This window comes from Carassius auratus, unplaced genomic scaffold (genome assembly GCF_003368295.1).
Source record: "Carassius auratus strain Wakin unplaced genomic scaffold, ASM336829v1 scaf_tig00033648, whole genome shotgun sequence".
NCBI lineage: Eukaryota > Metazoa > Chordata > Actinopteri > Cypriniformes > Cyprinidae > Carassius > Carassius auratus.
The window spans coordinates 6,425-132,500 of NW_020526096.1; the positions used below are offsets into that span (position 1 = coordinate 6,425).

Here is a 126,076-nt window from a genome sequence, read left to right on the forward strand (position 1 = left end):
GTTCCTGTGTTTCCTGCCATCATTCAGGACACGGAACATCTAACATCCCCTCAAAAGGAACTATTAAAATTGGTACCACTCTCAGAGAGTCTGGCAGTGTGGAAACTTCAGGTACTGTTTCAAGAGCTACAAACTCTTCTGGGCAAAGAGGCCATAGAACATGTTCCTCTTCCAAGGAGAGAGTCGGGCTATTAAAGCAGATACTTCCTGGTTCCCAAAAAGGGTGAGGGAGTGTGTCCAATCTTGGATCTTCGAGGCTTAAACCGTACAGTCAAAGCGCTCAAGTTCAAGATGTTAACCATCAAAATGGTCGTGTCGCAAATTGGGCATCGCGATTGGTTTATCACAATCGATCTGAAGGACGCATATTTTCATATAGACATTTTGCCTTAACAGGAAATTTCTGAGGTTCGCTTTCGGGGGCGAAGCATACCAGTTTCGGGGTCATCCATTCAGCCTAGCCTTATCACCCCGCACGTACACAAAATGCATGGATGCAGCACTGGCTCCATTACTACTCCAGGGCATTCGCATTTTGAATTATATCGACGATTGGCTGACACTAGCACAATCGCAAGAGATGGCGCTACAACACAGAGACATCGTGTTAGCTCATCTAGTTTCTCTTGGGTTGAGACTCAACACAGAGAAAAGTGTTCTCTGTCCGGCCCAGAGAACGACTTATCTCGGGATTGTTTGGGATTCAATCATGATGCGGGCACACCTGTCTCCCGCTTGGATCAAGACAATTCGGCAGACCATGAGCAAGGTCAGGCTAGGCCAGGATCGCACTGTTCATCAGTATCAAAAGATGTTAGGTTTCATGGCTTCATGGCATAAGACCATTTCAGTTGTGGCTAAAAGCCAGAGGATTTCACAAAAGAGCCAATCCTCAAAGAATAAAAGTGATGTGCCACGGGCCTCTGTAGCTCAGACCCTGGTTCCTTGCATTGGGTCCCACTCTAGGGGCACCATGTCGTCGCAGACTGCTAATGACAGATGCCTCCCTAATGGGCTGGGGAGCAGTCTTGGATGGCCACCCAGCTCAAGGAGGAGCGATGGGGGTATGTGGCGAGTGGGGCATGGCCGAGAGCCGTGGCAATGTAGCGAGGCCGGTGGAGTGATTGGAAATGAGCGACACCTGCTCGACCCACCAGTCTCGAGTCCCACGGAGGAGATGGAAGGATATAAAACAGGAGCGACGACAGTGAAGGACGAGAAAGGACCAGGCCTGGTGTTTTGATTTTGTTTGTGTGCGGCAGTCGTCCGTGAGGGCTGCCGCGCTGTTTTGTGTTTATTTTATAATTAAAGCTTTCATTTTGATTGTCGCCGGTTCTGGCCTCCTTTTTCCCGTGATCATGGAGTTTTTATTGTTACAGAGACTTAATTGTCACGATCATTACATGGAGTGCCCATGAACTTTTGTAGAGGGCACTCCAATCAGGACTATTCCACACTCACCACCAGATGTCACTCGGACTCTAGCACCTCTTATCTGTTGCACCACACCCTAACTACATTTCCCATTAGTCTCTGCATCACAATCACCCTGCCACACCTGCACATCATTCCTCAATCAATCTCCTTGCCACACCTGCACCTCATTTACACACACATATAAGCAGCACACTCACTCTCACTCACTGCGAAGTCTTGTTTAGCCAGTCTGACATTTCCGAGCGTTTTCCTTGTGTTTCCCTTCTGTACCTGACCTTTGGATTGTTTATACCGACTCTGATTCTCTGCTGCCTGCCCCCGACATCTGCTTGTTCCTGTTATCGATTCTGATTATCCCCACATACCTGACGCCGTTACTGATCATTGCCTGTCTGACCATTCTCATTAAAAGTTCTGCACATGGATCCGAATCTCTCTGTCTCATCATTACATTAATATTACATGGAGGCATGTATAAAATATTTCAAAATAAAATTCGTAAAAATACAGATCACAATGCAAACAGGAGAAGTCTCGTTACGGTTGTCAAAATCGCAATGACAACATCTTGGATCAACACTGTCCATGTACCGCAGGGTATTAAATTAATTTACATTTAACCAGTTAAAGATAGAGAGGCACTGAAATGTAGACCTTCGCTTATATATTGTAAGGGAAACAGGTCAATTTAGCTCAAAGGGAATCATTTAAGATTTTAAAGGGAATTTGAACAGAATCACTGTTTCACGGCTGGTCACGGAGACGCCCTGCGATTCAGTGAACTAGCCGTTTAACATCAAATCTGCGCTGGATACTAATATCCAAACTATAGTGAAACACTATCAATTAGCACAGTAACAAGATAGACAGTTTAAGACATTAACTTGTAAGCACAAAACACAAGATACTTCTCTTTTCAATATGAATAAGGCTTTATTAGATAAATCTAAGACATATAAACTAATCTAACACATAAATGCACGCACACACACATTCACACAAGTTGCAGGAAGGTCGAAAGTTAAGGAAAGATGAGTTTAAGAGAATGGAAATATGGAATCCCAAGTTTACAGCAATACGTTAAATTGCATAGACATGAACAACCATCAATCACGTAATTAGCCCTTGCATTGAGTTCCTCAATGTCACTAAAATTATATTAGATACACCAGCACAACAAATATCTGGGGATACGTTGCCTTAGTTTCCTGTGAAAGGGACTCCCGTTGAAAGGGGTATCCCGGTGTCGCTGATTGTCTGGAAGTTCAGGAGTGAAGTGACGTCTTGGGAAGCCCGTGGTTGTTGGGCGTTGGCTGAAAGTGCAGAGTCGTGTGCTCTGGTCGAAGTTGAACGGGCATCCGAGGTCAGGCGTCGGAGACTCGACGTTACAAAACTTAACTCAGAACACGAAACTCTCAAACGGAAAAGAAAAGAAATAAAGTTTGACGAGACTAGGTTGTGTTCCTTCTCATTGTAACATAGTAGCAGCAGGCAGGCACGCTGGAACCGCGCTCAAAGAACAATGATGACTAACCGCATGGCTAGATGCTACAAGCTAAAGCTAGGTAGCAAAGCTACAAGCTAAAAGCTAAGAGCAGGCATGACTAATAGCACGAGGCTGGAACTAAAAGCCGACATGGCTAATAGCAGCAGCTAGTGACTAAAAGCAGACTAAAAGCAAAATTACATCGTGTCCAACGTATTTAAACTTCCTTGTTGGCCACCCCTCAAGTGTTGCCTTGACCAATAAGATATGGTCTTGGGTCTGGGGTCATAAATCATTTGTTTATCTTACCAAGCATGTGGTTCCTACCTCGCAGGATCTAATTTTGGACATGATTCCTATAACACAATTATGATATATTTAACAAATAAATGATTGTCAGGACAATATCAAGCAAGAAAATTTGATTATATCAATACTAGTCATGACTATGTATCCTATAGACATACACAATAAGTGATTATACATGATAGTCAAATGTGTGGGTTACACATAAATGAATATGGAGTTAAGCAATGGAACGATTCTTTTATAAGTCTTTTTGAGTTCATTCTGGTCCATATATAATGTACAACAAGCAGTTTCTTTGCCATTCTCTGGCAAAGGGACTTTTCTGTGAAGACAAAGGTTTAAAGCCCTTCCCCCTTAGGAATTTCAGTCTGGTTTCACTGGCTGGGGGGGAAGTCAATGCAAGTATTTAACTTGATCTCCTGGGTTTACATGTGATGTCCAGCGTTGCATTCCAATCACGAACAATAAATTTGACAATCTCTTCTTCGAATTAAAATTGTCAATAATTGTTATATTGGTGTTAATGTTGAAAGCTGTTGTGTGAACAAGTTGTTTGGTTGGTTATCTTGCTTGGTTCTTGTGGCACAAGAACTGATTTATGACTTCCTGAGGAGTTCGGCTCTTGTTACAATGCACACAGCTCTGATAGACTCTTTGATTTGTCTGATTCGACTCATTTCTGCTACATATTTTTGACTTAAAAACACTATACATGACATGATAACAGTTTGCTATTTAGGTTTGTATGTTAGCATGGACTTACCAACTTTAATGTTCATTTTAGCCAGCGATACCTTGTTGAAGCACAAGATGACATTAAAGTTCTGCTTGAGCAGATGAAAATGAGAACTTAATGAGAGTATGGCAACCAGAAAATGAGTGTTTTCGTCTTCATTGGGATTGGGGCTGAATGCTTAGAGACATTTTTGCTCTGATTTGTTTGGGTTTAGGAAATGTAATAAAATAAATAGTCAGAATCAGTGTTTCAAGTACCCCAGGCACATCAGTTTTCCATTTTTGTAGCATAAACAACATCAAACCGATGAAAGCTAATGTTTCTTTATGGCACTGAAACCTACAGATGTCCGAATTCTGCTCCCCGTGAAACTAATACTCAACTGTCAATGGCTCATCTCTGTTTGAGGGGAGGGGCTTATCGATAGTTCAATTGCTTAATTTTATCTACAACATGCTTAAGTTACATGTTTGCCTGTATGAGGCCTTTCCAGGAAATAAACCAAATAACACACCCTTAAGACATAATATTTAAACTAAATACATGATAAAGTGAGGCAGGGTAATTTAATTCTTGTGCATATTGCACAACACTCTATATGCTTACCAAGGCAGCATTTATCTGACCACAAATACAGTTAAACAGTATATATATATATATATATATATATATATATATATATATATATATATATATATATATATATATATAGTTTTTTTTGTTGTTGTTGTTGTTTTTTTTATTTTTTATAAATGTTTTAATATACAGTATTATAACTTAATTTATTCAATACCTACAGACCAAACCAGTACAGACCAAAAGTTTGGACACACTTTGGACACACCTTCTCATTCAAAGAGTTTTCTTTATTTTCATGACTATGAAAATTGTAGAGTCACACTGAAGGCATCAAGGCCTATTTGACCAATAAGGAGAATGATGGGGTGCTGCGCCAGATGACCTGGCCTCCACAGTCACCAGACCTGAACCCAATCGAGATGGTTTAGGGGTGAGCTGGACCACAGACAGAAGGCAAAAGGGCCAACAAGTGCTAAGCATCTCTTGGGGAACTCCTTCAAGACTCTTGGAAGACCATTTCACGTGACTACCTCTTGAAGCTCATCAAGAGAATGCCAAGAGTGTGCAAAGCAGTAATCAAAGCAAAAGGTAGCTACATTGAAGAACCTAGAATATGACATGTTTTCAGTTGTTACACACTTTTTTGTTATGTATATAATTCCATATATATTTCCACATGTGTTAATTCATAGTTTTGATGCCTTCAGTGTGAATCTACTATTTTCATAGTCATGACAATAAAGAAACCTCTGAATGAGAAAGTGTTTCCCAACTTTTGTGTATATATATATATATATATATATATATATATATATATATATATATATATATATATATATATATATATATATATATATATATATATACATATATATATAATGTGTGTGTGTGTGTGTGTGTGTGTGTGTGTATATATATATTGTAGGTATATTACTACGCATAAAAGGACTTGTAGAGCTTCAGGAAATGCAGCTTGTCTTTCAGTATATCTCGAGGGAGAAAGATGAGAGAAGGACAGTGGCAGTCTGGTCTGTCTGCTGCTCTGGTCTGGGATCAAAGCTCAGAATTCAGTGAGCAGCCTCTATGACTATTATGTGACAAGACAAAGCAGTTTGACATTTTCAGCTTCTCGATGTTGGTTTTCCCTCGGGAATTTCCTCAGGGCCCTTGACTTCACCCAAAAAATTTTCCTGGCTTTCTGAAAGGCATGTTTTACTGAAAGGTTTGAGAGCTTGCTTGTGCAATTCATCCACTGTCTACTTCAAGACTCGTCTGAATTTCTCTTGTATGGAGAAGATAAACACAGCACTGTCAATGCACTCAAGGTGTGGTGGCCTACTTCTTCTGATGTTGCTGGTGCCACATGAATTCCTAGCAGAGTTGTCACAATCAATTAAATAGCAACCTTTGTGAGGCCGGGATGCACCTCTCTCTCTCTCTCTCTCTCTCTCTCTCTATTTCATTGCATTTGATGCAGCCAAATTTGTATGCTCCAAATCTTCCTCCAGAAAGACATTCAGAGCATCTTGTTACTGCTCCTCCTCATATGTTTGAAACTTCAGGCTTTTACCCGTCAGCTGACACACAATTAGTGTTCTTTACAGTAAGGTGCCTGTCATACTTCATCAGTTCTGTGCCAGAATCAAAGCTAGCAACAACTCAAAGGGAAGAACATTTCTTTATAATTCAGTGCACGTCAGTGGCATTTGACCAAACATTTACTCATTCTTAAAGGAATAGCTCCCCCAAAACTGTTATCTTTTACTCACCCACATCATTCCAATTTTTATTTTATTTTTTTTCTGAGAAAAAGAAAAAAAATTTGAAATATGTGCTGATTGCTCTTTTAAATGCCATTAAATGGAGACGGATGCTTTCAAGCTTAAAAAGAATGATAAAGCATAAAATAATTGATCCTCAGGCCCTTTTATCCTTCTAAAATCATACAATATATACTTGAGAAATTTTAGTTCCTCTTCAGGAACTGAAGCTGCGTCGATGCGATGCGAGCATTTTGCTTCACTCTCAGAAGGCTTTGAGGAGGGAGCCTTCACTGGCGTTTCTCACGGTGCCAGCCTCGCTTTCGCCGAGGCGGAGTGGTGGTTGTGCTCATGGGTTTCACTTTCGGATCTGCTGAAAGAATGTAGACGGGCAATCCCTATCTTCTTCCTTAACCACCAGATCCGGTGCCTGCTCTCGTGGGGTTCGAAAGCCCACGTTTGTGGTACTTTCTCCCCAGTGAGAGGGAGCAACGCACTGCCCATCTTTCTCTGGGGAGATTGATGTGGAAGGTGTCGATGAGCTTGCCAGTTGCACAAGCGCCAGTTGCACAAACACCAGCTGCACAAGCACCAGTTACACAAGCATATTATGCCTAATATTATAATAAGCAGCATTATTGAGGAGTGGAGCTCGCACGGTCGGCTCTCGGGGGGCTGATTGTGCTTTTCTCATTGTTGAGTGCTCCGCTCTCGCCGGGCGCACCAGAGGCCAGTCTCGTGAGACTGGTTCCCTTAGGAGGTCACATGGCACTGTGGGAGCCTCTGCCAAGTGTGCTTCATGGGGACCTGCCCCAAGCAGGCTCTGGTTTAGTCTTCCTAGCAGACGACGTGGGTCTGAGGACCGTCGTTTTAGGAGACTTCAGCTACGAGAGTCCTGATGCTTTGGCTCAGGACCTCAGAGAGCAGGCCCCTCTGGGGAAGAGCGGTGTACACCGCATTACATGGTGCCCATCTCTCCTCAGTGCCCTCAGGAGATCGATCTGCCAACCCTGCTGGTGTTCCAGGGCACAGCAGTCTCCGGCGAGCGCTTCTCTCAGTTACCGCCTGGAAACGTAGCGGTGCTAAGAGGCTTGTGACCTCCTGGAAGGTTTCCAAAGCATCTAGTTTGGCCGTCTCCTGCCGGTGCGCCGCTTCAGGGCACCGAGCCAACTGCTCTGATGACACGAGAGATCAGTCTTGAGAGGCTGATTCCCTCAGTAGACTATTTGCCAGCGTGAAAACTACTGCCAAATGTGTCTCAGTGGGTTTTTCACATTGTAGTGAGAGGCCACAGAATCCAGTTCTGGTGGGCCCCAAGCAGGCTCTGGTAATGGAACAGAAGTAGACTCTCTCTGAGGATGGAGGCCATCGAGGTGGTCCCTCCTCGGGTTGCAGAGTCCGGGTCCTACTGCCGATACTTCACTGTTACGAGGAAGGATGAGGTGTAGTGTCCTTTTTTAGATCTGTGCTTTTTGAACCGCTCAGTCAGGGGACTGAAGTTCAACATGCTTGCACAGGCTAAGTCTGAGGACTGGTGTGTCATGATCTATCAAAAAGATGCACTTATCTCCATCCTTCTTCATCGGAAGTTCCTGAGGTTTGCTTTTTAGGGCAAAAGCCTACCAACACGGATCTTCCTCTGGCCTTGCACTCTCACCCCACACTTTCATGACTCAACCGCATTTATGATTGGTTGATATTAGCTCAGTCAAAGCAGATGACGGTTCGGCATTGAGGTGTCATTCTCGCTCACATGAAAGAGCTGGAGTTAAGACTTAACACCAAGAAAAGTGTGCTTTCTGCAGTACAGAGAACCACTTATCTGGGCATGGTGTGGTGTTCGACCACAATGCAGGCACGTATGTCACCTGCTCGGATCGAGTCGATCCTCACTGCAGTCGCAAAAGTGAGAAAAGGCCAGTCAATCGCTGTCAAGCAGTCTCAGAGACTGCTGGGTCTGATGGCAGCTGCATCTAATGTGAATGCTATTGGCCTGCTGTACATGAGACCCCTACAGTGGTGGCTCAAGACCAAGGGGTTTTCCCCGAGGGTAAATCCACTTTGCATGCTAAAGGTCATGCGGCGGTGCCTACGTGCCTTAGACATGTGGAGAAAACCTTGGTTCTTGTCTCAGGACCCGGTGCTGGGAGCTCCTTGTTGCCGCATAATGCTAGCGATGGACGCATCCGTCACCGGCTGGGGTGCGGTCATGAGTGGCCACCCTGCCCGTGGTCTGTGGAGTGGCCGCCATCCGAAATGGCATGTCACCTGGCCAAGGATGTTGGCCGTGCTGCGAGCACTACTTTACTTTCTCCCAGACCTAAGAGGTCACCATGTGTTGCTGCGCACCAACAACACAGCAGTGGTCTCTTACATCAACCACCAAGGAGTTCTGCGCTCACGCTGTTTATACAAACTAGCTTACCAGATCCTTTTGTGGTCCCAGGGTGTACTCCTCATGCTGAGAGCAGTCCACATTCCTGGACATCTTAATATGGGAGCAGACATACTGTTGAGGCAGGGGCCGAGGCCCAGGGAATGGTGGCTTCACACAGAGGTGATGAAGCAGAGTTGGAAAGGTTGGCCAGACTCAGGTGGAACTGTTTGCGACTCGAGAGACATCGCACTGTCCCTTCTGACTTCCTCTGACTCATCCAGCTCCACTGGTCTGGACGCCGTGGTACATACTTGGAGAAGGCTTCATCTGTTCATTTTTCCCCCGATTGCTCTGCTCCCGGGAGTTCTAGAGAGAGTGCGCCGGGATGGAGTCTGGCTGCTGTTAGTAGCCCCATTCTGGCCAGGCCTGGTTCCTGGGCCTGATTTCTCTTTTTGACTGCACTCCATGGGAGGTTCCCATCAGGAGAGATCTCCTCTCGCAGGTGGAGGGTGCACCCCGCATGGAGCTTAGAGGCTGTAGGTGTGGTCTCTGAGGAAGCACAACTCTTAGCTTCTGGTCTTTCATCCAAGGTTGTTGAGACCGTTCTCCAATCCAGAGCTCCCTCAATAAGGAAACTGAATGCCTTGAAGTGGAAGCTTTTCACCTCTCTTTGCGGAGACCGCAGCTTGACCCAGTTAACCCTCTGGAGTCTAAGGGTATTTTTGGGGCCTTGAGAAGTTTTGTCATGCCCTGACATTTGTGCTTTTTTCAGTTTCTTATAAATATCTAAATGGGTAAAGTCTAATATCACTGTAATCAGCACAAACTGGGCTATAATAATATGTGAAATGCATGCATGTACATGATTGTATTTTTGAGAAAAAAAATGTTATGCATGGTTAGTGAAAAACTAAAAATGTTAAATCACTTGAATAAGGCAATAAAACACATACATAAAATTGGTTGCCGGAAAAGTTGAGAACTGGAGCTTGTAGCCTAGAATTTTTCAATCTGAATGATGTGAAAATCATCTTGTTTACTCACTCACAGAAAACAATATATTGATTTAAATTTTCTAAAACACTTTTTGTTGGTAAAAGTCATATGCGAGTAGGCGTCAACTATCATGAATATCATTGTGATTTACACCTGAGAAGACAAAGGCCTGCATAATGAGCTGCATAATGAGCCTCTCATTCAACTGTGCCACTCTGAGGGCAAATTTTTTGGCATCCTTTCTCTAGTCACACAATCCTTCAGAAATCCTTTTAACAATCTTATTTTCTACCAAATAAACCCCATTTATTATCATTATTATTATTATTATTAATGTTGAAAAGAGCTGATAATATTTTTCAGGTTTTTTTTAGGGGGAATAAATCGAAAGAACTGCATTGTTTTTACATTTGTTAGAGTTATCTCTATTTGTCAGATTTATATTATTTACATCAAGCTTTTGAATGGTATAGTATTGTATATTGTTATTGAAACTTCATAATGATTTTGATTATACATTTAGTCAGGAATTATAGTTTGGAAAAAGTATTTGGAAAAAGTCTAACTAGTAAAATGTTTACACGTTATGTGAAAACTAGTACAAATAAATAAAAAGAGACTTACTCATGTTTATGATCTCTGCTGAATAAAGTGCTTCATTCTTTTTTCTGAGGAAATCCATTTCTCAAATCCTCAACCACATCACATCTTTTTGGGGTGAATTATGTCTTAGTCCTCTCATCGCGAAGCAAACAGTAAAATAAAATAAAAACTTGAAGAATAGTCTGGCTGCTTTTTCTTCTGTGTGGGCGTATTCGAGCCGCGCGCTTCAGTTTGAATCTGAATAGCGCGTTAAGCGCGGGGGCGTGGTCACATTAGATATAATGAGCGGAGATATGAAAAACAGACATTGCGTTGTTTTCATATGGATTACTTTATCTCAGAATATTTGTTTTCGGCAGCACTTGTTTAGTTTAAAAGTAGACATTCCAGGCTTTCTATAGATATCTCTCTCATGTCTCTTCGTTGAGTATTCACTGAGTTACAGTTCATTTTAATGACGTGTTTGTACATGACGATCAGCGGAGACAAAGACTGTAGACAGCGCACCTTGTGTGTTATCTTTATTTTATAAGTGCACAAAGGTTTTTTGTTATTATGTCTGTATCCAAAAAAAAACTAGACCCTTTACAGATTAGATAGATGTATTGCTCTTATCTGTACGATTAAAACTGAGAGTGTAATTTAAGTTCTTTTCAGGGTTATCAGGTGAAAATGACTCAAAACGCATATATGCGTTAATCGACTCGAAAGGGTTAACTGCCTGGTTGGTACAGTGCTGGAGTTCCTGCAGGCTCTCAGCAGGGTTGACCCACTCCACCCTGAAGGTCTACGTGGCGGCCATGGTGGCCTACCACACCCCTCTTGGAGGCCAGTTAGTGGGCATAGACCCTCTGGTTACATGTTTCCTCCATGGTGCACTGAGGCTGAGGCCTACGGCCAGAAGAAGCTTATGCTAAGCGATGATCAGGATGCTATCCTAAGCCTCGAGTCCTCTGATCTCCCCTCTCTTGAGACTCACTCCTTCTGAAGTTGGCCAGGTAACTGTCAGGCTCCTGTGTCCTTCACTAGGCAGAGATTTGAAAGTCTGGCGGCTTGGGTATTCTCGTTCCCCAAAGCGTCATCCCTCTGGTTACATGTTTCCTCCATGGTGCACTGAGGCTGAGGCCTACGGCCAGAAGAAGCTTATGCTAAGCGATGATCAGGATGCTATCCTAAGCCTCGAGTCCTCTGATCTCCCCTCTCTTGAGACTCACTCCTTCTGAAGTTGGCCAGGTAACTGTCAGGCTCCTGTGTCCTTCACTAGGCAGAGATTTGAAAGTCTGGCGGCTTGGGTATTCTCGTTCCCCAAAGCGTCATCAATTCAGCTTGAGTTCCTGAAGAGGAACGTCTAAGGTTACGTATGTGAGCCTGGTTCCTCGCAGGAACGAGACGCTGCGTTGATGACGCTTTGGGGAAACGTCTCCAGCGTGACGTCTCTGAATAACATGTGTAATCAGTCCAATGGATTGGCGAGACACACTTCCGGCATCTCTGGCCGGCACTTGCTTCATCCTTTGAGCCTAGTTACCGGCTTCGCTGCTCATGCTTTTATGCATCCTGGTCTCTGACATCACCCGCCTATGATGTCTCGACCATCCATTGGACTGATTACAGATGTTATTCAGAGACGTCACTCTGGAGACATTTCCCCAAAGCATCATCGACACAGTATCTCGTTCCTTCGAGGAACCAGGGTTACATATGTAACCTTAGACATTATTCACTGAAAACTTGACATCTGTTTGTTTGTTTTGTCTTTACAAAGAATTGGTTTATTCAGTTCACAAACTGTTTCTCACACAAAGCTACTGTACTTAGAAAATAGGAAACAATTTATATGGACCAATTATTGATACTTTTATGTTGGTTTTGTGTCGTTTCTTAAAGCTAGAAATCTTTAGATCCCATTTAATTTCATTGCTTGGAAAATAACTTGTGGACACAAACACAGCACATAAGGCATTTGCACCAGTTGTATGCTGTACTTTACTATATGTTCTTCGTATGATGACGAGCAGCATTAGCATTCTGTTATACATCTCCTTTTGTGTTTTAGTGAAGAAAAAACTCAGGTTCTGAACAATGTGAAGATGAGTAAATCAGAACAGAAATTTTTTTTGTTTGATCTGTCCCTTTAATCTAAACTGACAGACAAATTAACAGATGGAGCTTATTTAAAAACAAAATTTAAATGGAGAAAAAACTGTTTGAGAGGTTATCTGTCTGTCAACAACAGATCAGCAAAGACCAATGAAGCTTCCTACAGCACATCTAACACTCCATATTTAAGTGATCAGCAAACTGAGCAATACAAAAGCATTTTTTATGAACTCCATAGGCATACTCTAACACTTTTGCTCCATTGTTTAATTAGAAATTAAGAACAAAAATAGCTGATGGGAGACCAGCAGTCCTCAAATCCCACTGCTTATCGAAGTTATTACTGCAAGGAGGTGATTCATGCTCTGTCTGGGACCTGCTGGTTAATTAAAGCTGACTGTCCTCCAGAATTCTCCAGCCACTGTTCAAGACCTGGTTAGGGATGCAGACGGGCTGGGTGCTGAGCATCATAGCTGCGGTTGTTGATAAGGCATGCTTACGGCTGGGAGAAATAGGTCCCTTGGGAGAAATGAGTGTTGCAAGGTCAGAGTTGGCGTAATAGAAGGTTTCCTCTATATAAATAACCTTGGCGTAGGTGCGTAATGGGTGACTGCAAAAGCCAAGGTGTTTCCTCTATGGGCAGCACCTTCTGATTAAAAGGGTTATCAAACATGACGTCTGAAGATTTCAACACAGAGTTGCAGAGTGGGAAAGATACTGCATGATCAGCGAACTGCTCTTCATTGAACTGTATTGTTATTCTAAATAACTAACCAGCTGTGTTAAACTCAATCTACTGCAAGTTTAGTCCAAGATGTTAATGTGGCTATCAGAATATATAATTTTACTGTGAAGAAAAATCACATTGAAAGGACGGTTTGCCCGAAAATAAAAATTCTGTCATCACTTGCTCACTCTCATGTCATTCCAAACCTCTTTGACTGTCTTTCTTCTGTGTAAAAAGATATTTTGAAAAAATGTTTAATTGTTTTGACCGATATAATGAAAAAAAAAAAGATTCTTTAGCACATTAACCAAGCCTATAGAATGAAAAAAGACAAATCAACAATGTTTTGACTAGGTACAACATCATATCAAGAGATACATCCTTTCTGTATTAATCTGAGTTTTTGTCTAAAACAGAAATTAACATAACGGGCAACAACAGTTTTATACATTTATTATGTTCTGATCTCCAAGTATAACAAAAAAGTATAATCTTATCAAGGGCTATTGTCACAGTCTGAAAAAAAGTGTGTAAAGTAATATGCACACTCAACTGATTTTTCTGTTATTAATGTAAAATTGCAAAGGTCAGGATTTAAACTACACTGAAACATGTATTAGTTTTGAGACATTCATATTTAGAGTCTGAATTGAAACTTTTAAAAAACGTTTGCAGTAAGAATAAGTACAAAACTCAAAAGAAGAAATCTTTCACTTGAAGAACTTAAAGAATCCAGGAGAATAGCTGTAATGCAATTATAACATAAGAAAATGCAGAGGCCTAATTAACACCAAGGTGGCCTTTGGAGAAGAGATCAAGCAGACCTCATTAACCTTAACCACATAATGAAATGTCTCAGTTACTTACATAACCCATGTTACCTGATGAAGGGAACAGAGACATTACGTCGTGACGACATTAGGGGATTCACTTGGGAGCCCCAATCATCTCTGACTTTAAGAGAAACCACCAATGAAATATGGCTAGTGGATATTGCATACCTGATTCAAATAAGCGACAGGTGCATCCACTCTTCAGGTTTTACAATGAGGAACCTAGAACTTGTCCCAGGCCGCAAGCGATGGTTCGAAGTTATGGCATTGGGACATAACGTCTCCATTCCCTCCATCCCAGTCCTCGGCGTAACCAAGACATTCCCTATATGTCTGTCACTTTGAGTTATGTTGTGACAACATTAGTGCGACAACCTGAACCCCGTCACAATCTTATGGCATTGCAAATGTTGACAAGCAGCCATGTGTCAGACAAACGCTACGTATAGGTCGTAACCTTCCCACCTGCCCTGCTCAATTTAGCTGCCCTTGGTACCCGTAGGGACCAGAGAGGAGTATAACACTGTTGGTGATAACCAATCCCCTGTTCCTTTCACCACATAAATTTCTTAACAGAAGGAATTTCGATCTTCAAAGAAGATTTGATTCATGTCTTTCCTTTTTGTTGTTACAGCTCGGCAGTAACAGTGGAGAAGTAAGCCTTCTTGAGAAGGGGTCTACGGAGGCCACTTTCTATCCACAGAGAGGTATCATCTGGAGGCACTGCATGGACTAACTCAGGCCTGAGACAGTACGACATATGAAATGGGTCTCTGAGGCAGGTCCTACTTACGACAGCCAGCAAAGAATGACAGAATGATCAGTCAAAAGAAAGGCACAGGCTCACAGAGAGGGGAACCTTAACATGGAAGAATACACATATGGGATTGCCTTACCTGATTACCACTTACCTGTTACCCAACACATGGGAAGAAATTGGCTCAACGCAGAGACTGTAAAATCTTGTGAAGGTATTTGATGTTGCCCAGCCCTACAGATGTCTGCCAGTGAGGTGCTGTGCGCCAACGCATAAGAAAAGGCAACACTCCGTGTGGAATGGGACCTCACCCCCAGGGGGCACAGGGGTGAGGGCACACTCCACTCGCTGCTTAGAGACAGTCCTCCCTTTCTGCTGATCTTCTCAGAGCTTCTAAAGCTCCGGGTGCAGTCCACATATATGCACATCGCTCTTACAGGACACAGCAACACTAAGGCTGGATCTGCCTCCTCCAAGGGCAGTGCTTGCAGATGTACCACCTGATCATGAAAAGGTGTGGTGGGAACCACGTATCTAGGCCAAGGTCTAATGATAATGTAAGAGTAGGCTGGCCTGAACACAAGGCAATCTTCGGTCATCGAAAATGCTTGGAGGTTCTCGACTCTCTTGATGGAAGTAAGTGCGGTCAGGAGCACTGTCTTAGCAGACAGGAACTTAAACTCGACTGAAACCAGCAGCTCAAAGGGACCTCTCTGAAGTCCAGCCAGGACAATAGAGAGGTCCCAGTAGGGCACCAGGGGTGGTGTATCATGCCAGGGCAAGATGTGATGGATCACCTTGGTCGCTGAGAAAATGTGCTTTGTCTACGTCTTTCATCTCTGCCAGGTTGAGCCAGAGATGGTGCTCTTGGACCACCAGAGTAGACATCGCTTTCCTAAGGGACCACAAAGTGATTTTCTTGGCCCGGAGGGCGAAGTCAGTCACCAAGTGCAGCTCCTGCATCCACCTCAGATCAGTACTACCCTCGTGCATTTGTTTCAGTGCATTGGCTTCATGGACCTGCAGGACAGCCATGGTATGCAGGGCAGAAGTGGCCTGGGCCACATCACCATAAGGTTTGGGCACAAGATAAGCTATCAGCTAACAGGCTTTGGACAGGAGGTGCAGATGATTCCTCCAAGTGGCGGCGTTTGCAGGCACAGGCACAACGGAACCACTCTCTCCACCTGGGGAATGTCTGCGTACCCCCTGGTGGACCTGCCATCAAAGATAGGGAGGACGGAGGGGAGAGACAAGCGGCTTCTGGTCATGATGGGGTCGTCCGTGACTTCTTCAGCTCCTCATGCATCTCTGGAAAGAAAGGCACTGGAGCAGATTGCATTTGTGAGTCGCGTCCTGCTCCAAGAAACCGATTTTGACAACGATTGTGTCAATCCTCAAAAGACAGGTAACGATCACAACCAAGAGGACATGGAAGGAACAGCATCTTTAAAAAAAAAAAAACAAGAGCTAACCGTGATTTGCTCTTTTAGGAAATTTGATCTTTCAGTTGAAGTGCCCCAGGGAGTCACTGCAGACAGGGACTACACTGTTTACATGGTAACACCAACAAAACAGTTCCAGAGATTAAATTGGCTTTGTGGAGATCAAGCACATTCATCCACTTTGCCCTGAAGCAGAAATCTGAAGAGTGGATGCACCTGTTGCCTATTTATACCCATATGCAAGAGTGGCTCAAGTATGTAAAATCAACTAGACAAATTGTATTGCCTTTTTTTCTCTTAAAGTCATAGATGACTGAGGCTCCCAGGTGAATCCCCTAATGTCATCACAACATAACTCATAGTGACCAACAGATAGGGAACAACCAAATACAGAATAGCCATTGCTTCCTGCTTAAATATAAGAAAAATACAAGCTACAGCCTGCCAACACTAGAAACATTAGTCTTAACTACTGAGTTATGACATTAATACTAATTATGTATACTGACAGCTGAAACTGACATATACCTGCTGCAAAAATTATAATTTGTATTGGCTTTTGTGTTTTGTATTACTATACTGTACCCCATTCTTCTTTTTAAAAAAAAATATATTCTGTGTTGATCATATCACATGTGCTGGCAAAATGTTTTTTGTTTTGTTTATTTTTTTTATTTTTTTTAGCATCTCATAAATGAGAAATCGGTAACACTTTAGAATAAGGTTCCATTAGTTAATGTTAATGTATTAATTAACATGAACAAACAATGAATAATACATTTATTACTGTATTTATTCATCTTCGTTAATGTTAGTTAATGAAAATACAGTTATTCATTGTTAGGTCATGGTAATTCACAGTGCATTAACTAATGTTAACAAGCACAACTTTTGATTTAAATAATGCATTAGTAAATGTTGAAATTAACATGAACTAAGACTTATAAATGCTGTAGAAGGATTGTTCTTGCTTAGTTCATGTTAACGAAAGTAGTTAACTAACATTAACTAATGGAACCTTATTCTAAAGTGTTACAGAGAAATCTTATTTTAAGTAATTAAATTTGTTTTGTTTGTTTTTTTAATTGGCATATGTACTGGTAAACAAAAATAATAAAATGGAAATAAAAAATAAAATAAGTAAATAAATAACACCATTGTGATTTAAGTCTATGATGAACTACACCTCCACCCATTTGCTGCATTCTCTCTCTTGCTCACCCCACCCAACCCCCTGTAAACTTTGCCCCTCTCTAAGGAAATACAAAAGCTTTCCTTTACCTGATGGATTCACCTCACATAAACCTGGCCCCAGAAATGTCATTAAATGCCAGTCTTTGGTCTTTTTTACTTGCACTGAATATTTTCAAATGCTCTCTGCTCTACAGTTGAAAAGCCATGTTAGAACAAAATGCAAGATTTTTTACAGGATTATACTGTCGAATCATAACCCAAATGTGATGCATTAAATTGTATTTTTGAATATTTACTTTAATGTGACTCTGATGGGGACTTATTGTCACCAATGATCTTTCTCTCCCTTTGTGTAGGCAGATCTAAACGTCAGGACTGGTTTAAGTGCAATTAGACTATCTCCAGATGCTGTCCTTTCTGTTATTATGGCATTATCAACCATCAAAAGGCCACTCTATTCTATGATCACTAAAATCCAATTTATAATTTCTCTGCAATATCAGTGTCAAAATGCTTAAAAACAACATTAGCACATTATTTTAATATAATAAGCCATTTGAGTTTTTGTCTAGTAAAGTCAGTCTGAAATGGATTTATTTGCAATACCATGTATTGAAAATCATGCAGAAAAAGACCAGGAACATGGTAAATGGAACGTAAATGGGGTCAGTATTGATTTCATGTCGATTTAAAGTAAAATAAGATGGGGAAAAACATTATAGTGCTTCTGCAGAGACATTAGGCATAAGAATGATCCAAATAAGTGGGTATGTAAATTTGTATGTGTTGTGCATGCGCTAAATTGGGCTCACAAAAGGGGGGAAGGCAAACTTTGCTGTGTTCATTCCACAGTCTATTCATACTCTGTCAAAATCAAACCAGCTAGTTTGAGAGAAATCTAAATGTGTCTATTGCGTTCAGGCCGCCTGCAGCACATTTCTTGCACTCCCACACAGCAGTGTGGCATTAGATGTGGCAGTCAGGCAATACTGAGTGTTTGCTGACAGTCGGGGGCGTCAGTGCCATTAAATCGCATGTCTGGTACCTGGAGGCAAGCAGGCGCCCGGCCATGTGGTTTATTCACGTCCACCGCCACGAGCTGCCATCCTCCAGACGCGTCCTCGTGAAACATCTGCCACCAGGAGGAGAGATGGAAAGAGAGGAAAAGAAAGGAGAAAGAGAGGGCAAATTGTTAACAACTGTGAATGACTGGCGTTTTGGTCAGCTAATACACACACACAAATGCATATTTGATAACAAATAAGTTGGGGGAAAAACAACTTGTTGGCATCAAGGAAAATTGACAATCTTAAAAACAACTGCCGATTACATGATATTTAATGGAATTCTCCACCAACTTCATAAGTATTTTATAAACACAGGCAAGGTCACAAGAAATTGGCTTCATGATCCAGCGAGCATCTATTCACATTTCAGAATCTAAATGCACCATGACTTCACCATGACAGATACGAGGAGACAGCAGCAGAGACAGCAGGGACTAGAGGAGGGAGGGATGTTGCAGCAGGCACCTTGAATCTGGCAAACAACAGAGGCTACCCTTATCCATATGTACACAGCCCAGAACTGTCATAGGGCTCTGTACTTGACGCCTTATTATAGTCCACCAAGTGAAAATCTAAATAATTCTGATTGTGTAGAAAACAAATGGCCCACTTCTCCACATCAAACCACATTAGCACAAAAGGTGTGGGATGAATAACATGACATGCACGTCTACGTTCCACATGTTCCCATGCATTTTCCTAACATACATCAAGCTTCAGACTGAATTTTGTGCCACCCTCCCATTGTTCATATCCCCACCCCTCCGCACAGAATTTAAAGTGTGCTTATGGCTGTTCCTAATGTGCACTGCTGCTGTTCCACTTATGTCTGTCTTTTATCAGTTCAGAAGAATAGATAACCAATTAAACCCATGAGAAATGACAGTCATTAAGCTTACAATGCCCCCTTCAGCTCTGACAGATTAAAAAGGTTACCTACATAAATAGATATTTTAAAAGTTTCCCCTCATAGTCTTGTAATTATAACTTTGCCATTCATGTGGTAATCTTTTTAAGGGGCCTTATTGAATTATATTATTTTTTATAAGACAGTCACAAAAGGGATGGTGCAAATCTTGCCAAAGAGTATCATCAGGCCCCAGGAGAACCTTATTTTCTTTTTACTTCTTTCAGATTAAAGGCATCATTCCAAGTTGTATTGTCTAACACTCAGTAAACCAAGGTTTTGTGAACCCTAAGAGATTTTTATTCGATAAGATATTTCAACATAATTAAAATTAAGACACAGAAAGGCTATTTTGTTTTCAAGGTCACAGCACTGTCTATAGTTCTATGGGCAAATTCAAAGAGCCTTATTGGGCTTTTCACACTTGAATTTGTCAACTCAGAGTCATTTTTAATCCTGGGTAGTCAGGGTTCACATTTCACACTTTAGATTTATAAACCCAGGGATATTAATCCTATTTGCAAATTCATGGGGTAAATAATATTGCAGTTAGCTTCAATAAATGCAAGTCCTAATTTATACAAACATTATACAGTCTCTTTACTACAATCAACAGTTAAACATTTTTAAAACTTGACATTTTAAATTACTGTTAACCCAGAGCAAGAGTAAGAAGTTATGATGTCAGTACCAATGTTAAATTTTTGTACAAATACTTATATATATATATATATATATATATATATATATATATATATACAAATGGGTAGAAAGACAAATTAACTTTCACACATTCTTTAGCTATTTCTCCCTGTGAAGTATCAGCACCTTAGAATAGCCTTACCTAGACCAAGAGCAAAAAAATACATTATACAGTTTTTGCTGCAGACATTACAGATAAGCAATCGATTCAAAATTTCATAAATGCCAATGGGCATGGAAAACCAGATGCTACTGAAGACAATTCAACTTTGTGTCCACAGAATGAGATATGCCTTATTGTTATTTTTTATTATTGTTTTCCATTTTAAGAATTTGTGGCAATATAGCGACTGTCACTGCTTAATCTTTTTCTTTTTCTTTTTTTTACTACACACACACACACACACACACACACACACACACACACACACACACACACACACACACACACACACATATATATATATATATATATATATATATATATTTTAAATGTATATAAAAAAATTGTTCTTGCTTCTCCCAAACCCAGACTCGCCTGCCAGACTGTCAAACAAAGAAGCATGGTTTGTCACTCCACAGAACGTGTTTCCACTGCTTCAGAGTCCAGTGGTAGTGAGCTTTACATCACTCCATCTGACACTTGGCATTGCACTTGGTGATGTGAGGCTTACATGCAGCTGCTTCCATAAACCTTCAGCCACACAGTTTTGTGTTGATTTCAATGGTAGTGGAAGTTTGGCGCTATGGAATCAGCAGAGTGAAGTGACTTTTATGCATCATGCGTCTCAGCACTCGGCGACGGTGAGTTGCTCATGTTTCTAAACACGTCCACTTTTCACCTGTGGTTATGGCCCTGACAGAAACAACTAAATTCAATAATTGAGAAGTGTGTCCCATTACTTTTGCTCATATAGTGTGTATATAAAAGTTTATTGAGATTAAGATTTTTTTTTAAGTATTTAAAACTTACTCAACAAGGATTGCCAAAAAACTATCAAAGGTGAGAGAAAGACTTTTATTAGTGCTGGGCAATGATTACATTTTTTTATCGCAATTAATTGCACGATTGTCTGCAATTAATCGCATTGTTTTGCACTAACGTTCAATAATGCATTTAAAATTAGTGTATATTGCACTTTTTCATTTAAAAGTACTGTTATATGAACAAAAGTGCTATAACAATTGGTTTGCAAACACTTTATAGACAAATAAGGTACTTTTTCATAGTAGCAGCTAAAATATTCTTATAACTGAACTATTAATTAAAAAACATAAAACTGGTTGATAGTCATTACTTTAATCTAGTAACAAAAATAAGATTCATTTTGGATTACAGTAATGACAAATTCAGGGATCCTTTTTTTTTCTCCATGATTTGTTTTTGTTTATTTTATTTTAAGATCACATGCATCGGGTATTTCTTGACCAGATTTACCCCATTAAAGCAGTGCTGGAATAAATGTTGTGTGCTATAGTCCTTCTTTTTCCCAGAGGGCACTTCTACAGCCATAAGACTTGAATAATGGTGGTCAGGTCACCCCTGTGCTGCCAAAAGTGTTGCCAGATCCACTCATGCCAACCTCCAAGGCTCTGCTCCAGGACTGGTTCTGGCACTGTGACTGGCGCAGTCAGGGAGACACTATGCCTCAGTTCACACAATTACACACACAACTTTTCACACCACTCCTCTGCTCCAGATTTTCTGTGCATTTGCACCATTAGCTTGGTTAGTGTGAATTTCTCACCAAACATTAGGTAGGCGATCATTGTATAAAATCAACAGGACAGGTTTCCCCACAGGAGAGGATTGCAGGCAGGAAAGCGAGTGCATTAGGGTTAATTGATTCTCTCTATCCGTTCAGTTGATCAGTCACATCAAATTTAGGCTGAATGACAGAACTGCAAACACACACACATACACACTCTGTCTTTTCCTCTCTTTCGGTCTGTTGCACTTTCAGCAACGTTCCTCTATGACTCACCCCTGAGTCTGCCAGCCGCCCAATCAGATCCCTCTGTGCCGGGGTTCGGGGCCCCCACCTGACAAACAGCCAAATTTTTTTTTTTTTAAAAACAGCTTGCTGTCAGGTGTATCCTGCCTGCTAAAGGCCAGGGAAGCCAGACTCAAAGTCTCCAGAGAATTATGGGAAGAATTCCTTCAGATGTCTGTGTTGGTGTGTATTGGTCTGTGCTTAATAACCATAAATGCTGATATTGAAGGTTTTGATATTTTTGCTTTAGTTGGTTTAATTACATCTGCTCATACATATTGATCAAAGAGATTAACAAAATGGGAAATGAGTCATACACCAAAGGCTGTTTTTTGTGCACATGTGCGCAAGTGTGTTTGGTTTACCTGTGTAGTAGCTGTTGACGTGGTGCTGCTCCGGGATCCCCACATCTGCTGGAACTGCACTCTGATCTCAGCAAACGTTTCTATAATCACAGCAATGAACACATTCTGGGAACACAAGCAAAATAAATTATAAAAATTAATAAATGCCCAGAAATGATTATTTTAATGAATGGTTGTTCTTGTTGTCTGGCATATAAGTGAAAAGTGTGAAAACAGATCTGTGTTAATGATAAAATACATATGATATTTCATATTTAACACTGTCATCTTCAACATTTAATGAGGTTTAATTCTGTTTGTTACAAACTGATTCCCTGATGGTAATCGATAGCCACAGATTATTTCAGCAGAGCTTAGCTTGAATTTAACCCTGAACATTCCTTAACTATGTGAACTAAATGGGGTCAAGTCTTAATTTTCAGACATCCACACTACCTTTCAAAAGTCTTTTTTTTGTTGTTGTTTATGTAATTAATACTTATTAATTAATGAATACCTACTGAGCAAGGATGTTTATAGATGATTATATTGATAAAAAGTCATAGCAAAGACATTTAAAACAAATAAAATGTACGAACTTGCTATACATAATAGAATCCTGAAAAAAGAAACATATCACAAAAACAGCAACACAACTATTCTAAATATTTATAAGAAATGTTATTATAATGCATATTATAATGATTTCTGAAGGATCAATTGACTTTGTAGACTAAAGACTTCTGAAAATTCAGCTTTGCCATTACAGAACAAAATATTTTTAAATATAATAAAGTAATATGAAAACAGTTATTTTGAAATGTAATACTTTATCTGTTTTAGTGTAGTTTTGATCAAATAAATGCATCTTCGGTGAGCCAGTGTTACGTATTTGAGAAACCCTTATACTGAAACTTCTCACTGGTCATGAATGCACACAATAACAGCACTGAATAATAATTAAAAAAAAAAAACTATCACCCAAGGTATAATATAACAATATAATAGACTCCTAGAATAACCCTCACTTTTCTATGTCTAGAAATGAAGAAGGACCCATGTGCAGATTATGACTACATTTTTGCAGATAGCTGGTGTGAGAAGAAAAGGATTTTTCCACCTTGACCAACCAGGCGAGGAAGAAGATGAGCGTGATGAAGTAGAAATATGAGCGCCAGCGTGGGAAGCTGTCGATGGCTCGATACATAATGAAGACCCATCCCTCCTGAGACGCGGCCTCATATACGGTGAATATACTGGTGCCTGCAAGAGGAGACGACAAGAAGGGTCACGACGGGGATGCAGTTAGATAGAGGAGGGGGAGAAGCCCATGTCTGAGATGTTTTTGTGCCCCCAGACTGGTCTGACAAGGAACTGAGACACAAAAATTCAGACATAAACACAGTCTTGGCATTAGTGGACCTTGTCAGGTGCTTCCTATTACCCAGCTACAGTGCACAGCATAAATGAGTGCACCCCCTCTAAAACTCAACAAATTCAACAATTACTCTTTACTTAGAAGACATCTTAGGGTTCTTTGGAGATACAATGTTCCAACAAGCCTGCTTGATCAATTACAAAATTATTCAGCATAATAAGATTTTCTTATCAAAGTGATACAATTTTGTGTTGCAAAAATGAGTACACCCTCCTGAAAGTTTTATTATTATTATTATTATTATTATTATTATTATTATTATTTTGTAACTTTCAGGAGGGTGTACTCATTTTTGCAACACAAAATTGTATCACTGATAAGAAAATATTATTATTTAAAATAATAATAATTTATATATATATATATATGTATATATATATATATATATATATATATATATATATATATATATATCTTTAAGGATACTTTTGATCAACAGGTAAGTATATTTCCTGACATTTAGTGAAAGTGAGATACAGCCAAGTATTGTAACCCATAATCAGAATTCATGCTCTGCATTTAACCCTTCCAAAGTGCACACACACACAGAAGTGAACACACATGCACCGTGAACACACACCCAGAGCAGTGGGCAGCGTTTTATGCTGCGGCGCCCGGGGAGCAGTTGGGGATTTAGTGCCTTGCTCAAGGGCACCTCAGTTGTGGTATTGCCGGCCCGAGACTCAAACCCATAACCTTAGGCCGGTGACACACTGGCTGCATGGCGTGAGCGTGGCGTTTCTGCTGTGTATCAGTAGCGTGGTGGCTGCCTCGCGTTTTCTGTATCTTTACACACCAAAACCATGCCTGACGGGGCGCTGGCACGCTGCTGCTGCTGTAGGTGACATAGAGGTAGGCTGCCGACACACCAGGCTCTTGTCTTCACGACAACAATATCTATACTTCATGTTGAGCATAAATATAAAGCCTAGTGATAAAGGACACCGTCAACAGTATTGATGGCAAGTCAAACAGTATTTGACAGGTGCAATATTTGAAAATCGATAATTATTATTATTTTTTTATTACATTTATATCTGAATTTATGTAAACCTACAGACTTTCAAACATGAAAATGTCATGAATTAATATGTATTTGTGTACAAAATGACATATAAACCTATTTTCCTATTCTATTTTGCCTGGAAACACTTCCAAAATGCTTGTGTCGCGTGAAAAATAGGCGTCGGTTCTATTTCTAGCATGCACGCTACCACGTTCTAACCTGTTAACATGGGAGCCGAATTAAAAACAGACATGCCACGTAGCTGAGATGCTTATTCCATGCATCCAGTGTGTCACCGGCCTTAGGGTTAGGAGTCAAACTCTCTAACCATTAGGCCACGACTTCCCCATTTAAAAGTGTTAAATAGCCCACTGAATCACACTCAGACTTAATGCTGACAGCAGTGGAATCACTTGGGGGAGAACTGCCAGGTGACTTATTTCTTAGCATAAAAGAGAACAATGGTATAAGAGATATACCAAATTATTGTTTAAAGTGTGAAAATACAGCAGCAGTAGCATCGCCATTCAAAAACAATGGACTTGTGACAAGGCTCCTGAAATAATCAGGTCTTCACTTTAAGTTTTAATTTAGTGATTAGTTAATTTTTGCTAGAAAAAGAGCAAGAGAAATAACATGCAAGAGTCTCAGAGCCTCGAAACAGAAGATGTCATGAACTTGCACAATCAATGCTATGAAGGGTCAGAGCAGTATACTTAAAATTCTGGAGGACATACTAAGTAGTAGAATATTATTCTGAAATAAATCTACGGTATACTTATTTCTGTAATCCTTCATTTGAACAAAATTGGCTAGTTTATTTCTCTTACAGAAAATATTGGCATATATTTTGTTGTTTTTATTAAGTATATGTTTAATATGTTCTATTTTGCCATCTTTCCATGAATTATATTAGTGATAGTTAAGAAAATACATCTTTTATATTTATTCAGAGAGGGTGTCCTCATTTATGCTGTGCAGTGTATGTGTTTCTCTCTTCAAACAGCAGAATGAGATGGTCATCCTATATTTTGAAGTACTCTTTGATTCCAAGTTGTGCTGGAGTGTAAAAGTATCTGTGTATTAAAGGAAATGGGCTTAACGAAGAACTACACAATCAAGGACAGATTGCTTTCATGACTAAGTGTGATTTCTTCATAAAAGGAACGAGGACAAATCATCAAGGAACTTCAATGAATAGTCTGTTGTTATTTACAGTCTTAATTCTATAATTAGTGTTCTGTGTTACACAAAAGAGATGTTTAGCTGAGGATTTCATTATATTTTCCATACAGTAAAAAATTAATAGGGATGACCATCATTATGGCACTATAACATAACAAAGATACTAAGACAAAATTTCAATATACATTATATAAATATAATGTGCAACTAAAACTTTATTCTAAATATTAACAGATACTAATATCTGATAGATAGATAGATAGATATACTGTTTCTTACACAGCATTTACACCATTGTTTCATACACAGTGTTTGAGATGCTCTCTAGTTACAAGCCTTCAATGTTGTTATCTCTGCACTCACAGTGACCCATGATGCCGTGCTGCGATATGGCTGCCAAAGGTCAGCAGGAAGCATGCCACTCAGTTCTGCTTCCTGCCATTTCCCACCAGGTCCAGGGGCAGAATGGGCCAAGGACACTGGCAGAGCCCTGTAAAGGTTAGCTTCACCAACCATACAATATATCCTTTACAGGGACCTATATTAATGAATTACTGTAAACTATTCACTTGGCTTTATCTCAAAACTGTGTTCAATCGATATGTAATTCACATTAGACAAAGCACATACTTCAGTATAAACAGTAACAGAGTCTTTCCCTGGATAAATTTAGAGGGAAATGCACTTGGCAAACTAAGGACTCCAATTAAAAATCACTTAGAGATAAATCACTGTGTCCAGAGATGCCTAGCAAAAGGGAAAAATAAACTTGATTCCCATTTCATCCTGAATGGTCTAAGAGAGAATACTAAAACTTTGGAAGAAAAAATAAATCAATAAAACAGCTCAGGAATCCTTGAAAACTGATATTCCTAAAATATTTGACTATGTCCCTACAACTCAGTTAATATAGTTTTAAATTAATTGAATTGAATAAAACCAACAAAAATTAGAGATTGAATGTAAATAAAATAGATGCATTTAAATAATTAACTCAGTTAAATAAAAATAAAAAACACACAAACATTATTAATGACTTCATTTTGTGGTGGGGTCAGTAAAAATATTGGCAGTCCAACTGTATCAGCAGAAAAATGAAATATATTAACCCTGTCATTGGACTTTTTCCTAATCATACTTTATGTTTCTGCATCCATGAATCTTGGGAGCCCAAAAAAGGCATTGTTGCTGAACACGGATGAATAGACACAGATCATTGATGCAGGAGCAGTTCTGGTTGACTTACACATGACTTATCGGTGTACTGAACTCTATAAAGAGGACGAAGAAGGGCCCTTTCACAGATCTCTATGTTCTGTAAGTCAACAGCTCAAAGCCACAACTGGTTTTCCTTCTTTGTCTTTTTTTGTGAAAAGCCTTCCTTCATGGCTATATGGAGATTAGTAGCACTGCTCTGTGTACATTTCTAGTGGATTTATTTCAAATGGGAGAGATAAAAATGTGACATGCTGCTTCGTACAGATCAAGGTGTTTAAATAAACTGGTCTATTTGTGAAGCTGCCTTCACAATGTCTATGAAATATAAGCTTTGCTAAAAATACTACATTTTCTAAGTGCAGCGACAGAGGGCATTTATCTGTTTATGTTGGCTTGCACATTATGCATAGATCAACTCAAAATGTTTCAGCCAACAATGCAACAATTAATCACACTTAGTCAGAAAAGGACATGATTGCTCTTAATCACTGTAAATAATTACAATGGGTAGAGATGGTATAATTTTCCACAGACAACTAAAACTAAACCAAGCTAATTCAAATTTCCTAATAATAGGCCAGGGAAAATGCTTTTAGTGTATGAAAGAGGTGTCCAATCTGGCTTTAAAGAAAAAAATCAATGATATTCATAATTCATATATATATTCATAATATTACATTTTTAGCAACAGCAGAATACAAACTAGAGAGAGATAAAGAAAAACTAATAATAAAAATTCACAGAAAATGAACAAAATGACAAACATCATTTTATCATTGCAGATGGACAAATGTGAAGCATCACAATGACTCACCAAGCTCATTGAAGCCACTGTATCCGAGTTCCTGTCTGCTGAGTCCCAAGTCTTCCAGATCCACACACTTAAACCCAGTCGGACACTGATAACCCTCCCCGTTCGGAGAGCAGTGTGTATCAGGGATTGCCAGGCTGTTCCATGTCACATTACTGAAAAAAGACAAGAGTGTGTTTTCAAAGAATCATCATCAAATGATAATCTGATCAAATTAACCATTATATAGTAACAGGCCATCCGGTGTTTTCTCACAGAAGAGCAGTGGTATCATTCTCCTCTCTGGCAACATTTACACAATCAGCATTTGGGACTGACAACCGTATTTACTAACAGCTGTGATTCTAATTGCCCTGTACAGGACGCATGAGTTTATATAAATACAGTTATTAAAAGAATATTTTAAAAAAGTATTACATATAATACTATATATTATATATAATATAAATTACTTGAATGAATAGTTTTATCAATACACACAGAACATGAAACAATATCATACCTCCCCCTTTTATTGTCTTATGCAATCTAAGCTGTCAAATTATCTTTAATAAATATTAATGTTTTAAGGGTGTTCAGATATTTGCCTGGAATACAAGAGAAAAAAATCCGGTAACACTTTAGAATAAGGTTCCATTAGTTAATGTTAGTTAACTACTTTCGTTAACATGAACTAAGCAAGAACAATCCTTCTACAGCATTTATAAGTCTTAATTCATGTTAATTTCAACATTTACTAATGCATTATTTAAATCAAAAGTTGTGCTTGTTAACATTAGTTAATGCACTGTGAATTACCATGAACTAACAATGAATAACTGTATTTTCATTAACTAACATTAACGAAGATGAATAAATAAAGTAATAAATGTATTATTCATTGTTTGTTCATGTTAATTAATACATTAACTAACATTAACTAATGGAACCTTATTCTAAAGTGTTACCAAAAATCCTTCTTTTTTTCTTTTTTTTTACAAAAGTCAATTCTGTTCTTGAGGGAAATGTTTATTACTATAGTGACAGATAACAATTGAAGCTACAAGGGATTAAAGTGTATTCTCTCCAGCCACTTTTTAATGCGCTCAGATTTATTTTTACATGTTGCAACTGTAATTTTTCTGATGAGATTAACAGATTAATATATTAACTAATTAATGGTATTTCTGGTAAAATGGTAACAAAAGACTTATTCAAACACACACAGACGTCTTTAGTTTGGGCCACAGGTGTTACTTCAGGAGGCACTTGATGTCACGAATGAAAATTAATGCTTTCAAATTGGCTCGCCAGACATACTTTCAAACTGTTTATGAAGGACTCCAAAATGAACTGGGGATCATTGATTGCAGTATCACAAAGGCCAATCAGAGACACAACACAGAATCAAAATAGCTCTGATTATACAGAGATAAATATTCTGCCGAAGAGACATCCCTGTGATGAAACTGATAGCACACACAACTCACAAGATACTACTAACACCATAATTTTTTCCTTTTATTTGAAAATGGACATGCCTTTTGGTTAATATTTTTATGACTTAAAAAAAATATTAATAATGTGTCTTAAATGGCATAGAGACAGAAAAAGAGTGTGTATCATGTTGATCATCAGTCATAAAATGCTGTAGCCTATGTCTGTGATTGAGAGAAATTTGTGGGACATTTTCTGAACAAGGTGACAGTTTACGATTGGCAAGGTCATGAGGCCTGTTCTCATCTATATTTAAGCACCAGAAAAATAAAAAGTCATGATATCAAATCTAAAAATGTATCCCCAACAGACACGAGTCTGGTAAACTCCCTCGCACATTTATTCCACTGAATCCCTCTGTGATTCAAATCCCTGCTACTCTGTGCAAAGGACACATACTGTAGTTCTGCAAGATAATCAACAATGAGTATTTCTGATAAACACTTTCACTTGTGTGATGCATGAAAATCCTGCCTATACACACATATTATATGGCGGGCAATATTTTTTAACCTGTGCCTAAGCCGTTTTGAATGATAATATGTTGAATGCCAGTACAGGTCAGGGTGAGATATCTTGCATGCACATAGACGGATTGAGGCCAGGCTGCTGAAAAGAGGCGAGCATGTGCATGACGCCCCGGCAACACAGGAAACGTTAATTATTGTGATTAGTGCTCAGCACACTCCTCTGTTGCTGATGGTTTAGGCTCTTTGTTTTAGAGCCAGCTCTGACACGCCACTCATGTGCGAGGGAATATTAAATAGGCCTGGGTTTTAAAAGAGAACCACCTCCACAGCTCCATACATACACTGCATTAAGACCCTGCTTTCGTCACGCCCTTAAGTTGGGATGCGTGCGAGTGTTCCAGCAAGATTTACTGATCATTTTTAAACATGAATTTCTGTTGGCTTATCACGCACCTCCATGTGAAATGAGAAATTCTGACAAATGTATCAAATAATGTGGATGTTCTTACTGTTTAGTGTTTATGAGGTCGTGACATCACACAATAAAAATGGTGATCTTCTATTAATACCCTTTACAGCTGCTGATGGGATTTACATTCCAAAGAACAGATGTGTGTGGGAGATGTACAGCAACAGACACATACTTCTTATCTCATGCTGATGCCAGGAAAAACTGCAGTATGATGTTAAATCCCCTAATTCATCCCAGGGATAATACACCAAAAGAAGTGTGATACAACTTCCCACACAGAGAGCAGTTTTTGACTTCTTGGGCTATTAAGTTAAATCTAAGACAGTTGATTCTATTGAATTTAATGTGGAAGCTTGTTTCTGCCATGGGATAAAAAATAAAAATAACAAAAAGTAATTATAAAATGATTTTCTCTCTCACAATTCAGGCTATTTTTCTTAGAGTTATGAGTTTATACTGTATCTCAGATATTGAAAGATATAAACGCAGACAAAAGTCTGAATATTTAGAATAAAAAAGTTGTAAATACCTTTTTAATCTTTATACTACTTTTGATTTCATGGTGGAAACAGAAAACAGAACTGCGAGATGTAAACTCAAAACTAAAACTAAAAGTCAGAATTGTGAGATGTAATTTCAAGTCATTTCTGTCTTACAATTTAGCGGAAAAAAAAGTCTGAATTATGAGATATAAAGTCACAATTACCTTTTTAATGTTTAACATAAAAAAGTATAGATATAAATAAATGTAAATATACAAATATAATATATAACCTTTTAAAAAAAAAATACCCTTTTAATATTCTGTTGTAATAACGGTCTCCATAGTTTAAAGGATATAGTGCTGAAACTTGCTTACCCTTTCTGCGTTTCATTGGTGACGCAGTGATGATTGAAGGTTCCAAACATCTGAACACCCAGGATTCCATACAGGAGCAGGAAGAAGAGCAAAAATATGGACACACTCCAAATCTGCTCCCCCGACCGCCTGAGAGGAAGTGAATTTTAAGTGGCTGATACGAAAACAAGATGACATTTCTCACATTCTTTGGGCTGGTGGGGCTTTTACTTGAGAATGTTGGTTATGCGGGTACGCGGCAGTTCAAATCGGAAGTAGATACGGAAGGCTCGGATCATAATGAGGGCCCTCGGTATGCGTAACATTCCCCAGGGTGACATTTGGTCCACAATCTCTGCTATTTCAAACACCTTGAGACCATTCAGAGGAACAAGCGGATGAGTGGAGTTCCCTGTGGAGCTCAGTTCTTTTTAATTTGAAAGAAACAATTTACTTGGGAAATAACACTGAAGATAATTTCCTTACCTGAAGCACAAGAGAGACCCAGAGGAAGACCACCATAAAGCCATCAAACATGCACCAGCGGTCTTTAACATAGGAGTTCTCTCCCTGGAAACAGAGGCAGGTGATAAGACACAGGCTGTAAATGAAAGTCCACAGGTGAGTGGCAGCTGGTCCGCCGGTTTAATGAAAGATTGTGGCAGCTGTTAACAACAGAGCCAGCAAAATTCAGCAAACAAAAATGTGAGCACTTCAGAGTATTTTTCCTGACAGACATTGACTAACAAGTGTGCACTATAAGACCTAAACATTGTTTAGTTTGCAATGAGAACTGTCTAACTATGTTTCTAATGATAAAGCACACAAATAATACATTAAATAATAATGACAAACCAAAAACAGGAGCTAGTAGTCCTTTATATTCTGGTAGTGGATGTATGACATTCCCATATTCTCATTTATATTACTTGTCTCTTAAGCGTTTCTTTTAAGCTTTCAAAAATGATTTTCAAATAGTCCTGTTATGATTTTAAATGTCTGGTTAGAGACATAAAATCAGTTAAGACATTTATAATGTGACCAATTCTTACATTCATGACAATTTTTACCTTCCCTTATTGTATAGTTGTATCTACATTTTATATTTGATTTAGATTTTTAGGCTCTACTGTTAATGTTATACTGTTAATGGGATCTGAGAGTAACGCAATTTTAATTCTCTGTATGTATGTACTGTACATGTGGAAGAACTGACAATAAAGCAGACTTGACTGACTTGACTTGACTTGACAATTCATTTAAAATTTATAATGTGACTAATTCATTACTATTTCAAATAAATGTTCTTTTGAAAGTTCTTCTTTTGAACATTCTATTTATCAAAGAATTCTGGAAAACACGTATCATGGTTTCCACAAAAAAAAATATTAAGCAGCACAGCTGCTTTCAATTAGCATATTAGATTGATTTCTGAAGGATCATGTAACAAATATAATATATTAATATATCATATATTAAAATAGGAAAAAAATGCAACATTACAGTTTTTTAGTACTGTATTTCTGATCAAATAAAGGCAGCCTTGGATGAGCATAAAAAAGTTTTAAACATTCAAATATCTTACCGACCCCAAACTGCTGAATGGTAATACATATATTTATACTTTTTTAAAGTAAAAATATTCCATATATCCACTAAAAACATATAAGGTCATTAAAGATTTGTTTTAAATGAATTGCTGCATGTCACAACACAGGGTTTCTCATGTCAACTATCTATTCACACACACAGGAAATGACATCAGAGGTGTGACATGCTCAGGTTTGTTTGTTTGAGTGCAGATTGCCTTCATGCACCGGTGGCTTTCCTTGGATAGAGAGACAGATACTTCAGTGGCTGAAGCATTTGTTCTCCCAAAACATCTGCTCAGAAATCCCCTGGGATTTCAGAGCCTCTGATCAGCTATCGTGCTCAGATCTCCCACTAAATTAGTAGGCCATAAACCATGATTTATTAAATGGATAGCTTAAAAACTAAGTGAAGGTCTGACTGACTTTATTAACAGCAACTGGCAAAAATAGAATTTGGAATATTGTTTGTGCTGATGAATGTGTTATTTAAGATTAAAATAGATGGCCTAATTCGCAACAGATAATGAATTATTTACATTAATTCAGTGCTTAGACTGCATTAGCAACTAATCATGTCTCCAAGTCAAGAATATACCTAATGGCAAAAACATACCTGCTAACAGTGATAAAGAAAACAACATGTCACTGAATTTCACAGATCATACCATGCATTCAAAAGATGGAAATACAAAACAAATATAATGGCCTAATTAACTGAGTTGAGGTCACAAGCATAATAATGCTGCAAGCTACTCTCTTTCAATAAAATTAAAATTCATGTGTTAACTTTGCATATAATCACTGAAAGGTTAATCACCCTATCCTCACACGATCTCAAGTATAAAGGAACAAATTAATTACTCTATCTTCTACATAAACCTTACTGCTTTCCATGCTAGAAGAGTGAGGCTCAGGAAGCAAATGATTCACTTATTCAATGTCGTTCAGTGCGGTTGTTATCCTTGATTCGCCAAAGGACACATTCATATTTTTTCTTCCTTTTTCTGTTGTAAATTGTGACAATGCTGATTGAGTGTGTTACCTTGATGATGCCCCTGATATGCATTTTGGCGATCATCTCTGCAGTGTAGAGAAACATCAGCAGCGTATCCAGGGCAAAGGTGACATACTGCAAAGGCGGGTAGTGCTCAAAGGTCATAGGTGTATTCATACACACCGAAATGACACTGATTATGGCACAGGCCCGCAGGAGAGAATGAACCCACTGAGGACAAAGAACAGAATCTGTTTTAGAGAGTGGAACATCCTCATGGTTTTAATTCTGCACCTTTTCCTAATTGAGCAGGTACACTCTCAGAAAAAAAGATCCAAAAGCTGTCACTGTGGTGGTACCCTTGCAAAATGTACACTTTTGTCTCTTATTTACCCCTAAGGGTGAATATGCATACTTAAAATGTGTACATATTTGTACCTTTATGGTACATTTTACTACATTTTGAAAGGGTACCACCTTAGTGACCTTGAGAGTGTAGTGTATGTTGTGATTTGAGTGCTGTCTTATGCCAAACAAATATTCAGTGAAATTTTGGTCTCTGCTATACAGTACAATATTTTCAATAAATAGAAGATTTTCAATGAATAAATGTGACCCTGGACCACAAAACCAGTAATAAGTAGCATAGGTATATTTGTAGCAATAGCCAACTATACATTTTATGGGTCAAAATTAATGATTTTTATTTTTCACCATCAGCTTCCAGATTTTTAAATAGTTGTGGTCACAAATGTCAGTCTGTTTCTCACAAACAGCTACTGTGTGGGTTAAAAAACTTGGAATATAGTGCAAAACACCATTTGTGTTTAATGAAAAAATAAGATAAAATAAGTTAAATATTTTAACTGAACTACTCATTTAAGAGTTTTGTAGAATAGGATTGAGATTTTAATGTGGGTGGGGCTAAACAAAAGACGGTGTGAAAATGTCTTGAATGTTGGGTGCCAGATACTGGGTGCTATAAGGTGGATATATGACTGGTTTAAACATAATAATAATAATAATAATAATAATAACATGAAATAAATCTGTCTTATTTTATGAAATTGCACCTGGTTCGGACAAGGTTTTAGCTTGTTAATTATGTATTTTTGGGAGTATGTGTGGGTCATAAATTACTGTGAAGAAGAACCACATGGTAAGGTTTCAGAGGTTTGTTCACATACTGGTTTGTTGATCCAAAGTATGTCTGCACTGTCTGTCAGTGTTTCATCTGGCCCAAAGTCTGTCATAGGCTGGGCCTCGACCCGCGAGCTCTGCTTCCTCTTCAGCATGCTGGGGCTCGCTGTGCTATAGAGAGAGTGGATCTGGAAGACAAAAGAACATTGACCACAAATGCTTACTGAAACCACACATCGGCCAAAGCTCAAAATCCGTTTGTAGCCATTGGATTTATTCATTATTAGATGGTAACTCTATATGTGCTCTAAGCACTAAAATTACAAAATACAATTGTGACGAGTGGGGCAGGGCTGAGAGCTGTGGGAACAGAGCGAGGCCGCTGGAGTTAATGCTAATGAGTGACCAGTCTCGAGTCCCACGAAGGAGCTCTGGAAGGATAAAAGGAAGAGTACCGTATTTTCCGGACTATAAGTCGCACTATTTTCATAGTTTGGCTGGTCCTGCAACTTATAGTCAGGTGCGACTTATTTATCAAAATTAATTTGACATGAACCGAGAGAAATTAACCAAGAGAAAACATTACCATCTACAGCCGCGAGAGGGCGCTCTTGGTTCTAAATGAATGCAACTTATAGACTTTTATATGTTTTTTTCCTCATCATGACGTATTTTTGGACTGATGCGACTTATACTCAGGTGCGACTTATAGTCCGAAAAATACGGTAATGACAATGAAAGAAGAGAGAGGACCAGGCCTGGACTTTATTGTGTTTTGTTTCTGTTTGTGTACGGCAGTCGTCCGTCGGGGGCTGTCATGTTATTTTCAATTTTATGTTTATTTTACTATTAAAGTTATGTTTAAATGTTCGCTGTTTTTTTATATTAGAAAAATAAATTTATGGAAAAATTAAAAAATATGACTATTAATTAAATTACTGTAATTATGTGGCATGAAAAAACACCTCAGAGGATGTGGCATATCAAAAGTCCTAAGAACAGAAACATTTAGTAACTTCAGCAAGCAAAGAGCTATGTGTTCATTGTTCGTTGTAACTATACAGTATGACATGAAGACACAGCTCTGAATGGTACCAGACAGTATGTATTGTAGTGTTGCACAGCCACACAATCAAGCGTATGACGTACATAAAACACAGACTGTTGACTTGACATAAAAATACAGACTTACCTTCTGCAAAGATCACACTGGATCTTCAGCGCAACACAAAAGATGATAATGAGACTGTGTAATAATGGCATTAGAGCCATTCTTACCGAGGACAATAATAAAACATGGATTTCACACACTCGCTGAAACAAAGCGCACATACCAAAGGGAAAAGTAAAGCTGAAATTGCTCCAGCACTGCACATAACATGCGATCAGGCATACCCTGTAAATAACACACAACAGTTAGTCAACATGGCATATGGTGTACCAAATGGGTACAATTATATCGACAAATAATGTCCACCACATCAGACAAGGCATATATGCAACACTGAGTGGCAGAGTCATGAATGGATGGGATTTTGGGACCAGGTTACTCACGGTCAGGCTCCTCATTGGTGCATTCATCCCCAGCATAGAGAGGAACTGAATTCAATACGAAAGATGGCTGATCGGTGGAGTCGAGGTCTATCCTGCAAGAACATCATTAGCTTTTTAATTCTTATTTATAAAGGATTCCTCCAATGAATGCTGCATCACACAACAGCTGAAAGATTGACCTTTCTATGTGATATCAACACAAAAGGAACAAATCCACTCCAGCGAACTGTCACGTCCAGTAAGATCAGGCAGGCCTTTTTGCGTCAAACATCGTATAACATCATGAAGAGCTTTTGCGGAGTTGGTAAACATTTCAAAGGCAGATGTAACATGAATTACACAACATCAAGATCATTTGAAGGGCAGTTCGGAACAATGGCAAGATTCAAATATAAAGTGTGTGCCAGTAAAAAACAATTGCTACAATCGGAAGCCTACAATAGAACGTTGAATCTTCAAAGTTTTTACATTTATGTGAAGAACAGAGTGGTCTCCTCAGAACAGCTTCTATGTAGTCACAGGCAATTTGCAAAGTAATTGCTACAGTTAGCATATGTTGATAGATGGAGATTCAAAGACAACTGAAAACAAAATTACAGGGTGTAAGTGCAGTAATGTAGGAGTAAGTTGCAGAAGACTACAATTAGTTTTACTTTTACGGAAAGGACTATTTGCCTAAAGGCAGGGTGCAATCACAAAACACTTGGCTGGTGTCATGAGTTTTTAGGCTTGTTTGTTACATAAGCAGTTTGTGTTTTAGATAAGATTGTATAGGCTATGAGAAGGATAATTATTGCCCCCGAAGGCTTTTTTGTTTCTAAAATTTGTAGCAGAATATAAGGAAGTATACAGTATACTGCACAACTGATTAGATTGGATATCCAATCCAATCTTCATATTTAATCCAAGAACTACAAAAAAAAGACATAGAGAATGAATTAGGGATGTTCATTTTTCCTGATCGACAACCGACGCTCGATAACCGATAATTAACCGCTAACCGAAAAGATTATTTTAAATTAGAATTGAATTAAATTAGAAATAATAAGTGTATGTGACCCATTAAAAATATTAATGGGGATTAATTTTAAATGCACAAAAAGCAACAAACAACAGAAAACGGGTTCATTTTTGTGCTGCGCAAAAGGAAACAGATGGCAGAAAGCAGCATCCTATTTTTCTTTAGGCTTATTTTATGCAAAGATTTGTTTGGGGGGGGGGGGGGGTGATTGTGCTGTCGCTGCATGCGTGCAAAAAGTTAAGCTTTGCTACTTCAACCAATGTAGCCTGTCCATTATCATAAAATAATACAGCCAGTCAAACATATGGAAGAAAAAAACACACTGTTTATTTTAGATATCTAATACAATCTGTGCTGTTAAGTGTTATCACCGTACCACAATGATGTTATGCAAAACATTTTGTTTTTACAGTGTTTAGTATAATGTTTGTAAACATTTGACGTCGGCACTAAGCCAATTTCTGAATGAAATAATAAAATGCGACTTATTATAGGCTACGCGACGTATGTTTTTTTTTTTCACTCTAAAAAACACAATTGTTTATCTGCGTAGCATAGCCTATTTTAACAATGCAGCAAACCGTTTTAAATATTTTAATAAATTACTGAAATTATATAAATAAGTGACTTTTTAAACCGTTTAACTGATCGTATTATTCTGACAACATTCTTAACAGTCGGTTAACGGTTAACCAGTTAAAATGAACATCCCTAGAATGAATATATGCCCATTCTCTGTGTATGTGGAAATTCTTACTAATAAAGTTATGCCAAACACAAAAATGCATGAAATTTATATCATATAATTTATATAATTTATATAAAAGACTGTAAACCCATTACCAGTGTCAGAAATTAACAGGAGTTGAGGGCAAAAGTAATTAAAAATAAATAAATAATTGTATTATAAATTTGTAGTGTAGTAAATTTATCTGTTGTTTGAATTAGCATTTGTCAAAATGTAAAATATAGCCTATTATTTTAGCAAAGCATATGTTCCATTAAGATATGTTATTGCTTACAGCTACTTTTGTATATTACAAAAAAAAAAAAATGAATAAAATGAATATCAACGTCCTCAGTGGTCAAATATTGTTTATGACACTGGTTTCTAAATAATTCTTGGCGGGGACTCCCTAAAATTAAATCAATAAAGTATTTTTCTTTCCTTATCTGACTCTCTTCATGTTAAGCCTCTCAGTTCTGTGTTTTTACCAACAGCCACCTAGACATTTTCATCTTAGGTTTATCCAAATAACACTGTACAATTAGGCAATTTAACACCCTGCTTCAGCTATTCTCAGCTGAATTCAACACATTCTCAGCTATTCAACACAAGACCACTGCCAAAAGCCACCTGTCTTCGACCATGTATCACATGTAAAAGCAAAACAAACTGACTTGAAATCATGTCAGCATACTTGAGGCTACGTGGCACACGGAACACAGTGACATCAGCCATGATACATGAGCATCATGACGTGCAGGGAGATTCCTCCTGCTGCTGCACGGTTACCATGGCAACAGATGAGAGCAGAGCTGCTGCCGCTAAAGCTTTTGCTAAATAACCTCTTGAGAGAATACACACGAATTACATAAAATATAAGGGCATGTCGATTATGAAATTGTGTGAAGTTCTGTCCAAATTTGTCACAAGCGCATCCAAAAAGGTTTTCACTCGATGAAAGCGCTGTAGTTTTGAAAAAAGGCCCTTTGACACTGCGGTCGGTTGAATACACTTCCTGGTAGACGTGCAAACAAGCCAAATAAAACAAAATATAAACCACTTATCTGACACTCTAATCGTACTCACGATAGGAAAAACGCTCTGAGACTTACCGGTTGTTGAAGTCTCGCCGTTAATGCAGAGTACAGTCCATGACTCGTTGTATTGAGCTCGAGCTTCAGGCACAGCAGCCGCGCGACACAGATGCGCACAGGACGCGCGTGACCCGCTGCAGCACAGCGCGCGGGATGAGATCCTGCAGGCCTTGACATGTGTAACATATTAGTGCTGAGAAAAACAACAAGTTTCTTGTCATTTTAATGAATGGTAAATTCTGATAAAATGTAATTAAAATGAAACACTTTGAAATATTAAATTGAATTTTAAGTCACTATTCTAATACATAAACATCAGCTTTGACAAATAACAGAAACAACCAATAGGCCTTTTGGTTATAATTTAACACATCAACATATCCTTAAAATATAATCGGAAAAAAATAATGAATAGGCTATATGGTAATAATATAGATACGCACCGGGGCTAATTGTAACAATAACCAATTGTTACAATTTCTTTCTTTTTTTTCAATTAAAAAAACAAAACTAATGCAATAATGATATAACAGCAAAACAGTTAATATAAAAAATAACATTAATTCTCATTCTTCAATCTTAAATGACAGACGACTCAAGCTTAAATCTAGGCTCCTTTCATAAATGTCACTGGCAGGTCTTCACATGTTTTAAATGTTATAATTATATCATTCAAATTAATTTTTAATAAATCAACACTTTCTTTTAGTCAAAAACAAGTTTGATATTTACTGTTTAATGAATACTCGCAGATATTGCTTGAATGTTATTGAAACGCTAATTTGATCAGCATTCGAAGGCTTTACTAATATCCTACTGAATTTAAGGTTGAATAGGCTACACAGCGTTATATTTTGCAAGGTAATTTAAATGTGGAAAGTTAATGGATCCACTAAATTATCGTCGTCCAGCTCGTGTAGAAATACAGATGTCCTGAAAAATGGCGATGATTGACAAAGTTATGCGATACAGTATGACCGCCACAGCTGTAACATATAGATTGTAAGTGTATTTGACCAGTTTAACCCCTATTTAACCATGTACCAACCATTTAAAGTTGTTTTAAACCAAAATTATATAGCGTGGAAGTATCGCCTGAACCATATAGGGGGCGGTGTGTTTTGTTTATGCTCCGTCTTGAGTGTGAGTGTTCCATATTATAGATCAGTGTGTCCACGGATTTTCCTGTGAGATCACCGAGCTGTCAACGTGGAGACAGCGGTAAATACATGAAAACACTAAGTACATTTTTTATTAAATCCTTTTAAACTCGCTAAAAATAGAAAAATTTATCTTTCCTAAATTGTCAAACTGTGTGTAACCGAAATAGAGCCCGAGGCGTGATTATGCTATTTAGTTACATAAAGGTAGGCTACAAGACAGACATGCTAAACTTTAGACGCCCAAGACTGCAATCAGGAAGTACGCATGTATCTTTACTGTCCTTCTGTAAATTGAAACGAACCTGGTTTATCTTTCCTCTGAGGTTCCTTTTTAAATTGATTTTAAAAGGGATAAATAATTTTGCCAAATACCTGTCATTTGATTCTACAGATTGTGCTTAATGCAATTCTGTATGTTAATTTGTCAGGATGGGACATATTGCTTGGTAGGTGTCTGCAGCTACCGTGTAACTGTATTTTATTTAATATTTCATTTTATTTAAAAATAAATATTTATTCATGTAAAATTAATTGCAGCCATGCATCGTAGAAATCTGGGAATATAGCCTATTAATATATCCCTCCAGAATCTTAATTTAATGTTGCTCATATTAGAAAAAATATTACCATAAAGATAAAACAGATCATTGAAATCATAATGAAAGAACTCATTAAAACAGTCTTGAAAGAGATTCTTTGTTTAGTAAACAATTGTCTCCAGTTTATATTTTATGTTCTGTTTTTATAAATGACTGCTATATATAGCAAATCCCCTTTTAAAATGACAGCACTGCGGATATATGTAAAGTAAAGTCCTCAGTTAATTTTTGTGAACAACTGTTTTGAATTACGGTGATACGTTTTTTTCTTCTTTTTTGGCACTTTATATTGTCTTACTCCTGCCTTTGCACCGAAAGTAAAAACTAATCAAAGGCATTCATATGGAGAGCGCTGTTGGCCTCTGAAGTTTTCGAGCTGGATTTGGCCAGCCCGATCTCCCTCTGTTTTGGAAAGTGGAAATTCCTGAAGGCACTTCACTTCAGGTTTCTGGTGAGGATATAAACATGCATGCAGAGACTTTGGTGAACTCCGTCTTAGTTTCTTTGCTTCTAATTTTGCTCTCTGCCGTTCAAGGAAGTTTACGGCAGTCGCTAAGGTGAGTATAGCTGTCTTGTTTTTCAATCATTTTGACTTTTCCACTGTTCAATCACGTTTTGCTGACAGACTGGATTTACTGGGGAAAGTTTGCTGTCGTGTAGTCTCAGCTACAGAAGTAGTACAAGGTTTGTAGATTTCTATCTTAAGCTTTTTGCTATTTCTTTTTCCATTCTTTACAGGAATGGGAAGGTGTCAGCAATGTTTTATTTGTTTTACTTAGAGCCCCTTTAAGCCAGTTTTTACCTAACAGAACATACAGTAAAATCAGAAACATATGCATATGCTTTTTGACCTCTTCTTATAGTATTTCTAAGGTCCACAGTTGTGTGACTCTAATTTTGACAAATTACGTAAGTGGTTTATACATAGCAGGTGCGCATTCACCCTAATGTGTACCACAATGCATGTTTATGTATGCTCTCGCTGGATTGCACATAGTCAGACACAGGGACTGAATAAGAGTTAATATGCTGTTGTGGCTGACAGACTTGTTCCATGTAAGTGCAACCATACCAAGCCCCTGAACAGTGTTTACTTAAAAAAAAAAAAAAAAAAAAAAAGTGTATTTTTATTACCCTGTAATGTGAGAAAGGCCAACTGCAGAGACAAGAAGCAGGAGTGGTATGTAAGAACACTACCAAATGAAACATTTTTCACATGGGAACTCGGGTGGGAAAATAATAAACAGTGCAATACAGTCCAGCGTTTGTTTTTTCAGTAGGTTTGTAATGAAAATCTTGTCCTTGAGTTTGACAGCATTTTCTTTTTAGACACTTTACCAGTATACACTGCAATATACTCTTTGATTATATTATAGTATTGTCCTCAATGGACAGAAACTTCAGATTATTTTTATTGCTTTCCAATTCAGATCTTTTAGCAGATGCATTTGTATGGACAGTGTCTAGACACGAGTTTGCTGTTCTCTTTGGGACTGAGTACTAGCAGAATCATACCTTATGAGTCACTGCTCCATTTGATTTCCACATGACCTGCATTATAGTGTTATTTTGCTACCAAGTCTTTTTGTTATCTTTAAATATTAGCTCCGAAGCGTACTGGGAGATATACACAAGAAATCTGCCAAAATCTTATCCATTGCATAGCCTATCGTTAGAAACCAAACAAATGTTTTCCTTCAGAAAGGAAGAGGGAGTCTGGTTGTCATTACTGGTGAAAGAGAGGATTGCAAACCACCACCCACCCTTCCACCATCTGGCATATGTTCACCTACAGAGGAAGAACAGAGGTTTGATGTGGAAGGCAAAGGTCATGGGGTGAATGAACACTTGTGTCTTGCAGGCAGGTGGGTGGAGAGTGTAAGATCTCCCATGAATCATCACTGAGGCGCTGTCGGACCTTAGACGGTTTGATCTGTAGTGGGAGAGGTGAATGTGAGTGTGGGATTTGCATATGCCAAGTGACGGAACCCGGAACTTTCTATGGACCGCTTTGTGAGTGCCATGATTGGATCTGTCCAACATATGACGGGAAGACCTGTGGAGGTAAGAGCTGTCAGCACTCTCCAAACATAGACCTTCACTTGTGTATGTTACGTTTCAATATCAGGTGTCTTGTGAAAAAAAAAGGCTTTGAAGACATGCTAGACACACATCCAGCTTCAGTAAAGGCCTTTGATGTTCTATCCAATATTGTGTCATTAGCTACATGGTCTCATTTGAATTTCACAGTGCCTCTATTCAGCCAAACAGTTTTAGTTTCAAAAGAGCCTTTTTGGGTACCATGTTGTTCTGTAGCAACCCCCTTTTTAAAAGAATTTGCAGACACTGCTTCAAAGGATTATTTTCACAGATTCCTCCTTCACTGTGTTGAATGTCATTTCAGTAGTTTCCACTGGATGGTGAGTGTGTGCAAAATCCATTAGCAGAGACTCCTGAATAACCTGACATCCAAACCCTCAACTAACAGCTGCACGATCTGCTGATGGCTTTGAAACATTGTATAATTATAAGGACACAATGTTGGTGCTAGTGTAAGTTGGTGCATCTGCGTATAAGGCAAGGTTAAAAAAGAAATGATTGATTCAGTCAGTGTGGAAGAACTTGACTGGTCTGCATAAAGTCATAATCCCAGCTGAACACTTTAAATGAAGCCAAAAACTCATCACCAAACACCAATGTCTTGTACATACACTATATGGATAAAGGTATTGGGACACCCCCTTCTTAAGAACTGAAAAAGGCACTTCCAAGATGGTGGCAACATAGATGGAAACAATGTGTGTGTTTAAAAACTAATTCCATCTCTGTTGCAACAGTTTTGGAAGTGTCTAAAATTACTGGACGCACATGTACAAGTCATTGGTGTTTGATGATGAGTTTTTGGCTCAAAATCTCTATTCACAATTATGGGTAGTGTTCTTTTTTCTGTGGAATTTGGATATTAAACTTTGTTTGTCTTTTTTAAGGAAGTAGAACTTGGATTGGACTTCTGCAGATATTATCAGCTAATAACCAAATAACCTCAGAGCTGATGATTGATCTTTCTTTAGGTTTATACATTACAACTAAAAATACATTTTTCCAATAACAAATTTTTATTTTTTTTCTTTACTTTCCGGCTGTTGCTCTATATATAACATGTTGATTTCTATAATCTTGAAAATAGAAATCCACCTGACAGACTTTGAACAAAAACACCCATTTCCGTAACTCCTCCGGTTCTGATCTGTAGACATGAGATGATGAGGACTGCTAATGGAGATATGTGCTGGAAAGAAAGATTTATTTGTGGAGGCATGTTGCAAACCAGTGAAGAGCTCATTAGCTTGGAGCATAGCTGATAATAGGGTTTCTCTCATGGTTACGTAGTCTGAAATGGAGGCCCCATATGGACCAATATTTATTTTTTGCCTAACATCAAGGATTTTCATTGTGCATCTTTGTCAAAATACTCATCTTTTAAAGGGGTCATATGATACAATTTAAAATTTTCCTATCTCTTTGGAGTGTTACAAGCTCTTGGTGCATAAAAAAAGATCTGTAAAGCTGCAAAGACTAAAGTCTCAAATCCAAAGAGATATTCTTTATAAAAGTTAATAGTCAGCCACACCTACCTAAAATGGCTCATTATAACATGCCCCCACATGTCTATGTCATGATGTTGGAAGATTTGCATAATGATGCCCAAACGTTCATGCATAGAAAGAAGGTGTAACTTTTATTCTCGCCGTTGCCGCCGCAGCTTTGTTTATGGAGACACTGTGTGTTTCGTTGTGAAAGCGGGTCACACGGCATCACAGTATGTTAAGGGGATCTAACATTTTCCCATCACACGCTTTAGGCATTCGGCCAATCACAATGCTCTGGATACTTGGCCAATCAGAGTACACCTCGCTTTTCAGAACAATGAGCTTTGTAAAAAAAAACAGGGCATTGAGGAGCAACAATAATGTACATTGTTTCCTTAAACCACATGAACACATTGCATAACAACAAATACACAATATAATGATATTTTTAGCAACGTCATATGACCCCTTTAACTAGAAAGCTGGTTTTCTGAGCTGATTCATGGCAGTTTGGGATATTCTAGAGCTGTAAAAGGATTCTGATGTTTTGCCACTGTGCACATCCCTTCGCTTCACTGTAATGAAAGTTTTAGAACAGTATCCGGTGGAATTTATACCAGAACAGTGAGAAAGACTGTGCTTTGTGTGTTGTATTCAGTCCAATATTTTTTGACAATTATGCAAAAACTGCAGGATGTGCAAGCTGAGCAGGACTGTTTGTATATTTCTTTGAAACACTGTCTTATCATTTCAGTGAGCACACAGGGCATATAAGGTCTTGTTTATGTGCTCCAGTTTCATAATCACAACTTGCTCTTTTGAAAAACACATTGTGTTCCCTAAGACATAACACATTGTGTTTTTTTTTGTCTTCCTTTTTTCTTTCATCCCTTTTTTAATAATTTAATTTCTCATTACAAGTGTTGCATGATAAGTGGAGCATTTAATGAGAAATTTCTGTCTTGGTGTCTGGAGAATTGAATTTGTTCAGGGAGACTCCATAAATCATTTTGCTTTGAAACACCTGTTTTTGTTCACCGACAAACAGATAGACATGACAGCATATGTTGACCCAGCGATAAGACTGTGAACTAGGACTTAAGGGTGCAAAAAAACAACAAAATGTTTTTACCTGACAGCTGGATTTTTTTGGTTTGCTCGCATCTCCAGAGTTTTTAATAAGGCTACATTTGATTAACATATGTGAATATTTCCTTTTCATTTATTGTCACCGAATGGTACAAAAATTCAAATGTACAAGCATTTCCATGGGATTTGAATTGTTTGTACCAACTGAGAAAAATTCTGCACATTTTCATGGTTTTCTTCCCTTTTTGTGACCTTGTTTTGATTTTTTCTTCTACTTTATGGGGACAGAGCTCAACGTGGCAGTTCCTTTTCACTTTTCTTACTCCTTTTTCCATCTCCCAAAACAAGTTAATTGGGGTTTCAAGGAGCCACGTGAAAGATTTGGCACAACGCTGACTTAACTTTTTCCTCTCTAGCTTTTCCATTTGCAGGGATTTTCTCAGCAACTTGGTGTGACCTTCATTTTTGGTCCTGTGATGTAATGCATTGTCCTTTTTTTATCCAGCAAATGTTGCCATCTAGAGACTTCACCTCTCCAGTTTGAAACAAACTAAGATGAGGTATATGTGAAGAACAGATTTATGATCATTTATGTCAAAAGAAAGTTTTTTATATACATCAGTAAGGATGGTTATGATTTATGATACCCTTGAGATCCTTTGCTTTTATTTGTTAAGTGCTTGAGTGAGCATGTCAGAAAAGTGATCTTCCATGTTCTCATGTCCCAGTGGAACTCCATCAAGAGCTTTTTCCTCAGTCTTTGTTATTGGACTTTTGTTCTTCCCCAAAAGTTTGGATGGGGAAATGAATTCTATGGGAAAATCATCTGACCTTTCTTTTAACTTGAGTGCCACGTGTTTAAAACACTGTGTGATGCATGAGATGCAGAGATGTCCATCTAGCGCTTGTTTACAAAGAAAAACGATGGAAAAGTGTATTCTGTGCGGACAGCCACATAGAAATCCATAGAGGAACTGAGGCAACTTCTCCAAGATACTTAGAATAATCTGTCTCAATATTTATCAAAGACTGTCTCAATCTGGATTTGTTGTTCATGCACAAATATCACTTTACAATATTTGCTAACGGAATGTTTGGACATCTAAAAACTGATATTTCCTACTGGCACACTAAAGCAAGAGGTACAAATTACATTCTAAACCTTAATATTATGTGCTAAAGACATTTTTACAGCATGTTATAAACACCAATAACACTTTTAAAAATGCTTCGGTGAAGTGTGATGATAGTGCACAATGGGCTTGACAGCAGTGTTTATGGTTCAGGTAAACCAACATACACATTCTAGCAAGTCACCATATAGTGTGTTCAGCTCTAGTTCAGGCAGCAGGTCTGATCCATACTTCAAATTACATGAAAAGGTCACATGCCTTCTAGGTCAATATGCACTTGGGGATACAGTGGAAGAGGAAATTGTGTCCAAACAGGGGACAACACTGTCATTTCACTGCAAGTAACAATGATGGTGCCAAAATGACACTTTCATTCCCTCTATGGGCTTTCATCCAATTACTAACACACTATCAAATGTCAGGTGAGAGGAAATAAGGAAAAAATTAACATGACATGGGCCGGACATGAACGCACATCTCCCATATGAGCTGAAAATGCTGGGACCACAGGTCTGACAAGTATCATAAATCATAGATTGTCTATAAACTTATTACACACAGTGACCCTCAATCTTTACATGATTTGGTCTGTCTTCATCGCTGCAGGTCTGCTGTAGGTATGCAGCATTATTAGCCAGGACAGATGTCTCCCTCACACCCAGCCTAGCCTAGCACATAATCATTTCACGCTCTACAACGCAAAACAGGAGAACAACAAGGGGAAATAATTACCTCACTGTCTTGTTTTATACAAATTCCGCTGTTTAACAGGCTAAGAGGACAAAAATGTCTTCAAGATCAAGCTAGCACATAGAGGCCTTGGTTTATTAAAGGTTTGTTTGGATAAAAACATGTGCAAACTTCATAGAATGCTGATTAACGCAGGGTCTGCTGGGGTCTGCGTCTTTTGTAAAGCATAAAAAATCTTGTCAGTTTCTTTGGTTGTTCCTTAATGAATTGTCTATTGTAAAACTTGTTAAATTAATTTCAATGGTGCAGCCCTGTTTTATTTATTATCTTTTTCTTGTATTGATATGTAAAATTAGGCTGCATTTACACATTAAAAATATTTGGTATATAATCAACTTTCACAAATAATTACGAAAGCAAGTAACACTGTATTAAATGTCAAATTTTGAAAATGGAAATGAAACACAAAACTTGAAAAGAGGACTTTGTAGAACTGGACAACAGTCCAGTTTTTCTTCTCCTTAGCCCAGGTTAGATGCCTCTGACGTTGTCTGTGGTTCACCAAATTCCTTGACACGTCTGTGTGTGGTGGCTCTTAATGCCTTGACCGCAGCCTCAGACAATTCCTTGTGAAGTTCACTCAAATTCTTGAATCGATTTTGCTTGACAATCCTCATAAGGCTGCGGTTCTCTCGGTTGGTTGTGCATCTTTTTCTTCCACCCTTTTTCCTTCCACTCAACTTTCTGTTAACATGATTGGATACAGCACTCTGTGAACAGCCAGCTTCTTTGGCAATGAATGTTTGTGGCTCCTTGTGAAGCGTGTCAATGATTGTCTTCTGGACAACTGTTAGATCAGCAGTCTTCCCCATGATTGTGTAGCCTAGTGAACCAAACTGAGAGACCATTTTGAAGGCTCAGGAAACCTTTGCATGTGTTTTGAGTAGATTAGCTGATTGGCATTTCACTATATTCTAATTTGTTGAGATTTTGGTGGGTTTTTGTTAAATGTGAGCCAAAATTATCACAATTAAAAGAACCAAAGACTTAAACTACTTCAGTCTGTGTGCACTGAATTTATTTAATACACGATTTTCACAATTCAAGTTGAATTACTGAAATTAATGAACTTTTCCACGACATTCTAATTTATTGATATGCACCTGTATAGAATATAATGCTTTCCTTTTTATTATCTTGGATGATTTAGTGTCTTTATCCTTGTGTACACCGTTAATCGGAACAAGCTATTATACTCACAGTCCAATCACAGATGTAATTGCTATCTTTGAAAGCACTATCACTCACTGATTTCAATTTGATTTTCATTTGCATAGGTTAGTTAAGATCCTAACAGTTAATAGGGACAATTTTGCAATGATTATTACCCTTTTATACCTTAATATAAAATAAGCTAAATAAATGCTGCTTTAAGGTAAACAAATTAAATAAAAATAAATGCTAAATGTAAATGTATTTACTGAAAACATTAAGTACATTCTTGATCCAAGAACATTTTCATCCTGAAATGAGCTGGATGCTCAGAGACAACATCGTCTGCGATTCAATGCTTCACGAAATAAATAATTGTAATTAGAGTTTATGTCTTGCAGACTCCTGGTCACCCCATATTCCTTTGTCTGTATTTAACATGGACAGCACTGTCTGCAATAGGAACAGCTATTAGCATCTGATGACTCATTAATCTGCTCGCCGTCTCCAATTTATCTGATGAGGATACACCATCTATTAATACACAGCTGTTTAGAGTGAGTCATACGGCCCAGCGTGGATATGGCCGTCTTGGCACATCAGCCGGGAGGGGGGAAATTATGCCCCTGGTGGCACAGTGGACAGCAAGGATCAAACTCTTCCTCCCACATATAGGAGGGGTGGCAGTTGATATGTCAGAGTGATTATGTCTGCATTCAGGATCGAACTCTGGCATCAACCAAATTTCAAGGAAACATGACTAAGGGGCCGTTCACATATCACGCCTAAAAACGCAGGATGAGGAATGCCTTATTAAAAGATCATATCATAGCCAAATTCCAAAAATGCTTGGCTCATATCTTAACATTTGCAATACCAATTTGCTTTTAATCTATAGAGCACAAGATAGATGTATCCTCCATTTGGCATTAGCATAAATCTTGACTTTCCCTCCAGATTAGCTATAAAACACTGAATATTTGTGACAAGCAGCCAAGACTGTCTGGTAATGAGTGCAGGAGCAGAACAAGGCTATTGTTAAGGACTGATGGATAGCCCTTGAAGACGACATCAAATTTACATGATGGATTAGTGCAGGGAGTGATTGAAGATGACACTTCAAGATGTGGCTAAAGGAGCTGGATTTACAATAACAGGATATATCTGTGGCATATTTTGTCTGCCGGTTGTTTCCTCCATAGAGTTAAGAATAATGACAGGCAATCAACAATGGTCTGATATAGAAAAATAACCTCACTTTTGGTACTGTTGCTTGCATATTAAATTGAAGAAAGAAGAGAAAGTGGTAGACATGAATGAAAAATGTTTCAGTATTTGTAATGAGTAGAACTCATTTTTTCTCTTTTCACACTTCATAGGCCTATTCATGTTGCTTCGTTAACAATGACCAATTTTATGGCTAGTGCATCATTGAGCAAATAGTCTGACTGGAGAATTTTTCATTTTACTGAATTAAAAATGTTTAAAAACAAAATACATTTACACTGATCCAGTAGCACACCTCTAGTTTATAGGGTTGTGCAATTGTATAATACCTATGGTGTGGAAATGAACTATGAGGAATCTTCAACACCTTTTAGCTGGGATAAGCACACATGTGTGAAACACACACAACACTCTGTCAGGGTTTCCTAGGTAAGCATGCATACATGGGAAGTGTTAATGTCTTTCACATCACCTTGGCCTCTCCAAACGACTTACAAATGTGTTAAAAATCACAAAATCGATCTTGTAGTGAGCTCTTTGACTCCTCCAACAAAATATAATTTGTTATCAACCCACTTACTTTAGCAGTGTGGGTCTGTATCATGACCGCATGTTACTCAAAGCAATCAATAACTGTATTTTGTATGTGTGTTTCCAATTCAGATAATGGGATATGCAAATGTGGAAAGTGTTTCTGTGATGAAGACTGGTTTGGGGAATCCTGTCAGTACCAGGAGGAATGTTCACTCTCCAGAAAAACCAGTAAAGACCTCTGTCGCAATGCACAGGGTGTTGTTTGCTCCAATGCAGGTAAGATGTTTGATATTTGGTATTGCATGGGGGCCTATAAATAATAGAACTGAAGGTCAAGATAAGTGATATGCAGTTGTCCAAACATTCTTTCTGGCTGGCCTGGAAAATAACAGCCTGCTTGTATTTCACACCTTGCCCCCAACCCTGTACTTAACCCTTACACCGACCTGAACATTAACTTTAGGTGATGGGTCTGTATGTTGTTAGCAGGGGGCCCAGCTGCTTGCAGAGTTGCCTGCTATGTGTCTACCGTGTCATTAGGGCATGTGTGTTTGTGAAAATGTTATACATCAGGATTGGGCAAAATTCAGAATGTAAGAATTGGCTTGTTTTCGGTATTTGAATCAATTTGTTCACATTTCCAGTTAAATCAAAATGATAGGAAGAAGATTTACTGGACTGAAATTTTAAACTTAATTAAGTTAACACTATTAATTTTAACTATAAATAAATGTATAATAGGGCTGTCAAAACAATTAATCATGAGTAATGTGTGTGTGTGTGTGTGTGTGTGTGTGTGTTGACAGTAGACAGCCCTAATTTATGAATTATTTTAAATATTTGAATAGCAAAAAATTATTCCTATATACTGTATGTGGATTTTTTTTCTTAGATTATTATTATTATTATTATTATTATTATTATTATTATTATTATTATATTGCGAAAATTACATTGTTCTACCATGGTCCATAAAATAAAATATATAATATGAAATGAATTCTAATTTAAATTAATAGATTTTATTGAATTTAAATTGATATAAACTAATTTATTTTCAATTAATATACATTTCTTTTTATATAATGTACGAATTATGAGGGGAAAATTTTGTTTATGATAACTTATGTGTAAAGGTATTTTGTACTAAAATGTAAAATTACACTTAGAATTTCATTCTGTCATCCTAACCCAGTTTGCTGGCTCATTACAAGTTTAGGAATTCTCAGTTCATTTTCCATCAAATTCTGAATGGCGTGCAATTCTATAGTGTATATAGCCTTAGGTTGGGTTTGTTTGTGTAAGTCGGTGTGTCTTCACATGTAGAAGTGTGTTTGCTGCTGTGCGGTGCTGTGGAGCAGTGTGACAGTGTGAGATCTGTGGGTTTTGACATTGATGTGTCTGGCCGACAGGCACCTGTCACTGCGGCAGCTGCATGTGCCACAATCCCGATGGGAAGGGCCTGATCAGTGGACGCTACTGCGAGTGTGATGACAGCGAGTGTTTGGATGAAGACTCTGGAGAAGTGTGTGGAGGTACGATCACAGGGTGACCAGTCCTGAGTGACCCATTAAATATCTGGACACATTTCTGTAAATTGTGTATGTCTAGATAACAAAATAAAAGCGGCTTTGTTTTTCTTACTGATTTTTGCTAAAACTTTTAATGTACTCTCAGAAAAAAAAGGTACAAAATATGTCAGTGGGGCTGTACTCTTTAAAAAAGGTACTAATACTGTATGTGCATTTTAGATAGCTTACTAACATGTACTCAGTAGTTATTAATATATATCTTTATTGTACTAATTTGTATCTTTTAGAGGTAAATAAGGTACGACTATGGTAGCTTGAGACTATGGTGGCTGTAGTAATATAAGCATTAGGAACATGTACACTTGCCATACCTGCATTTGGTCAATGATGATTTTTTTATTTTTAATCTCAAAACTCTGAAACTGAATTTCCCTCTCTGTGTTCGTGGTTGCAGGCCATGGAAAGTGTTACTGTGGAAACTGTTACTGCTCGGCTGGTTGGCATGGAGATAAATGTGAATTCCAGTGTGACATCAGCCCATGGGAGAGTAAGCGGAGATGCACATCTCCAGATGGCAAGATCTGCAGCAACAGAGGTCTGTCTTTGTGCAAGCATTTAGCTTTCTCTGACGTTACCAATATTTCCTATCACCCTTTAACCTCAACTAATAATATATTCCCATATGTTATCCTTAATGCTCCTGCAGGGGCATCTAAATCAAATTAGAATTTTATTTGAAGGGTTTTTTCCACAGAGAGAATCTGCAACGAAATAAGTCTAATTGTCCCGTATCAGCATACAGCATAAGTAATTTCACCTGACAAGCACAAATGAGAGTTGCAAAATGCATTTTCCATTAAGATGCATCAGGCTGCCAAAAAATCTTTGGCTCTCATATTGCCGGTGAACCTCAAGGGAGCCTCTCTGAAATTGATTACATCAAAAGGGTGAAGTGGTACACAGCATAAACTCAACCTCAAATCTGAACCACTGTCTGTGGTTAAGTAATCTGCCCACAAACCGTATCCACTCATCACAAGCAACCACGCTGGTTTTCCGCATCAGAAGCTTTCTAAAAACAAACAGCATTTTTCAGAAGTTACACTTTCCAAAGGAATTGAAAATCCCTCACGACCTTCCGTAGGCATGCTTATCCATACATTTGACCACGTATGTATTTTTATCATCCACACTGAGGGGAAAACCCTCTGTCTTTAACAGAAATTAAGTTACCATTGTGCGCACGTCCAGTGCACATGGTAAAAGATATCCATTTTTTTGGCCTCTTTTAAGCTGTCCAGCCTCATTTTATGTATTTTATATTCTGTTTATACCCTTCAATTATACGTTCTGCACTGTGAATGGCAGGTCTCAGTGGATTGCTGCTATTGTGTGAAATGACAGCCTCTTTTAGTCAGTCAGCCTCTCAATCCATGACGTCGCTTGCCCTTCACTTTGAAATACAACCATGCAAAGTTATACTTTTGAATAACCTTTTAGAGGGGGAAAAAATTATAAATGAAGCAAAAATGCTTAGGTTCTAATAAAAGCTACTTTTAAAACCTGACTCATGCAAACTCTTGCTGGGAGCGTCTATTAAATGTGATTCTGGCAAGTATGGGATGCCAAAGGGAGGCCTGAAAAAGGGGTCAAATGGCAGTTGCAGGCAGGCCTGTAAGAGTTTTATATCTACAACTAATGTTTATAAAGAAAACTATGCTGGTAGGTCCCTTAGATGAAAAAATTTTCTCAGTCTGGTCAAAGTGTTGAGAGGCTATCCAAGGCTGAAATCTTTGTGTTTTTAGAGGTAGAGACAAAACAGATTAGATTTAGATTAAATTAGATTTAAAACTTCAATTCATTAACAAAGCTGTGTTATAAGGGGAAAAAAGTATTGATATAATATTGATTTTATATAAACAATACAGAAACAGTGGGTTTTTTTTAAATCAGTTTTTCTTTTTTTACAGGTTAAATTTAAGTGAATGTTAGATGATGGCCTAATGGTCAGAGGGTCAGACTTGTAACCGAAAGGTTGAGGGTTCGAGTCTTGTACTGGCAGGGATTGTTGTTGGGGGGAGTGGCTGTACAGCACTCTCTTCACCTACAAATCCACGGCTGAGGTGCCCTTGAGCAAGGCACCGAACTGTTCCCCGTGTGCTGCTGCAAAAAATGGCTGCCCACTGCAAAATATAATAGTATTGTAAAATATTATTACAATTTAAAATAACTGTTTTCTATTTTAATACAATTTTGTTAAAATGTAATGTAAATGTAATGACAAAGCTGGGTTTTCAGGAACCATTATTCCAGTCTTCAGTGGCACATGATCCTACAGAAATCACTGTTTTTTTACTTTTCAATATTAGCTCAAAATGTTTTTTTAAATCAAAATCTCTTGAAAGAGTATAAATATGTGTGCTGTCACTTTTTAATAATTTAATGTGTCCATGGTAAATAAAAGTATTAATTTCTTAAAAAAAAAAAAAAAAACTTACTGACCCCAAACTTTTGAGTTTTAATGTATATCCTATACTGACCAATACAGATTTGGTCTAATATCTAATATTGGCGGATATACTATATTGTAGTGTAGATCCTTAATTTTACAGTTAGAGATGGTTCTGTAATGATTTTATAATTAGCATTTCTAAGACCCTCTTGGGCTTCCATTAATCGTTTCTTCATTTCCTCAGTGGACTCCCACTGAGTCTTAGCCAAGTGTAAGCAAGTCCCTAATAAGGTTACTGAAGAGTGGGCTACTACATCATTGTATTTGCTTAAGTGCAATACACTAAGCAACAATATACTCTTACATGCACGAGTGTAATAATACAGCTCATGCCATTTATTTAAGCATTCACAGGAGGTTGCACAATGCAAATCAAGTGCAATGTAAGTTCTATATGATGAGAGGACAGGTCTTTGACAGGACTGCAAACAGGGCCACATTAAAGCCGCATTGCCCCCCTGGGCTATGACTTATTGCAGCCACCCGCAATCACAATAATTATAAGTATATAATTTTATAAGCTTTAAATAAGATTTTTATCCCATATCAAATGCATTGAAAATTGATGCATTGAAATTTCATAATTTTTATTAAAAATTTCAATATCACAAAAAATAATACTAGCCTAAGTAAAAACAAGCTTACTGAAGACAAGTGAACAGTCACAAATTAGGCTACAACCGAAAATCTTACTTGAAAACTTGAACTTGAAGTGGCCTACTTGAAAATCTTAAGGCACTGAATAATCAATATTATATTATATTTTAAAAAAGTACAAATAGACTGAATAGTCTTCACTCTATGCATTCAATATACATTGATTCTTATTTATTTTACAAAAGTGATTCAGTCAAGAATATATATTTTTTCTTTCTGATGTTTGATTTAGCGACATCATCGACAAAAATGGCAACAGCAGCTCCATTAGGCTGGAATAGTTCACACAAAAATGAAAATGCTGTTGTTGTTTTAAACCTATATGATATTCTTTTTATTTTTGAACACAAAATAATATATTTGGAACAACAGTATGATAAAATACACTTGTAGTCAATAGGGACCAGAAACTGATTAGGATCATTCTTCAAAATATCGTATTTTATGTTAAGTTTATGTTAAGTTTAGTCAGCTGCGTATCAGGCAGAAACAGTCTTACTGCACGTATTTACCAGAATGAATTCTGCCCCGCTGCTTAATGTCCATGAATAGTTTAAACCATTTGTTTTAAAACCTGCTTAAAACACATTTAAATGATAAGCTTACCCTATACATCATGACGCACTTCAATCAACAACTGATATATTTCTACCGGATTATCTCCCATCCCTTAAATGAATGTAGTTTGTTTAAACTCAAATCCAGTTAATCAACATAAATCCAGTTAATAATCAAACTAACCTCAAATCTGTGTGGACGATGACACTGTTTTTATCTGCTTCATGTGCCCAGTTCACTTGCTGTTCCAACAACTTCCACTCAATAAGCTTTAGTAAAATAACTTGATAGCTGGGGATTTTACTGACTAGACTAACTCATGCTTTTTTCTGTTGTTTGTGTTTGAAGTTTTTCATTTTTTGAGCCCCTCACCTCTCTCTCAGAATTGCTGACATTTTTACTTAGCCTATCGAATATTGCTCGCTTTGCTTGGGCCCCGGGGCTTCAGCCCTGCCTAACCCAATGGTTAATACAGCCCTGACTGCAAATGGTGGTGTAGCCCCCTGCTCGCAGGACGCCAGCTGCATCGCTTCCCAGTGTGCTTTCACTGCACAGATAAGAGAAAACAGGATTTCCAGTTGTGCTGCATCTGGTCTGGCTCAGATTTATCAGAGTGGAGGTGTTTCCCACAGCTCTGTTGCCATGACTGTCGCCCCGGCAATAGATTAGCGGGAACTTGGAGTAAGCATCCTCATCAATCCTTGCCATGCATGGCCCCTTTATTGTCAGCTGGGCTCTGGAGGATTTGGCCCCCAGGAGAAATTTGGATTTCCTTTTCAGCATCACTTCAATTAAAGTGCTGTGCAGCTAACTGTTTCAGTAAGCCCTAATCCTTCTAACACAGGCAAAACAGTTTGAACCTGTATTCCAACAATCAGAAAATGGCCTTACCTGGCATTGAATTCAAACCTAAGACTGTCCTAATTTAGTCTGTCCTAAATGTAAGTTATTAATCTAAATGTAAGGAAGCCTCACTTTAAAAAAAATTATCAGCACTGAATTAAGAATACCAGTTCCTGAATTTCAAATATATATATATATATATATATATATATATATATATATATATATATATATATATATATATTGCTGTTGTATTATTATTATTATTATTATTATTATTATTATTATTATTATTATTATTATTAAACTGATAAAAAATGACAGTAAAGACATTTATAATGTTACAAAATATTTGTGTTTCACATAAATTATTATTATTCTTTTTTTCATCAAAGAATCCTGAACATAATGTATCCCTATTTCCACATAAGTATAGCAACACAACTATTTTTTGTTAATAATATAAATACTACCAAATCTGCATATGATTTCTAATAGAAATTTATTCATGTGACTGACAATATTAACAGTAATGGCTGCTGAAAATTCAGCTTTGCCATCACAGTAATAAATAACATTTTAAATCATATTAAAATAGGAAACATTTTAAATGTTAATCATTTCGCAATATTGCTGATTTACTTTATTTTTGATAATAATAAATGCATATAAATAAATGCAGTCTTAGTGACCATGAGAGAATTCTTTCAGAATCATAATAAAAACTTGCCGAGGTGTTCAGCAATTCTGGCTTGAGAAAGGCTTGTTTAAAGGCTTTTTTAAATGTTAAAAAAGTGCCACAATTGGATTGTTTAATTAAACATGTTATTTGTGATATATTTTTAAGATTAAAAGTTTAAGATTTCTGAGCTTCTCTTAATTGTTACCTTAACAAGACGATTTGAGAGTCACACCAGTTAATTATGATATGATTGTCAATCCCACAGTGAAAGTTTCACCATACTTTCACCCTGTCTCTGTAGGCACATGTGTATGTGGCGAGTGCACTTGCTATGATGTGGATCCTTCAGGAGACTGGGGCGACATTCACGGAGAGACCTGCGAGTGTGACGAGAGAAGCTGCCATGCCGTGTACGACAGATACTCGGATGATTTCTGTTCAGGTGAAGCACTAGTTGAACATCAAACATCTTATTCTTATCATCAGTTTATGTTGTATATATTACATTTGTATCCCAGCTTGGCACTCTGGCAGTGTTTTTCTCAGGTTGAAAGGGTCCGTTTTGTCTTCATCAAAAACCCCCTCAAAAGGAAATGGTTCACATTCCAAAATCCAGCAGTAAAAATACTGACAGTTGCTGAAAACAGGGGAGGGTGGAACTGTTCGATATCCGTTCTCTTCACGATCTCGCATAAACACAGGCCACATGGATTACCCTGAGCTGAAGAACAACAGATGCGGTTCAGAAACATTTCAACATCTGGTTCTAATGCTGAGAAATAACTCTGTGGCCATATGCGCGTCAATCTTATGTTTGCCTCAGAGGACCGAGTTGACAAAACATTTTTTAAATTCACGCTCAGCCAGACCTGTGAGTTGTGCCCTTTAACTTCAAATCCATAAAACAACACACACACACATAAATACACACACCGCCAATGTATAATCTTTTCTCTGTATCTAGGGCAGCTTCAGGCAGAGCTTCAGTCGATCGTTCATCCATTAAAGGACTCTAAATCCTGCTATGTGTCTGTTTGAAGGTCGCGGTCAATGTAACTGTGGCAGGTGCGACTGCAAGGAAGGTTGGGATGGAAAGAAATGCGATCATCCTCTCTCCTGCTCGCTGTCTGTGGAAGCCAGTCAGAAGAAGTGCCGGGGAACCTCCAGCCTGCCCTGCTTTGGCAGAGGTAATTAAGTCTAGTGTCTATTCATCTGCGCCAGAGTGGGTTCCAGCAGCAGTGTTTCACAGATCCGAGGTGTTGCATTTGTGGGTCGCGTGGTAGGCCAGAGGACTCTTAAAGGTGAAGTGTGTAATTTTCAACTCATGATGTCATGATGCAAAGCTTGAGCGGAAAGAACGATGCTAAAATTAGCAAAACTCTCATTTGGCATGTCAATCTTAATAGACTGGTTTAAATGAAACACATGTTGCTACATAAATAAGGTTGTTGTGGTTTGCGTCATTCTTTGAGCCTGCAGATTCATTCTAAACAGGGTTTCGGCAATAATTATAAGAGACCAAACATGTCTCTGAGATAGTTTACTGCTAAACCCAGAAACAACACAAATACTCCAAACAGATGCAGGATTATATACTGAATACACACCTCAAATAATGGATTTTGATAGAGCTGTGTGAATCATTGATTTATCCTTCTTTGGTAAACCACAGTTTAAAATGTAAAATTATTACCTTGTCTGGCCCTTAAAATTTATTTTATGGCATACTCTTCAGTTATAATAAATATAAGTTTTTAGCAGCTAATTTAGATGATACCACACAAAATATATTGTTAGGTTACCTGGCCACCAAAATAATGTAGTTACAGTAACTTTGATTGTCATAAAACTGGTCATTTACCTGACTTCATACAAAAAATTATATATATGTATATATATATATATATGTATATATATATATATATATATATATATATATATATATATATATATATATATATATATATATATATATATATATATATATATATATATATATATATATGTGTGTGTATATATATATATATATATATATATATATATATATATATATATATATATATATATGTGTGTGTGTGTATATATATCTATATTATTTATACCTTTCCTTTCTAGCTTGTACATATTTGAACAAATGCCTGAAACTTGGTATTACAAGCACTTCCTGTGTCTGTTTGCCTCTTTAAGAAGAGTCGCTTTATGTATTCTCCAATTGTAAGTCGCTTTGGAAAACAGTGTCTGCAAAATGACTAAATGTAAATGTAAGTGTAAATGTAATTTGACATTTGTGGTTTGATTCTAGCACAGTTAAAGAACCAACATTAATTTAATAAGGTTTTATAGTAGTAACATGAATTGAAGTAAGAGTGGCATTTGTACCTAACAATTCAAATATATTTAATATAATAAAGAAAAAATAACTATATATATATATATATATATATATATATATATATATAAATCGCCATAATTGTCTGAATTACAGTCTTTTAAGAATCAGTGGTACTTTTTGTAAGGGTAATTATGAAGATGTAGTTTGCTTCATGTAGGGGTGCCCATTCATATCTCTGCAGACACTCTTGTTAGAAAGAGAAAAAATGTCACAGTAGATGAATCAGAACTAGTGCAATTGTTCCAAAACAATGCTATTTCCATAGTTCCCCGCTGCAAAGAAAGTGAAGAGCGATAATAATAGTCTTGTTTCACTGAGTGAGGTGATAATTTAACTTTAATGGAGCCTGTGTTCTGTGCGCTTGTTTTTCGAAGGACTTCCACCCCCGTGCTCTCGTTATACTCCTGCGACATAGTGCAGATAATATAACTAGTCTCATTTTAAAAGTCAAAAATTAAATGACTTTTGCTGTAATGGCTGGGTTGAAAGTGTATTACAGTGCTACAGTAAATACTAAATGCTAGTCCATGTTTGTCATAGACAATGTCAATAGTAATTCGATCCAGTGGACATAAGAAACACAAATGTGAACATGCAGGCTGGAAGAATCAGGTATGTAGCAGCTTTTGTGTTTCATCCCTCAAGACTTTAGCTCTGCGTGTTTCTGTAGCACCTGAAATAACACTGAATCTGGCAGCAAGTCTTGTGGTGAAACTTAGAAACAAATCTTTTAGTGAACCAGATGCATTGTATTATTTTTTTCAGTACCATGTGTATAAAAAGCTAAATCCGCATAGGGATTTTGTGCTTGGATCTTAGCACTGTGAAAACCGTTTGTTCTGGTCTTTGCAGGAACATTGAGAGTATGATTGTGAGTACCGTAAAAAAAGAAAAGAAAAGAAAAGAAAATAAAAAAAAGAAAAGAAAATTTTGTTACAAAGTCACTATAATTAATTATTCACTTTAATTCCTTCAGCTGTACCTTTAAAGCATCTAAAATCTGCTTTAACCAAATGGTGGGTTAAATTGTGTCCAAGCTCAATAATTAATTGGCAGGAAATTTTAAAACAAAATTAAAGAATTCCTGGAAGGAAGCCAGTTTATTTAATTAATTTATTTCGGCACTGACTGACTAAAGTGTTCCACAATTGTATGACAAGCTGTACAAGTACAGCCTGTACATTGTATTCTGATTAAATAATACATTGTTTATTTATTATTTAAATAATAATTATTATTTTAATGAATAATCAAGTATTGTTATATTAAACATAAAAATAAAAGTACTTATATTTCTTTATACTATAGTAGCTGTTTCACCAGTTTCTTTTTTTCTTATTTAACTCTTTGCCTGCCATCGTTCCTTGTTTTCACTGGTGTACGACAGGAGGCGCTATTATGCATCTTTTGAAAAAGTATTGAACGTCTGTATAAAAACACAACGAAGAAGAAGCAGAAATCAGCAATTGCATGTGTAAGCAGATGCATATATAAAATCGAAACTACGAATGCATACTGTATATAACTCGAAACTACCTAGCATTACAGAAAGAAAAGATGATCAAGGAAGTGGTATATGACTGTGCAAGCTTTGGAGGTGTTGTTTTTTTTGTAATATTGCGCTTTATTTTATTTTTTTTTACTTATCTATTTGAAAGCATTTATTTTAGCAGAGGCTCTTTTGGCAGATTCACTCTCCCTCCATACTGTGACCATGTGCTATGAGATGTGGCCAGCAAATGATTTATACATCTGTTTACATAGAATTTCACCCACGATTAGAGCTATAGATCTGCTCGCTGCATCCATTATCCTGACAGCAGGTAATTATACAGGTTTCCTCCATTCTGAATTTCACTCCCACAATTAAGGACTGTCAACGTGGTTGAATTAATCCAACATTTACACAGTTCCACCGAGAAGCCCCATATGAGGGATTCCCATGCCACATGACAGTTGCTTGAGATTCAAGTAGCATCTGACTAAAAATGGATATCTGGATTTTGTGTGTGCTAGCCGCGCTCCTTTTACTTATGTGGCCATTTTTCATCATTGCCAGTGACTCGTGAATACTCGCAGGAAATGGACAAAGAGAGAGCAGGAGAGTTTGTAAATGGTTTCAAGAGGAAACAAATTTCTCTTAAACTTGGAATATCCTCCAGGAAACACCTATTCTGAGAGTGTTTCTGCTGAGGCTGGAAAAGCGGCTCCAACCATAGATAAGATGAATCCTTTGCTAACTTGTCAGCCATTTCATTGCATATGATCTTTGCATACATCAAACATTTGACATTTAATGTTACCATTTTACATGCAATGATAGGATAACCAAAAGATATTTACTACACGGTTGTATATCCCTCCATTTGAGAAGCAACACATGAATGATTGCACTGACGGAAGCTACTGAGTGTTAGTTTTTACACTATTCATTAGCTCACTAATGCACTCTGTAGATTACTGCGCAGCGCCATATATAAAGAATGCATCTTGATTAAACATGCACAGCAGCAATCATTCAACACTCCCAGTCGTCTTACAGTAGAAGGAAAAGAAGCCTAATTTGCCACGCAGATGTTGACTGATATCCAGTGTGTTCTAAGAACTGCTTGGTGTGATGAGCGATCTTTCAAAGCAAATCAGCAGAATTATGGCTGATTGCAATCACTTCCTCTGAGTTTGATAATGGTGCCCTTCTTTGGTTCACAAGGACCAAGTGGTGTTCTGCACTGAGAGGGAATGTACTTTCTGAATGTGGCCAAGTACTATGTATATGTATATGCTGTTGAATTGTGTGATGAATGTTAAGTAAAAAATAAATGAATAAAATTACATTAGTGAATTACACTTTATATTTATGAACATAAACATGCAGAGTGCTGTCACTGTTATGGTCTCTATACAGTGCATGTAGCTGCTATTGAGAAGCACCTGAAAAGTGGTCTCGTGATGCCTTCAAATGCCACAACTCGTTCTGTCCTCCCTGACCTTTCATTTCCTGTGCTGATTGAAAAGCCTCCAAATGCTATGTTTCAAGATTGTCTGACAGAAGCAAAATGTCTCAAAAGAAAAAGTGGTAAAGCTAGTACTTCTCCCCAGATTGCTCTATATTCAGTACCAGCAAAGGATGGGAAGTGGTGCATTAGAAGCAAATAAAATATTAATGCCTCTTAAAATGTGTTAAGCTGTATGTGGTGACTTCAATTTGGATCATGTAATTTTTGAATCAGTGTTTTATAATGAATTGTGCAAATTATTTATATTATATTATATTATATTATAATAAAAAAAAATTTGTTCAATGATTTTATTCTCACTGTAGTGTACAGTCAAGGTAATTTTATATTCATATATACAAACCTACATGCATTTGCATCTTAAACCCTACTGTGAAACAGTCCACCTCTGGTTCTTTGTGGCTCTTGACATTTCTTAATTGCACTTTAAAAGGCAGACAGTGAGAAACCTTCTCACCCCTTTTAGGACCCCAGAAGTCTCATTTGCATGAACCTCTGTATTTGGCAGGTTTATGCTTCACAGGACACATCGGGATTCACTCAGCACGGCTCCGGCACGCTTGTCATTTAATGTCAGAGCTGGCAGTGGTCTGTGTGGCTAAACACTGGTGTCTTTACAAGCCTGATTGTCCTTGTCAAGTTTGTGGCACAAGAGTGATACAGTCTTGGCATTTAGTCATTCCAGACATGCCAAAGAATAACTTCAAAATGGCTGTGCCCCAATTCGCATTTGTCCTAAATAGTATAAGAGATTAGAATAAGTCTGTCCTACATTGAAAATAAGCATTCCAAAGGTGGATTTCATAAATACACTCTTAAAATAAATATTCTTTAATAGAATCAATGGTTCCATGAAAAAACTTTAAACATCTGTGGAATCTTTTCTTTAGTGTTCTTTATAGAAAAAGCTTCTTGAAATTATTAAAAAAAGTAGGCTTAATACTAAGAAGGAAAAAGTAGTTGTACTGTGTACTAACTGTGTATGCATATTTATTTTAATTTAATTTTTTTGACAGGTGTTCCTATGCAGAAATACACACTAATGCATGTAATTGTATTATGTACTGTACTACAAATCTGTAACATAGCCAATGTCTCTTGAAAACTTCTTAACTGTAACAATATTGTGATAGAAATCCTGGTCTAACACAGAACAGGTGGCACACCTCCCTTTTCAGCGTTTACTCTAAATGCCCATATCAGGTTTTAAGCACCATGATCATACATTTATAATAAAGTAACTCTTAGAGATATTATTGGAAATTGATGATGCTGAGCCATTATGATGTTTAACAGTTTAGAGGAATGGGGCTTTTGTCTTGGCACCTGTGCAAGCACAGCTCCCTAGAGAATTGAACTTGCCGGATGGCTGTCTCTCAAATATTGTGAACGAATTAATTGTTTCGATTTGGAGCAAAGCGCAGTACATGATCAGCGAGGGAGCCATTAATCACACTGAAGGTGCCAACGCGGCTGTCTCCATTAAACACACATAATGCAACTAGCCACTGTGAAAGCATATGGAAAAGATAGACTTTGGCTGTCTAGTGCATCATGTGTTTTCTACTGTCTGTATAAAGGCATTGAATAATGTGCAGAATTTATGCTCAGTAGTTTAGTTTGTCAGTATGATAACTTGTACATTTTAACTCATTGAGCTCAACTTGTCACTGACAGTTCTGTATAATTTGATTTGCTATTTGATGGATAGCGCTATTAGAGGTGTGAAAATGAACTGAATCAGACAGAAAAGACAGGTGGTTTGTCATAAAATGTGTTTCGTTACATGTTTTGAGCTCTTCTCTCTTGCAGGCTTAGCAGTTAAATGTTGGGTAGCCACGCAAGGCTAAGGAAAGGGCTACATGACGCCACATGCTAATCGATGAAGGAAACATTTTATGACATCACCAGTTACCGTGGCAACGGCAGTACGCAGCTTTTATCTGCTTGGCAGGCTGAGGGGTTGTCAGACAGGGCGTTGCTTTGTTGTTCTCCTCGCCTGCACGGTGCTGGAGCTGTGACGGCTGTCAATGTCAAACAACGACAGTGCCACTTTAGCAGCCTAATGTGCTCTATGATAAGCATAGACCAAGGCACTCTGTGCTTTTCAGTGCAATGAGTTTTCTGGTTGACCTTGATAAGCCAAATTCAAGGTGAAATGTAGATTTAAACTACCTTCATACAAGATCTTGAGAAGAAAATAGCAAAAAATAGCCACATATAAGATTGATTTGGGTTTCACTGTCATGTTTGGTTTTCTTGCCTTTCACAGAGTATTTGTGTGTTTCAGGACAGTGTTTGTGCGGCCAGTGCACATGCCATCCACCCGGAGATAAACGCATACATGGAAAGAACTGTGAGTGTGACGACAGGCAGTGTGAGGACCTGAACAGAGAGATCTGTGGAGGTAATGCACACAAACACACAGAGCAGAACGAGATAAGCATTAATGGTGCCATCTCTAGATGCTGCGTGTCTATGGCCCCATAGTAATGTAATGTTCATAAAGACTGCATTTATTTGCAAAAAATGCAGGAAAAACAGCCATTCTGTGAAATATTAAATTTGCTGAATTTCCAGCTGCCATTACTCCAGTCTTCAAAGTCACGTGATTTTTTCATATGTTGATTTGGTGCTCAAGCATTTATAACTATCAATGTTGAAAACAGTTGAAAACAGTCTCTTCCCTGGGCAGCCCTTGGAGGGAAATTCCTCACCATCACCGTAAGACCAGTCCAGCTATGGCTAGTTTAGCTTACACTCGAAGTGGACTGGTCTCTCTAAGCAAGATCCCAATTCATGGGTCATTACCGACGTGTTCTCGAGAGTGACCGACTGAAAGGGAACAGACTTCACAGATTCTAGTCATTCCACCAGTGACTAGAAAGCTATACTATAGAAGATCATTTTCAATCTCACCTGCTGGGGTTTTCGGGGCATACCTGAGCATGTCTGTTTCTTTGCATGTACATGACTGTGTTTTTAGATCTATTTCTATGACTTTCACTCCAAGGTCAAGATGATAATTTCTTTTAATTTCTTCTCCACGCTTCTGCCACAACTACTTCCACCATATGCAGGAATGGTACTTCATATAATTTAATCAGAATAAAAATTTTAATTGCTCGGCAGCCCTAATATATTTTATTTATCTGTATCTTGTGTGGAGTTTTCTTTTGTATATACTGTACTTAATATACTTGATTGTAATTTGACGTTGTAATTCTCCTGAAATAATAATAATAATAATAATAATAATAATAATAGAATAAAATAAATATAAAATCATCAAATACTGTAGTTGTCATAAAACAATTATATTTGACAATCATAATTAATTGAGTGTCTCCATAAGGATCAAGACCTAATCATTTTTAATTATACTTAATTCAAAAATATGCTGTTACAAATGACTGACTAAAAATTATCAATTCTAGCTTATCAATTTCACTATAAGTGAAAAAAATATATAATATATATCTGCTACCAATATAAACCTTAACAACTATAATCCTAAACTGCATAGCAGTGCCATTCGAGGAACCCCCTGTGAAAATGTGATGATAGATGAGCACAAGCATTTTACCCATGGTACACCCCTGCATCTAAAGGATAACATTTCTCCTCTTTGGTGGGGATACAGATTTAATGCCACTGCTTTCTGAATGCTTATTGTGTTGTGTCACTAAGCGACTAGCCACACAGCCTTGTGTGGACCAGCCCTAGGAGATGTTTAAATATGTATAGGGCTCATCTGCTGTGACTGGCCGAGTCACACAGACAGATGAGAGCCTGCTTACGGAGGAGAAGTGTGGAAACACAGCGTGCCTCCAGCTCTCAGCTCAGAGAGAGACAGCCGTCACACACGCTGATGAAACGTTCATCTCAGCTAATTGCATATACGGTCCTGCAGGACTGAATTGGTGTTCAAATAAAGGGCAGCCTTCAGATATGCCTATCATGGGATCTTTAGCCCTTGAGAAGCCATTCTAGCTGTATTAACATGAAGGTGTTTTTACTGAAATGCAGCCTCATTAATATTTCAGATTGGATTTATATCGTTTTATGAGGCACTTGCCCGAGAGTTTAAGACTAGGCTTCATTCTTTAGAAAATATCCTTCCAAAGATAGGTGTGAGAAACACCGCAATTTAGAACATGCCCACACTCGAATTGCATTTACGGGTGGGATAATGGGGAATCACAGGTGCGCTTTAATTGAAAGGACTGGGGTGCCACTCACCAAAGCAATTAAATGCTCTCGTAGGCTGGCTGATTGAAGCAGTCAAGCATGTAGCTCTACCAAGAGTGCATCAAATGCCAAGCCTGTATACCTACGCCCACAAAATAAACGGATGAGAGAGACAAAGACAAAGCCACATAAAAAGTTTTTTTTTTTCATGCAATTATTATAAGGTGCGATGGGAAGCGCACACACCCCTTCCTCCCTTAATGAAAACTGTAATGACCAAAAAAAAAAAAAAAAATGTTTTCTTTTTATTAAATATTGATGGTACAACATGAACTGTGTTGTTAAAAAATAAATGGCAAATGGTTTGTTTTGATTAAACATCATCTAGAAATATAGGGATACGTTAAAATTACTCTCCAGCCTGGGGCAAAAGTACATATTTATTTGAAATAGACACTACAGTGCCTGTTCTGTTAATTTAATCAATTTGGAATTTCATAACTTCCCAAATGAGTATTTTATGTTAGTACAAGTATATTTCCCAAATGAATCTCCATTGTGATTTTGCCCACAACACATATATATTCTCTCAGTTGAGCAAAAAAAAATATTGAACTATTTTATTTATTCTTCTCCTTAACAGAGACTTTTAGTATATTTTATATAAAACACCTGCTATATATCTATAAGTGCTTAAGATAAGATATTCAGAAAACATACTGAGCACTGAAGAGACTGTTTATATTGTTGTCTTTATTTTTATTTTGAGTCACATTCTTTTGTTTGGTTTTAATATCTAGAACACATTTCTGTCCAGCCAGATGTAGTCTAGGGGAATTCCTCTTTTTTTTTCTTTACCGAGCACTGTTCCAGAAAGGAGTTGTTTGGAGGAGGAGCTGTTCTATAGCTCAGTGTGCATCTCACAGTGAGTCACCAATTGCTCTTTAAAGATTAAGCGAAAAACACTGTTCAGCTTCAGGGAACATTTCGTTTCCTTACAGCCTACATGAAATAACGCCCCATGCACAGATCTCCCAAAGTGGCGCTCTTGTAAATACCTTTGAATGTCAAATAAGTGACCAGAAGTGATGAGGACATTCAAAATGACCTTTAACTTAAACTTAAAGGCCAAAAACATACTTGCATACTACAACCCATTTCACCGTTTTGTAATATTGCAATATGGCAAGCTTTCTTTTTGGAAAGACATGGAAAGGCAACTTTTTTTAACTGCCATCACCTACATACTTGCTACTGTTTTACATGTAATAAACCATTTTGGGAAGTATATTTAAACAATATCATCCAAACACAAGCGCTGTTGTTCTGAATGCTCATCCCAAGGCAACTGCAAGTATGTACTGTTTTACAACTCAAGAAACACCACGTCAATAGACCTAAAGTGCAACTTTTGGATACAATATTTCTTACAAACTGTCTTCTTTCTTTGCCAACTACCATTCAAATAAAGTGAATGCACTCCATCTTCAAGCAACACAGTAGTAGGGTTTCTGAATTAATCAGTGGTTTTGAACCAATAAGTTCAGTGAATGAGTCAATGACTCACTCGTTTCGTTCCTGAATGAATCAGTGGTTTTGAAAAAAATCAAGTCACTGAGGCAATGACTCGTGTTTTGTTTCGGAATATTATTAGTGTTATGAACAATGATTGAATGACTCATTCGTAAAGACAGTCCCTTGTTGCCACCTTCTGGCTTAATGGTATAACTTGCTGGTAGAACCGTTGAAAATCCCGACTATACTACTATGCTAGCAGAAACAAAGAATTTAACTGAGCAATTTATACAGTCAATGATTACGAAAACCATAAGACTGAATCATCAAACATGATCAGAGAGGCTTTAAAATGGTTTATCCCAAGGAGTCCATAAGTGATAAGAACCATATACCGCAACACCATTAGCCAGTCAGTAAACGAATCAATGTCTTTTGGAACCAATTACATATGCCTGGATCAATCAGCCCGTTGTTTTGTTTTGGCAGATATAAATGGTGGTTTTCTTTGGTAAGAAGAGAAAGTGATTGGGTGTGCACGCATTTGTGTGTGCACTATGTGTCTCCCCCAGGCCACGGCTTCTGCTCGTGTGGCCGCTGTATCTGCAGTGATGGATGGTTTGGGAAGCACTGCCAGTTCCCCCGCAGCTGTGAGATGACGGACGAGCAGAGCAAGAGCCTATGCGAGACGGCCGACGGCGTCATATGCTCTGGAAAAGGTAGGAGGGATGACGCCTCGAGCGGCACCTTAAGACTTAACATAATTGTCAGTCATCTGTTAAAAATGAAAGTGGGTGCCCTTATTTGTTGGTGGGGAATGAGCTATTAAAATCGATTTCCCACACATGCTCCTTTAATAAGATGGATAGCAAACACAAGTGAACACAACTATTTCCACCAATCAGTTCTGTTCTTAGGGGGGGTTTATGCCACATTTAGTTGTTAGAGACAGAAAGTATTTGTGAGAGAGAGAGAGAGAGAGAGAGAGAATGGGATTGGTCAAACAAATTTGCATCTTCAGGAGCTGTGACATAGTGGTTAGATGCCATGATGGGTTCAAGTCCTGCTTGCATCATGTTCCAGTATCTTGTGTTAATGTCACCCAAAGAGATTACTATCAAAAAAAAAGTATGCCATTGTAATGTAGAATATATGTGCTAAATTGAAAAGATTTAGGAGGAAAAACTACAACTAAAACAAAAAGCTGTGTAAAATGAACACTCGCCATGCATGGTTCCTGCCTATTTGTTCTATTAAAAGGTAAAGCTATATATACTGTTATTGCTTTTCTTTAAAGTCAAGCAAGAACGGTAAAACATGTTTGCTGACAGTCTGACAGAAACCTCAACATATAATTTGCTCTTCCAACCTGTATACCTGCTTTCGAAAACCACACACAAGACTGAAAATGAAGCTTTAGGTTTTACGCTTTAATAAGAGGCCAGTTTCACTATTTGTATATGACCTGTCAGCATCCTGAGAAAAAAAACGATAAAGCCTAGCCAATTTCTGCTTGACACATAGTCCTCTGAGTATTCTTCTCCTTTCTCTGGGCATGTAAAGTGACACACTAATACGCTTTATATATAGGGCTTGTCTGAGCCAATGACAGAACACTGTTTGTTTTTGTTGCCTGGCTGGAGAAAATAAGAAATTCCTCTTAAGATCTGGTTTCACATGGTCTACTCAGTTATTTCCTCGAATTAATGCTTGGAAATCAGCAGAGAGTTGTTCTGCTTGTCATAACAACATCAACATTATTAAGACTGAAACACTGGAAGAATTAAATTGATTTTTTTTTCACAGTAAAGATTCATGGGTAGGTGAATATGTGGGTTGCTTGTTGTAGCTCACAGGAGAATAATACTGTGGGAAATGACAAGGGATGTACTACTGTTTGATGGGCTGCCTACACTTTGATTGATAAGGCTGCCGTCAAAAGTATGTTCTTTGAAAGCTTTGTAACTGTATCGTGTTTTTAAGGTACAGAACAGCTTTTAATGACAGACTAGTGCCCAAATGTGATGCAATTTCCTGGATCCTATAATGTAGTATGAGAATCCCAGCTCATAAGACTTGTTTTGCAGAGTCATGTTGACTAATATCTGGAGACCAATATCTGAGTTTCTGCAGAGCATCGTAAGCCTAAAGACATTGTAGAAATCATTGGCACCAATGGTCTCTATATATGATCTACTCAGGATTATGTGATGCTTTGAGGAAACTCTGTCCAGGTAGGTCAGTGCAATTTGAATGCAGTGCTTATATAAATTATGATATTAAATGACCACACAAATGATGAAATCCAATTACCATTTATTTTACACAATATTAATTCAAAAGAGGACATAACTCTTGACCAGTAAAACTTATCCAGCAATACTGGTGATTTAAATGATGTGATACCAAAAAAATTGCTTCTCCATTTTAGGAAACTGCAGTAGAATAAAGATTAACTGTTACTGTTACCATGTTGCCATGTTACTGTGCACATGTAATTATAATAGAGTAACTTTCTCTGAAATAAATACCTTTTATTAATAGTACTTTAAAGGAATAGTTAACTAAAAATGCAATATACAAATCTGTTTCTTCATCGTAACAGATTTGTAGAAATTTAGCATTACATCACTTGCTAACCATATGATCCTTTGCATAGAATGGGGGCCATCAGAATGAGAGTCCAAACATCTGATAAAAGCATCACAATAATCCACAAATAATCCACACAACTCCAGACCATCAATTAACATCTTGTGAAGTGAAAGGCTGTTTGTAATAAATCCATCATTAAAGTTTTTAATGCCAAACCGTGGTTTCTAGCTAGAGTCATCTATCCATAATATTGCTTCTCTAATGAAAATGTGGTGCTTTTATCAGCTGTTTGGACTCTCATTTGGACTGCACCCATTCACTGCAGAGGATCTATTGGTGAACAAGTAATGTAATGACATGTTTCTCCACATTTTCAGATAAACTGAGGGTGAGCAAGTTTTCAGTATTTTTTTTATTTTTGAGTGAATTATTCTTATAAATATACAGTAGAATTCCACATATATATACATTTAATAAATTTTTGACACAAATGTATATGTCATTTTCTGAAGTGATCCAAAACATGAAAATAATAATTGGATTATTGGCATTAGCCAGAATTTCATTAATGGTGCACCTGTATCATCAACCAATGCATATTATTTCCAATTGGCCAAATATCGGCTGATCGACTGGCCTAGTTTGATTATTGGTCTATTCCTGACTCAGTAGGAGCATGAAATTTGACCTTGCAGACAACAGCTGTTTCACATATTTACAGAGAAAAACAATTTACTCAAATTCAATTCCAATTAGGAACCATATCACAGCTTTAAGTGTTTTATAATCGTGAAATAGCACAGGAGAATAAGGGAAGACTAATGGATCTCCAATGGTTGTTTGACTGAAGGCTAATTTGTTTCTTGCAGGCTCTTGTCACTGTGGTCGCTGTATCTGCTCACCACAGGAGTGGTACATTTCAGGGGAATTCTGCGAGTGTGACGACAGGGATTGCGACAAACATGACGGGCTGGTTTGCACAGGTATGTGTTCAAATGCTGCAGCACTCCTCCAAACACCCACTCGTGTGCTGACAGATCTCTTTGTGATGAATATTGAGGTTCTCTGATGTGGCTGCCGTTTGATTACACAGCTCTGTATGACTCTTAGGAGCCGTCCAATCAGTGGGCTCCTGCTGTGTTCTTTTCGTCCTGCTTTTCAATGGGAAAGAGGCTCCAGAGAAAGTCGAGGTTTTCCTTTAAAGCCTTGAAGAGTTGACTAGTCAGTGCTAACAAAAAGCACAATAAATATTTATTTATTAATAAATACTTATTATCACGATATCTCAAGGGCTAAAGGACACTTTGACAGCTGCTTAGAAGCGTATTGGTCTAATGACTTCATTACAAGTTGCCATGTCATTTAACCAATTATACAGTTCCTGGTTGCAGAGATGCAAAATTCATTGCAAAACAAGACAAAAAAACACGATTGATAAAAGAAATGCATAAATGGGTCTGGTAAATGTCACTCATTAGCATATTAATTGGCATATGTCATAATTTCCATATTCATAAGGATTATTAAAACTATTTTCTTATGTTGCTCAGGGAAAGCCTTTTCTCTATAGATGAAATGCAAAAGCATACAATCAGCCAATTCTTCCCCTTACCTTGGGTAACAGTAATGCAGTCGGCCTTTATAATTATAATCATGCAAAAATGTGCCTGCCAGTTTCTAAATAATGATTTTCATGGCTTCTTCAGTAAGATATTCTCATTACACTCGCAAATGATGAGCGCTGTGGAAAATTCAATGTATTAGGGAAAGCCGAGGCTTAATTTCATGCACAGCAGATGCGAATTCCGACAGTTTTGGGCACTGACACAATATATGGCTCTCAAGCTTTCTTCTGAGCAAAAGCTGCTGTCACATTCAGAATACTTTCTTCTAACTGCATATGTAAACAACATCGCCTCCACTGATTGACAGGTGTCAGCCCACTTCATTGACCGAACCTATGGAACTACAGTATACAGTGCCCTCCATAAGTATTGGAATGGTAAAGACAAAATTGCTTTCTCTGCTGAGGAGTCATGACATCTGCAAATATGATTAAAAGATAAATATGCGACAAAACTACACAATGTCACATTTTACATCTTTCGACACATACATGTTTTACTAAATAAAAAGGACAGCACTTTTTGAGTTCATCCCACTATTTGATGTGAGCATAAGTATTGGAACAGCTAGTTTAAGGCAGATGTAAAAGATTAAAAGCTAATATTTAGTTGCAGATCCCTTGCATGCAGTCAGAGCAGTGAGTCTGCAACCCATAGACAACACCAGACTCTTGGACTTATGCTTTGAAATGCTTTCTCCCAGCCTTTAATGCAGCCAATTCCAACTGATGCTTGTTTTGTGGAGTTTCTGTCTTTAGCCTCCTCTTCAGCTGGTGAAATTAATGTTCAATTGGATTTAAATGTGGAGATTGGTTTTGCCATAAGACTTTACATTTCTTTGCCCTGATAAAGTCCTTGACCGAACTGGCAGGGTGTTTTGGGTCATTGTCCTGATCCAATATGAAGTACTTTCTAGTGAGTTTGGGGGTATTTTCTTGAATATTAGTAGCCAAGATGATTTTTTACCCTTCCAAATTCATTCTGCTACTGTCATCATACATTAAATTAAAATGAAGAGACAGCCATGCATGCCCATGCCATGACATCACCTCCACCAAGCTTTACAGATGATGTCGAATGCTTAGGATCATTTGCAGTTCCCTTTTTTCTCAACACATTTGCTTTCCAATCACTTAGATCAGGGTTATTCAAATCTTGCCCTGGAGGGCCAGTGCACTGCAAAGTTTAACTCCAACCCTAATCAAACCCACCTACCTGTGATTTTCTGATGATCCCAAAGACATTGATTAACAGGTTCAGGTGTGTTTGATCAGGATTGATCCATCAACTCAGTACCAAAACACTACTGGCTCACATTTGTGAAGAATCTTGCCTATTTTTGGTGCTGATCAGACGTTTGCATCTTGCGGTGTAGCCTCTGTAATTCCGTGTCAAAATCTCCTGCAGACTGTAGATTGACAGAGCATCACCCCAGCTTTCTGGAAGTTGTTGGTAATTTTACAGACATGTATTTTAGGGTTCATTTTCACAGCTTTTATGATTTGTCTGTCATCAACTACTGTTGTTTTTCTCAGCCGATCAGGTCATCGTTGGTTGCAGACGTCGCCGGTAGTTTCCAAACTCTTGATTTATCCATGCCCTTTGTTTTTCCTATAGTTCTAATTGACTTCCTCTTTTCTTTTAGCACCCAAATTGCTTGCTTTTCATTCAGAGTCAGCTTCCTTGTCTTCATTCTGGTTTGTGTGTGTCATCGTCGAATTCAAGACTTAGAATGCAGAAGCAATGGATATAACTGATAAGACAAATTCCTTGTTTTTAATGTCTGAAGAATTAATTAATTGCATTAATTAATTAATGCAACAGGACACAGCTGAACACTTAGAAAGACCTGTGAGGCAACTGTTCCAATACTTATGCTCACATCAGATTGTGGAATGAACTCTAAAAGTGCTGATCTTTTTAGCTGGTAAAACATCTTTGTGATGAATCACCCAATAATAAAATGTGACATTCTGTAGTTTTGTCTCATATTAATCTTTTATTTATATTTACAGATTTCTTGACTCAACAGCAAACGGAACAATTTTGTCTTTACTGTTCCGATACTTATAGAGGGCACTGTATGTACCCTATTGTAAATTCTCTCCTTTTAAGTGGCTGCAGAAAATGTTAAGACGCTCTGTACATTAATATGGAGTTTTTTATAAAATAAAACTGTACCATTTTGAGCCAGAACATATAAATAAATTGTAATTTGGAAAGGAAACAATATGTTTCTTTTCGTCTATATTTTTTCCACATTATTAACATTAGAAATTTTGTTAGAAATATTTTATATTAAATTATAAATAGCAAGTATGCCAAGGTGATGGCATCCACTATCCAGTGGGCCAACCTCTGCTAGGAGACAGACTTCCCTTTTTGCTGACCTCCAAAGCAGAGGAGCTGCTCAGAGCTTCTGAAGCTCATGGTGCATTCCATGTATATGTGAAGCGCTCTTATGGTCACAGCAATGTCAAGGCTGAATCTGCCTCCTCCAGGAGAAGTGCTTGCAGGTTCACCACCTGGTCTCAGAAGGGAGTGGTGGGAACCTTGGGCATGTATCCAGGCTGGGGTCTCAGGACAATGTGAGAGTAGGCCGGCCAGAACACAATGCACTATTCACTTACCGAAAATGCTTGGAGGTCCCCGACGCTCTTGATGGCAGTGAGCGCGACCAGAAGTGCTGTCTTGAGAGACAGGAACTTCAGCTCGACTGAGTCTAGCGGCTCAAAGGGACCCCTCTGAAGTCCAGCCAGAACAACAGAGAGGTCCCAGGAGGGAATCAGGGGTGTCCTAGGAGGATTTAACCTTCTAGCACCCCTCAGGAACCTAACGATCAAGTCATGCTTCCCCAGGGACCGGCCGTCCACTGCATCATGATGGGCTGCAACGGCAGCCACATACACTTTCAAGGTGAAGGGTGTCAGCCTACGCTCCAACCTTTCTTGCAGGAAAGAAAGAACAACTCTGACTGAGCATCTCTGGGGGTCTTCTCAGTGAGAAGAACACCAATTCGTGAACAGACTCCACTTCAAAGCATAGGCTGGTGGCAGATCACTTAGGTCTGCCGCGTCCTGTCCAGAAGGCACATGTGGAAGTTCCAAAGATCTGGACGCGAGTGGCATATGGTGCCCAGCCCCTGAAATAGGAGGTCCCTCCTCAGGGAGATGCACCAGGGAGGGGCTGTCACAAGGAGCATGAGTTCCAAAAACCAGATTCGGGTGGGCCAGTAAGGCGCAACCAACAGGACCTGTTCCTCGTCCTCCATGACCTTGCACAGTGTGTGTGCGAGCAGGCTCACTGGGGGAAACGCATTCTTGCGTAGAGCCCGAGGCCAGCTGAGTGGCCAGTGCATCCATGCCCAGGGGGGCCTGGGTCAGGGAATAGTACAGCTGGCAGTGGGAGGACTTGTGGGAAGCAAACAGGTCGACCTTGGCTTCCCCGAATCGATCCAGATCAGCTGGACCATCTGGGGATGGAGTAGCCATTCCCCAGGGAAAGTGAGCTGCCGTGAGAGCACGTTGGCTGTACGATTGAACTCCCCCGGAATGTGGATAGTGCGCAGTGACTTGAGCTGTGTCTGATTCCAGAGGAGGAGATGGCAGCCGAGTTGAGACATGCAACGTGATCGTAGACCACCCTGTCGCTTGATGTATGAAACAGCCGCAGTGTTGTCCGTGCGGACCAACATGTGCTTGTCTAGCAACAGTGGCCGAAACCGCCATAAAGCTAGATGCACTGCCAGAAACTGTAGACAGTTAATTTGCCAAAGCAGTCGAGGTCCTGTCCAGGACCCTGAAGTTGCCTGTCCATTGCACATCGCCCATCGCACCCCAGCCCCTGTTGGAGGCATCTGTTTTAACAACGACATGTCAGGACACTTGTTCTAAGGGCACTGGGGGACAAGGAGAGCCCGAAAGGGAGGACCGCAACCACTCTCTCCACCTGGGGAATGTCCACATACCCCCTGGCTGCCCCGCCATCGAGGGTGGTGAGGATGTAAGAGGGAGATGAGTGGCTTCTGGCCATAAAAGGGGCCATCCATGACTTCCTCACCTCTTCATGCACCTCTGGGAAGAAAGGAACCGTGGCAGGACACGGTTGTTAGCCGCGCTCCGCACAGAGAAACCAATGATCCAGCCATGAGAAATCTAGGTTAACCCTAACCCTGCCCGGCCAAGCATGGCCAACAGCTCTAAATTAAAAGCTCTAAATCTTGTGACCATCATACGAGGACAGGAAACGATCGCATTGAGAAGGACATGGACGAAACAACACCTTGAAAAAGACGTGAATTGTCCGTGATTTGCTCTTTTAGGAAAGAAACTGCTCTTTTAGCCGAAGCGCCCAGGGGAAGCACCACTGCAGGGACACCGCTGTACTGCGCCATCACACCGACCAGGAAAAGTTCCAATATGAGATGAAAATGGCTTTGTAGCAAAAATGTCATCAACTTCTCGGCTCCGAAGCAAAAACCTGAATGAGTGGATGCATCTGTCGTCTATTTATACCCCTAGGCACAGGGAGTGGCTCAGCATGCAAAATCTACTATGTTTTTTCTTAAAACTCAGAAATGATTGCCCTCCCAAGTGAGACCCCATATGTCGTTCGACATAACTTGTAGTGACTGACAGATAGGGAAATAAAAGTTAGAATACATTTATATTAATTCTTATATTATTATTATAAATATATTTTTCACACTAAGTATAGTTCCAAAGCTGTTTATCACTTAACATTGATAGCCCAACATCAATCAATCAGTCAATTAATCAATAAATCCCAAATTTTAAACCTCTTGCCATAAGGGACCCTGGGCACCCCTTCTTTAATTGGCATAAAAATGCATTGCACACAAATATTGGATAATTTCTCTCTCTCTCTCTCTCTCTCTCTCTATTATTATTTTTATTTAATAAAAAATATACAAATATTTATTTATGATATTTATTCAATCTGTCATTCTGATGCCTTTAAATGATGTCTGCTCATTAGATTTTAGAAATCAGCTATTGACTTTTCTCCAGTAGGCCAGTACTTTGTGTAATGGGAAATAATTGATAAGTTTTTATTCTAATTGCAAACAGTTGAGATATATACTAAATTGTTAACCAAAGTGATACATTTAAATTGGCTCATTAAGCATCACAGATAATAATTTTGTGTACACCAAATTACATTTACAAAAGCTGAATAAAAGAGGAGCAGTAACACTATGTAATCATACCAGTGCCACTACATGAACTGAATCTGAACTGTATAGACAGAACCTCAGAGAAAGTGGCTCCAAAACTTGCATTTGTACTTGGTTTCCCGTTGCACATTCTGCCAAGGGGTTGTGAAGAGAAAAAGCATGTCGAGACTTGGAGAGTGATGATCTGGGTTTCTCAGTTCTGCCTCTCCTCTCAACTTCTGTTCCAGGGAACGGCGTGTGCAACTGCGGAAATTGTGACTGCTGGGATGGCTGGACCGGAAATGCCTGTGAAATCTGGGTTAGAGAGGAGTTTTAACCCCCGGTAGACACTTAAATACTGTTTCTGTTGTCAGCCAAGACAAGAAAAGGGTGGCTACACCAACAGCAAACGAGGGAAAATTCATTTTAAAGATCTGTGCAATATAGCAGCATTCAAATTTTCTTTAGTTTAAATTCCATTATATGCACATAAAACAGCTGTGGGAGATGACATCTATAATCCTCTTTAGTTTGCCATGTAACTATATATATATATATATATATATATATATATATATATATATATATATATATATATATATATATATATATATATACACACACATAGATATTGTGTATAATAGTGCTTACATAGACTATTGAGACACATAAGCACTAAAAGGAGAGGATCCATACAAACGGCCAATAAACAAGTAAGAGCATTATATTATTATTCAGGTTGCTGTTTTTTAGAGCTCTGCTTGTGTGCAATGTTTTTATGACCCTATTGTATGGTAAGTTCCATGTGAAAAAAGTTGTAAACAGCCAGATGCCAATAAATTTACCATGCTCTGAATTAAAGCTCTTTTTTAAAACATATCTTGAATTATTCCTTTGTCCAAAAATGTCCATGCTGAAGGTAAATGGTATTGACCAAGGTAATTAGGATGACTGATCCCCCCCATTACATAAGTATATATTTTGTGTGTGTGTGTGTGTGTATATGTATATGTATGTATGTATTTATGTATGTATAATATAAGTACATATACTGAACAAATATCGCATCAAATTGGTTAGAGAGATTTCAGTACACCTTTATATAAATATTTTATTCAATATGTTGTATCTGTGTATACAACAAACACAAACTGTACAGTGCAGACAAACTCTTTGCATATATGTATGTAAAATTAGCAGAACATACCAACAGTCCATGATACACATAACCTACGACATGCAGTTCATATATGCCACCTTCTTCCCATGCAACAGATGAAGTAACTGTCAAATCAAGGTTCAAAACCAATCAAGAGACTATGGAGACCTTCCTTCACCACTGAAAATCAGAAATACGGAGAAAACACAGAAATGATCAATTGTTCAGCGATTGCTCCTCATTACGATTTAACGACGTCACGCACGACCTGAATGGAACGAAACGAACACGGACATTTTAAAGAGGAAAAAACAAACAAACATACTAACAAATGCACATGTACTCACCAGTCACTTACAAAAATAAATTCAACCTTCGTAAAACCAGTTCACTGGTCTGCAGGGCAGCTGTAGCCCAGCATGTAGAGCTCATTGTAGTGAGTGATTTGTTTCGTGTGGAAGTGGGACACCAGCCTCAAACTGATTTAAAAAATGAAGCTACTTTTCCTGTATAGTACTGCAATCTCATTCTAGCATTAAATTTGGCTTTGTACAGACAAATATTTAAGTCTAATGTGCTTGAACATCTCCTAATATGAAACTAGCTCGATAATCCAATAAATGAAAATATAGGTCTTTAAATGAAGTGTAGAATATATTTGTATTTAGCAGCGTAGCCTCTGTCTACTTCATAACATTCTAAACGTTATTCATCATTCAAACTATGAAAACTGCTAAAGCAAGACAGGCTTCATGTCATCTGGGCTGATAATTGGCTAATCGTTAAAATCCTAAGTAGATATGAGTAGATGACTATTTCAAACGCAAAGTGCAATGGTCTCAATCTAGAGTATGAGGGAGCCTTATATAATCATGCCCATTCAGTGTAGCCCTACGCCTCAAACTGTCTTTAGACATTTCTAGCTGTTCCATACTTTGGTCCTTAATAAAACGCATGCAGGTGATTAATAATAGGTACCCCGGTCTTGTACTTGAACAATCGAAGTGAAGGACATCATTTAAAATCTCTTCAAGTTTGAATCGAGACAACTAAAAAGTCGAGACAACTGTTCTTTGTGATGAGCCCTAGTTACAGTGAGGACAATAAAAACAAAGAGGACCGCCATCCTCCGAGATATTGAAATTGTTCGGCTGGATTCTCGTGTGTACAGACTTTGGTAATAATCAACTTTTGTGTGTTTGTGGATCAAGTTGCTACTGAATCTGTTTGTTTGTTTGTGTGTGTGTGTGTGTGTGTGTGTGTCTGGGGCATGAGGCACCTTTAACCCAGCACAGACTGGGTACATGTTTTTGCATGCTGGGTTAGAGGTCATCACAGGCACATGATGAGCAGTACTGGACTCTGCATGCTGAGCTAGGAAAACCCCTCTCATTTCAGAATTCTAATATCTGGTAGTTAAAAATCTATTTTTTATTTTTATTTTATTTTTTGGTAGATTTTTGTTTTATTTGTATACAGTGAAAACATTGTTATAGAAGCCATTTCTTGCACTGCGTCAACATTGCAAGAACAGAACGTAATACTAACCTTGGCCATGCCTTTGCTGAACAAAATGGATGTGCAGCCAATAGTAATGGTGCCTACTTACATTGAGACATTTAACCACCCAGGCCTGAAGTAGACTGTATTTCTCTATGGCTGCCACTCTCGTCACATTTAATGTGCTAGCCGAACTAGCCCTCAGTTCAGAGTCAGCATGTCAAAGAGAGGCCTTGACCAGAGGCCTACAAGGCCTATAGATATTCCTAGAGCCCACGCTCTAAATTAAGAGCAAAGAAAAGTGGAAATTCACCTAGTTACTGGGGTTGAAACCAATTTGCACCGTACTAGATAGTGATATGTACTCTATACACCTTCCTCAGCTCATGCCAGCTCCTTGTGTTGGACTGCTGCGGGCGTGACTAATGCACTCGCTGGCATTTGCTAAGTATACTTGTGTCCCTTTCTAGACATTACAAGAATAAGAAGACATGAGCACTGACCATAAACATTGTGAAGGTACTATGTGAGAATCCTTCGTTGTGTTTGAATGACTGCACACCAGAACACATCGCACATTGCCCCGACAACAAATTTCCTAAGTCACCGACAAAAGGGAAAAATTTGGAACTTTGCGCTTCAGAGACTGGGGGACACCTAGAAAGGAGGAGACACAGGAGCATACTTAATTTGAAAAAAAAAGAAGGTTGTAGATTCCAGTCCATATATATGTATATCTTTACAGTATTACCCCAGAGCGTAGCTGGTCTTACTGTATATATAGAAAATAGATCTGCTGCGACAGGGTTCAAGAAAAGGGTTATAACGGGTGACTGTTAGCAGGCAAAAGAACCACCACGCAAGCGCCTGCAGTACACAATTTCATTCTCGTGGATTGTCTCGATTACAGAAAAAACATCAGCTTTATTGTATGTCAATAGGCATTCCATATCAGTTAGGGCATTCCATGGTGAAAGTTTAGCTGGTTTATCCAGTCGCATCCTCCTACGTGCACAGCTGACCACTCTTCTGGAGCCAGTCCGTCGTCGAATTAGATCGGAACAGTCAGAGGAGTGAAGGGGGTGGAGGGAATGGGGAGGAGAGAGCAGAGGATGCCTGGATCTGATCCACAAACATGGAGAGTCTGACAAAAGGAGCACAGCTCTCCGGGGTTGAGCATGGCCAAGATGGAATCTGGCTATGTGGTGGGCTTGGTTTCCTTGCTGACAGGTTTGCCTCCGTTCATGACGGCCGGCTCTGTGCTTTTACTGGGAGGCACGGCAGGTTTGGGCACTGTCTCCCCCACGTCATGCAATGATGGCTCTCGGTACATAGCGACTGCAAAACACATCAGAGAAGGCAAGAGTCAGCCAGGTAACTGCAGCCGCCCCATCTGTCTCTCTTATTGGAAATTATTTTGGGGGCTTGGCTGAAATCTGTGTATAATTACATCTAGAAAAGTTTCTCCCAACTCATTCTCATTTCCAAACCTGAAACTTGGCTAAAAAGACAATATTCATTAGGGAAACTCTGACAGGACATGTGAAGGTTGGCAAAGTGCGGGCAAGCTGTCAGCAGGGCTGCATCCTTTCCTTAGTTGTGATGGGAAGATGGTCTGATCTCTCGTGATGCATATGACTAGGTTCACTGCTTCACGTCAGTTCAGACTTAATTTATTCTTAGCAGTGCTGCTACATTATGGGCTGCTGGCTGGTGTTGTGGTATTAGTCAAGAAAATAATGAACACACAACAGGATGAGAGACTGGTCTAAAATGTGGGCATCTTTACACAGCAATAAAGCATTGCAGAGACAGAAAGGGTCCACACATCATTGCAAATTACACCTCAAACCGTGCATAAAGCATAAATCTCACGCTAGCAAGACAAATTTTACAGTGTGGCAATAAAAGAGCTGTAAGGAATATTTAAAAGGACAGGTTGTCCATCATTATGGTTACGAAGATGGGTTTTGGATATGTGGTGCTGTGAAATAATGTTTTATTGAGTTGTAAATCATTATGTATTCAGATAACAGGGATATAAGGCCAAATGTTTGTTTGTGTGTTTTTTTTTTTCACTGTCATGGAAAAGAGCAGTCTAGACATCCTGTTATGTTCCAAAATCATACAGTGTTTGAAAAATATGGATTTTACCCAGAACACAGTCAACAACCCTGATTACTATTTTGATGATCAGTGTTTCTCAACTGAGAGAAACTTTTTTTTTTTTTTAAATTGACTTGTTTAAGCAAAGCTGCATAATGAGTGCTGCATTATTTCTAAGTAACACATTTAACAAAGGAAATAATATGAAAACTTCTAATTTAAGTGAACTTAGAACAGTTTTCACATAAACCCATTATAATTAATGTCATATTTACCTGTGCCTTTCAGCAGAAATATAAAGACATTGAAATTGAAGTTATCAAACACTAAATTCTAAATTAAATACAGATGAAGCTATAAAAGTTATTTTCCTCCTTTTTTTCCATGTTTCTTGAATGTCTCCCATTCTCAGTTGTTCTGCGACTGTATAAATGCATTTCTTGTCAAGAGAAAAGGTGACAGAAGCAGCAGTTGTGAGTGGGGTGGCCAACCCTAGCCATGCCCCTCAGTTAATTGCATTAAATATTAGGGATGCACAATATATCAGCCACCATATCATTATCGGCTGATAAATGTAAATGTTTCTGTTATCGTTAGGATAACCGATAAGACAATTTTGGCCGATATCTTAGAGCCGATAATTAATACATTACTTCCTGCAGAGATACTTCAGATGCGTACTGTCCACCATGATGGTTTTTAATTGCTTTAAATATCATTGGAAACACTTTGAAAAGGAAAATACCGTGAACTGCAACATGTGCAGGGTAAGTCAGTCATATTATAATGATATTATTAACTACCGTAAAATGATGTAAGGGAATCTTTGTTCGCCCATGTTTTAGCGCGTTGTTAAGGGAAGAGTGCATCCACAATGGATCCACACTACTAGCACAGTTAAGTTCACTTGTGCATTTACAGTCTTTTGTGCAATTGTACATTGTAATATTGGGTTGGTAATATTATTTGGACTTTTTGTATGTTCTTAAGTTGTAATATTATATTTATGTTGAATACATATCTGAATATATGATGCGTTTCCCTGTGTTGAATAAGCTGGCAGCACCAGTTTACCGGTGTTCATCCAGCTCTTCACATGTAGCTTGAACAGCTTCAGCACAACATTAATAACTATAATTGGGAATGTCATAAACATAAAACTATAAAGAGAATATTACCGTAATAAAAAAGTTGTGAATTATTTGGGTTTATTTGCCATGTTTCAGCTCATTGTTACAGGAAGGGCCAAGAGTGTGTCCATGAAACATGACTACTCGGGTTGTAACGTGGATGCATTGCAATATTGGAAATAGGCTTCTTCTGTTGAACCATGAAGGCGAGCCAGTGGATATCATACAAACAACGTGCAAACATTGTGCAAGTCAAACTTATGCCGGTGAATGTCTTTTAACAGAGTGTGTGTGTGTGTGTGTGTTTGTTTGTTTGTATGTATGTATATATATATATATATACACACAAACACACACACAAGATTGAATGGTTGGATTTGTTAAATGTGGGCCAAAATCATCACAATAAAAAAAAAAAAAAAAATGAGAGTTGAATTACTGAAATAAATTAACTTTTCCACGACATTCTAATTTATTGAGATGCACCTGTATATATATATATATGTAGTATTTTCCACATCATCTCAAGCTCTGTATCTAAGGAAGTAATGGTGAAGATATTCAATTCACACCTGGCATGGGTGTTGTACAGCCCCATGAGAGCACAGCACAGATGGTGATGATGGGTCATCACTGACCAGTGACATTTCTCACTCTTTTCTTGAGTCAATGTAGATCTGCTCAAATTATGCTGAACTCTGTCTGGCCTCTATCAGGAAACTATGATTCAGTGTCAATTAGGCTGTCTCTCATCTCATTTGAAACTGCTGTCCTCTTCCTCTCTTCTCATCCTCTTCTTACATCATTTCCTCTTGCTCTTTCCTCAACTCTTTCAATGTCCTCCTCCTCTCCTCTCCTCATCCTACATCCTCTCCCAGTCCTCTCCCATCATCTGTCTTCCTCCTCCACTCTTACTCTCATCTTTATCTTTTTTTCCTATCCTCTCTTATCTTTTCCTACCTCTCCATCTCTGATGTTTTGAGTATTGCATGCTTTGAAAACCTGAACCTTGGACTGCAGATTTTTCATGTGTGGGTTCACGATAAAAAATGTATGTTGCCATTTGTATTAACACAATGAAAATGTACAACCTGTTTTGGAAAAGCATTTGGATGCCTGTGTTTCTTGTTTTGAAAACCTTGACCTTAGTTTGAAGAAAAAATGTGTAAACCATTTGAGAAAAAGTCTAAAAAGGCATCAAGCAAAAGCAGATCTTTCAGGGTCTTATGCACTTCATTACCATTCTGCCAGTGTCACAGTGACCTGGATGTTAACTGTTCTCTTGAGGCTTTCAGAGCACACTTTACCTTCTAATGGCTTGGGCAGGAAGTGAGCAGCTGGTTTAGTTTTCTTCACCCGGTTCCCCTTCATGGCCTGGCCATCTTTATTTAAGCCAAGGAACCATGCTCTCCCCGACTCCTGCTGCCTATACAGCATGGATGAGTAGATCACATAGTAGTTTTCAAACACGGACTCTTTAAACTTGCATTCTGGCGTAAACAGTTCCTGTAAGAAAGGGAGACACAAGAGGATGGCATCACACAAAAGCGGTGGGAAATTCTGTGTGGGATTTTGAGTAAAAAAAAAGGTTTGGTAAATTTTCACAACAATTTCAAATGAATAACTGAAATGTATTTAAAGATGTTTCCATTCATTCACTAAATATGGTGTCCACTCTGAATAACTTGTATAATTTCTATGTTTATACAGTTGGACAGACAGTACATTGGGATTTGGAGTTTTGGTACATTTAATTAACAGAATAGAAACAGCAAACTTAAAATACTTAAAATAACATTCAAATTCCTGTACATTTTCCTATTACTCTGTATGCATGGTGATACGCCTGAGGTCTAATCTGTAGGCAGACACTGCAGGTCTGTGTGCTGATACCTGAATGAGCATACAGACAAAATAATTGGCCCCAAGACAAAATGTGATATTCGCTCATGACAAATTAATCTCTACTTTCACCTTCATTTTAGGTGCCATGCTCAGCCATGCTTAGTCTATTATTTTCTTCAAATATCCATATCCAATTGCACATTCCACAATCCACACTTTAGCAAGAGGACATTCCAACCACTTCTTTAGCATCTTTTCAGTACATCTGATTCCACACCTAAAAAGTCGGAGGAAATTGTGGGCATGGTGTATACCCCCACACTTCATTTGGCTCCACGAAATTTCATTTTGCAGTTCACTTCAAAAGTCATGGGATCATGCCAGACTGTTTATCTAGCAGGAGTCGTAAACATTATCTCTAAATATTAAATCTAAAAATAATTTCTCAAAATCTGAGAGTTCAAAGGAACATTGTTTTCTCTCTATGGAAACTAAAGCCATAAATCTGATTAAAATGTCCCATATTTTCCTAAACAGCTCACACTTCCTTATCCAGAAGATAAGACTCCAACAGATTAATCAATCGATTATAATAAAAATGGCACAGCTGTCACACAGAGCAATGAAACAGAGATCTTAAAGAATGAAGGTAATTCAAGTGTTACTCAGTGGTGTGGTTCGGTTTCATTTATTTTGAAACTTATGTTGAACGTCACATTGCATTATCACTAAAATAATTAAAATACCCATTACATTCACATTTACATTTAGTCATTAAGTTGATGCTTTTATCCAAAGTGACATACAAATGAGAATAAAAACATTATAACAACAATTCACATTTAAAGATTGACTGAAAACAGACTCACTATGTGCAGTAGCAAACTGTATTAGCTTCACATTATGTGCCATATATATATTATGACTGATTTAATGTAAATATTGCAGCGCATCATGACTTAATTTAGCCAGTGAGAGCCATTTCATCTCCACTGTATGACCATTATTTGGTGCCATCTGTAAACACTGTGTGTATGTTGCGTTACCCTGCGAATTGCTGCATTGATTAAATCTTCCAGGCTTGCTGTCAATTCAATAACTCCACCACTTCAATAATCCTAGGAGCACTTCTCTCTATTGGTAAATAGCACCAAAACTATCATTTATAAATCTATAAGTTCCAGTAACACCCATCATTAAACTACACATTATAGACCTCATATCTGAATAAAACTTCAAGTTCTAAACAGATAAATATGTGTTTGTTCTAAAAGTTCCTTCTCACTGAAAAATGAGGCAGATTTTACAGCAAAGCACTTCCTAAAGTACCTTCTTGTGAAAATAATACTGTTGAATGTGAGATTTAATATATCCTATATTTTAAAAGGACAGTTAATCAAACAATTAAAACCCCCTATAATATATATTAATAAAAGTTGAACCCACTTTCTTCCAGTCTCTTTTCAAAAAGATTTTAAGGACCAGCAATAGTCAGATGAATATTACTACAAAGGTGCTAAATTGAGCAAAATTGGAGCCCTATTGTTTTATTTTCAGCTGAGAGAAAAGCATTTCCACAGATCTCCTTCCTGCCTATTATTTCTCTGTTAAATCGTTTCTTGTCAACCCATGACAAGGTACTTGGTTAGAAAATGAGTGAAGACTAAGTGGCATGTTATTCAGATGCAGTGGCAGAATAAATGGGATGAAATTGCATTATGTAAGGGAGTTGAACTTGGATGTGTTTTGGAGGGCTCTCATGCACCCTTGATTAAACACTAACAGCTTACTTCATTGACTGCATGCTAACCAAGGGCCTTAAAACAAACCAGATCCTACCATCTAGAGCTGTGTATCAGCAAGAATCTACGATACGTATCGCGATACATGGGTTGCGGTACGATGTATTGCAATACACTGCAAGTACTGTAAGCAAAGCAATATATTGTGATATTTTTTTATTTTATGAACAGGATATATTTTTAAGAATGCTATCATTAAGAAAGCCCCACCATATGCAAACCTTAGCTAAAAAGAAATAAATAAAAACTGTTTAACCAGAACATGCTGGGATATGCATTTGCAATAATCAGCCCCGTAACATTCAACATTATTGAAACACTTTAGTGCACATTGTGGAGGCATCTTCTCCTGATAACCCCGAAAATAACTTAAATTACACTTTCAGTTTTGATCGTACGGATAAGAGCAATACATACCATACAATCAACCGAATCTGTAAAGGGTCTACTCTTATTTGTATACACGCACAATAACAACAAAATTTAGTGCATTTACAAAATAAAGAAAACAGTGTGCTGTCTGCATCCTCGGTCTGCGATGATCTTCATTTAGAAACACATCATTAAAATGAACTGTAACTCATACTCAAATACTCAGCGAAGTAACATGAGAGATATATCTATAGAAATTTTGACATGTCTACTTTTAAATATATATATATAGATAGATAGATAGATAGATATATAGATAGATATAGATATAGATATAGATATAATGTTAATGGGGTCATATGATGTTGCTAAAAAGAACATTATTTTGTGTATTTGGTGTAATGCAATGTGTTTATGTGGTTTAAGGTAAAAAATTTAAAAAAAACATTATTTTTTCACATACTGTACGTTATTGTTTCTCCTCTATGCCCTGCCTTCCTGAAATGTGTAATTTTTTTAAAAAGCTCATCGGTCTGAAAAGCGAGGTTTACACTGATTGGCCAGCTATCCAGTGAGTTTTACTTGGCCGAATGCCTCAAGCATGTGAAGAAAATGTTACACCCTCACCATACTGTTATAACATGTCCCGGTCAGAACACCAGCGCAAACAATAAAAACCCATTACAAACGAGGCAATTATTGCATCCAGTGGGGACATAATTACTGATTATAATGATTTGTTTATGCATTGCATGGCATATCGTGCCACGTAAACATAAAAACCATGTATGCATGGTGAGAGTGAGGAACGGCCAGCGGCTAGACTGAGGAAAGGCCGGTGGCTAGAGTTAGGTATGTGTGAACATTTGGACGACGTTATGCAAATCTTCCTACATCGTGCCGTAGACATGTGCGGCATGTTTGAATGAGACGTTTTAGGAGGGCGTGGACAAATCTGAACTTTTATAAAGAATTTCTCTTTGGATTTGAGACTTTAGTCTTTGCAATTTTACAGATTATGCACCAAGAGCTTGTAACACTCCAAAGAGAAAGGAAAAAGTTAAATTTCATCATATGATCCCTTTCAGGCACGTGCACAGGTAGGGCTCAACCTGTGCAGAGCACATGCCCTATTTGCCCTTACACTCCGAAGTGCCCTTTTTTTGGTGGTGTTTTTTTTTTAATCAATGCTATTGGTCACCCTTTACGTCTTTCTGTCTGTTTTACAAATATTTAGCAAATGAAAGTTCTTAAAACGAGCTTGTGTAAATCTTATTCGATCCTCAAGCTGTCAGTAAGCTGATAACTCCGCCCCCTCTATATTCATTGAATCAACTGAAGTTCCACAGCAGCCTGCCAGCCGCACAGTAGACAACAGCGGAGCTGAACAAAGTTTTGCGAAGGGTAAATAAATATCTTGTTGTTTGAATAAGTACTACTAAACACTATGTCTATAAAGGCTCATATTTTATTTATTTGATGTCTGACTGACTCGCTGACTGAGACACGTGACGTCGCCTGAAAGAGAGGGCAAGCATTTGCCATCTAGTCATAGCCTATACAGTATTGTTCAAAATAATAGCAGTACAATGTGACTAACCAGAATAATCAAGGTTTTTCGTATATTTTTTTATTGCTACGTGGCAAACAAGTTACCAGTAGGTTCAGTAGATTCTCAGAAAACAAATGAGACCCAGCATTCATGATATGCACGCTCTTAAGGCTGTGCAATTGGGCAATTAGTTGAATTAGTTGAAAGGGGTGTGTTCAAAAAAATAGCAGTGTGGCATTCAATCACTGAGGTCATCAATTTTGTGAAGAAACAGGTGTGAATCAGGTGGCCCCTATTTAAGGATGAAGCCAACACTTGTTGAACATGCATTTGAAAGCTGAGGAAAATGGGTCGTTCAAGACATTGTTCAGAAGAACAGCGTACTTTGATTAAAAAGTTGATTAGAGAGGGGAAAACCTATAAAGAGGTGCAAAAAATGATAGGCTGTTCAGCTAAAATGATCTCCAATGCCTTAAAATGGAGAGCAAAACCAGAGAGACGTGGAAGAAAACGGAAGACAACCATCAAAATGGATAGAAGAATAACCAGAATGGCAAAGGCTCAGCCAATGATCACCTCCAGGATGATCAAAGACAGTCTGGAGTTACCTGTAAGTACTGTGACAGTTAGAAGACGTCTGTGTGAAGCTAATCTATTTTCAAGAATCCCCCGCAAAGTCCCTCTGTTAAAAAAAAGGCATGTGCAGAAGAGGTTACAATTTGCCAAAGAACACATCAACTGGCCTAAAGAGAAATGGAGGAACATTTTGTGGACTGATGAGAGTAAAATTGTTCTTTTTGGGTCCAAGGGCCACAGGCAGTTTGTGAGACGACCCCCAAACTCTGAATTCAAGCCACAGTACACAGTGAAGACAGTGAAGCATGGAGGTGCAAGCATCATGATATGGGCATGTTTCTCCTACTATGGTGTTGGGCCTATTTATCGCATACCAGGGATCATGGATCAGTTTGCATATGTTAAAATACTTGAAGAGGTCATGTTGCCCTATGCTGAAGAGGACATGCCCTTGAAATGGTTGTTTCAACAAGACAATGACCCAAAACACACTAGTAAACGGGCAAAGTCTTGGTTCCAAACCAACAAAATTAATGTTATGGAGTGGCCAGCCCAATCTCCAGACCTTAATCCAATTGAGAACTTGTGGGGTGATATCAAAAATGCTGTTTCTGAAGCAAAACCAAGAAATGTGAATGAATTGTGGAATGTTGTTAAAGAATCATGGAGTGGAATAACAGCTGAGAGGTGCCACAAGTTGGTTGACTCCATGCCACACAGATGTCAAGCAGTTTTAAAAAACTGTGGTCATACAACTAAATATTAGTTTAGTGATTCACAGGATTGCTAAATCCCAGAAAAAAAAATGTTTGTACAAAATAGTTTTGAGTTTGTACAGTCAAAGGTAGACACTGCTATTTTTTTGAACACACCCCTTTCAACTAATTGCCCAATTGCACAGCCTTAAGAGCGTGCATATCATGAATGCTGGGTCTTGTTTGTTTTCTGACAATCTACTGAACCTACTGGTAACTTGTTTGCCACGTAGCAATAAAAAATATACTAAAAACCTTGATTATTCTGGTTAGTCACATTGTACTGCTATTATTTTGAACAATACTGTACATAGCCAACACTTAAAAAGCCTGTGCATACAGTAGCATTTTGTCTTTAATAAAATGCGATTTTGGCCAAATGAATTTTACCACAGGAAAAACTGAGCGCTCCGTCTATATACAGTAATTAGTTTGTAACCTGTAGATGAAAATGTAATGTGATGCCGGCAGCTGCAGGCACCGTCGCCGTTTTAATGACAGACAAAAAAAAATTAACATTTGCACACATTCGCTGGTCAAAAACTATATATTGATAAGTAATACAACAACATATAATTTGTTTTTACCATCGGAAAATCATAACAGGTGCGCCCCCGTGCTGTTTCATACTGGAACTTACACAAAGTGACGAGTGATAACATAGATAATTCATACATATATTTTTAAGAAATTTCTTCTTTGATTTATGATTGCTGATACACTTAATTTATTAACATTTAGGCTAATCATGTTATGGTATACTCTCCGCTTGGCCTCACATGTAGTAATTCATGATTCATTCCAAGGCTTCATTTATTTGATCCAAAATACAGCAAAAACAGTAATATTGTGTAATATCTTTAAAATTTTAAATAACTATTCTATTCTATTTGAATATATTTTAAAATGTACTTTATTTTTGTGATCAAAGCTGAATTTTCAGCATCATTACTCCAGTTCAGTACTCTTCAGTGTCACGTAATCCTTTAGAAATGCTTTTTACTGCAACTGTACTTTTCACACTATTTTTATTTATTTTTTCATTGCTGGCTTATTTTAGGTAAAGTGTAGTGAATAAGAGACCTTCAAGAGACCAACGTGCCTGGTCCACCACAGTATCAAATTTTTGCCAGGTAGGCAGATACATGTTGGATATTTTATAGCAACGGTATGGCTATAGTTTCTTATAATCTGGAATTGAGTTGGACATAATTACTTAAATTATATTTCAAAAAAGTTTGTCAAAAATACTTAACTCATTGCTCACCTTCCCCTCTTCTCAATGCTATTCATAATCATGTTAACCAAAAATTAGCTTATGAAACCAAACAGAATAGCTAAAAAAGAGTTTTGGTTTTTTTTGCAAAGTTCATAAAAAAAGTGCATAAAGTTCAATAAAAAAAGATTTTGGTTTCTGTTTGGTTTTATAAGCTAATTTGTATTATTTGGTATTATTTAACATGTTTATGTATGAGTCAAGTATTTTTTTTCTCTATAAATTCAATTTAAAAAAAGAGGGAGTACACAAGAGCTGTTGTAATTAGGTTTAAAGAAGCCCTTAAAACCCTGTTTATCTATATTATCTAATTATCTAATATTATTATTATGGTTGTTATTAATCGTGAATAAATCTAAAGCTTTCTAGACTATTATTTTGTGTAATTGAATTTGTCATGAAGATGTGACCATTTCTTCCTTTTATGCAGGCTTACTTAATAATCTTGATATAAAAAAAAGGGAGGGGGGTGCCTTTTTTCAGTTTCAGCACACACCCCTCAAAAGGTCTGTGCACGGCCCTGATCCCTTTAATCACATCTGACAACTACTGCAAACTCATGTGCTACTTTAACTTTATTCACCTTTAATATTTAATATACTTTTTTGAAAGGGAGCCAACTGTTTTTACGGTCTTAAAGGTTTTCTTTTCCTCATATATTGTTAAGATTATTCAAAAAGTAAATCAGTATCGTTGACAAATTTACACTTTACACAAAAAAAAAACGTTCACACAGTCTTAAAATTCATAACACATTGAACGATATAAACATTTATTAATTCTGCCAAAACTAAGATACTTTTGAATGTTTAAAAAAAAAAGGAACAATGCATTTGGTGTTGTAAAGTGTATTTTAATATGAGAGGAATCAAGACCACAGACAGAATTAGTCACTTAATTATTATACTTAATGACTCAACCAAAAAAAAAAAAAGAAGAAAAAAAAGAAGTTTGTTTGCACTAATGATTTTGAAGATGAGTTTCAAATTTTCTTTCATCTTAAAAACTTTGCAGCTTTTTCTTTTGTAATTGATTACTATGATGTAGAGAATGTACAAAGACCCTGATTCACAAAGACGTGTCTTAAAAAACGCCTGGTCTTCTTTGATGACACTTAGAAGTCTTTAGTATGATAAACTACACTAAATTGACTGACTATACACACTGCCTACAAGAAAAATCACTTCTCTTCTCTCTTGCAGGAAGAAACACAACAACAAACCACTAATGACTCATATTTAATTAATGATTTTCTAACAATTAAACAGCCAATCACAGAGATGTGCAGTCATTTGGTTATATTGACATCCTTCAGTAATGATCCAATTCCAAGATAAATCTTAAGTCTTTCTAAAACTGTTATTTAATTCTTGTTTTTGTCTCACTCTACCTGTTGTGTTGAAAGTTTACTGCTGATAATGATAAACAGATAACCCCGCCCCCCCCCCCCCGAAGGTTTCCATAGAAAACACGATATATATCGATATTGTGGATTCTTATGGCCACAATAACCGTGATATGAAAAATCTAATATCATGACAGCCCTAATTCTCACATGTGCTAAAAATAATATAAAATACAAATATAAATATAAATTAATAAACATATATAAACAAACATCTTATAAAATAGATACTTCTTTATTATACAAAAATTTGAATAAAGAAACTGTTTTAGTGTTACATCTATTTTGAATCAATTTCTGAGCAGGCTTAGCCTACTTTGCTTGCTAAACTTGATTGCTGACTGCACACGTCTCCATGGGTCGGCACAAAGAGAGCCGGCAGTCAATACAATGAAAGCTTTAATTTGGCATCCTAGCCAACAAATTAGACAGGTGATATGTGTCACACTGTCCAACTTTGATATCTGGCAGCAAATACAATGAGCAAGAGGCAATCCATGCTTTTAACTGTCTTCTGCCTGATGCTCTTTTCTTGACAGCTCTTCCTTTTCACAGCCTACCATTAAATTAGCACATACCTTTCTATCGTGTAGTCATGGTAACGCTTGAAAGGCTCCTGCCTAGCAATTAAGTTTTTTTCCCCTTTCCTTTTTATTTTGTCAAAGAAAGACATCAGTATTTTTAGTATTCGAATATGCATGTACACTGGATCTTTTGTTCATGTTTCAAGAATTACTATGAAATAATTAGTGGACTGTAAGTAAAAATTTAAATATAATTCCTCTGGCATTTCACCAGGCTATCATGAAAAAACCTACGAATGTAAACGAATGCTTAAAAAAATATCCAAATATGCATCTAGAAACTGATGAAATGACTGAAAAATGACAGTTAAGGTGAAGAAAATGAGATGAAAAGGGGTTGAAAAAGCAGCTTGAAAGGAAAAGTCTATCTACTGCGCCTGCGATTCACCCCTTGCTTTCATTCTGCTTTGAATGTGTGGCCGTAATTGACCTTGGCCACTGCCAGAAAGGGCAGTTTAATTCAGACACAGATAATCAACCCATCCCTCTTTGAGAGCAGATGGAAACAGAGATGGGGGAAAGAGAGGGAGGGTGAAGGAGTGAAGAGACAGAAGTGAGAGTTAAAAAAGATTAAGGAATACAAAAAAATTGACAGGGGGAGACAGAGCCCGAGAAAGCGAGTGAGATGTGCAAAAACGTGTCAGGCTGGCTCCCTCATGCTGGCCTGCCAAACCATTTCTCGTGAACAGGGAGCAATTGGAAATTGTTTAATGTTAACCTCTGAATCAAGTCTACTAATCTTGAAAAGACAGAGCTTCCCTCACATCTCTGATCATGTTGAAACATCAAAAGAGAGCTACATAATAGGAGCTTCACTGAATTTCCTCAACCAACCAAACAACAGAAAGGATGTTGTTAAATATGGATGGTCCATAAATATGTATTGTATCGGCAGGCTCTGATGAGCCTCTTGGCAACATGTGACATGGTTGTCTTTTCACTCCACACGAGGAATGATAGGATAGGGCCATAAGAAGCTTTTTGATGGTTTTGTATTCATGTGATCCATCTAAAATTCACTGCAAACAAAAGGAGGCATATCGGATAAACTTGCTTGTTCCTGTTAAAATTTGAGATGAGGGTGGAGCTTCAAGCACAGCACTTTGTGTGTTACGGTTCACTCTCTTCGGTGACAGACAGAATTCACACCATTAATTTCTGCCTCAATAATATTCATATTTGCATATTATTCTACTTTTGCAAGCTCTTTGGCATGATATCAAGCCTGGGGAAGCATATGAAATGCTAGAATGATCCAGTGACTTACAGTGCCGAATTTGCCATAGATTACCAATTCAAACAGATATTTTTTTAAGTGCTACTATTAATCCTTCCTCTCTGTCGTTCATCTCTTTGTTGATTATGGAGGGATTTTTTTTTTAGACGATGAATAGCTAAGAGCCCATTGCCTTTTGAAGAGCATTCTAACCGCAAGCACTTAAAACTCTCCGTTCAGCCTCCCTGAAGAGAGTGACCTTTCGGCTGTGTGGTAGATTTTTTTAACACCAGCTCTATGAAAGGCAATGTCCCTAGATTCTGAGTGCACTTTAAGTGTCCCTGCTTCAGCTCTCTTGTGTGTTTGCTAAGAAACTCTAGAGAAAAAAAAATTCATGTGAATCCCAACAGCAAATTCTGTTAATACTATACTTTCTAAATCTTGAATCAAGCCTCATTTCTAAGCAAACCAGGTGACAGGGCATGAATCCAAAATCTACTATAGTATTGGTAAAAACCAATTATTTCCCTGTTGAGGATATCTCAGTGTCTGCAGTATTTATGTTGCTCTTGTCTGAGTGATACATCATGCATAAAGCTCTCAGGACAGAGAGACACTAGGATTAAATGGCTTGTTGTGGTCCAGTTCACACTGGCACAAGTTGGTTCTGAGGGCTGAGAAGGACGACCTTACTGTAGTAGTGTCATTCTCTGAAAACAGTGCCATTTGAGTACTATGTGTGTCCCTGTGACTTAGTACTTATATATTTAACAGGATACTAAACTTGGTCACATTATTTAATCAACTGAACTCAAACAGAACAGAGAACAGAACAATTTTATTTTTTAATACATGTTTTCATTAGAATAACAGCCAGCTAGCATTTCTCCATTTATTAAAAATGCTTTTTTGGACAAAGTTTCCTCCAACTGATAATGGTTCAAACAGATGTTTGTTCTTATAGCCTACATCAGTATTTCATTTTGTTTACTCAGTGTACATATATTGGCCTGCTATTGGGCATTCAATAAATCAGAAGTGACAGGAAAATTTTAAACATTAAAAACTGTAAAAAAAAATAAAAATAATAATAATTAAATAAAAAAGGGAAAAAAATGCTGTTCTTTAAAAAATAAATAAATCATTTGTGTTCTACAAAACTACTACACAGCAAAACCCTTTTCAGCTATGATAAGAAATGTTACTTGAGCACCAAATCAACATATTACTCTATTTGTCAAGGATCATGTGAAACTGAAGACCGGAGTAATGGCTGCTGTAAAATTCAGCTTTGCAATCACAAGAATAAATTATATTTTGCAATATGTTAAAACTGAAGTCAGGTGTTTAAAATTTGGTTTTCATCAAATTGCAGCCTTAGTGAGCATAAGACATTCTTTCAAAAACATAAAAAAATGAATTAACCTTAAACTTGAAAGGTAATGTAACTGTACAAAAACTTCATAATCATACAAATAAATAAATAAAACCATATGTAATGACCACTAAACTTTGCCCTGTGGTGATACCTCAATATGGCTCTTACATTCTGAGGTGAGAAAATATTATTTCCCCAAGGTCAATAGTAGCCTTTTCAAATGACCAAAAAAAAGGATCCTGATTTTTTTTTTTTTTTTTGCACAAATGACAGTTTTCTGTGAATGACCCAGACACAAGTCAGTCTAAGAACTCTACACAGTGCTCGACCTTGAGGGAGATATCGATGGATATACTTCATGTGAGCCAGCACTGGCCACCAAAGAGCTGTTGATCTTTAAATTGAGGCCAGTCTGGTCTTAAAGGAGTAATCCAGCAGTCATTATTGACTAGCCAGGAGATGTGAGGTCTCTCTAACAAGCTGACAGACTGCAGGAAAGCAGGACTCGGGGCTGTGGCAGTCACACGGCACACAATTCCCTAGCTGTCAGCCTGACAAGAGATGTAGATGACACACTGTCCAATGCCTTAAGAGAGAAACATGGTTTTGCCTTTAAGCCTTCAACTGCATCGTGGGATTGAAAAATGCATCAAATATCTGTGTGGTAAACAACAGCATTTTGTCAGCTTGAGGAATCCCCAAGTATTATTCAGTGGCCAACTTGTCCTGCATCATTTATTCTGTGGACATGAATAATACCTCAAACTGTGGAGCTTGATGTCAAGAAGTGTGCTATATCTTTCCTAAGAAAACAGATGCAAAAAAATCCATAGACTTGCATTTAAGGAAGGTTACCACCTAGCAAGATGCTTAACATTTGCATAACCAAATCACTCATGAAATCATAACGTTAAATATTGAAAATCATCAAAATCATTGTTGCAGCAAGGTTTGCACAGTCATATTAGAATAAATATGTGATTTAAGAAGGTCTGTAATACCTAAAGAGAAGTCAGCATCAATGTTTGGCTTGGACTAGTGACTATACTGCAGTTACAGTACATGAGCTGTGACGTCAAAGGGAGCAAACAGGCAAAAGTCCATTTCACATTTTTAAACATCATCTGAAAATGTTTGTTGGGTTGTGGGCTCAAGCTAAAAATATAGCAGGCTTGGTCTGAACTTATGTATGCATACATGTGTCTCCCTCACAGACAGGGTTTTCCTCCAGCAGGGATTCCTGTCTGCCAGCGAGCATAGTGAGTCACCTTCCACCTCACATTCACAGCTTGTGTCAGTGTGGGAGAATGTGTGCATTTGTGCTTTTGTCTGTGTGTGAGAGAGAGTAAAATGTAAATTATTATTTCCTCTCTTCCATCCAATATCTGCATTGAACTGTCATATCCAGAATATTCAATGAAGTATTTGCTGTTTCCTCTAATCCCCGGATATGCCTGTTTGGCAGATTCAGTACGTGCAGTCTGTTTGGAGATACGTGCTTTATCACAAATGAAAATCTAGGATGACATTTGCTGGACCGTACTCTTTGAAAACCTGCATTTCATTTCACATAGCCAAAAATACAGGAAGGATATGAAGATTTCCCACTCTAATGCTCAGGAAATAGAGAACACTTTTTCCACTCATCCCTAATGCGGAGACAAGTAGCACATCTTGATTAAAAAAGATTAAGCTTTATTCCACAATACAACATATCTGTTGAAACCTTTTGTTGTCCCCAGATAACACAGATGGAGTCTGAGTGATATGGCTGATCTCCAGTCGGAGACTCCAACAGGAGATATCATTTTTCTTTGTTGTTTCAAATTGGACTCTTACATGCACCCAGGGAGGCAGACTTTGCCTTTCTCTGGTCCAGAGCGTTGCTCACACAGATCTGTCAAACCCTCTACACAGAGGAATATGAACTGCACCACGGGGCTTATTTAAACCATCCATCTCCACAAGCATGGGGATACCGTTCTCTGGCAGTTAAAGAAGCCCCATCGGGATGACATTGCTGAAACCCGAGGAAAACTTGTAAATGTAAAACATAAATGTACTGAAGTTATGGTACAGTACAAACCCGACAGATATTATTTTCTGTACTGTCTTTACAGTACAATTGTGATAAGGGGAAAACGAAAGGAATATTTGTTCACCTAAAAATCTATGTTTTCATATACTCACTCTTATGCCTTTTAAAAACTTTTTTTTAAAGTTATCTTGAAAATTGTTTCCATACAATAAAAGTCAATAGCATCCATTGTTGTTTAGTTGATGAACATATATGGACAAAAACAGTTTAGAAAAGCATAATATTTTGTGTTCATTTTTGGATGAACTATTCCTTTAATAAGCAAGATATCCCGTAGGAAGAAAAAATAAGATTTCTTTAATATCTCAATTGCTTCTAGACAGCACTGAGGGAAAAAAATGGAGATCAGCTATTTCTTTAAATACACAATGGAGCAAATATATAAAAACTATATTAATAATATAAAAATTATATCCATTTAATTCATTTTTTAACATGTATTTCAATTATAATGTACCTTAATTATGATAATGATGAATGAGGACATGCAAAATGGCTTATAGTCACACACACACACAAAAAAAAAAAAAACTATTTAAAAATAATTTACAGTGTCCTATGGTGCAGTACACAATGTACATACAGAAATTATTTCTACAGCACTTGCATAATATTTATAGATGTTTGGGGTGTTTGTTGGGGCTTTACATTAAAAGAGATTAAATACAGCTTACATACAACATACAGAGACGTTCTTTGTGCATTGGTGAAAGACAGATTATACTTACGTGAATCAAAGTGATTATAAGCATGCATTAACCTTAAATAGGGCTTTATTCATTGCCTCTGTATTATCACTGGAATATTATTTAATCCTAAATTATCCAGTAGCCTACATTAATGAAATCCAACGCAACTGTTTAAATTAATCAGACATAGTGCCCTCACAGAAAGCTATGAGATTAGAAGCAACGTATTTCTAAAAATTATTTTAGATACAAACCGAGGTGAAACATTTACTACTAGTGTCTTATTATTAGATTTAGTAAGTATTATATTTAAAATAAAATAAATAAATAAAGTTTCCCATCAGAGCATAGAATTGCTGTCCTGTCCAAATCTTTTTTTCCTATCTATGTGAGCTGGGCACATCTCAACCACTGACAGACTAAAATTTCCCTTGTGCTCCTAGTGACAAGCTGCATCCCCAGATGTTTCAGGTACTTAGATTAATGATGTAACCTATTAAATGAAATAGGAGACTTCTGTTAAAAGAAGGGGCTCGCTGCGCACAACAGCAGCATCATTACACATTATAAAAAGGCCCTTTATGAACGTGCTGTAATTGAGATCTACGACATGCCAAGTGACATGGTGAAGTTACGACTCAAATGAAGAGCATTTGGACTTTGTTTACTGACACACATCAGCGTGTGCGCTGGTTTGGGGAGTTTATTATGGCGTGATCGTTTTAATAGGATGCCCATAAAAATCAGAAGCTACTCTCAGTGCATTCTGCCAAGTAACACTGCAATAAAGGCCAGGGATATTTCAATACTAGCACCCATAATACAAATAGATCCTGCTCACGAATACAAGTCGATGGAGGAGTACTTTAAAAGGGAGGCCTTAGGTTGGATCTCTGCTCTCTCCAAGCAAGCTTGCGGTCTTTCATCCTTACACTCATCTGTGCAACAGTCTTGTAGATCCTGTGGAGACAATTCTGAGCAGATTTAAGCCAGGCAGGGCAGTCCAAATGTACTGTGTGGTAGAAGAGGAAAGTGATTATGTTGGGGGTCTATCTGTGTTTATAGAGAACCGAGAGCTGCCACCGCCCAGAAGAGTGAAGCTGCCAGAGCTGTCAGAGCAGATGTGTATGTGGGAAGGGGTGTGGGTGTTCATGTATGTTTATAAAACAAGACTGTGGAGGGAACCAGAACAGTTGAAAACATCTCCCCGTATGACAACGGGGATGAGACGCTCTGTTAAAGGTAGCGTGTGGGTTGAGTGTCTGAGCTGTGCAGAGCGTTACCGAATGAAACCATTTGGGCCCTTAGAGATATCTTCTGAGAAACAACTGGAGACGCTGTATCTCGCTTTTCATCTCGTAGCGGGTGCATACAGAAATGCCACAGCCTGCGCTGACAGCTTAGAAACATGTTCAGACACTCCAATCCAAGGTTATAGCTGTGACATATATAGACCACAATTCAGATTAAAAAGGCCATCTGGTTTTGATTTTAAGAAGAAACTTTGTTTTTGCAACTAAGCTAGCAAATATTGTAGATCCATACATCACTCTGGATAGCTGAATAAAGAGTAAATGCAACGATGTAGTCCATTTAATGCTATTGCATAAACAAAAGTTATTGTGACAGATGTGGACATGCTCATAAAATGCTAGACGGAACATTTTTGATCTGCAATCATGTATTAGTGCTTCTGATGGAATGGAGTGGATGTTTTACATTAGCTAATAATAACCTCTTTAAATGTAGTGAGATTAAGCTGTCATATGTTATTATATGGGTGCTCCAATGAAATTGTAACCTTGTCTTTTTAAATCACTACCTCGGTGCCCTGCCATTTCTGCCCTCTGTGCACCTCACCCTGCTACAACAGCAGCTGTTGTTTACACTTGTTTGTGTGTGTGTGTGTGTGTGTTTGTGTGTGTATTTATTTATGACCTACGCCTGTCAAAGTTCTTATGCAAGCATTAGTATGAAATTATGACCTGAATATTTAAATTAATGTTGGGAATCAATGCAAGTTGTCAATTTATTGAAAAAAAAAAAAACAAGCAAAAATATAAATAAATAAATTCTGCGAATGCATTTACAATGGAAGTCTTTTTTTTTTTAAAGTATAGCCTCAAGACTTCAACATTATATGTGTGTATGATAAAATTGCTTATTAACCTTGTCTATCATTCTGCAACACGTTATTGAAACCTGAAATAGGCTGAATGCTTAAAAAATAATATCCTTTAAAGGTCCCGTTTTTCTTGCTTTTTTGAAGCTTTTGATTGTGTTATCAGTGTGCTATATAACATGTGTTCATGTTTCGCATGTAAAAAAACACAGTGTTTTTCACACAATTCACCTATCTGTACCGCTGTTTTCACTGTCATAAAAACGGGCTGATGTCTTCCTTGTTCTATGAAGTCCCTCCTTCAGAAATACGTAAAGAGGTCTGATTGTGCCAGCGGTTCCTGTGTTGTGATTCGACAGCAGCTGAGCACCTGAGCATTAAAAAACTGTTTTAGTGACATCATTCCTGCAGGAAGTAGAGGGTTGTAGTCCAAACGGGTCATTCGTTGTAGGCAAATTCTGTTAAATAAAATATCTCGCTTGGCATTGAACTTTGAGCTTTAGAATTTTACAGATATTATTTATACTTTAACAACAACATTACACACTGACTTAAGTTTAAAACATGGGATCACGAAGAACGGGACCTTTAAATGCTTTATGTTGGTAAAGCATAATGAAATGTGCATTAGCCTAGCACAGGACAATTTAGAAATTAAATGCTGCTCCTTTCTTTCTGCAAGTGCATTATTGTAAATGTGATTCCTGTTTGTATTTAAAAATCACTGAGAGAGAAATTCCAATTATTTTCTATGGTAATCGACTACTTAATAGCTGGAACCTACAGTGTTGGAAGACGTGATAAAAGAGACCAGGGATCTCATTTATAAAACTCTCCATAGAGTTCATCCTAAAGGTGTACGTAGGCACAAAAGCTAAATTTTGCCAGACGTCAAAATTAAGACGGCAGAACCTGCACAAAAATCCCTTAATAAATCTCAGTCAGGGGAAGATTGTGCGTACATGCATCTCCACCCTGAATCTTCCCCGAAATCACCACATATGGAGCTTACAATGTCTAGTTTTACTATGCATTACCTCATCTTTATATCATTTCTATGCACATTCCCATCCACGCAACACCATCTTTAACATTGTCAAAGGTACAAGATATTAAGGAAATATGAGATAAGGACTATAAATGACATTTGTGCCATACACATTCATTTTTATTGCTAAACATCTTGGTATCTTTAATCATGTTTTAGAATAAATATACAAATATATATATATATATATTTTTTTTCAAAAATAGTTCTCAGAATAATAATTTAGAATAAAGTTGATCTCATTCATTTCCACTGGTCCAATAATATTTAAATATAATTTAAAAATTCTAATTAAATTAAATGAATGTAGTTTTGCTGATAAGGTGAACATATTTCAGCTATTTTCTAGTGGGAAAATATTTATTGCAGTAGTATTTTAGTACTGTAGTTGACTTGTAGTATTTATGGCCATGATAGGTTGAACACATGATGGGTTAAAATTGATAGCCTGAATGCACTGTAAGTCGCTTTTGGATAAAAGCGTCTGCTAAATGCATAAATTTAATTTAATTTGAATTTATGGCTTATATTTATTGCAGTGTGAATACAATTATCTGACTCTGCACATTATTGACACATTATTTTTAAAAAGAAAATGTGCAAATCTTACGATTTTTCTCTGTCCAGGAAAAAGTCTATACGCATGGGTCAGAGTTTGTGTGCAGGTGTGCAAATTTTCCCGTCAAGTTAGTTTTTTTATAAATCCCAGCTTTTGCGTAGGAAGTAGCGTACGCCTCTTTCAGGGAAGGTTTTGTGCGTACGCAACCGTTATAAATGAGACCCCAGTTTCTTTGATGAATTGTAATATTGCATCTCAGAAACAAATGGAGTGGGATGTTCTTTTGCTGTATGGCTCTTAAACCCCTTGGTTTAGTTTCCTCCAACAATAACTTAAAATTGCTAACATTAATTCACAACATGAACAAATAATGACAACGTGTAGTTGTGACATAAAGCAACAGAAGACAATATTGGAACATTTACTGCCTTGGCTTCTTAGCATGTTTTGTAAGGTAAAATGAATCTGAATGATGTGAAACGGTACAAGCTTTCCCTATTGATTTCTGTATAGCGTGTTATAAAATGTTTCTTTCATTTTGAGAGGAAATAGAAAACAATCTAGAGCTCTAGGGTCTGTGTGAGTGTACCGTTTGCTGCAAGGGTTGAAGAAGTGCTGTGTTCTTTGCATTTTCTGAGCACAGCTTCATCTCTGAGACGGCCTGATGCGACGACAGACTTATAGTACAGATCTGTGGGAAGCTGTCTGAACTATTGTGGCCTGAGGTGCTGGCATGGAAACAGCTTATTGAGCTTGCAATGTTGCTCATTACACTTTCACAAGCTACCCAAAAACACTGTGCAATAAAAATATGCTGCACTTTGTTCTGCAGACAAGTGTGAACAAAGGAAAAAGGAAACAGTGAGATAAAAGGATGAAGGAACATTGACGGGGGCATCTGTAGAGAGGTGGTTATTCAAGGTCTGAAGTGAGATTGTATGACAGCCTTATAACCAAACAAGCTGATGGAAAAATCAAACACACTTCACTAGAATGTCCTCCCTTTTCAAGTACTGCTGGGAAACTAGATTCATTTCAGCAAAATGGTTCAATTGGTTAAACGATTTACCAATACATTTGAGCCATCCCTGTTTGGTGTTCAGTGGAGTCCCTTTTTAACAACATTTAGTTAGAAGTTAATCCTTCTCACACATCACACATCAATATTGCTCATAGGCCAGCTTATTATTGTTCTTCTAAGCAATCAATAAAACAGACCACTGGATTTACACTAGTTATGTTTTCATCCAAAGATTCAAATTAAACAAATGTGTAAAACTGGAATATAGCATTAAACATTTGCAAATAAAGCAGAGTGTCCATCCAATGAGACAAAGACAACAAAATTGTCACTTCCTGGTAAACTGGCACTAAATATCACTAAGAAAACTATGATAAGCCACTGAATATAATCATCTTCATATTTGATTAATTACTTGCACCTCAGTGTGAGCATACGAAGCAAAGTAAATGAAGTCATTGCTTTCGGAGGTGAAAGCCTGCTATTTGGGAATGCAGTCATGTAAGACAATTATACAGAAATACTTTGATGACAGACTTTGCTCAGGCATTTCAGAACGACCATAACAACAGATGCAGTGAACGAGATCAGTCCTCTGCTAGTTAAGTTATCCCGTTTCATAACACAAGGTCATATGACTTTTTTCATGCACACGGTGGAGTTTATTTGGTTAATGTGTTTCCATCATTGTTTATGCGCATGTTTTTTCTTATTGGATAAAAAGTTTATCCAAATCAAACGTGTGCATATGTTTTTTATGCGCATTTTTAGAATTTATGTCAGAGTCGGGGTACTTGGACTTGGGACTAGGACTGCAATTGTGAATGAACTTGGACTTGGACGGACTCGGACGGACTCAGGTGGACTCTGACTTGGATATTTTGATTCATTTTGCAGATGAATCCATGTCATGTGTAATATAAAATAAAATAAAAAAGTAACAACATAAAATTAATATAGAAAGACATTAATAAACATCTCCCAATTAAACTTAATTGATTAAAAACTAGGACTTGATAAGGTTGATTTGGACCCAACACTGTTTTATGCGCATCTTGGCGTTTCCATCCAGTGTTTTTTTTATGCAATATTCCATAATGCACATAAAAATAGGTGGATGGAAACATAGCTACTGAAGGTGAAACTTTAGGCAGAGTGGGCCAGTATATTACAACGCTAGCAACACCCTCATATTTTTTTAGAATAATATAAAAATATAGTCAAACATTGTTTTCTTTACTGTTTCTCACATCTAAATATTTTGTTGTTGTTGTATTTATCAATTTGTGATATTTATAAATTTTTATTAATTTCTGCACTAAATAGAGATATTAATGTTTACCTTAATGTTTGTCTCTGATTTTTTAAAATAAGTTTTAGAATTGCATCATTCAAAAGGTTGGGGTTAGTAAGATTTTTTTTTTATATAACCAGCTTTATTCAACAAGGATGAATTGAATTGATCAAATATGACAGTTTTTGTCATCTTATGACAGAAAATGTGACATTGGATACTTAGTAAATTAATCTTTGCCATTTTTTAAATATATATTAACTTAAAAACAAGTTACTTTAAATTGTAGCTTAATACTATTTCACAATATTGCTGTTTTAACTGTATCTTTTACTGTACTTTTACTGCATTGGCAAGCATAACAGCATTATATTCAAAATATACAACATATAATGTGATAGTTACACTATTAACAAAACACATCCACCTACAAAGCTTCAATTAAGTTTTGTTAGCAGATTTTACTGTTGCTAGCAACTTTTTCAAAAGGAAAGCCTGAGGCTGATGCTATTTGAGTAGCTTGGAGCTTGGCAAGCTACAGTTTCAAACTCTTGTTAATCGCTGAATGTGTTTTTCTGTAGAGTTGCCAGTTTGATGGCTCTAACATTGCTATCTACCACAGCATAAAGCAAAAGCAAGAGTTTGTGATGCTTTATGAAACATTCATCCAAAGCTCGCCTGTAAAACTGAGGGTGGACAAGGCTGGGATTCAATCCACAGTACACACCTCCCACGATCACCATCAAATCTTCTCTGAAAATAAATAAGATGCTAAGCTAATTACAGGTCCTCCAAGTCCACTCTGACAGTTGCTAAGACTATACGCAAATCAGTGTTATCAGGCTGTTCTGCTAAGACACAACTAATTACATCTTTTCACTTAATATCCTGGTCAGTTTTGCCATTGGAGCTCCTCTTTTATTCTTCCGTGGGCTCGTTTGCACATTTCATCTTCAGAAAGCAACAGGCTGACATATCTTTGACATATACCACCATTAGAAAGACAAATGAAAGGAACTATTTCTTCAGGGGTCATAAGTCTTTTCACAAGTACGTAAATTGTTTTATGACCTTGGCTTGCATTATTGAATAATATATGGAAAGTATACGCAGAAACAATGGCCACTATAGGAAGCTTATCCTGTGGGTTCTGACTCTTGTGTCCCGCAAACTCAATTTATCATGTGTAAAGAAGATTCATGGAGGACCCAGTAACATAAAGATCTTTCTTATACTACAATATAATGAATATACATCAAGGTAAAGTAGCATTCAATTTGGAGCAGCAGAAAAGACTTGCATGCTTTAGGTCGTATTATGCATTACCACTACAAATTTCCACCATGCATATTAAGCTGTCGTAAATAGTTCAGCATCCATGCAAGCCTTCATCACCTTAATTTGCTCATAAAATACAAGTTACAAAAATTGTTTCTGCTTATGAAATGCTCATAAGGCACAATAAGAGTTATTTCAGAGCCATATAATCAAAGAGCAATTTACATTACAGACGAGATGTTTTTGGCAAAAACATGAAATGTAACTCCTCAAAAAAAAAGTGCTATTTTAGACTGGGAAATCCACTTATGTTAAAGGCTTGAATCTTTGGAAAGCAGTAAACTTTGTTGAAATTACAAATAATTAAGAAACAGAACTACCACAATTACAATGTCAGTAAAGAGGGATGACACACTGTTGTGGGCATAACATCTCTTCGTCACAAACATGACATGTTCTGAAAGTGGCACCTACATGGCAAAAATGAAAACTTAACTGGGGTCTAAATGCTTGGAAACCACCAGACTATGAGATATTGGCTATTCATTTAGAAAGCAAAAATTATATAATTAAAGATAAAATCATGATGTCTAACGCAATTACTAAACCACAGAATGCTGCAGTTTACAATATATTATGCTTTCACTGCTTCTGTCAGATTAAATCGGCAGTGTGAGGCCCATGCTGAGAAGCAGCAATATGACATGACAAATGCTTATCATATTGCAGTTCCAATGACAATGCATGTCAAAATGATTGCAATATTTCTGTTTTGACCAAACTGCATTATATCTAGCATAAATTCATAAGGATTTTATTAGAATAAGCTTTGTAATAAATCCCGTATTTTATTTTTTCTTATAGCTTTTCCATTGCATGGTATGCCCCAAATAGTTTATGGCATCTAATGTATGCATGTTGACAGCAAGTCAGTGGGCAGCTGGGCAAAGTAGAATCTCTTGAAAACAATTGGAAGGACCTTATGGAAATTTAAACTGTAACCACAATGAATAATGTTATCAGTAATCAGGTCAATGCCAATCAGCTAATGAATTTTTTGTAACAAACTGAATGCACATATTTATGGTTTATAGTGTTCACTTGTCTAACAAATACTATAGGCTTGTCAAGCTGTTCCACAATGGACAGAACTTTCATAGCTCCACTTGTGTGTGCATACAGAGAGACAATAAATGAGAATGCTTGAAATGCAGTTGTATTATTGATATTCATGTTGAATAGTCAAAAATTCTCATTTGAATTACTTTGGGAAAATAAATTTGATTGTACTGGCTCTGGAAAGAAAAAAGAAACGGATTCATCCATGGAGTCATAGGGAGTGTCCTTTTATTGGTGTGAACAATGTGGCAATGGCTTCCTCCAAATCTGTCAACACACTACCAGCTCATAGCCAAGTCTTGTCCTTGGCTTGAAAAACTACAAACTGTTTTACACAGTTATGTGTTGTTTTTTTATCATAGTTTCATTATGAAGATCATAAACCTTCATTTGGAAGTTAAACAGATACATACAGTACCTGTTAAACATTATATTCAATAATATTGTAAATACCTGACTTTGTTTTTAAGGGAGGTTATCAGTTGTTCAGATGTACTTCATAATTTCAACAATTATTGATAAATAACACTTATTCTGTTTATACTAGAGACTTCATTTAGCAATCATCCTTCCAACATTGACAGCTCTATACAATACAATCTTTCTATTCATCATCTAACCTGACTAAATATCTATGTCTACTCAAACAACCTCGGTCAGGAAAACAGAAAATGTTTTCCACGAATGCATAAGCCACTAGGGCTTCTGTAGACAACGTCTTACTGTAAGTAAAGCCTGACTGCTCACAACAATATGAAACTCCACCAACCAAAACTTTTCCTCTTGTGCCATCAAGAAGATTCTCCACCTCTCAGACTGTCTCCTCTCTAATCGATACTGCGTTGCGCTCAGATTATATGTCAGATACACAACGCAAGGCTCCAAAAGTAGGCTGTCTCTTTCTTGCAGCATTCTTTTTATGAAGACATAGGCAAATTTTACAAAGTGATTTTACCTGACACAACCCACACCCTATCATTTGGGGATCAATGCAGAGTTATCAAACTCCATTATGATTGTACAGCCCTTGCACAAATTAAAACTAGAGATTCAACTGAGCAGACAACTCAAAATCTTTATGGATATGTGAACAAACAAACTTTCATAACTATGATGTCAATAAATACAAGACCAGTTGTTCTGACCAATTAACAAGTGATTTTGTTCATCATTTATAGATGAAGTCCTTTCACCATTTTGGGAATGACATCTCCAGATTTACCAACACATTGTGCAAGCGCAAACCATCTTTTGGCATTAAAATAGTACTGTCAGCCATTATTTAGCGATTATTTAATGCCCAAAAAAGCATGTCTTAAAGCAAGTGGTAATTTGCGCTGGACATTATAATGTTCTTGCGGCGTCTGTTTTAGTAGCCTCACTACGTCAGACTTCGTACTTCCTCTCAATTTCAGTTTGCTTCTGTCCTCAGTTTGAGATAGCATACCATCTCCCAGATTTCCTCCAGCTCCACAACAGCCTTCCAATCAACGAACAGAGGGCGGGCTGAGAGCCATGACGTAGATGCTAAACTAAGCATAAGCACAAAATTTAAGATTGTGGTTTAGGTTAGGAAAATCTAAAACATTTGTGGATGATATGGAGACACAGGATGCAATTCGCTTTGTTGTGGAGAATATTCCCTGCATTTGCCTACTGAAGTCTGAACAAGAAGAGTGTTTGTTTCACATTTTGAATGGATGTAATGCTGTGGCCGAGCAGCAACCTCACGCTCTCTCTCGTGAAGCCAATAAGGAAGTGACTAAAACTACAATTCATCGACTGGCCGCTTGAGGCTGGCTGCAGAAGAGAGTCAGTCCCATAGACTCCCCATGTTAAAATGCAACTTTACAGCAGAAAAAAACATGTTTACAGCCTGGTTCAAAAAATGATTTTGGTCTATATTGCTAATTTCTTCCCTTCATGACAACTCTGAGGGGGGTGAATTTTTTTATAACTCATCCGTTTAAATTATATTAAGCCTTAAAGTTCTGCATAATTATTGGCGTGGCCACTTGAGTAACAGGTGGATTGCCGCTGCTGACAATGCCGTCGTGCTAGGTGGGCGTGGCTTCAGCAATCAGCTCCCGCCTTTTTACCCATTTTCGATTATCCGGGAGAGTCGTGTGGTGAAGCGCTGCCAAGATGGCGACAGCACGCTCTGCACACTTTAGGCTTCTAAACCTCTATTGAGGAGTCTATGGGTGACGTCACGGACACTACATCCATATTTTTTTACAGTCTATGGTTGTGGCCCTACTCCCGACAAGGTTTTGGGAAAAAAATTATTTATTAACTGTTACCAATCGTCGGCGTGAAACCAGGGAGGCCGAAGTCCGGCAAGGCGATAATTGAGATGGTGTCCCCCTTGGTTGCTCTCTTGGAGGATCAGGTTAAAGAGGCAGCAAAACTCACTCTTTTTTTTCACAGCATACCTGTGTTTACAGTGGAAGTTCGAGGCGGCTGAGCCGGCGCATAACACACGTCATAAACAAATTTTATGTGATTGGCTTACGGGTACAACAATGATTTTAAACTTCATACAAGTGCCCCCCCACCACGAGAAAGTAAACGCTTGTCAATTATGCCCTTCCAGACTCTGTCTACGAAGCAAAGCAAAGTAGCAGAGTTTGGTATTACCAGGCTACTGTTTTAGTAAATCACTCACAGAATGTAACCCTCTCATTGGTGTTTTATGGAATTGTGTTTCACTGCTCAGCAGAACAGTTTAATTTATACGGTTCTGGAAAAAACTTTAAGGTGTGGAAATAATGACAGAATTTTCATTTTTTGGGGAACTATCCCTTTTAAGCATTACAACTGCTTTCAAAATTTATAATAATCAGAAATTATTCTAGAGCACAAAATCATGATTTCTGAAGGATCATGTAACACAGAAGAGTAATGGCTGCTGAAATATATTACATAAATTACATTTTGAAATATATTAAAATAAAAAAAGTAATTTTAAATTGTAATAAATTTACCAATATTCTGATTTCTACTGTATTTTTGATCAAATAAATGTACCCTCGGAAATCATATAGCAAATAATAAAAAAAAACAATAATAAATCTTGCCAACCTCAAATGGGATCATCTTATAGGCAGATTTATGAAATTTTTTCCCCTTTGGGATGTGTCAAGCCGACGTTGCAAAGCTCAAGAAGAACCAAACCACCTTATAAATAGAGATCTATAAATATTGCACAATCAGACGACCGTATGCTTGAGTCCATAAAGCCCTTTTGTGTTCACAGCTTGTGTTCCAAAGCTCATAAAGTCATTACATGGCTGAAAACAGATGACAAAAAATCATGTAAATTGAAAACGTGGCCAAACTTGCCTGAAGATATGGCCAGCCTAAAAGAGACAGAACTGGTATGGCAGTAATGCCACTGTCGGGCAGCAAGCAAAGGATTCCATTTAGATGTTGTCTGACAGTGAAATTGCTTTCACCTCCATTAGTCACCTGACCTTGTTTTGCCTATTTATTTCCAAATAAGACCCTCTCTGCTGCACAAGCTGGCAGAGGGAAACTTTATCAGTGCGCCAAGCACCATCTCACTGGTGGGGCTCCATTAACTCTGCATCTGGGCTTTCACACGACAACTTCCTCCCAAAACTCTGTCCACCTTTAAATGACTGCATTGGTTCATAGGTGAGCTAGCCTGCTCTCTATACCAATATATACTCTATACCAATGCCAGTCTTGTCACTGACCCTTGGGCTATGTGTTGCAAAAGGTCTTATGCTTTGTGATGGTCTATTCAAAATGTAATTGTCTGCATAATGGACATGGGCGTAGTTATAACTACACATAGACCAAATGACATTAACAGAAAAAAGCCATAATAGTAATTGTGGTATTGTTCATCTTAACAAAATGAAAAACTACCTATTTATAGACAACTTCTCCCCTGATTCTATTTTCCAAGCCAGCTTGTAGCTTTGACCTTATTATTCATTAATGCATGAAGATGGTTTCTCACCAGTCCCTGGTCCTCCCTCTGCTTGCCTCTGTATTCAGGTAACACATCCTGGAGAAGCTTATTTAAAGGGACAATAAGTAACTTTTTAGGTATTTTATTATCTAAAATCAATATTTTTATTCATAAATATGCCCTCAATGGTGTACAAATACCTATGCCAATGTTTAAACTAATCCTTGTAAATGAATAATTTATTATCTTTATATACATGGGACGGGTAGGTCGACGGAGGCTTCCATGTAGTTCCGCCATCTTGCAAAACTATAATAGCAGAGAGGGACAAAAAGTACTAAGCCAACGCGTTTCCACAGCGCGTTTTCGGTCAGAGCCAGAAACGCAGGTGCAGAGCAGTGAGAGGCGCTTGAAACTGCACCGGCAAGTTTAAAAGTCTGGATTGCATTCTTATTATGGACCATACATATGCCGCGCCACAGGAGAAGAAAACTTAGTCGCCAAAACAGTAAAAAATAGAACGTAAAAGGAAACGTGACCGTAGATTACAGAAAACAAGAGTTAATGGGGAAGCTTTTTCTAGTTTGAAAGAGCTAATGCTGGATAAAGATTTCAAAAGAGACACTGAAGTGGCCAGTTTTCTTCTCGACAGTTAAGTCAGTGTTACAATCTATATTATAATATTTTTTTTATATCTAACAATGCATATAATTCAGAAAATATAACGAATAAATTAGACATAACTACTAATTACAATATTTCATGTTTTCCACAGTCAGTAATTCATACTGTAACATTTGTTTGTTAGTTGTCATGTTGCAGTTTGTTTGAAATAACACACCTGTTCACCTGAAGGAAAACTCGACGAAGTGCTATTAGAAGACATCCTGTCAAAGCTTTTTGGTACATATCGCCTACCGTAGATGCAACGCGCATTTGAAAAAGCGAGGCGCTGGAGAGCAAAATTAGTTTGAATGCAAAATACAATTTCACCACTAGATGGGAGTAATTCCTACATAGTGCCCCTTTAAAAAAAAATCCAACAGGTTCTCATCACGATTTGCATTCAAGATGCAAAATTAATACAAATAATAAAAGCTAAAGCATTTTTACATATTCCATTTTAATAAGGCATTTCATCATAAAATATTATGCTCTGTGATTTTGGTTGCATGTTCAAAATTAACAAACAAACAAAAAATGTGTAGGAAGATTTAGACATGAGGGTGAGAATAATAAAAACTTGAGAATATAATCAGACTGAGCCATCTGTCGTCACTGAGAAATGCCATGGGATGAACTCACTCATATCTTGTCTATTGGAGCTTATATCCTCAGGTTGTTTTTTGGTCTGAGTTTTCAGGCCCATTGGTGAAACGTGCCCTTTTACTACAGGAATAAATATGTCTAAAAATTGAGATGGTATTTTATTAGTTTTAACAGTGCTGATAATCTCACAATCATCAGCGGGAGGACAGGGATTGGACTGTGTTTATCTCTGACTGGGCAGATTATGTGAAACCTCTGGTTAGATATGAGATTAGTGTTCAGAAATATGCGGTAAGAAGGCAAGTTCTTATCTTTAACCAACATATATGTTTACCCTACAAGAAATCCTGGCAGCCAGCAAACTCAGAATGAAATATATTAAAATGAGATTACAAGTACTGTAGAAAACATCAACTGAGCGGAAATATTGTCATTATGTCGGGAGATGACAGATGTGATTACTTTAATTTTATAAGCCTAAAAGCTCTATCACTTAAAAATATGGCAAAAAGATCCATAATAAGATTTATTTGTTATAGCATTGCACTGTGGCTGCATCATACAGTAAGTGTTCAGAAAATAAATCAAATACTTAACAAATCAAATTGGCTCTATAGTGAACTGAGTTTTGTAAGCAATCTCTGGTAGCAATAGTTCAAACTACACAAGCACCAAAGGGATGTAAGCCTGCCGGGGCCAGTCTACTGATGTGAAGAGTCAATCTAACACTCATGAAAGGTAGCTCTAACAAGTGTGGCAGGGCGATAAAGCTATAGACCTCTTCAATCCATAGAGGAGAACAAACAGCTTTGAAGAGGGCCAGAGAGCCACGAAAAGCCAAATCACTCGGTCAGAACTTCATACAGGGACTAAAATGAACAAATATGCAATTCATGTTTTCCTTCTTTTTTTTATTCAATGTTCATTGTCAATTGTTTTAAAAGTTACATGCAAATTTCTTATTTACTCAAGTAGACAAGTTTGCTTTTCAGAGCTGTTTTGCATTTATATAACTGCACAACTGTCACACCTGGAGCCACCCAGAAAAGGAACTTGATTATTATTCCAAAGGATGAATCAGCCTATGAACATCAACGGCAGAGTGGAAGGCAGAGTTTGAGCCCTTTGAACAAAAGAGAAGGATTGAAAAATGGAAGATTATTGAAGTCTTTCTTTTCTCCCAGGCATGAGTCCATTGTGCCAAGACTCCAGGATGTTTCGATACTATCGGGTCACTTGTACTCCCGTGCTGTACAAAAAAGTTCTGACAGACAAAAGACCAGGATGCAGTGCTAGAGCTTCTTAATGGAATTCTGCTCTATTCAATGAGATTATCGTATTATCTCAGCCTGACTCTAAGAGAGAATAGAGATCAACTAATCAAAGTGGGCCGTCAGCGTGCCTTCATTTGTGTTTGACTGATGAAGGAAAATGAGTAACGATTGATCGTACAGTATAAAATGTCATTAATCTGTGATACAATAAAATGTTGGAATGACAGAAATGGACACAAAATTCATTTCAGCCACAGCAGACACAGTTTTAGTGGTCTCAAAATAATAATAAATCTAATTCTGGTATATTTTCCTGCCTCGCCGTCTCTCCCAAAATGCTGCAAATACTAATTGATAATTGATCCCATTTATTATTTTTATTCATTTATTTTAGAGGAAAAAATGTAAACTCCATGCAATGCTTCAAAATGGTTAAATCATGTTTGCAGTAGTGGTAGAATTAAATGTAATTTTTAATAAAAAATCTGAGGGCATCTACAGGATAAGTGCACTTATTTTATTCACTAATGAAAAATGGCCTCTAATGGATGGAGGGGCAGGTAATAACAGCACATTCTCATAGAAAAGAGGAATAATGACAAATGAATGTACAAACCTCAAAGAGCAGACAGAGTAAAAGGAGGGAAGCTTTCTCTGCCATTGCCTGAGTCATTCACACAGGAACAGAGAGAGCAGAAAAGAAGCAGTGATAGAAAGCTGAGAGTGTGTGTGGGTGCATCCATAGAGTTGATTAGTAAGCCCATTAGGACCGAGAAAGAATGTCATTGTATAAAACTCCCAAGTGAAATATGCTGGGTCAGCTGAACACTGGAAGTTTTAGCTTGTTACCAGGGAAGAACAGCTGCATATCAACATGTCTAGTCCATGTAACCATTACTTTAAAACTAACATCCAACACTAAAAATATCTGAATAATTGGAAACATGTATGAGGAATATACAGAGGCACTTTAGAAACTCTTCAAAATGTATGACAACAATTTTAAAAATGCATATATCAAAGCAAGTATAATTTATCATAATGCAAACACAGTTTTGAAGCAAGAAAAAAAGTCACCAAAAAAAGTTCAAATTAAAAAACAGTAGTTGCATTTTAAGTTCAGAGAAAAGGTGTAACGTCACATGTTTGCAGCTCACACTTGGTTTGATTTTCATCTAATTCAATTTATTCATTCCAAGTGTGTCCTAAATGTTCAAAGTTATCCTTTTGTGTTGACTATTACATTTGCACAATTACTTTTAAATTTACATTTATAAAAGCAGTAATTTTTTTTTATCCCAAATGACTTTTAAATTAGGATAACAAACAACATACTGGAAGAAGTGCTATAATACAAATGTCCAGTCTTTTTTATAGATATAGATTGCATGTCAAAAGGATTCAATCAAGTGCTCATGGAAAAGATGAATTTGTACTGTGCAGTGCTCTGCCAATAATGACCAGCACCAGAGAGGAATGGTAACACCTCACTGATTGCCATGGTTGCCATTAATTAATGACCATCTGGTCAAGGTGCATACATTGCACTGTAGGCTAAATGTAATGTTTGATGGTAAACCTGAAGACTTTAATATAGCACGAATTTTTCAGCAACAGGTCTTTATAAAACCACTAATGCACATGTGGGTGTACATAATTGTGGTTTGCATTTAAAACATGCTCTATTATGTATTATAGCTCCATAATGATTTCTGCAATGCAAAGACATTTCTGCTTAGCTTCTCTCAGATACCCATATACCTGAATGGACAGATACGACTTCTGTGTATTAGTGCAATATCAGTTTTTACAAAATGAAATAATAGATCACAAGATGTTCTGCCCAAAAATTTGTGGTGGTCACAATGACTCATCTTTAACCTGCAGTGAGAATTTTCCTTCAGATGAGTTTGAGCTCAAGGGTTATAAAGCAGTAGCGAAGAGGGTATCAGCTTTGAGCTGAGCTGATGTGTCATTGTACATGAGATGGCCATGTTGACATCTGAGAATAAACTACTGACTGATACTGCGAGCGAGAGTTGGCAGACTGCCGATTTTGCATGCTTTCAAGATCACAAAATCTTAAAGTTAAACTATGGTAGATTTAAAATCCAATAAACCAAACAAGCTTCCTTATAAGTCATACTTCAAATATAATGACAGTGATCAATTTAACTCAATATTTATGTGTATTTGTATTTTTATGGCTTTTAAATAATAGCATCTTTAGCATAGAGATTTGCTAATTTCAAGCTGTATTGGAATCATCTGTGTATCAATTCTCACATACACAATCAGTCAGTTATTACAGCTACAGGACACTGCCTTAGAAGGATGTTGCTTATTTAGACAGTAATTCACTAGGATCTGAAAAAGAGAATTGTTGGAACTATAAGAATTGTTATCCAAAGTATACGACTGTGTACTCACTGATGTGTACAGATGGCCTTCTCCATTCATGGCGATGTACAAGCCCGTCTTCACAGACTGAATAGCAACGACCCGAAGGCCCACAGGGATGAGGTTGAACAACGCTGTGAAGGCAATTCAGGGGTTAACAAATGTAATTTTTCCATCAATTTAAAATTCAACAAATTAAATTTGAAAAAAGATATATATTTTTTAGAATAAACTTAAAAATTGAGTACTGTATATGGTTGTTTTTGTATATTGCTATGCAGTTCTAACAGTGATTAGGATGTAGAACAAACCTCTAACCCCAATAATAATAGCAAACTAAAATAGCTAATATGGAATTAGAATGATAAACAATGGGCTACAAATCTCAACCCATAAACTGAACACGGGCCGCACTCCACAGAGTGCATAAATAGGGATAGTGTGAAGCATAAAATTTGATAGACAGAATTTGAATGGAGGCCTCATATTATGTAGAATAATTGTTTTTATGCCCAGTTGGCAGCAACAGGAGCCTGGTGCTACAAGCTGGAGCATAGTAGGCATGCGATTGGAGGCAGTAGTAGTGCATGGCAGATTTAATGGATCTTTTGTTGTTGGAGCAGCTCTTCGGTCGTTGTTTGTACTGGAGGGGAGTAACAGCCTAGCTGGTGACACTAAGTGCATCCAAAGGGGTGATTTAAACCTACAGTATAATGATCTCACTTCAACTCACTGGTAATTGGCAGAGCTCCTGGGGTGCTTGAATGAAAATGATTTCAGAAAAGCCCTGGTCTGGAAGACTCTTGTGTGGCAGAATATGAGTCGAATGGTTACATCAAAGTGAGTTTCTGGAAGTGCTCCACAGGCACACTGGAACAGATTCTTTCAAGGGCAAAAGATGGACTTTGCATCCTTGTCTTCCAAAGAGAGCATGATACTGAATGCCATTTCATGCCCTTCTTTTTCTTCACCTCTATTTCTCTCTCCATCTCCCTATTTATACTGGTTTGCAACTTACAGAATTTATATAAATATCCAATATTAATAACTATATTTTCCCTAAAAAAATCTAAGCAAATGTATGTTTAAGTTAAAACAAGCATTTAACACAAAATCAAATGATCAAATAATACTGTTGATGTTAGACAAAGATGTTGCTTCAAAGATGAGGTCTCAAATAATTGTTTGCAGAAAGGAATATTTATTTATTTTTATTTTTTATGTCGTTCCGGACCTGTAAAAGCTTTTATGTCCTCAGAACAGCATTTAAGATATTTTAGATGAAAACCAGGACCCTTCTGACTTCCCCATTGACTGCCAAGTAAATAACAGTGTCAAGGTCCATAAAAGGTATGAAAGTTGTCATCAGAATACTCCATCTGCCTTCAGACGTGCAATTTAGGTTATATAGAGCGATAGGAACACTTTTTGTGCAAAAAATTAAATTAAATATCGACTTTATTAAACTTTTCCTTCGTCAACAGTCTCCTCTGTGTCAGTTTTCTTTCAAATTAAAGCAAAATACATGTAGAAACAGCACATCCTTGTGGCACGCCTGAAACAGAAGAGCATACCCAGCATGCGGTGATATGGAGAGACACAGAGAAGACTGTTGACAAAGGTATTGTTGAATAAAGTCATTATTTTTGTTTTCATCGCTTACAAAAAGTATTCTCGTTGCTTAATACCATTACAGTTACTAAGGCTCACCCCTGCTGGAGTTTATGATTATTAAGTGCCAGCCGTTCTATCTCCCGAGGTAATATACTGCCATACTGCTAATTTCGGTTTACATTCCCCCGAACAACAGCAACAACAACAGGAATGATGCACTAAATGAACTGTACCAGCACATCAGTGAGCAGCAGACAGCACACCCTGATGCTTTTCTCATCATAGCTGGGGATTTCAACCATGCTGACTTAAAGAGTGTGTTTCCAAAAATACACAATAACTTTCCAACACGAGGTAATACAATTTTGGACTTGTTTACACCAGACCATACACAGAGAGGAGCTTACAAAGCCCTCCCTCTCCCCCACCTCTGAGCCTCAGACCACATCACTGTCATGCTAATGCCTGCATACAGACCGCTGATTAAAGTCACCAAACCAGTTCAAAAACAGATTCAAGTGTGGCCAGAATGATCATCAGAGGTTCTTCAAGACTGCTTCAACACTACTGACTGGGACATGTTTAAGCAGGCTGCCACATACAATAACTCCACTGACCTACAGGAGTACCCAGAGTCTGTCACTGCCTACATCAACAAGTGTCCGGGCCAATCAGGAGCCGTGGATGACAGGGGAGGTCTACAGATTCCTCAAGACACGGAACGCTGCCTTCAGAGATGGAGATGAGGTGGGCCTGAGAACTTGTCCCGGGAACTTTTCTTAAGTATTGTAGTATATTTGGAGTATATTTTTTAAGCTATGTTTGGGTTTTCAACTGATATAGTTTCTATAAATAGCCAGTATAAATTACCTAAAATGTGTGCCTTGCCAGCACTTTAGCAAAAGAAAATCTAGTTACTGCTGTTGTTGGAATACTTTAGGGAAACTTTAATTACTTTAACAAAAATTCAATGTATATAAATAAATAAAAATATAAAAAAGCCAACTCTACAGTTGTTTTCTGCATTTTTGTAGGTGTGTTTCTTAGTGTCACAAATGTCATGTGTCATCTTCTCTCGGAGTGTTTGACTGACAGAGAGCCCTCTGTGTGTCACTCTGTCAATACAGCTGCATATTAAAATCAAATTAAGCAGCTGGCCTGAAGCATTTGAAAAGCAGGCCCAGTAGAGGCTAATAATACACCACTGCCTCCTGAGTTATCACCTCAATGGCACACACACATCTCCCCAAGGACCAGTCTACTGCCATATCAGCAACAGTGATAACTACAGAAAGTGAATCAGTAACAGGGATTTTAAAAGTGTGTGTAGTAAAAGTAATGATATGCATTTGAGCACACTTAACCTTTTTAGTGTAGCTGTAGCATTTTTCACGCCAAATTATCAAGCAGAAGTTGGGATGCATAATATTGGATTTTTGCCAATATCCAATATGCCAATATTTTTCAACTCATTTTGGCTGATAGACGATGCCAATACTGATATATTTAATTTATTTGGAAACAACACCAAGTCTCTCCTGTGTGTAAATTATAAGCTAGTTATTTTTAATTTTGTTTAGTTTTTACCAATAAATTATTTGTTAGAATGATAACAGTACACTGAAGCTTTGAAAATAAATATGAATAAATTATGTATAAATTTAAAAAATATATGTTTAAAAAATATATAACATATTACACATAATGACATAATAAATCAGTATCTATAAAATTATTTAATTTACAAGTGTCATGTTTGTGATTTTAAATGTTTTTATTAATGTAAGCTATATCTTTTGACCTTAAAATCAATATATAGTAATGGTTTTATGCCATTAATTACTGCTTTATTTAGTCAGAAACATAGTCTAAATGTTATTTGTGTATTTTACTTTCATTTTATTAGAAGCAGGCCAACAGCGCCCCCTACAGAGTTAAAACTCCTTACCAAGCGGGCATTAGGACCAGGGGAGGCTGCGTTTGCTGCCACTGCACATGCTATTACTTTTTACTCTATCACACACCGAAAGTGTACATGCATTCTCAGTTTAAATGCAGCACTCTTAATCAGTGAATCTAATCATCATCTAGGCAAAACTTTGCTTCAAGAATGAGCTAGACTGCTGACTTGATCTAATTGCTCCCCACCCTGAGCACATGTGATTTAATGTATTCCTCTTATCGGCAAGACATATCGGCATCATTTTTCATACTTACATTTAAAACCATTATCGGACGATTCCGATATCATTCCGATAATATTGTGCATCCCTAAGCAGGAGTCATGTCTTCTGAAACATGCTCATGTTTTGATTATTTATTATGTGCAATGATGATAAAATTAGAGGGAACTCACAAGAATTACTACTGTCATCCTTAGTCCCATCAAGAGATCCATCTGGGTTCATCTGCAAGTAGTATCCCTGCCTGCAATATAACCTGGTCACTATACCCTTGAGCTGGGGATCTGTGGAGAAAGACAGAAAACACTCAATAATTAACAAAGCACTTCTTCTATGTAAAGTTACAGTCAACCCAAAAATGTCGTCATTTATTCACCCTTATGTCATTCTAACCTTGTATGCATTTCTTACTTCTACAGAACAAAAGAAGATATTTTGAAGAACACTGTGACTCCAAAGCACCCTCTCTAGCCAGATTTGATAAAGATATATCTTACCTATGTGGTGTCAAAAAATTTTTTTAACAATATAAAGCATACTTTTACTTTAATGGGATGACATAATTGTAAAGCAGAACATTAGAAGATACAAGGCAAGTGATCTCAGTCTTCACATGAACAGTTTGAGTATCACTGTAATCTGATTGCTAAACAGAAGAGGATAGTTTGATGATTACAAATTTTGTGTGCAAAAATTGTCACAGGTCTGTTTTTGGACAGAATTTAACTGGATTTTACAATGTTGTACATACTGAGGTAAAACTGAAGATTAAGGAAACAGTGTCAACTTCTGTGTTCCTTTTGACTTCTTGCTTAGAACAGTAAGAGAAACAGTTTTTCATCTGAGAGTGGAGATGTAAAGGAAATAACAAACCAAAGAATGTTCTATCAAAACACTGTCCTTTACTGTGATGTGTTTGCTCAGGAGTACTGTATCGCTAATGGAACATCAGATGTGTGCATACTAGACGGTGGTAATACAAAAAGACACACAACAGCAGTTTGCAATGTTGGAACTCAACTAAATACAGTAGACATGTGGTGAAAGAGCATTCAGTACAGCACCAAGCATTCACGCCGAATTATCTCATTCCAAGTCTTCTGAAGCATTAGACAGGGAGTTGTTCCAGGTTTGACATCAATAATTGTGTCTTCAAACAAATCACAATGTACTAAGTTTGAATGTGCAGACATTAGCTAAATGTGTGTTTCACAAGGAAAGAAAGTCATGAAAGTTTGGAACGACATGAGGGAGAGTAAATGTTGAAAGAATATTAATTTTTGGGGGAAATACCTCTTCAAGACTGTAAATTTACTCTGTGCAAATTGTAAAACAATAGCGTAAAACAACAACAACAACAAAACATACTTCTGTTGGTTGTTTAACTCTGGGGAGGCTGTATTGTGCTTTAGCAGACACTGCTTGGGGCTAATCACATAAATAGATGCGAGTGACACCAATTTCAAGAGACAGGAAGGAAAAACAGGAGGATTTCTTACAGCATAACATGCCTGTAGCCTCATTTGGCTATAAGGGTCTCCTGTGATACACTTAACCAGCCTTGCTGTGCTTAACTCCAGGCTGGTAAACAAATAACTGCCTTGTCATATTTGATCTAGGTACAATGCTGCTGTTTACCATTGGCCTGCTGCCCTGGATTTGCCTGTGTTATGCCAGGATATAGCTGAAGAACCTGGCACATCAAAGGTGGAGAGGGAAAATGAATGGGAGGGTGAAAGAAAAGAACAAAAGAAGGAAGGAGAGGGCGAGTTTAAAGGGAAAAGAGAGATACAAAGAATGCTAATCACAGTGGTGCTTTATGATATTAGCCTCCACCTACACAGTGATACTGCTGAAACAGCATCCTGAGACGCTTAAAGAGAGCAAAGTGCTCCCAAGCATTTACTTGCAGAAAAAAAAAACGAAACACAAAAAAAAAAAAAAATCAAAGAGATGGCCATGAGTTAAAGTTCCATATGCATCCCCAAATGTTTATATGCAATATTAAGAGGATGTACAGAAAATTAGATTTGTTCATTTTCAGAAGAAAATGTAAGTGGTGCTTACCCATGCAAAACTCACCAACATAACATGCCAGGTAGTTGCTACATTTGGTTGTAAAAATGTTTGACTCTTTTTTACCATGTTGCTTTGCAGTTGCTAAGATGTCCTGAGTGGTTCCCAAGGTGTTTATATACGTTGCTAAGATTCTCTGTGTTGTTTTACATGTTGCTACATAACAGATTGGATGTTTTGAGTGGTGCTAGGGCTTTGCTAGAGTTATATGGTTAGCTGCTGGACCAAGTCGAAAGAGCAAACCTTCTATTGTCTATGATATTCTGTTCTCTAGATATGGCTTAGTTCCCTCTTTTAAAAAAGCACCTATTATGCTCCTTTTTACAAGATGTAATGTTGTTCTTGAGTGTCCCCAGAATGTGTCTGTGAAGTTTCAGCCCAGAATACCCAACAGATAATGTACTATAACAACTGGAAAATATCATTTTTTGGGGTGTGTCTAAAAAAAGAGCTGTTTTGGAGTGCATCCCTTTAAATGCAAATGATATATTCCCGCCCCGTCTCCAGAAGAGGGGGTCATGTATACATCTCTCTGTATTGAATATCTACAACAATAAACAGCCGGTAAAAGCAACATAATTGCGAGAGAGAGAACCTGTTTTTAGCCGTACATATGGTAAGCCGAATGCACAGAAAGTGGGATGAAAAAGCACAATGTTATAGATCTCTCACTGTGCTGACCTGTCATCAGCGCAGATCAATGGACCAAGCCACGCAACCAAACAAATCTCTCTCTACGAACGGTGAGAACTAATCTCACAAGCGTGGTGCTGATCACTTAAAAAATCCTTGATGTACGCACACGAATGGTTTAAACGCTAAGCACTATAACGATATGACATTGACAAAGGAGTCTGAAGTGCTACACGTATTTAGGTAGATTTTGAGGCGCATTACTTTGAAAAATGAAAGTAATCCACAGCGTCCTCACTCAGCAGCTCAGATGTTGGGAGAAAATGAAGACTCTTATGTTCAGTCTTACATCCAAACATGGAGCATCGGGTTTGCTTGCGAGACAATGTTGACATTACAGCTGCTCAAGCGCAGAAAAAATGAGGAAAACATACAACCACTGAGGGCGGAAACTATCGCAAAGCAGGGCTGTCAATCAACCCCTGTGGCCCGGCCACATACAATGTGATGTCACACTGCATGAGAATCAAAATGGCAGGCCTAGAGCAGGGGTTGGCATCTAGCGGCTCCCGAGCCACTTGCTGCTCTTTCATCATGGGTGTATCATGCTCTTTCATTCATGGGTGTACAATAGGTGGGGGAGGAATCACCCTGACTTTTAATCAAACCTAAACTCTTTCCCATGCTCTTTTTCTCTGGCAAATGTGTTCACATAGAGGTTTTCAAGGGCCAATGCGAATAAATCTAGATTTAAATTAAAAGAGACAATACAGTAAGTTCATTTTGGATACGTTATTCTCATCCAAAACGATGTGAACTTCGCAGAGTGCTGAACACGCTCTTGTGCATTCCTACTTGAAGTCAGAGTGCACTCTCGTACAGAAAGTCCAAAATGGATTCATATGATAGAAGTATCTTTTGATGGCAGGAAATCCCTATGGACAAAGGCATCCCACTATGGCTATAGCTAAGCTGAATAAAAAGCATAAACCTATTTACTGACCTGACTGAGGATGACGATTTGCAGATTTGCAAATCCTGACTGAGGATTTGCAGATCCTCAGTACCACTGACAAACATCTAATCTTGTAAAATGTGTAGTAAGTACTGCTGCTCCATGTATAAGTGCAATCACGAATCTGGAAAAGTGAAAGTGAAACTAAAATCGATTGTGCATTAAAAAGCAGTTATGCCCACAATTTATATACAATATAATTATCCAATGATATAACTGCGAGAGACATTATTAAAATGTGTATTTTCCTCCAATCTCATATTTCCCTTGAGGGGTTCCATATACATGTAATTTTCTTTCTGAACACGGTATTGGAATGCAGCAGATTGCGGGGGAAATAGGGTGGGGGGGGTCACGATGTCAGCTTAACATTGTAATGTCTTTCAGTCATCAGTGATGAACGATGGCATCATCTATCGGCCCAACCCTATTTTTAAGTCTTTTGTATAAATGATACAGTGATAAATTTGCCACTATTTTAATATATATATCCAAAATATTATACAAGAAAAATTATCAGTTATTGTCCAGCAGTGTATTTTATTTCTTAGCCAATTAATTATTATTATTATTTTTTATTTTTTTTGGTCAATTAGATATAATACATATTATAAGGCCTATTCTTTTTACTACTACTAGTACATTTGACATTTCTGTCCCTCTCACTTCTGAAATTATTGCTACTCCCCATGCCCTGTAACATAACTGAATACAACACTTCAGCTAATATGCCGTGTTATCTTTATTTGGGGATCAATTATGTTGTGACTCTACGTGAATTTTATTCAGTGGGAAATGGGACAGAATGGCTATTTTGACATTGAAGGTTGCAGGCTCCTGGCCGAGTGAGACTGACTAGGGGATTAAAAATTAGGAGTGGGTGGATTTTTTATCATTGTAGAGTGGTTGTGTTTACACACTGCCAACACAGAATTACGTCTAAACACCATATAAAAGTGGATATTGCATAATAGGTGCCCTTTAATGTAAGTCTATTATTGGACTTTTTTTCAACTGTTTTATTGTCTACTAGGAACAAATCATGGAAAAGTAATAGTACATGTCTCTTCGACAAACCATTCAATGTTAAGTACAATTGCAGCAAAAAATGGTTCAGGATGAGTTTTGAAACTTATCTCTACATATTAAAAAGATAAAAAAAAAATCTAAATAAATTGCATCCAGAAACTCAATTAAGTGCATTAACATTACATTACCCAACGTACATCTCTCACTGCCTCTTTCCATGAAAATACTTTGAATTCTCATTTTTTTTAAACATGCAATGGAAGTCAATAGTCTTCAATGTTAATAGTCTTTCTTCAAAATTTTCTTTTTTTGTGTGATCAACAGAAGAAAGTAATTTATTCATATTTAAAATGACATGACAGTGAGTTTTAATTTTTTTGAGGGATTATCCCTTATACTCCATGTGGCCTAGTGGTTAGAGAGTATGACTTCTAACCCTAAGGATGTGGGTTTGAGTCTTGGGCCGGCAATAACATGACTTAGGTGCCCTTGAGCAAGGCACTGAACCCCCAACTGCTCCCTGGGCCCCGCAGCATGAATGGCTGCCCACTGCTCCGGGTGTGTGTTTCACTGTTAGTGTGTGTGTGTGTGTGTGTGCACTGTGGATGGGTTAAAGGCAGAGCATGAATTCTGAGTATGGGTCACCATACTTGGCTGTACAGTATGTCACATCACTTTCATAACCTTATATCATATTAACTTTACCAACAGCTTTGCCAGACTGAGTGTAAAGAATCAAGCACGGTGATGGTGACATCTCAAAATTCTATAAATTTTTTTTTTTTAAATATGATTGTGGTTCATAACATTCAACCTGTTAAAGAGTTAGCTGCAG

At 37.6% G+C, this 126,076-nt stretch overlaps 3 protein-coding genes across 4 annotated transcripts; 1 reads left to right on the top strand and 2 right to left on the bottom strand.

Moving 5' to 3' along the window:
* Window positions 1-18,004: 18,004 nt before the first annotated feature.
* On the bottom strand, window positions 18,005-39,526 carry LOC113081285 (sodium leak channel non-selective protein-like). Of its 2 annotated transcripts, XM_026253361.1 has the most exons (12): window positions 39,408-39,526; window positions 36,548-36,639; window positions 36,328-36,389; window positions 35,041-35,181; window positions 33,902-34,084; window positions 31,754-31,837; window positions 31,499-31,638; window positions 31,289-31,417; window positions 28,015-28,166; window positions 23,474-23,616; window positions 22,375-22,479; window positions 18,005-18,471 (listed from the first exon to the last, which is right to left on the bottom strand). In XM_026253361.1, the coding sequence occupies exons 3-12, from the start codon at window positions 36,367-36,369 to the stop codon at window positions 18,319-18,321; spliced, it is 1,272 nt and encodes a 423-aa protein (XP_026109146.1). In that variant the 5' UTR covers window positions 36,370-36,389; window positions 36,548-36,639; window positions 39,408-39,526; the 3' UTR covers window positions 18,005-18,318. The 2 variants fall into 2 exon arrangements, with proteins under 2 accessions (XP_026109146.1, XP_026109147.1); XM_026253362.1 differs by lacking the exon at window positions 36,328-36,389.
* A 1,981-nt stretch (window positions 39,527-41,507) lies between these two features.
* Window positions 41,508-78,800, top strand: LOC113081286 (integrin beta-like protein 1). Its single transcript, XM_026253363.1, has 11 exons — window positions 41,508-41,708; window positions 43,013-43,215; window positions 50,756-50,902; window positions 52,039-52,161; window positions 52,613-52,753; window positions 57,712-57,852; window positions 58,451-58,597; window positions 65,110-65,226; window positions 69,098-69,244; window positions 71,990-72,103; window positions 78,170-78,800. The coding sequence occupies exons 1-11, from the start codon at window positions 41,617-41,619 to the stop codon at window positions 78,256-78,258; spliced, it is 1,461 nt and encodes a 486-aa protein (XP_026109148.1). The 5' UTR covers window positions 41,508-41,616; the 3' UTR covers window positions 78,259-78,800.
* A 216-nt stretch (window positions 78,801-79,016) lies between these two features.
* LOC113081287 (fibroblast growth factor 14-like) lies at window positions 79,017-120,792 on the bottom strand. The gene is made up of 4 exons (XM_026253364.1): window positions 120,662-120,792; window positions 116,722-116,825; window positions 85,124-85,322; window positions 79,017-81,918 (listed from the first exon to the last, which is right to left on the bottom strand). The coding sequence occupies exons 1-4, from the start codon at window positions 120,711-120,713 to the stop codon at window positions 81,779-81,781; spliced, it is 495 nt and encodes a 164-aa protein (XP_026109149.1). The 5' UTR covers window positions 120,714-120,792; the 3' UTR covers window positions 79,017-81,778.
* Between the last annotated feature and the right edge of the window lie 5,284 nt (window positions 120,793-126,076).

Coding starts and splice junctions, on each gene's coding strand:
- LOC113081286 (XM_026253363.1), top strand. CDS start 41,617: ATGCATGCAGAGACTTTGGTGAACTCCGTCTTAGTTTCTTTGCTTCTA. Junction 43,216..50,755: donor TGACGGGAAGACCTGTGGAG/GTAAGAGCTGTC, acceptor TTTCCAATTCAG/ATAATGGGATATGCAAATGT. Junction 52,754..57,711: donor CAAGATCTGCAGCAACAGAG/GTCTGTCTTTGT, acceptor CTGTCTCTGTAG/GCACATGTGTATGTGGCGAG.
- LOC113081287 (XM_026253364.1), bottom strand. CDS start 120,713: ATGAACCCAGATGGATCTCTTGATGGGACTAAGGATGACAGTAGTAAT. Junction 116,826..120,661: donor GGATGACAGTAGTAATTCTT/GTGAGTTCCCTC, acceptor TTGCCTTCACAG/CGTTGTTCAACCTCATCCCT. Junction 85,323..116,721: donor AAGGCCATCTGTACACATCA/GTGAGTACACAG, acceptor CCTTTCTTACAG/GAACTGTTTACGCCAGAATG.
- LOC113081285 (XM_026253361.1), bottom strand. CDS start 36,369: ATGTGCAGTGCTGGAGCAATTTCAGCTTTACTTTTCCCTTTG. Junction 31,639..31,753: donor GGGTCTCTCTTGTGCTTCAG/GTAAGGAAATTA, acceptor AATGGTCTCAAG/GTGTTTGAAATAGCAGAGAT. Junction 23,617..28,014: donor CAGTGGCTTCAATGAGCTTG/GTGAGTCATTGT, acceptor CTCCTCTTGCAG/GCACCAGTATATTCACCGTA.